At 44.9% G+C, this 144,179-nt stretch overlaps 1 protein-coding gene across 1 annotated transcript; it reads right to left on the reverse strand.

The window, feature by feature from the left end:
- Positions 1-39,373: 39,373 nt before the first annotated feature.
- Positions 39,374-100,352, reverse strand: LOC142571835 (gonadotropin-releasing hormone receptor-like). Its single transcript, XM_075680478.1, has 3 exons — positions 100,265-100,352; positions 52,116-53,109; positions 39,374-41,064 (listed from the first exon to the last, which is right to left on the reverse strand). Exons 2-3 carry the CDS (start codon positions 52,905-52,907, stop codon positions 40,675-40,677), a joined length of 1,182 nt encoding a protein of 393 aa, XP_075536593.1. The 5' UTR covers positions 52,908-53,109; positions 100,265-100,352; the 3' UTR covers positions 39,374-40,674.
- Between the last annotated feature and the right edge of the window lie 43,827 nt (positions 100,353-144,179).

The following is a 144,179-nucleotide window of genomic DNA, read 5'->3' on the forward strand; positions in this document are numbered from 1 at the left end:
CACATTACTGTACGTTACATTGCGGCACGAATAAGCTGCTCCGTCTTCTAAACTACTCTGCCTGCTCGCCGAGCCCCACCTCGTCCCTTTAACACTCTGGCGACCCACGTGACCAACAGGTCCGGCAAGTTCAGGAGCAATAGGGAGCTTGGCTTGTCTCCTCACCAATGCGTAAGCGGCGCTGCGACTGCGGCGGCAACGGCGGCCATGTCGAGATAGACGCGGGCACTCACTTTGTGACACACTTGTTCTCCCGGCAATATATTTAAGGAGATCCCTCCGGATGAAAACGCTCCGTCGCTCCTTCGGCGCTCCTTTGCCGCATCCCTCTCCTTTTACGTCTTATCGAACCGTCCGGAGCACAAAACGCAGACGCTGCTCGACATAGCAGACTTATTTAGCCATTTTTAGTGCGTTGAATCTGCCGATAAACGGTCCGTCCGGACAGGCAATCCGGTCGCAACGACTTGGAGAAGCAACATGGCCTTTCACTCGACGACAGCTTGACGGGTTACGGTAAACGATCGACGACAGGGCCGATACGGGCCCTTATATACACTGGAAAACAGGTTATAGGTTCACCGGAACAGGCAGATTCTCGCCTTATAACGGCCACTCGCTTCGCTCAGGCTTCAACGCTCCCGGCAGCAGACAGGAATTTCAGTGTTATTTCTTGTCTCAAGGCCTCTGGCGTTTCGCTTGTTGAAAGGTTCTCAAATGTCGCTTTAGTTAATCTGTTCATCATGCTTCTTATCCTTTATTTGTATGTTATCTTCATTGCGAAGGGTTCTCTTCTTTTGCAATGCGCCGCGAGCATCACAGCACTGAGCAACTCACAGGGATCGTTGGCTTGCACTTTCTCTCCCTAACACACTCGTGTTCTCGATGGCTGAGTGGCTGCACCGCTGCAGTGATTAGATCGCGGGTTCAACTCCCACATGCGAGGGCCGAATCTAGACGGGGGCATAATGAAAAAAAAGTAATTGCAGAAAAAAAAATGCTCGTGTGCTTATAATAAGCTGAACTTTGAAGAACTCCATAAATGGTCGAAATTCTGCCGGAACCCCCGTTACATCTTCTGTCCGTCTCGTCTGTTGTTATGCGACGTTAAGCCAAATTATTTCATTTAGCCAATGCGATTTGTTGGACGAGTTGGCACATATTTGGATGATATAAACGAGCTCAAAAAATCTACAGGGTCCAGTAATGTAGAGCACTTAGGTCCTTGCACTTCCCAGTTATTCCTCTGCTCGTTCCTATATCTTCGGTTTCTAAAACAGCGCAACAAGACGAGTTTGTAGGGAAGCGGGTGAGCATCATGTCTTGTTAATAAAAGGAATAATTGCAAATTTCTTCAGTTCCAACTATTTGAATGGGCAATTCTTTTTCTTCTGTGATTACACGCTAACTACTGAGGGTTTAACGGGGTAAGCTACAGCAAATACGGAGACTGCGGGTTGGGATGGCAGTAAGCGTGCGCTTTACAGCGAAGCTGTATGTTGCTAGCTGATCTGTCCGTCCGTCGCCTGTACACCGAAAACTACTCTGGCGCAACCCCATGCGCATGCGCAAGAAAAAGAAGAGAAAGAGAGGTGCGCGATTGGATGCACTAGTAGTGAAGTCGTTGTTTTCCGTCGCAGCCGAGTGCGCGCCCCGCAGTTTCTCTCCGGCTCCGAAATGGTTAGGCCACGCGTCATACGCACTCCTGAGGAGCAGGTAGCTTTCGATCAGCAATGCCGCGAGCAGAAGCGGGAACGAGCTCGTCTACGCCGTGGCGATGTTGCAGACCGGGCACAAGAACAGGCTTGTACAGCCGAGCGCAAGCAGTAATTGCGTACCGAGGACCTGGCAGCCTACCAAGGCGTCGTTTAGCGAATAGTAGGGATTAACCAAGTGATAAACACCGGGGCTGCACGTTTCAGCTTCGCTGTTTAACCATCTGTACGGAGTGTTTGGGCCGAGTTTTTTTTTTCATGTTCTGTGTCACCCCAGTGTAGTAAACTAGTCCGGTTCACTTGGCTGGTTTGGCCAGTCAAGTGAACCAAGTCAAGTCAAGACCGTTGCGGCTTTTTACGGTGAGACGGAATAGTAGGAAAGAAGGCAGAACGAGAAATAACAACGAGAGGAGCACGACGAACGTAAAGGGCATCAATAACCCACTCATAGCATGAAGTGCTGTCACACTCTGCCATCAGGGTCCCACCATTCAATAACTAAAGCCGTCAAAGTATGCAGTGTTGCTTGCGCATTTTCTCTAGGTACCCAGACCCAGGACATGTTGTTGTCCTAGCGAACGATTGTCCAGTCTGTTAAACACGCGGAACGGCACTGGTTTCGCAGCTCGACAACGACGGCAGACGCAGTGATGCTGCATGAAATTCTCGTCACAACTGAACCTGTCACTGATTGAGCTGTCGGCCGTTGCAGCGAGAAAGCAATCTATGTTTGTAATAGCGGCACCGAGCCAGAAACAGCACGAAACGCTCGGCGCACGTCGCGGTAGCTCGAGCGGAAAACGTAGCTGCAGGCCAGCGGAGTAAGGTCCCTAGATAGAAAAACTTGTTTTATCTAGGGACCTTTTACAGGGGAGGAAGCAAGAACGATGCCTATAATGTGGGCGTTGGGCAACCGAGCACGATGCACAAGGCCACCACGAGGATGCTAGCCAGAAACGATTCGTTGTTTTGAACAAGGCGGTCTGCGTATCGGGACGCTGACGCCTACAGACGTTTTCGAGGAAAGCCTACGATGCTGCGCTTTGTCTTTACAACATCGCACGCTCTTGCCTAGCATTCTTCTGCTCTTAAACAATAACAACAACCAACTAACATCAACAATCAATCAACCCATCAAGCAATTAACTTACGTGTTTTTTATATAAAATGTTAAAAATATTTATATTTTTAACATTTTAACATTTAACATTTATATAAATATTAAAAGTAAGTAGGCCTCTCTACGGTTCGCTGTTTCAAGATCTCAAATGCCTACTACTTAGAAAAAAAAAATAAAGCAAAAGGTAAAGAACAACAATCAGTGCACATTATAACAGAAGTCACAAGCATTCTAGGGCTATCAGGGCGCGCGAAATAAGGGAGAAATCTCCCGCCTTAATATTTCCACCGAATGTCTGTCCAACTAGTTCAAAGAAAAGCAATGCTCGTATTGTCCGTATGCGCACCAACTCTAGAAGCATGGTCTATAGTTCATTGGTATAGTCACTACTACAATATTGTTGGCTTACGATATGATGAATAAAAATTGGTCCCCTCGGTTTCTTTTCTTACCGTTCATATATATATATATATATATATATATATATATATATATATATATATATATATATATATATATATATATATGTAATATACAGGGTGTCCCAGCTAACCTTAGCCAGCGTTTAAACATACGCGAATGCCATGTAGCTGGACAGAACAAAGGTAATGTTGTTTGCCGTCGCTTGGAGGTAATCGAATATATTTTTGTTTTCATTTTGCCTAATCCGATAATTAGTAGCAATCAGTTATTCAACTTCTGCAATATTATAATTATATGAAAAGTGTCAATGAGAAAAATGGAGAGCGACATGAAAAGCTCCTGATACAGCTTTCTGTTTCTCAGTACGGGCTACATAAAAGTGTTTTCCCGAGCGTGAAAGAAGCCCGCGAATACACGCAAAACGCCTCGAGCGGCCAGTCGCGCGGCAATCTTGCATGCATTTGCGGGCGTGTTTCACGATCGGAAAAACACTTTTATGTAGCACGTATTGAGGAACAGAAAGCTGTATCAGGAGCTTTTCATGTCGCTCTGCAATTTTCTCATTGACTCTTTTCATCTAACTATAATATTTGAGAAGTCGATTAATTATTTAGACTAATCATCTAATTAAGCGGCATGAAAAAAATATTTCATTATCTCCAAGCTACGGCAAATAACATTATCTTGGACCGTGGTTCCGTTAAGCGACGTGACCGTTGCACATTTTTAAACTCTGGCTACAGTTAGCTGGGACACCCGGCGTGTGTCTATATATATATATATATATATATATATATATATATATATATATATATATATATATATATATATATATATATATATATATATATATGCTACTAAGTCTCCTTATATTGCTTACATATATATAACTTACAACGTCCCCGACATAACTTCTTCAATCCTTATTGATGCGAACACTTGGGCCGTATATAAAATAACTAACCTCTCGGACGCGAACGCCCCACAGATGATTCTCTTTTTGCCTTCAGAATGGCGTAAAAGATGGCAAGCGGATGTGACCGTGCAAAAAACTAAGCACGTTAAACTTTCCTCCGCTAGTAATACTTCGCCTACTGTGTATAATATACGTGATAGGTGGCGTCGCTTTCACTTCAGGCTCATGGTACAAATACCGGGTGATCATATTTAAGTTTTATGAAATTTTTGAATAGAGCCTGATGGAGATGACATCATCCTAAACCTTGAGCTGGATTATTCAGAGAGACGGACATTACTTACACGAGAAATCAAAAAAACATATTCAAATAATTAATAAATATCCACTAATTGTCTCTTGAATTAATTACTTTACGGCACATAACGCAATTTCCAAATTGCAGCCGGTGAGTTTCAGGCCTATCCACTTGGAATAAACTTCGAGGATGACGTCAGTTTGAAGATATGCACCATTATACTTGCCCCTAAATATACACTGTTGTTCCCCTTCCTTTTTTGCCAAAACGCTCTTTTATGTACTGAACCATAAAAGTAACTGAAACGCCCGTGTATTTCGTTCCACACTGGGAAATATCTCGAAACTGGCGGCATCCTGTACACTGATTTCAAGTGGATACGTCTTACGATCTCACCAGCTACAATTTGTAAGTTGCATTATGTGCCGCAACGTAATAAATTGAAGAGATAATTAGTGCATTTTTATTAATTAGTTGAATATGTTGTTTGAATTTCTCGTGCTAGGAATGTCCGCGTCTTCGAATAACCTAGTTCAAGGAAAAGAATTATGCCATCTGCCACAGGAAAGTCGCAAAAATTCCATAATACTTGAAAATGATCGTCCTGCGTATATAGGTGTTGTTTTTAGTTCATATCTAAACTGGACAGCCCCCCATATAGAGCAGAACACTGCTAACGCCTTTAAAAAAACTGGGAAGTGGGAAGGCTCGGTTACATCTTGCTGATAAAGAAACCAGACTTCTTGCATATATCTCAAAAATCCAGCCTTGTTTGAAAATTGCTTCCATTATATGGCATCCCCCCATCCGCTTTGAAAGAATCCCTAAATCTCAACCCACTTACCATACGCAGAAAGCTTTCCCAGCTATTATTTTTTCGTTCGCTATCCCATAGTAACTGTTCGTTTGCGCTTGCGCATGTTCTACCAGCATATCACAGCTCATTATGCCTTAATTGCTACATAGTTTGCCCGATATTTGCACGCACGAATAAATATCAGCACTTGCCATTAGCTTAACCAATTACAGAGTGGAACTCATTTCCATACATGATTGGCATCATGAAAGAACCAGTTTCTTTATCTTCAATCACGTCAAAACTACCTATTAAGGGTAGCCTTCCACTTCTTTCATAAAGTGTTCAATAACTTCTAACGTTAACTGTCATAATGACGTATGTCACTTATATTGTGGTTCCTATTGACCCTCACGCCGCAGTGGCTTGTTCTAAAGAAACGAAATGGCGCTTTCTGCAACGTGCTGCACGTTGCCTCAACGACAGCGCACGAATACGAAACCATCACCGCTTCCACCTTGCGATGAGCTATCGGAAACGGAACTGAGCTTTCGCTACCGCTCTGTGCTCCGATCATGCCGGATTCAATCATGCGGATTGAAGACGTGTGCAGTAGTTGCCTGCAACAATTGTGACTGGCATATTAAGGAATGGAGTGAATCTGTGTAGCCAAGTTCGCGGTCCGTTGCTGCAACTGTCCGTGCGGTCTATCGGCACTTCGAGATGTACGGATTTCTTCTAGGATGAAGAAATTTGCTCACCCGCCAGCGTTGCATCGCTCACCTTCAAGGAAAGTGCTTCAGCCCTGGGACGTCGGCAAGGGTGAGTACCGCTCTTTAAACAATGACAAAGGGAGTAGCGCCGCTTCCTGTCACACTACGTTTCGCGCACAGTATCTACACACATCTACCCCAACTGGCACGCAATCTTGCGCCTACCCTATCGCCAACGTGTCAATGAGTGAATGGACGCACACTTTAATATATGCGCACCATATAGGCACAATAAATGACGGACTACACCGATAGCACACGAGGGGTCGAAGCTGAATGTTTCGTGACGGTCCACCAGAGTAAGCGAGCTACTAGCGATAATAAATCTTTGCTACAAGGTATTGCAATGTGCAAAACGGCTACGGTTCAAGCCTTGCGCGCAGCAAGAACAAATCTATCGGAAATGAGCACACCTGCGAGCGATTAGGCAGGAATAATCAGGTAGCGACCGTACCAAGGGAATTCAGAGTCAGAAATGTGACATGCCACTGCTTCAAAATATAGGCCAAATAAAGAACGAACAGTAAAACACACTAATCCTGATAAAATTCATGAGCGGAAAGTTTGAACAGCTTGGAATGCATATTTAGCCCCGCTTTTAAAACACGCACCACATACGCTGCTCGCGCCGTTTGGACATAGCTTAATCTGCTTCCAAAGCACTTTTGCATGTTCTCCGAAGCTGTGGCTTTGTGTCGTCCACCCAGTCACCGTCTACGATAGCTCCCAAAACAGAGGTTTGCTAAGCCATAACTGCGTCCTACACACCCAATGTAAACGCAAAGGCAACGGAGGCAGTTCAGGCAAGCAATGGACGTGTCACCACGTGATCAAACATGGCAGCCAGCGCCCACGGGATCGTCACGAAAAAGGGTCAATATTGTCAAGGCCTTCTCCTTACTGTTTTTGTGTTGAAGCTCAATATTCCAGAACAAGCGTGAACTGCTTTGATGTCCCATTAACTAGTGTATTAAGTGTTTTGTGAGCTTGTATTTTTGTCAGTATTTAAATGTGTATCTTTACCCCTTTGTCACGATAAAATGCCCATTATTGGGAGCTTAGGGTACTGAATTAAATAAATTAAAGTAAGAAATGAATATTCATCAAAACTCTTGATCAAATATACGTTTTCATGGATGATATCTACTCTTTTCCTAAGTACTTGTTGTTGCGTGGGCCACAGTGGTTTTTATTACTGGATAAACCTCGAGGAAAATATAAAAGAAACAGAAAGATGGCACCAACGCAGGTTGTGCGTTGCGCAGTACTCTTGAGAATTGAAGCTCTACTTTGTGCCAAGAAATCATCATGAGACTTTTCACACGCGATTATCATTCCTGAATTCCCCTTTTTTTTAAACGAAGGCTTTCGCGGTTTTTCCCCATTTTCTGGTAAACACCCATAAGTTCCGACAACTGAACTCTCGAGGGAGGGAAAGCTGCACCATCCTAAGCCATTTGCTTTGTGAAAAGCGTGCTAATCATCCTTGTCTTAACTGTTTCTTTTCCCAGGGTTTTACAGAACCTTTATTTGGGATGCGCGGTGTCTGTAAAAATTGCACGCCCCTAAGTCTTTCATTTCATGTAGTTCGCAGATATGCGCAGTAGTGGAAGAACTGAGGGATCAGACATATTTTTTCGTGTCCTGAAACAAATATGCGCAAGGCGCAAAGGTGTTTTGAAAGTGGGATAATTGTAATATGGCGTGGAGTGAGGGATGATGATGAGAAAGCTCGGTTCTAATACTGCCTTCTTCGTGAAGCCAGATCAAAGAACTCTAAGAAATGACTGGCGACGAATGAAAACTAAATGCACTTCCTTTTCTGATTTCTGTAAGCGGCCTTCGCTGAAATAAAATGGCAGAATAATGCGGGAAAGCGTTATTCTGCATGCCGTTAGGCAATGACGGGAAAGCGCTGAGGTTGTGACCTTAAATTAGGTTCTCCGTTCAGTAATGCGACTTTAAGCCTTTCAATCAACTTTGTTTTGATGTTCATGCTATCGTAAAGCCATCAAGGACACGGAGTGGGCCTTTATCCGATACAGAGCGACCTGGAAGTCTTCTGAAAGCAGCCCTACAGATAGGTGCAATAAAGTAGAAAAACTACATAACTGGACGAAATTCGCCTTGTCATTCTTGATAAAGCCCGAGACTGTCAGGGCGAAACACTCTGCACAAAGATGTTTAGCACTGTACAGATGTTTCTTCTTTTTTTTTTTTTTGAAACGACTATCAACGAAGTGGAGCGTGGTGTTCTTACAGAGAAGGTGCAAGGCGGGGTGGACATATTTTGCCGGTAATAACGTCACGTTTAGAGGACCAATTTTTATTGGAACCTTGTGGGCAGTTGTTTATGCGGAACACTTGAAGGCCGTCATATTTTAATGCCCTGTCATTAAGAAATCTTTAAAATGGCACCTATAGTTCGAGATACACGCCGCCAAATTTCAACGCTCAATCTAGGCAACGTCGAAACCTAACGCATTTGGAGCGAAGAAGGGTTTCTTCAAACGCATCATTTCGTTTTTCAGACAGCAAAGCAACGCGTTCAAAGCTCTTTGTTTCGAGCAGGGCCTGGGCTAGTGTCCGAAAAATCTCTTCTCTGACAAACGGATGTTGTAAAACACGGAATTGTCGTGTGATGTATCGCGTTATGTAGGCACGTTTAGAGCGCAGTTTTTAGGCGCACGTTTCTGCGGTGAGCGTCGGCGTAATCGAGGGAACGAGCACAGCGAAAAATGAGAGTGAATGCGGATCGCAGCGGGAGATGGAAAATGCGAGGAGGAAAGTGTAGGGAGAGGGTATGGCGAAAGGATGAGAAGCAAAGCTTAGTGCAGCGGCGGTGTCTACGAGATGGCGCAAGAGTAGCGCGCGTCGTCTGGTAGGTCTGAACTCCCCTCTCCTTTCCTAGAATGGAGGAACTCCCCTATTCTTCCCTACTTTTTCTCATCTTCTTCCTCACTTCGTTTCATTAACTTCTTTTATTTCCCGGCAGTAAAACAGCGTGACGCGTTCCTGTTACCTATCACAGACGCCGAAAGCTTTCTGAATGTTCCTTTCCTGACCCTTGTCCTATTGTCGCCGACAGTACCGAACAATGCGAAACTTACGCGTTGAGTGTATACTGTAGCGAAGGGCACATTTCCTGTGAAGACGCCAGAGTTACCCTTGCTTTCTTTGGGTTTATTCGTTTCGTTTGCTAAAAGGCACCACGCGTAAGTGCAGTTGCCGGAAACCCTGTACTTCTGTGCACACCCGTCACATCAAGCTCATTTGTTGTGTTGCGCAAGTTTTCCTCGTTTCTCTTCTACAGTAAGATACTGTCACCCGCCGTGGTTGCTCAGTGGCTATGGTGTTGGGCTGCTGAGCACGAGGTCGCGGGATCGAATCCCGGCCACGGCGGCCGCATTTCGATGGGGGCGAAATGCGAAAACACCCGTGTGCTTAGATTTAGGTGCACGTTAAAGAACCCCAGGTGGTCAAAATTTCCGGAGTCCTCCACTACGGCGTGCCTCATAATCAGAAAGTGGTTTTGGCACGTAAAACCCCAAATATTATTATTATTAAGATACTGTCGTATTCTTGTTTGCCCTTGTGGAGATCAGAAAAAGAGTACCTTTCCGCGTTTTATGCCAGTGGACCGTGCAGCATTGCTGCAGAACGATACTTTGACAGGCGCTAAAAGCACGAGACACTTCGGTTCCGTATAATGCAAAAGTGAGGAATACTTTTAGATAGTTGTGGTTTGATGTGCCGTTAAAGCATGGAAGCATGCGTAGGAGCATATCACGCTAAGCAGGTGTTGTTAGGCTTCGACGGTAGTTTCAAGCTTCGGCCCGTCTTGTCGCCATTAAAGCAAGTACTAGAAGAATGACACTGTACCCTCAGGGAACAGGTTGAATGTGCACTGCGGCGAAACGAGCGATTCGAACTCTCGAGTACTCAGACTTGCACTCAGATTCGCGCTCAGGTTGGAATAACGAATAAGACGAGTGACAATTTTCCAGCCGTCGTTGCTCAGTGACTTATCTGTTGCTCTGCTAAGCACGAGGTCGCGGCATCAAATCCCAATCACGGCGGCCGCATTTCGAAAGTGGCGGGAATGCGAAAACGCCCGTGTACCTAGATTTAGGTGCACGTTAAACAATCCCAGCTGGTCAAAATATTTCCGAGTCCCCCACGCCGCCTTGCCTGATAATCCCTCATAATCGCCTCATAAAGGGTTTGGCACGTAAAACCCCATAATCTAAGGAGTGAAAATTTTATTGAAAAATTTCACCGACCATTACGATACTCCCTAATGCAAATTTTGAGCGCAGCGGCTTAGGTGTTTTGAATTCGTGGTATATGGTTGCAAAAAGTTTGATTCTGAACGACAAGGTGCTGCCTGCGGCGACACTGAGCCTCTGCTCGGGCAGCTCGTTCAGCAGCAGCGGCAGACGATGCATTTCCACCGATTGCTTCGCTCATTATTAAAATTAAATTGGCGTTTCACGTACCAACACCCCGATATGATTATGAGGCACGCCTTAGTGTGAGACTCCGGATTAATTTTCAGTCCTTTACAGTTACCTAAATGTGAGTATACAGGTGTTTTTGCGTTTCGACCCTAACAAATACGGCCGCAGTTGCCAGGATTTGATGCTGCGATCTCTTGCTTTGCAGCGGTCACTCATTGTTCAGAAAAGGCGTGAACACGGGAACGCGTGGCTGGCACGGAGATCTTTTTTCTAGCGGCGCTGGCGCCGCAGACGAAGTAGCACATGCGCAGTAGGCACGAAGCCCACGCCTGGTCGCCGCCGGCACTCCGCTTTCCTCCTCCCCTTTCGCCATACCCTCTTCCGCTTTCCGCTTCATGGTTCGGCTTCACCCTCTGCTCCAATTTTCTCTTCGCTACTTTTCGCTCTAGCCACTTTTTTTCATTATTCATTTATTTGTTGTTGCGATTGTTGCGTTTATTGCGATAGCAATTATATGGACACTACAGACACGTTTCTGCTGTCGGCTTGGGCGTTGCCATGGGATTCCGGATTTAAAAAGTCTGTTTCACATTATGCGAATTCCGTCGCACCGCAAGTGCGATTTCCGTCGTTTGCAACGAAAATCGCATTCGCAGTGCCGACTCCCCCTTTTCGGCTGTGACCAACCCGTTGGTCGCAAAGTCTCACCGTCGCAGCCATCGCTGCAATTTTCCGTCGAAATTGCGCGGAGAGCTCGACAAGCTCAATGCGCGGAGACGTGGATTGCCGAATTCGGCACGTACGCAAAGGAAGAATAAAAAACTTGTACCGCAGATGCATTCTCCCGTTTGCTTCGCATACCTTTGCAAGTTGTCAATACTACGAGTTGTTCGATTCCCACTAAACGACATGGCCTTTGGTGTCGTGACAATTTTCTTTTCTTGAGTGGCATACAAAAATCGTGCGTACGGAGCAGCTTAAGTAATTTCAACTTGGGCAAGGGCAAATGACAAGAGAGAAAGTACCCGAAGTGTCAATGTTGTGCTAAAAGCGGTACCGTTCAGTGGCATTTTCTTGTGGATTTTCAAGCGTGAATTTCCCTATGTATCTTGAAAGGTGATCTTACCTCACTTACTCATTGAATTTGACAGAGCAAACGTGTAGGCTATTGTAATAAATTTTAACGATAGCTTTAACTCCGTGGCTTGAATAAACAGCGTCGTTAATTTTTTTTTCGAATATTTCCACATGTCAAGTTGCATTGCTTCTCTGGAGATTTTTTGTCTTGCACAGAAACCAATAAACGTTAAATATGTTACGGACTTTGTATTCTTACTGCATCCGTATTAACATTTACTTTGAACGGTAAGAAACCCTACAGTTCATAACTTGACTAAAATATTCGCTTGCTGTCGTAGAACACTGATAACGCACCCTCCAGCACCGCCATGTAAAACTCGTGCAGCAATGTGAAAAGCAGGCGAACAGCCTGTTCTTGTGGAGATGAAACAGCAGCAGACGAAACGTTAAAGAAAAGTAAAACAAAACTGTGCAGTGAAGCCAGCCAGTTGCATCCCTTCCTGTGAATCTTTGAATCTTTTAGGTACAAACGGTTCTTGCACGTCCACAACTGATCAAGTGTGCAGAAACATCCATATCTTACATGTATCTTATAACAGTTTCCAATAAGGTTGTGATCACATTTATTAGTGTGTAAACCCATAAAACGATATCCTCTATGATTACTACCTGTATAAGAAATACCATGCTACTTGCAAGAACATATCACCCTGGGATTTTAAAAGAAATTTCTGGATCTCAATAAGTCCCCTTTTGTCTTTCCCTTTTCCCGTCCCCTTTTACCTTTCCTCAGTGTAGGGTAGCCAACCTGGCTCCGTCCTGGTTAACCTGCCTACCTTTCCTTCATCATTTGCTCTCTCTTTCTCTGCATTTCAACGATACACAATATGCAGTTTATTCAATAATGGACATCAAACTGCTTTTTTTAATGACACACTTATTGCAGGTTTCACGTACATACCGGCAAGAAAAAAAAATCTGTAGACAACAATATTGATCTTCAGTTTATTCACCTGATACTATTGCTATAGCATTCTGCTACTAACACAATTTCTGCTACTACTCGTTGAATTGCCAGCAATGGCAGTCGCGTTGAATGGGAGTAATAGGTAAAAAAGAAAGCTCTAGTGCTTTGATTCAGTTCATCATCCTTTACTGAAGCCGTAAAAAGAGACTAAAGCGAAACAATAAATCAGCTTAGACTAACGAAGCATTGTTTGAGAACACTGCAGGCAGTCATTTAAAAAAGATAGTTTGATTATTAGATGAGAAAATGAAGGTCCAAGTATCAGTATTTGAATTTCGCGCCGAAACTCCAGCGCCCGTACGTCAGCGTGACGTCAGGGATTCCAAAGTATGTTTTCGAATTTGGGCCGCGTTGGCTGAATAAAAATTTCCGAAACTTGCCATGTTTAATACTTGGTTCCTTTAGAACCCAATGTAGTCAATCTGTACCGCTATATATAGTTAGTAGGCCCTAGAAGATGCCATCAAAATCCAAGACGTCACAGCCCCCAGGTGCGGGAACTTAAGTAGGCGTCGCCACCCGTATTTCGTTCTTGCACTTTTTCTGGCTTACCAAACGTCTTATCGTTGTAACAGTGGTGTTTTTGGTGTTGTAGAACGCTAATTTACTGATGCAGAAGAAATCATTTTTCACTTTAGTGTCCCTTTAAACTTCCAAAGACTATTGCATAGGAGGGCATGTTTGGGCAAAATCTTACAAGCAATACTAACACCACTCGAAAGCAGAGGGCGAAATTGTCAAACAAGCATCTTTTCTGATACTTCAAATGCGTAAAGATTCATTGCATCAATATGTATTGTTATACGCATGAGCATGATCAGGCGTAGTAAGCCCTATCAGGTAGCTGGTTCTACAGATGTATAAATGTCAAAGGACATGAATGCTCATACTACATCATGTACACAGCACAAAGAAAACCTTTTTCAAGAGTTGTGCCTTCCGGCAGATATAAGAGGGCTATAAGGAACAGAAATTTTCTACGGAGCATTGTGTAATACAGCTTATAAAACAATTAAGGGAGTGAAGAGGCTTTCCATACAGTACCTTATGCTACACTAGTAAGAGGAAGGAAGATCAAAAACATTTCTGGTAGAGCACTTAAGTTCAACTCTAACTGTTTGAAAGACAGCAAATTCCAAGTGAGAGCTGGAGGTAAATTGGCCCACCCACACCAACGACACAGGCATACGTACTACAAGAAGCACTAGAGTCTATGGTGTACTGCAGTCTATGGGGAAGCTATATTATACACAACTCAAGAATGATGTAACAAGCTCTCGACAACAGTGCAGACTTTCTTGTCCAGTCTGGCCTCTCGCTTTCTGATAAGGCAGCTTACATCGAGGTCGGAAAAAATACTAGAATCAAGAACTACCCCAGATTGCACATTGTGCTCCACATAGCTGGACAAATATACCCGCAAGTCAACATACACAAATCCTCAGCTGGTGTAAGACCACGAAGGCAGGGACAGTACTTGGGTGAAACAATTATTTCATGCCTGGACACAAATTCTCACCTGGTGAAGAGAATAATTTCTAAATAAGGGGGGGGGGGGGTGCACGAGTGCATACTATGGAAAATCTCAGATGCTGTACTTGTGTCCAAGGTATTGTACAGTATGAATTTCCAGCAGCGCACAAAAAGACTACTCATCGAATACATGCACCGGGTAGTGACAGGTCTTTCCCACTTTACAATGCTTGAAGACCTCTACGAGAAATAGCAAACGAACAAGCACCTATACAGAATAGAGTTACAGCCTGCAGCACAAATTCTTTGCCTCAAGAGCTCAGAACCTGGTCCCAAGATACTATGCCACATAGCATATGAGATGCAAAGACGACTACCCCTCCCTTCAGAAACAACCTCAGGAACACCTGAACTTGAAACACAACAGCCCATACCGTGCATATGGGCGCAAACAATCAGGCCAGGAGACTATATGCAACTGCCAAACACACAGAGGAGGATGCTAATCATGAAGTTACGAAGAAAAATCCGTCACATATAGTACGCTGATGTGGCAATAGCAGTGTCACAGTAGTATGCCATTACATAAAATGAAACTTCATACAAGCGAGTACCATTCCAGGTCATCCTACACATAGAAAAGCTGGACTCAAAGCAATCAAAGGGGCACTTGCAGTGCAAGTTTGCAGACTACAACATCCTGCATGCCTGCATGGGTACACCAGAAACTTTGGGGCCGGTACATCACACAAGATTGTCAGAAAATTCAAGAGACTGACACGCGACTTGCTAGCACATGACCAAAAATTAAATTACAGAATACATAGCAATGCAGATATTCCTGGATATAAGCGGGTTTATGAGCCCGACATAAGAGCTGAAAACTGGACTTGTTGGTGCGTATTCATTTTTAACTAAAGTGCAACAGATAGACAACGGGCAAGAACATAGCGCTCAGTGTGTTGATTTCGTTCTTGTCCGTTGTGTTCCTGTTGCGCTGTAGTTAATGAATTAATGAGGATGCACAGGAGAAGAACGATGCCCCTGCCCAAGGCTCCAATTTCACATCCAAATCTACGCCCACACGCGCACACACGCACGCAAATTTTTAAATGTTGCAAGGGCGCATAGCATGAAGCAGTCTGAAGAGGTTGACACTAGATACGGATGAAGGCTAACTTCCAACTGATGTTTGTTGTAAAAATGTGGTGATATATAAAGATTACCATAAAAAAAAGACAACTTTGAAGGCTAGATAACAATCGGTGCTTGATGCAGCCAAACAAAGAAAACACTAGTCAAACAAAATACAGATGAAAAATTACAAGTGCCGGGAAATAATATTTATAATCGCAAACCGTGCATGCCAGCACCTTTCAAGAAACAATGTTCTTATTCCAATAGACAGACTGACAGCTTGCTTCTGCAAGCACACTCTTCCAGTTACATGCCATTGCAAACAAAAACGAGATTTTTGGAAGGTAGCAGCATGCGCATATGGTGATCACAATGTTTCTTCCCTGGACTTGTATATTTATTTGTACTTAATTTATTCCCTGTTTTTATTATGTTTGGTTTCATCAAGCACTAGTTGTTATCAGGCTTACTTGCTGTATTACTTTATCGTAACTATGATAAATCGCGGCACTTTAACAATAAACCTTTCAATTAGACATTATCCTACCCTGTTCTTACTACTTCACACTGTACGCCCTTGCAACATTGCCTAAATAGATTACTTTATAAGGTACACAGAAGCATCATAATGGCCATTCAAGTGACTTGTTGCAGTCTAAAAACAAAACTAAAGAATAGCCTGGCTCTAACCGGCAACAAAAAACACACAGGACGAACAAGAAAACTGAGATGATCTAACAACCGAAAGTTTAATGTATATGCCGAGTAAACGCTGGCTGACAAGAATAAACCGGAAATACACAAAAAGGAGACACAAAAAGTAATGTGTGTTTCCTGACAGGAAATGCATCCATCTCTAACGGATGTCATGCTGACAAGATTGTTCCAGAGTTTTTAGATCTACAGACACTGGGAGAAGCTTGTGTCAGCATGGGCCCTGTTATACTTTCATAGATGGATGCGTTTCCTGTCGGGATCTGTATGGACACACATCAGTTCTTGCTTCTCTCTTTTGTGTCACGGCCTTCTGCCCGCGGCGCGGGTGCGGCACGGGACTACGACAACGTAGTCCCTTAGGACTAAATAAAGTTTCATGTCTTTCTGTCTGTCTCTTTCGTGTAACTTCCGTTTATAGCTTGTCAACCAGAATTTATTCGGCATCTTCAATAAACTTTCATTTGTTAGTGCACCTTATGCTTATCTTGGTCTCTAGCAGAAAGGTGTTCATTATTTTTACAGCGAAACTCTATATGCCTAGGCAAAACACTCCTGGTCCGACCACAGAAACCGTACTGCGGGCGTATGAGCCATTCTTTAAGGGGGTATGAGCCATTGCAGTCGTCTTACATGACGGACGGCTGTTGAAGGCACCCTGTACGTCAATCAGCAAGAGCATCACGAGGTCCCCGCCGGCCTTGGCGTCCTCCAGGATGGACATCATGTCAGCGGTGGAGTCCGCAATGCACCACCGCCGCCGGAAGCCCATCTGTTGGTGTGCCAGGAAGCCGCGAGCACGGGCCACCCAGTCCAGTCGTGCCAGGGCCATGGCCTCCATCACCTTGCAGGCAGCGGAGGTGAGAGAGACCGGTCGGAGCAAGGCAGTCACGTATCTGGGACTGCGCATTGACCATCGGCTGACCTGCCTACCGGTTACCAATGCCCTGTGTGCCCAGACGCTTCGGGTCCAGAAGGCGATCTCACAGCTTTTTTCCGTGGACAGGGCTGTACCACCAGGTGGGCCCTGCAGCTCTTTGAAGCTGCAGCCACTTCACGGCTATTCTATGCCCTCCCTCTTGTGGCGCTGCCCCCCCCCCCGCCTGTGAAAACTGGAGCTGCAGCACCGGTCAACAATACGGATCTGTCTTGGCGTTCCCCGAACCTCACAAGTAGCTGCCATTCTTGTTCAGGCAGGTACCTGGCCCCTGTCACTACTCTTCCTGCAACAGGAGTTACGTCACATTGATCGCCTACACCATGCCGCAGATGGTCAAGCACTCCTGACCCACCTACGCTTCCGGCTAGCATCACACATAGGACGGCTGTGTGGCCTCTATAAGGAATTCATAGGGCACACGCCTGCAAACGCCTGCCTTTCCCTACAAGAACCACTTCTCTCTCTCTCTCTCTCTGACGAACGGACAAATTTCTCGTTGGATAAGCATAGAAAGGCTTACGCATTTAAAACATGTACATTTATCTAAGTATTATTGCAGGGAAAGGACTCAGAGGGAGACCGCGTTAAGACAAGGTCATGATGACATAATTATCTCGCAGCAAAGATGTGGCGGGCCATTGGCTACATCGATAGTGACGTCGTTTCTCTCTCGCAGCAGAGCGCGCGCACAGAAGTTTCTCTGGGACTTCGCAGTAGGTTAAAGATGTGTCCCTGTATTTAATTAAATGAAATGTACGGCCCCGGTGTGTCACTTGGTAGCCACAGTGCATATCATCATCATCATCATCATCATCATCATCATCATCAGCCTGGTTACGCCCACTCCAAGGCAAAGGCCTCTCCCATACTTCTCCAACTACCCCGGTCACGTACTAATTGTGGCCATGTTGACCCTGCAAACTTCTTAATCTCATCCGCCCACCTAACTTCCTGCCGCCCCCTGCTACGCTTCCCTTCCTTTGTAATCCAGTCCGTAACCCTTAATGACCATCGGTTATCTTCCCTCCTCATTACATGTCCTGCCCATGACCCATTTCTTTTTCTCGATTTCAACTAAGCTATCATTAACTCGTGTTTGTTCCTTCACCCAATCTGCTCTTTTCTTATCCCTTAACGTTACACCCATCACTCTTCTTTCCATAGCTCGTTGCGTCGTCCTCACTTTAAGCAGAACCCTTTTCGTAAGCCTGCAGGTTTCTACCCCATACGGGAGTACTGGTAAGATGCAGCTATTATACACTGTTCTCTTGAGAGATAATGGCAACCTGCTGTTCATGATCTCAGAATGCCTGCCAAACGCACCCCAGCCCATTCTTATTCTTCTGATTATTTCCGTCTCATGATCCGGATTCGCCGTCACTACCTGCCCTAAGTAGATTCCCTTACCACTTCTGGTGCCTCGCTACCTATTGTAAATTGCTGTTCTCTTCCGAGACTGTTAAAGATTACTTTAGTTTCCTGCAGATTAATTTTTGGACCCACTCTTCTGCTTTGCCTCTCCAGGTCAGTGAGCATGCATTGCAGTTGGTCTCCTGAGTTACTAAGCAAGGCAGTATCATAAGCGAATCTCAAGTTACTAAGGTATTGTCCATTAACTCTTATCCCCAATTCTTCCCACTCCAGGTCTATGAATACCTCCTTTAAACACGCTGTCAATAGCATTGGAGAGATCGTATCTCCCTGCCTGACGCTTTCTTTATTGTGATTTTGTTGCTCTCTTTGTGGAGGACTAAGGTCGCTGTGGAGCCGCTATAGATATCTTTACAGTATTTTTACGTATGGCTGGTCTACACCCTGATTCCGTAGTGCCTCCATGACTGCTGAGATTTCGACAGAATCAAACGCTTTTTCGTGATCAATGAAAGCTATATATGAGGGTTGGTTATATTCAGCACATTTCTCTATCACCTGATTGATAGTGTGAATATGGTCTATTGTTGAGTAGCCTTTGCGGAATCCTGCCTGGTCCTTTGGTTGACAGAAGTCTAAGGTGTTCCTGGTTCTATTTGCGATTACCTTAGTAAACACTTTGTAGGCAACGGTGAGTAAGCTGATCGGTCTATAATTTTTCTGGTCTTTGGCGTCCCCTTTCTTATGGATTAGGATTATGTTAGGGTTCTTCCAAGATTCTGGTACGCTCGAGGTATGAGGCATTGTGTATACAGGTTGGCCAGTTTTTCTAGAACAATGTGCGCACCATCCTTCAACAAATCTGCTGTTAGCTGACCCTCCCCAGCTGCCTTCCCCCTTTGCATAGCTCCTAAGGCTTTCTTTACTTCTTCCAGCGTTACTTGCGGGATTTCAAATTCCTCTACACTATTCTCACTCACATTATCGTCGTGGGTGCCACTGGTACTGTATAGATATCTATAGAACTCCTCAGCCGCTTGAACTATCAAATACTATGATTACGCATTACGAAACACAGATGCGTAACATAACTCAGAAAGACTTTGATGAACCCGTTGGAATAAAACAATGAACCACTCATTGCCCCCTCCATGATGGTGGTTATGCGAAGCGCAATGTGCGGCATTTCAAATAAACAATGTGATAAACCCAAGCCAAACGTGTGCGTAGCCTGATTTAGAAACACATACGTAATAAATAATTCAGAAATACTTTAATAAACCGTCAAAATTAAACCAGTGATAAACACTTGAGCCACATATTCCAGTTTCGCCGGTTTACCATCTGTACGAGGTGCATGGGCGGCAATTCTTTCTGTTATTGCTTGTTGAGTATTGTATAATATTGTGCCTTTCATCGTTTGTAACTAATTTCTTATTCCCCTCACCTAATATCCAACCTAATAAATACATGATCATAAATAAATAAATAAATAAACTCATAAGCACATGTCATTCATTCATCTGCATACAACTCGCACCGTCCCTTCCTCAACAAATATCACCGTGTGAATGCCTTGGAGTGCGCATTCACATTAACTGCCCTGTGCATTCTGGTATTTTTTGTGACCAGTGTAGTGCATAAATATTGCATGACATTAAGGTTTTGACCTATGGGGTGCATAACAAACCTTGCAAAAGATGACATGTCGGATTATTGAAAATAAGAGCAATTGTATATATCGCAGTTACTTTAACAGCATTTAATTGACCATTTAACAAGAACTTCACTTCGCATAGATTCCAACATGTGCACTGAATTTGCAGTTCTTTTTTGCTTATTAATGTGGTCGTTACTGCATGGGCACTTCTTCTAAATTTGAAAACAATGCCGAATGAATTGCTTCGTTGCAACTTATCTTAAAAAATGTGCACACCACTGCGATTGCAACACCACAACTTGATACAAACACGCACGATATAGGATGCGGACAAATGCTCAGTACAAACTCCAGAATGTTCGTATCCTGATACGTATGAAAGTTAACAGTTACATTCCCTGGCTGTTAATGACAAGGAGAAAGAAAACTTAACTATGTTCATGGAACAAGATCGCATTGATAAGCTTAGAGATATAGTCATTGCTTAACACTTTCGAAATGAATAATTATAGCTTGCTGTCGACACTGAAGCAGCCTTTCGGCAACAAGAAAAGGAATCAGCTTTTCCAGCTTTGAGCATTGAATTGCGGGCAATTCAAGCACGTATAAAATTCTGCAAATAGAATCTGTTTAAGAATACTAGATAGCAATAAACATTGATGCTTTCATTTGTACTTTCTTTGGCTGAGTAATCTAGTTTGAAATTACTTCCATTAGCACGTTCACACCGTGTTCCTCGTCGTTGCGCTCGCCTCCGCTCGCATCGCCAGCTACGTCGCATGCCTGATAACATGTCGGAGGATTGAAAAGGAGAGCTCGCGTGCGCCGCATCCACAGTTGAGGCGGCAGTATGGACGGCGAAAATTCTGATAAGCAGGAGGAGGCCTGGATAGGCATCGGAACGAGATGAAGAGGGAAACGAATCGTCCAGGAAATAGAAGGACAGCGCGCCGAACGACTGGCTAAACGCCGCAACATAGCTAGGCAACCAGACTAACCTGAACTTGCAATCAAGATTAACCAAGGCTAACCATGGCACGTATAGGGCCTTAACTTTCGCTACGTATACCCTGGCATAGCCGAGCTAAGCCACTGCCAATTTTTTTTTGTTAGAAGTTCACAGTATACTACCAGCGTGAGACACAGGACAAAAAAGTGGACGAGAAGCGTGTCTATTAGAATGCTATGCTACCACGTACAGTTTCTGCAGAAGTGACGGTAACTGCTCAAAAAAATTTTGATGCGTCGGCTTTTGCGCCTTTAGAAATGTTCAGAGAGGACTCATATATATATGCTGCACACGCACCGCTATGGACGATCCAGGCTAGCGCTAAGGTTCATTTTCCCAACACAATTTCCATTCCACGCGTAGTCATCACGCAGATCATTTGCGGTTTCTTTCAGGGGCAGACGCGAGCTTTCGGGTTGGTGCTTTTTTGCCTTTGGTGCAAGAATATGGCGAGAATCAGGCACCACATTTGCGCAATCACGAGCTTTCTACACACTTCCTTGCTCCAGAAGCTGCCGCTGATGGGTAGTGTGGGGATCTCGTTGGGCGGACACGACGACTTCGTGGCAGCCGAATTCCAAATGCGGCATATGTGAGGGCAGCTATATGAACTTGTTGATAGGTCATCTTGTAGATTGTTGTGGCGCAGGCTGAACGAAACGGTCATAGAAGGCATATGAGAAACACACATGGCTGAACAACCAGCTGCGGACAGCTGTTTACGTGCGCCGTGTTTCATCGCACCGAACTTCGGAAACCGCCGTTGCACATGTTTTTAAATTACAAAACACGCATATTACTTCTCGCTAAAAAGAAAAGCCAGCAATATTAAAATGTAACCGTTTTATTCTTTACACTAAAGGAATTATACACCGTGTGCCACGATACCTGGCAGTAAGCAACCCTGGGAGTCGCACCAGTCGCTGTGTTGAAATCGCAATAATGTGAAATAGGCCCTATAAACATTGCGTTGCGACGCGTGCGACTGCACCGATTTTCGTCGTTCCAGTCGCAGCATGTGAAACAGGCTTAAGTCCAAGGACGATAAAATCGTCGCCTCGCACTGTATGTTGTAGGTTCGAGTGAAAATGTGCGAGGTTGAGCCGGAAATCGCGGCTCAATCTCGCGCACACAGCGGTCGAAACCGGGTAGGAAGCGCTCCGCCTTCTGTCAACGAGCAGACTTCAATGGAAGGGTAGGGAGGGGGTACCTTCTACTCCGGGCGGCCCACGTGGCCGCGCGCGAGCGGCCGGGCCTCTGTACCGTGAAAGCCATCTGCCATGGGTACAGAGACCGCGCTGCGTTTTCGCGGCTTACTTCGAGTTGATGCGAGCGGCAGCGCGAAGGTCAATGCGCTCGCTGCTGCTGCCGCGTTTCCTCACTGGAGCGTTTCGAGAGCGAGTTTCCGCGTTCGTGGAGTGAGATGTGTTCATGTTTGCTTGCGCGCGCATCACACCATACTCGTTAATTTAGTTAGTATGCCTATGTTTAGAAGTTTATACAACTGATAAAACTACTATTCTTACTTCGTATAGCTGTCCACTGATTTGCTATCGCAGTCGATGTTTCGCCTTTGGGCGACACTGCCACTTTTCTTTTTCTTTCCCACCCGCCGATGCGCGGCGCGTCCACTTTCATCTTTCGCTGTGCTCGTTTGCTCGTTTACAAGTGACACCGACGCTCACCGCAGGAACGGGCACCTAAGACCTCCACTCTAATGTGCGCAGGGCTTCGCTGAAGAATTCGCCTTCACCCAATAATGTTGCTACTGCGGTCAGCTTCGAGCCGCAATAAATTTTGATATCAGCGTTATTAACATGACTAGAAAAGCAAATGTGAACCTCATACAAAAAATCTTCTAACGAACGGAGAAACTTGTATGCATGTCGTACGCAGCACCATTCGGAGAACACTAAACTGGTCAAGTAATCTTTTTGTGAAACTTTTAAGCTGCATTAAAGTTCACAATGTTTTCGCAATCGACACGAACAGATGTTAAGCGCATGCAACGTCATTTAACGATGCTGCTAATTAAGACGTTATAACAGTTGATCCAGTGGTTGTCGGAACAAATTTGAAGGTGCATTGAAAGTATGGCAGGCAGCGAGCAAGACAACTTGTTTATGAAAACCGGCATTTTGACAAGGAATCTGATAAAAGGCTTGGTACTGCGGATGCTATATACGCGACGATAGATCGCAGCACAGCTATTCGCTATACCGCGAGGAGGAAGGAAAGAGATAAGTAGAAGGCAGGGAGGTTAACCAGAATAGCGTCCGGTTGGCTACCCTACACCGGGGGAATGGGAAAGGGGTAAAACAAAGATAACAGGGTGAGAGAGGAGGGAAGGAAATCGCGGTGAGTTCGCTGACGTGTGTGGTCTTACAGAAATTGCATTAATGTTCACAGATCGTCGCAGAAACCCGTCGTCCTTAAGAAGCACAAAAGCACCTTCACCGCTTTATGGGCCGACGGGCGATGGGGGCGGTGTTCCAGCAGCACCTGCACAGAAAGTGGCCGATTGTCCAGTTTTTGGAAAGCTTTGGCAAGTTCTTGTCACTCTGGGGTGTATCGTGGACAGTGGCACAGCAGGTGGTCGATGTTTTCTTCGGTGCCACAGACCTCGCATGCTGCACTGTCAGTCACTCCAATTAATGTAGAGTATGCCTTTGTGAAGGCAACTCCTAACCAAAGGCGACAGAGAAACGTAGCTTCAGGTCGAGGAAGTCCGAGTGGAGGTCGGAGTTGCAGGGAGGGGTTTAGTCGATGCAGTCGTGTAAGTCGTAAGTTTGGCGAGTTCCAGTCGGTCAGTGTGAGACTGCGTGCCAGGTGTCGAAGCTGCCTTGCTGCGTGTGTCCTCGAAAGCGGGATTGGAATGCTGTGCTCTTCTTGATGTGCTGTGCGAGCAGCGTTATCGGCGCAATCATTGCCGCTGATTCCACAATGGCCAGGTACCCATTGAAAAACGACCTCATGACCTTTTTGTTGGACGTGATGGTAAAGTATCGCAATTTGCGAGAGAAGATAAATCAGTTATGCGCTGATGTTTTCTATAGATATCGCTTGCAGGCTCACAGTTCAAACACGTATAAGAGATGTTTACAATGATATAGAACAAGTATTCTTTTTCAATATGTTTCAATCATTACACATCTAGAAAGCAACCAGGCAGCTACTGCCACATTGCAACTTTAACCTAAAATTCCACTTGCGCTTGACTACGCTGGAAATGGTGGATGCCTTTGGCACAATGTCTCTGTGATAGAATATGTGCAAAATCAATCGAGACGTACGGCAGAATGTCGCCTGGTATTTGTCTTACTTTGGTTTGTGTTTGCCGATGGTGCTTTCATGTCTCTTTCTTCTGATTCAAGCTTCCAAGTGCGACTTCTTGCAGTACCTGAGCAGAACGATGCTACTTGTCGTCTAATGCTACAGGCCGTCAAAGTAGGCCTGAAAGAAAAAAGAAAACAAAAAGATTTAGGAAGAAGCGAAAGACGGCCCGAAGTACAAACAACTCGACTTTCGCCACCGCGCTGCGACCATGCTGTACCGCTGTAGCTGGCTGAACAACAAAAAGCGCTACCGAGGATGCGCACTTTGCCCAAGTGAGCGCCCGAGTCGAGCATTCGCTGAATGAGCGAGGAGGGTAAGAGGGACGTGATGCGAAACTGCGATAAGGCAATCACTGTCACACTCGCTTCACTCGCTGCGAATAACCGAAGGAAACGACAAACAAAAGCGCAATACATGTAGCGAGACTTAAGTTGACGAGAATGTTTGAAAAAGCTATACAGGCCATGTGAAACCAACTCTGGGCCGTCCAGCGAACCAAGGAAGCTGCCAAGGGCCAACAACCCTTGGCTGAAACCTAGGCGCGGTCCAGGCCCACCCCACGAAATCGCAGGGCACTGAATAAAGTTATTTGAATGAACTTGGAAGCAGAAGGAAATGCGTCCTGAAACGCGAATGCGAAAGGACAGTAGGAATTGTTGGTGGGTGCTTGGTGCCGGTTTATTCTACATTCTTGTCAACAGCGCAAAAAATAGACACCACTGGAGAACATGCTTTCTTGTGTGTGTGCGTGTGCGTGCGTGTGTTCATGCGTGCGTGTGTGCGTGCGTGTGTCAAAAATGCTTGACCATGGCCACATGGGTCGCAATTGTTTTAAGCCGCAAGGCAAACTGTGCGCATCTAGACGAAGCGACGCCCTCAGAGTTTTTTTTCCTTTTTATCCTTTAACCTCCAACTCCATGCGTAAGTATCAAGGTGACGTGCGTCCGGTTGACTCGAATCGCATAATGTGTAGCGCAGCAAGATCAAGGACACAAGAAACGAAACACACCCACAAGCAAGAAGTCCCAACACCAAAAATTTATTTCAGGACCACTTGCATTTGTACCTAAAGAAGACCCCGTTACAACAATTTCAATGTCCTTATTTTATAAAACTAGGAAACATAAAAATGATTTCATTAAACAATAAAACAAGAAGAAACGATGGGAACGTGCCTTCCAGATGTAGCCGTCTCTCAAGGCACGTGCAAATAACCCCGTTCTTTAGCGGAAAATGACAAGATTGACTGACATATTGGATAGCTGCAAAGAAGACCTGCTCGGATTCCTTGATTAACTTTAGAGTCTCATATTTGCTCCTGCCTACTATATAGTGGTATCTTTTAGAAGGGGATGGAATGCATGTCTGGTTGACATCCATGCCCTTCTTTTCCTTCTCTCGCTCTTGAGTGTACTGTGCATTTCTTGTTTATTTCCATCTCAGTGTATGCAGCCGCAGAGAAGGCACAGGGGAGCTTATAGTTTACTTTTTGACGTCGGTACATGCTTGTTCAACCACTTAGTCTCATAGTGCAGCGATGCAAATTTGCGTACATGCATTTGCACACGATAAGCTGTGGAATAGTATGTTTAATATACAAGTGTGCTGAAGAACGTCTTATGGTCCAGGCGCGGATTACCATAACTAGTGGCAAACGCGTGCATAAGACAGCCCTAGATTATTGGTGTAAATTTCTAGCATAACTCCTAACTTTAGCAAGAGACTCTTTTAGCCGAAGTCACCGTGCTCAGAACATCGCCCGTGAGTGCTGTTGTGTCCTTCACTGCGGATAACCATAAAGTACATGAATCCATTATTTTTTTTTATTGTGAAGGTTCTGCCGCCAAGTCGGCTTAAAGCGGCACGCAGTGTTTGGCTTTCGTCATCAAAACAGATGCAGTGCACAAGGTGCTTTTTTTTTATGCAATACAGATCTTTCATTAAAAAGCTTTGACCACGAGACACCTGTCGTCTTCGCATACGAGGTCTAAGGCGAGGCGGAAATATTTTGCCGCTGCTTAAGTTACTCTGCAAAGCAAACATTTATCGATTAACTTCAATATAAGTCTCTTAGGAGCAGCTGTTTAAATGGCGAACTTGAATGCAGTGACATTTTAAAGCACCCTCATTTCTTAAAGATCTTGAAAAATCGCACCTAATTTTAGATACTTATCATCGAATTTCAGCGGTAAATCCAGGTAACATCGAAGCCTGGATTGTGGCCCCGTTATCATTACAGATCGAAACGCCCCGTGACGCCAGCGCGAGGAAGTCTGAAGCTGAATGTCTCGGCCAGTCGCGGCCCTTACTGATAGCGAACGCTTTGTCTGGCAAGCATATGTCGCTGGGTCAGGATTTGCCGCGGCATGCTATCATTCAGACTTAGCCCGAGATTTCTTTACGGGGCGTTGCCGCCTTTCTTTACGGGGCGTTGACGCCCAGCGGAACGCGCTCAGTCTTGATATTGCATGGATTTGGCCTTCATTTTCGATGATGACTATCTCAAATGACGTGCGATTTTCCAGTTTTCTAAAAAAATGGGTTTGCCATAAATAGTGACGCCTTTTAGGTTTTCCATATAAGGAACTGCCCTCAAGTTAATAATGAAAAATATAATTCATAAATTTTTCTTAATTAGCCTTGTCAGAGTAATATAAGTAGCGGCAAATTATTTCCGCCTCACCGTGCACTCTTAAACAGATAAACACCCTCCTCGTCGTATCTTGCCCCACAGCGATAACTCTCATCCGTCTTGCTTGCGTTTCCTTTCTTGAAAACGCTGCGCTCGCTACTCTGCTGTCGAGAATGCTCTGTCTGGCGTTCGTGACTTGGAAGTATCGGGCTCGCAGCGTTAAAGAAAGGACATACAAGACAGATGCGACAAGACAGATGGTGATTATCATTGTGTGGCCAGATACGACCCAAAGGGTCTAATAATTGCTCGTATACGAAGACGGCAGGTGTCTCAGCGTATCACGGTCATATCGTTTTTTGTTAAAAATTTGTGCTGCCTAGAAAAAGCACCCTGTATTTTGTTTTATGGACTCGCCGCAATCACAAGCGCTGCACAAGGAGAATGCATGAATGCGAAAGCATTATACGCCCCACGAAGCGGCAAATCCGGCGACCGTTGTCATCATCCGATGGCACCAAAACCAACGTGACCAAGTGATGACGTCACGTTCCCGGCGCTGCACCTGCTGCGGCTCGCACTGCGAAGTCCCACGGTGGACAGCCACGGCGTCGCACCTGGCTGGCTCCCAAAACTGGATAATGCTGTAATAAATGGATTAAAGTAGGTTATTGTGGGTTAAGTTGGATCGAAGTGGATTAAGATGCATTGAGGTGGTTACAAATTAGAGCAACGTGGATTAAGGCGGAGTTTTAATTTGAGGTGATAACTTTGACAAGCCCTATGCTTCCGCGGTCAACTCACGTAAGGATACGTAACTGACCGAATTTTCTCAAACGACTTTGCGAATCATCTCTAAAGGCTCCGAATAAAGCACGGAGCTCTGCCTCGCGAAGGCATGCGTGCAGTGCTGCTGCAATAGCTTCCAGGTCAAAGTCTTTGCAGATTAACGGGATAAAGTATTGCACCGTCGCGTGTCGCAAGACACCGCTGGTGTTCGTAACATACGTTGGGTGTTTACAGGTTCGGGTGCTTAAATAGTCGGAAATATGGCGAGTGCTGGCTAGACCGAGAGGAACTGCCAGATTAATTTGCATACGGATTTCTCACGCGGCAGTTAGCGGGCTGCAGGGCGCGTTGCGCAATTAAAATGTCATGGCAACCTGGTAGGCGGGTGAGAGGGGAAAGGAGAGGGGGGCACAGTCGAAGCGATGCAGCCGCGTCCAAAACTGCAAAGCTTCTGTGTAGGAGCGACAAGACCAGGCTTCTGGAGGAATCGCATTATCCGCGTTTCGCCGCACGGCAACTCCGTGTGCGGCGATTCTCACGAGGCGCCAAGAGTTCGCTTGCGCATAATTCAAGGAGCCGTTCGACTCCACCGAAACGCTCGGATGAGGCAAAATTTTCTCGCGGCTTAGTGGGATTAGCGCGCCGAAAAAGAGTTTCCTCCACTATAAGGACGTGAAGACTGTAGAGAGCGAAACTCCTTAAAACCTAGATTACGCCGTACATTTCGCACGACACGTTTTGCCAAAGACCCCTAGTCAGGAAAAGAAAAACTACCACTGTATATATATATATATATATATATATATATATATATATATATATATATATATATATATATATATATGCCTTTGATATGATACTCACCGTGAATTGCTACTGCGTGTCAAACGCAACAAGGGCGATGCACAAAAACAGCTTCCTTGCTTGAAACATGCAGAAGAAAGTATGATGACGGGAATGCAAAAAATTATCTACCGTCGTGGCGTAGTAGTGCCACTTGACGAGACGGTATTCGAGCATTTCTGCACGTATTTCTTTCCTGAAGTATGTTTGCCACTGAATAGGACGAGAATATTTGAGGTAATATTATTCTTGTAGAGGAATACAGAGAGTTTATTTGCAGCCACAATTTTGCCACGCTAGCCTTGGTTGCTGGCACTTAAAGTGCTCCTCATCATGCCCCGCCAAAAATGTTATTACACATTGGCAACGGTGAAGCATTGTCTAGGGAGCGTTTTACCGAAACAATTTTTCAAACAGGTTGATTATTTGAGGAGTTACGAAGACACTGACATGTTGCTTCGGCGTTTTGATAGTTGCGAGCTATACTGCAAAAATTTTAAAAAGTAAATAAAAATGAACAAAAATAAACAAACAGGAAAAAAAAAGCACGCCCTCCTTTTGCCTCGAATGAAAACCGCAAACGACATTGTTTGCCTGCATTCTGCCATACCGAAACCACAGGACCCTGTAAGCATTACTTCTCGATTGTCCCCTCCTCATTTTCCCCCCTTTCTTTATTGCTGCGTGACGGTTATCTAGTGGTGGGCTTGCACGTTTTGTATTGAACAATCCATCGAAGTAAGTGACGTAATTGGTCTTGTTACTGGCAATGTGTCTGACGCAGAGGCGTTTATGCGTGCGACCTGTTTGCCGGCACGAAGCGGGCCTCCTTTGAGAGCAATGGTGCATGGTTTTTGGCTTGAAATTTTACCCATCTTTTGCGACGTGCAGCCGTTTAAACCTTGCAAGCACGATCGTCAGCGTTTGATTCGTTAACTTGGTAAGGAGACTTTAAAGATCACTTCCGTCCAACGGCAAAACCGTAATCAGATAGTAAATGGACAGATTTTCTTATCACTGCACCTATGAGAAACATTTTTCGCTCAATGCGTTAATTGCAATTGCCTCGTACCACTCACTTTACTATGGGTAGGCACCTGTCGTGCATCGTCGTTCTCTAGAACAATCTGCCCACCATTCTTCAACAAATCTGCTGTTACCTGATCCTCCCCAGCTTGCTTCCCCCTTTGCATAGCACCCAAGGCTTTCTTTACTTCTTCCGGCGTTACCTGTGGGATTTCGAATTCCTCTAGACTATTCTCTCTTCCGTTATCGTCGTGGGTGCCACTGGTACTGTATAAATCTCTATAGAACTCCTCAGCCACTTGAACTATCTCATCCATATTAGTAATGATATTGCCGGCTTTGTCTCATAACGCATACATCTGATTCTTGCCAATTCCTAGTTTCTTCTTCACTGCTTTTAGGCTTCCTCCGTTCCTTACAGCATGTTCAATTCTATCCATATTATACTTCCTTATGTCAACTGTCTTACGCTTGTTGATTAACTTCGAAAGTCCTGCCAGTTCTATTCTAGCTGTAGGGTTAGAGGCTTTTATACATTGGCTTTTCTTGATTAGATCTTTCGTCTCCTGCGATAGCTTACTCGTATCCTGTTTAACCGAGTTACCACCGACTTCTATTGCACACTCCTTAATGATGTCCACAAGATTGTCGTTCATTGCTTCAACACTAAGGTCTTCTTCCTGAGTTAAAACCGAATACCTCTTCTGTAGCTTGATCTGGAATTCCTCTATTTTCCCTCTTACCGCTAACTCATTTATCGGCTTCTTATGTACCAGTTTCTTCTGTTTCCTCCTCAGGTCTAAGCTAATTCGAGTTCTTACCATCCTATGGTCTCTGCAGCGCACGTTGCCGAGCACGTCCACATCTTGTATGATCACTGGGGTAGCGCAGAGTATAAAGTCTATTTCATTTCTAGTCTCGTCATTCGGGCTCCTCCATGTCCACTTTCGGCATTCCCGCTTGCGGAAGAGGGTATTCATTATCCGCATATTATTCTGTTCCGCAAACTCTACTAACAACTCTCCCCTGCTATTCCTAGTGCCTATGCCATATTCCCCCACTGCCTTGTCTCCAGCCTGCTTCTTGCCTACCTTGGCATTGAAGTCGCCCAACAGTATAGTGTATTTTGTTTTGACTTTACCCATCGCCGATTCCACGTTCTCATAGAAGCTTTCGACTTCCTGATCATCATGACTGGATGTAGGGGCGTAGACCTGTACAACCTTCATTTTGTACCTCTTATTAAGTTTCAGAACAAGACCTGCCACCCTCTCGTTAATGCTATAGAATTCCTGTATGTTACCAGCTATATTCTTATTAATCAGGAATCCGACTCCTAGTTCTCGTCTCTCCGCTAAGCCACGGTAGCGCAGGATGTGCCCGCTTTTTAGCACTGTATATGCTTCTTTTGGCCTCCTAACTTCACTGAGCCCTATTATATCCCATTTACTGCCCTCTAATTCCTCCAATAGCACTGCTAGACTCGCCTCCCTAGGTAACGTTCTAGCGTTAAACGTCGCCAGGTTCATATTCCAATGGCGGCCTGTCCGGCGACAAACTTATGACACCCTTCAAAGCATTAAGACGCCATATAATGTCCATAATGAGCCACGCCAGTAAAATATATCACAAATAAAGTTTGCTCCAATCCAATCCAATCTCTGTGAGGTTTGAGCACTGATATTGTTTCGCACTTTCAATATTACAGCGAAGCTGTATATGGTTAGCCGATTCATCCATCCGTCGGTCCGTGCGTCGGTCGCTTGCACGCCGAAAACTCCTCCGGTGCAACCCCGTGCGCATGCGCGAAAAAAATAATAGAGAGAAAGAGAGACGCGCGATTTGCCAACACCACCCAGATAGCACAAGGCCCGTTTACTCCGATCCGTGGTGTCACGCTACCTGGCCCAAATTTCTATTGCCAAGGCTGGCGTAATGAAAGCGGCGACGTGAAAATCACTGTTGCTTACTAGGGAGCATCCCTATTAGATTCTGTGGCAGTCGGGCCAGGTAACATGACGTCACTTATCGGAGTGAGAAGGCCTTGTGCTATCTAGGTGACGTTGGATTAGTTGGGCCAGTATAGGGACGTCATTGCTCTCCGTTGCAACCGAGCGTGCGTGCACCAGTTTCTCTCCAGCTCCAATATAGTTAGACCACGCGGCATACGTACTCCGGAGGAGCAGGCAGCTTTCGATCAGCAACGCCGCGAGCTGAACCGGGGACGAGCTCGTCTACGCTGTGCCGATGGTGCAAGCAGGGCACAAGAACAGACTAGCAGCCGAACGCAAGCAGCAACTACTTACTGAGAATCCGGCAGCGTACCAAGCCTTCGTTTAACGAACTGTCGTGATTAACCCAGTGATAAACACCGAGGCGGCACGTTTCCGCTTCACTGGTTAACCATCTGTACGGAGTGCTTGGGCAGTGATTTATATTTAATAGTCTGCAAAGATGTAAGATAAAGGGCATGCTCTGTGGATATTACGTTTCCTGACATCTGTTTGTGGGCTGCCATTCGCAAAGTTCTGAGGAACAGTTTACTGGACACAAAGACCTTGTATGACCAACTTTAGTGATTGAACATTCTAGCAATGTAACGCGCATATACGGCATAGACAAGCATATAGCATACATATATAAGTATATATACATAAGCATGTGCAGTGCCCCACGGTGACGCGGACGCCGAAGGTTACGACGATGGCGAAAACTCGCTTGGGGCGTCGATATAATGGCTATCACAATGGATGGATGGATGGATGCAAAACTTTAATGAAGGTCCTGAGGTACACGACTCAGCGCGCTGCGGGCCGCTCCAGCGCTGGGACAGTCAGGCCATGCCCGACCGCTGCATCGCGGGCCCTCTGGACAGCCCATAGTTGCGCCCCGGCATCGGGGCTCTTGATAGCGGAGAGCCACGTACTCCGAATTTAGGGCGTTGGCTATCACAATAAAAAAAAATATTTTTTTATATGGTCGTGGCCTCCTCAGCAGGGTCTTTCCGCAAGATGACCCGATCACAGAAGCATGCATTTTAGTGCGATAGCACTACTTCCCTACCAACCTGGTTCGGCTCTGTCTGTGTGAAGCCTCTACATACGCGCGATTCCTCACGCGCGTTTCACGTGCACAACATCTTCTTCTGCTTCTTTTCACACATTCGTCCTCGTGCGCATGTGTGAATTACATATGTAAAGTGAATCGGGATCGTCGTCGGAGGTGTGTAAAGAAGAGATTCGTCGCGCCAAGCAACGAGCTCCGCGACAGATGCAGCGGGAATCGACCGACGAAGCCGTGGTCAAGCGATTGTGACTGTAGCAACAAAGAAAATAATTTATGGCGTTGATACGTGCCAGCTAAACTGCCGAAAGACGACAGAACCACGACAGATCCCACAAGTGTGTCAGGTGCGCTGCCGAAACGGATGAATAGTGACAAACCCGACTAGCTGTGGACGTTGCATACCAGCATCACAAGGCTGAGGAGCATCTTAGACGACGGCTGGGGCGGCCATCTTCAAGTGGAACTTCATCGACAACCCGTTTGGCTTTGCGTGTTCTCTGTGTGGCAGATTGTCACACTAGGAGGACTTGGCCTGTGTCACAGCCTCCATGTACGCGATGTTGGCTTTTACGTTCCCCGACGTTGACGAATTCTCTTCGTTTAAGGTGTGCAGCAAGTGTAAATCTTCACTCACCCAAACTAAAGTGCCTTTGTGGTGGTGGTGGTGGTGAATTGTAGCAACAGCCGGGTTTAGCCTGGCGATCAAGGCCGGCAATTGCTCCGCCCGGGTGTCTCGCACAATACCGTTGAAGGTTTTCACCATATGTCCATCAAACCAGTCTCTCGTAAGAATTCGATAACGAGACGTGAAGTTTCTTTGCGGGCTATACCTGATCCCACGGGAAATATAAGGTGTTGCAGGCACGCATGCGGAAGGTCCTTTTTTGCATACTCTGTGAGCAATTGGTATAAATATACGCCCAAGCCTGCCAACCTCCTTCCGCTCAACTGTATAGCGGAGTGCATGACTTCCCCTCGCATACCCTTCGTGCAAGTGCGAAGGCACTGGTCAGTACGGCGTGAAACAACAAAATGGTCTTTTTGCAAGTCTGCAATCCTCCTCCCCTTGCGTCCACCAAGTAACCCTGTATGCATTTTGCTACCTAGTGTGCATGACTATGGGTATCATGTGTGCAATAAAACAACTATTCAACAAGATGTCGCGACTTCAAAGGATTTAACTGGCAACCGGTCAAACAAATTCCAAGCAGTGCCTAACTTGTTCTAAGAAAATGGCTGATTTGGTCCGAGAAGATGTGCTTTCTCACGAAATTCCGAAGTTGGCGCAGCGAAACCGAGTAGCTTTTTTTCACTCGTGCGGAGGTCAACTAGCGCTTCGAGACGACTGACAGATGCCTCAAGTTGCTTATCAACAATTTGCTTTGAATTGACAGCATGTGCGCACACGACAGTTTCCATTCGACCACAGATGCAGCAATAGAACGCAAAAATAATTGCCAAGCTGGCCACTGGTCTGCGCGCATTTCACCTTGCATAAAAATGAAATAACGGGGTTTTACGTGCCAGAACCATTTTCCGATTACGAGGGACGCGGAGGACTCCGGAAATTTCGACCACCTGGGGTTCTTTAACGTGCACCTAAATCTAAGTACACGGGTGTTTTCACATTTCGCCCCCATCGAAATGCGGCCGCAGTGGCCGGGATTCGATCCCGCGACCTCGTGCTCAGCAGCCGAACACTATAGCAATCAAGCAACCACGGCGGGTTCACCTTGCATAGGAACGAGTTGCTTGTAAAGGCGACAGTGATCCAGTATCGCCTACCTTTGGCCAGTGCCTTCTAACTTTTCGACATGATCTGTGGCATTGTATCACTTCGGGTTCAGCCAAGTACAATCGAACAGACTGTAATGTTTTCTGGCCCTGAATATATAATAAAGCAGTCGTCGTGCCACCACCGTCGTCTTCCTGAGTTACTTACGTCGCCTTGCTGCTGTCGTCGCACACACGCTGGCGTGCCATACAGACTTGAATGCGAAAGCATTATATGTCCAATGAGGCTGTCAATGTCAATGAGGCTGTCAGAACAGGTGTAATTGGAGATCGCAGGGAGAGGCCTTCGTCCTGCAGCGGACACAAAACAGTCTGACGATGATGATGCGAAAAAGCCGGCGTTTTCCGAAACGAGTGGTACCAAGTGGTACGACAACGACAATTAACAGTAGTCATGAGTTATTCTTGCGAATTAACGTGAATTAGAGTGAAATAAAGTTATAAAAAGTTAGACACAGGTTAGTTAAGGTGGAGTAAAGTGAATTATAGGAAGTGAATGAAGGCGAATTAAAGTTGATTACCGTGCACTGAAGTTGGTACAAATTAGTGCAAGGTGGATTAAGCTTCACCGAAATTAGACAGAGGTGAATTAAACTAGGTTAAGGTCGGTACAAATTACAGCAAGGTGGATTAAGATGGGGTTGTGAAGTACACGTGAAAATGTGTGACGACACGTATCACTGACGTAAATAATTAATTAGAGAGGTCATATGATTTCGCATTCAAATCACGTAAGGATACTTAAGTGACTAAATTTTTCGCCTCACACAAACATGTTGCTCTATCTGGTAACGCTTTGCAGAACACCAAACGATGCTGGATAGCTAACCATCCTCAAAATGCTTTATAACATCGATCCTTACCTCACGTGGGATACGCATTATTTTAATGCAGAAGCATTCTAGGGCGACTCATCCAGGAAATCTGTCTGTTGGTCTTCTGTCTATTTGTGACGCGTGACATAATGCGCTTTGTAAAGAAACACAGAAAATAAACATCATAGGACACAGGTCGGCGCTAGTGAATTCCGAATATACGGCCCCACGCTCAAAAGGCGAGTGTCTTACCCACTGGGCCAAGCAACCATGCTTGCAGTAGGTGAATATATCTGGACCATATGAATGTGTTGTACCGGCGATAAAAGACAATTGTCAGTAGGGAACAGTTTCTATGAAGGCTTTGCTGAAATATTTTGTGATGGTGGGATAAAACGCCATCCCTAGGACATGTCCAGCCGACTGGGATCATTTAGACATCAGAAAAATTCTGATTTCGTGAAAATTTAATGCTAAGCCCGCCACATCCCCGATGCGTTTCAGTATTCGTGAGATGCGCCTTCCGTTGGGGCATTCCTTCACCGACTGACAATGCCAATGATCTCTGAGGGCTGATGCGCTTCACGTTGCGCAACACGCACAGATAAGCAGTCAATAAGTTGATGAGGTTCATAAGGAGTGATGGGGGGTTGTATGGTTCTCATTACGGTTGAATATGGTTCGACGTGGATGGATAAGGTGCTAAACAGCGATAAGGACTTATAATGGTCGAATAAATTCTGATAAGAACCGATAAGGTTTGATAAGAGTCGGATCATGTGCGATAAGGCAGATAAGGGCAGATAAAAATTGATAAGAATTGGATCAATTGAAATAAGTTTGATAACGACCAATAAGGGTCGCATCGAGTCCGATAACGTTGATTACAACCGATAAGGGTTGGTAAGGGCGTGATCAAGTGCGATAAGGTTGATAACAACCGATAAGGGTTGATAAAGGTTTATACTGGTCGGATAAAGTTTGATAAGATTGATAATGACACCAAGCTACGGGGAGATGAGCAAGTGGCGGAATGTTTACGCACACTTAGACAACTCCGGTGGACCTTTTCGTAATTTTTATTTCACTTACACGAAAGCGCATATCTTATAGGTTTTTCTGATGTGCTCGCAGCCTGACAAGGGTTCTTATAGACAGAAAATTGTCACCGTAGAATGACGAAGACACCGATTATTCCATTGACACTCGATAAAAACTGTATCTATCGATACGCGCATTTGACGAGTGCAGTTACGTGCTTATGGACCATGACTCATGATCTTTATTCTTATATTTTTAGGTGGTGACACCGTTTAGTGAGTAAAATAATAATAGAAATGACAGGTTAATAAATGATATTTTGTTTGTGGACGACATGAATTCTCCTTGAAAACACTGCGTTTACACAGAGGCTGCGCAATGACAAATTTTATACACGTGAACTGCTTTATCATGTTTTTATTAACCAAGAGCGCCTTAACGCACCTTTTCTTATTTATTTATTTATTTTGGTTTTGTTGTTGCCGGCAAGCTTGTCGGCATTCTCTAAACATGTCATTTGACGTCACAGTGATAAACTGATAAGGCATTAAGAAGCAGCATCTTTTTCATATGTATTGGTTTCAAGTGATAACGTGTAGCAGAAGTGGGGTGCCGCCTGCATGTACATATATATTGTCGTACAACTTGTCTTGCCCGATTGATCGACCGTCCTGACACTGCAGGTCCCGCACTTTTGTGCTGCTTTTGTTCATCTGCCACCGGAAGCATTTAATCTGCATTTCTAACAGTGCCCCCGTGTACCGGATGACGACTTGTGACGACTATATCTGACATTGCTTCAGTATTGCGGACCTCTATCAAAATGTCACAGGCAGAGTATATGAGTGAAAATGTATTTATTATTTACAAGCAATCACGGTGCAGAGCCATTTTGGTTTGATTTGGTTTGGTGCCTAATGGTATGCCCCAACTCACCAGTGGGGCGGACAGACCACTCTATACCTGCATCGTATTCTTCGTCCCATTGATGATCGTCCTTGTAGTCGGTCGTTTCGCAGCACCATGACAATATCTTCACAGTACCGCAATTGAAAAGGAGAAAAACAAACAGAACGTATTGGACGAACATCATATTTATTTTTGTGACACTCAAGTTCGTACAAATATGACACTTATATTTTTGTGTGAGTCGGTAATTAAGCACTCTTAGGGAAACATGCCTCAAGTCTGTTTCTTTATTTTCTGCTCGAAGTTCGGAGGAGCTGGTAGGCATACACATAGTTAAATTATGTATACAGCTTCAAGTAATCAGACTTCAACGCTATGCCCACTATACACTCATGTAGGGAAAGAACCACTGTTAGCGTCTAAGAGGCTATTTGTTCGGTAAAGCACACGATAGTTTAAAACTTAGCGTAGATTTGGTGTTGCCTTTCGAGGCGGCTAACTTCAGCACCAGAAGTGATCAATGCGTTGAAGGACGGATAATTAATTGTTCTGAGCCGTTATTCACGTAACGTCTAGCTTTACAAGGTGGAAAAAAAGCACCCTGTTTGATAAGTAATACTACTGTAAGCGTTATTCCTATTACGTAGGACGCCCGCCAATATTGAAACAACATCTAACGCGTTTTGTACATCACATTGTCATACAATTACTGCGACTAGTTTGATGAGCCTTTCTTCTTTGTGAGTCACGTCGACAGAACATCCTCATACTCCTAATAAAGGCCTTTGGCACGGTGCACCGCCTTTTAGAAAGATATCTATTGGCTCACTCCAATTTCTTTTTTAATTTATGTATGTATGTATGTATGTATGTATGTATGTATGTATGTATGTATGTATGTATGTATGTATGTATGTATGTATGTATGTATGTATGTATGTATGTATGTATGTATGTATGTATGTATGTATGTATGTATGTATGTATGTATGTATGTAGTGCGTGGCTGTGAACTTGTAGGCACTTTAACAAAATTGGATCAATAAAGATGACCTGCCATGCTTTCTCCAAGTGACGAAGCTGTGGCACAGTGCAGCCAACACGGACCCAATAGCTGATTTTGTAAAGTGCTTCACACAAAACGTCTCTTGTTTGATGCGAAAGCATCAAACGGCCCACTGGGCGAAAAAGCTGGCGTCTGTAGAAGAGAAACGACACCTAAATTCCCATTGGCTGCGACGCCACGTCACGTGCTTGACCGGGTGAAAGGGTACACCTGCTGCTGCATTGGCGAGCCAGGTGTCGCTTGAAGGGAGAGGGCATGGCCGCGACACTACGCTACGTCGCCCTCGCTCTCGGATGTCTGTGTTATCCGCGCGTTCCATTGTCCGCGCGAGCTCTATGCCTGCATTGTAACTTCGCCTTGGTAATTGCTATAAAGAAATTACTGTATGAAAAAATTCGCAGTTCCGCCGGAAAGGTGAAGCCCCGATTGCCATAGCAAATTAGTATATTGCTGTACGAAGTAAAGATAGTAGTTTTATTGGCCGTATAAACTTGTAAACATTCGCTTACTGACTAAATTAACAATAATAGAATTTGTAAGCGTGACACAACGAGGAAGTAGAAAGAAACAGACACATGGAGACGGCGCTGTCATTGTGCGTCTGCTTCTTTCTACGTCCTTGTTCAGTCGCGCTTACACGTTCTATTATGGATTAAAACCAACTAGGCCGTCAACGTGTTTTAACTAAATTAACCAGCACGATGTCATGTGCGCAGAGATTAACGTGAACACACATCGCGCGATGACAAAGGAAACTCTCTGTGAAAACGCTCGAGTTAGGAATCGCGGCAGCAGTAGTGAGCCAATTGACCTCCGTGCAACTGTCGCTTGAATGCATACGAAACGTCGAAAGCACGGCGCATACGAAGCTACCGGCACTACGCGTACTCTGAAAACATCGCAGATCGCTTTGAAGATGAGGCCCTCGCGGATGCTCACTTTAGCCACGCCGCGGACCACTTTCCAGAGAAACGAGCGCCGGCAACGCGTCCCTAGGCGTCCGCGATTCGCGTGGCCCACGCCGTAGTAGACGCCGAGGTTCTCTCAACATTGTACAGAGCGGCGGGTGAGGAGGACATCGAGGCACCGTAGCAGCTGCCGGAGAAGAACGTCCCTCCTCCCTCGCCTCACCCCCCTGCCTCGCTGCCCCCTGCCCCGTTGCTCACTCGCGCACGCGAGATTGAACCGCGTTCGCCGGCTCACCCTCACAGGCTTTCACTCATACGGAACCTTACGGCGACGCCGACGGTGACGCCGAAGGCGACGGGAGAAATGCGCCTGGAGTGTCCCTATAGTTGCTATCGCAACAAAAGCGGAATAAATTGGAAAGGAAAAATCTTGGCGGTAGTGAGTTTTCAACCTGCGACTCCACGCCCACAAGCGGGTTTCTAACCCACTGGGCTGAACAAGTGCCTCCTAGATGGCAGGTCTGTGCACTCTGCTTGATGACATCATGCTGCTTAGACAGAAATTTCCATCGACAAGCCCGGCGTGACGAAAACAGTGACGTCAAAATCACCGCGGCTTATTCGGTAGCGTCCCCATTATATTTTATGGCAGTCGGAGAAGGTAGCATCCCGTCACAGATCGAAGTGCACCAGCCTTGTGTCTCAACGCGTTCGCTTGCCGGCAAGGAGTTCATAACTCGAAGGAGCGCTCAGAGGCGTTCATTAATGATTTCGCATTCACAGCTCATGAGAAGTGCTTATACTCCGTTTCATACATCAGGGGCAACGCTATGGAAGCTACGCAAGTAGTGCGGTCTCCAAAATTTATCACTCCGCGCGTTCCGTCTATTCTTCGCTGGGCGCCAGCGCCGTTTGCGCGAGCGAGCTTGCACGTGAGGCTGCCGCGACGGGAAGCAAACAAAGAACAAAGAAAAGCAAGTTGATGTAAAACAACGTATTAGCAGCCGAATGAGCGCATGGTTTGTCTGCTTCTAAGGGTAAATTCTTATTTTGATTCAGAACTGACCTTATATAAAGAACATTTTCACAAAAACCGGTCAAACAACACCGAACTATTTCTAAGTACGAACGCAGCCACTACAAAAAGTACCTCTAGCCTCCACATCATTGCACCTGATGTATGAAACGGAGTATAGGTGCCCTCGGATTAAAAAAAAAAGATGGCTCGATAGCAAAGGAAGGCGAAAACGAAAAGTATTGCCTAGCCCGATACCTACAAAAATTTCGTTTATACAACTCCTATCCTTTTCGCAAGAAACGTAGCATGTTTTTCAGGGTGGATATTGACATTACCGTCCGTAATTGACACTTGCAAGCAAGCAGTAGGGTCCGGTCATTTTCAACACGTAATTCTCGGAACAGATAGCGCAGTTTCAGAAAACGAGGTGACTTATGCGATGTTTCAAACTGTATTGAGCATTGTTCATCGTGCTACGCCGTATGCTGCTATTACAAGGCTCGCGGTGACGTCACGATATCAGCAGTGGGCGTTCTCCGAGCATGCGCAAGAGTCACAATTAACTGTGGTCATCGTACGCGAGTGCCTACCCGAATAGTTCACCGTCAACATGACCATTTGTTGAGTGCCCCTGTCTGTGACAGCTAGTCGGCTGCCCAAGCAGGGAAGTCGTTTCAGCATTCCGCTTAGGGCGCTGCGCGTACCACGGCGCTGTCTCTTTTCAAAGTAGAGGAAGATGTATGGGTTGATGGCACTGTTCGAAGCGGAGATGACCCCGAAGAGAGCAACCACGTTGGCGTCCAGGATGCCCGGATTGCCGAAAGCCAGGATGACCTCCTGCACCATGTATGGCACGTTGGTCACAAGGAAGGCGCCGAACACCACGGCCGTCATCTTGAGCGTCTTTACCTGCGTAAGGAAATGCAAGAGGATACGTAAATTAAGAAGTTATAGGGCGCAACTACAATAACAGTACCACAATGAAATGTCCAGCTATATAGATGTTTATATATAGAGGTTTAAAAGTCAAGGTTTTGACTAGGACAACATGCGAATCGTTTATGAAAGTCAAGCGCTCTCTAATCTCGACCTCACTCTTTTTTTCCCCGTTCTTGTTCTCTCTTTATTCATGCTCCACGTAAGGAAGAATTCCTCAACTGCCTTGCGATTTTTTGCACGCGAAGGTTGCTATTCGCGTGAAATTTGAATAAGGTTGGGGTTTCTTTGCGTTCATCGTATCATTATTACGTCGTAATTGCTCCCTCTCATCCACTCATTCTTTTTCCATCTTCCCTTTTGCTAGCCTTGAAATATGTCACATTTCGCGCGTGCGTATTTGTCACTTTGCTTTGCTTCCTTTTCTTTTTTGAGTTCGCGGCGGCGCCTCCTCTTTCTTCGTCATCACCTTGAGGCAGAGTGTGCGTACACAAAAGTCACTAGCTTTGCGAAACGGTAACGGCAAAGACACGTGGAGGTATGAATCGCCAGCCCCTGCGGTGCCACGATAAAGGGCAAGGTACAGAGCAACTGCTTCTGTGGAGCCACTAGTACTAAGCATTGGAAAATTAAGGTAGCCCAGAAAAATAAATTGGCTGCATCAGAAAGACTTGAGAAGTGTTGAAAAGAATGCTTGAGGCAGTGTCGTTTCCTACAAGCAGCGGCAAAGTGGAGAAGGGGAGAAAGAAGTTGGAAGCGTGTGTATACCACGTAGAATGCGCACAATAGGCTTTCCGGAGTGAAGGGGCTCATACGTTTATTTTTTTTGTGTGTGTGTGGAAATCTTGCCCATGCCACGAAGTTCAGTCCGTAGCCACGAAGCACCAAGAGTTGCAATAGAACGGCTGATTACTTTGAACTTGTGGACTTTCCACAGCAATGTTCTGCCAGCTGCTACAAAATACTAAGTCACAAGTTTTTTACTAGCCCCAGATGTCCGCGTTGTTGTTGTCAAGTGAACCGCAATGCAGCGTCTTTATTTTTTCGTGTGAGATCGCTCAATGCTTTGTGGGGTTTCCAATCACTGTATTCATGTCTCCGCGTCTCCATGTGTCTCTCTTTACAAACTTTGTTAGGTTCGAAGGGACAGCTTTGTGATGTCTAAATGCTCACTACGCGCGCAGACAGGACAATAACACGTGCTAGCAATATTCTGCATATATGCCTTGAGGCAAGTGCTCCAGAATAAAAAAATACATATATTGGAGCGCTCTGACATTTACGTGTTCGCACGTACTAGATCCGCAACAAGAAAGCAAAGTAAAGAACTGAAATATTTTTCAATGCAGTACACGACAGGCAACCTCAATTCAGACACTGTACACAACTCTACACGCTCCGCATTTATGATAAGCCTGCTAGAATGGCCATGAGGCTGCTCAACGAACGTAGAGAATTTTCTAAATAGAAAGTGAAAACAGAAAGATTACAAAAAAAATTTCTGCCACCAAAATATTACATAGTTATTCAGATGGCAATTATATTAAAGTCTTGTGATAGTCTTGTAAATTATAATAAAGTCTTGTGCTTGTAACACAAAAGAATTGGGGCGAAACTTCTGTTTCGTACTTTTTTTTCAGCAAATACTGCCATGTATGAAGGCCAGCTAATCTTCCTGGAAGCCTGCACTGCTTTTTTTTTGTTCTTGTTCCCACCACGCCTACTACTAAAGATTACTTTTGCTTCTCCCTGACAGACTACAACGTTACGATTTTCTCATCACCGGTTGTAGTGAGTATTTTTCGTAATTTCTTAAAGGCTGTATTGCAAAGGACGTGCTGATACAGATGCTTTCCATCTTCTCCAACTGAGCAGTGCAATAAGCGAGATGTGTCTGAACCATTGTGAAAGATGACGACAGGGCTAGAGTTTCGGAAGCTAGCGCGTCTGGCACGACAGAACGCAACGTATTTCCTCTGATATTTACAAACTGTCTTCGCAGAAAGATGGAATGCAGAACTCGTAAAAAAGTTACAGCTGAGCCTAATTCTGACCAACCCGTGAAAGAATGAATGAAGTAAGGAAAATAACGGCATAAATGCAATATTCTAATGCGAAACACACGACCGGAAAAGAAAAGATGTACAAATGGTTCAGGAGATGACTAACGGCTATATATTATAGTATATAATATAGTAAAAGGAAGCTCGTAACAGTTACCTGTATACTCTCCTCCCCATATGACTTCACCGATTGTCATTTGGCCGTATGGCACTTACTGTTGTATTCTTTATTGCACTCATTACCTTCTAAAATAACTTATCTCCTTTTCGTTGCAAGCAAGTCTGAAACAACATCGTGGAAAGCTTTTCTTTTTATGCGATGAAATTTATTATTCCTCATTATTGCCAAATCTTTCAAAAGTTAATGGCGCTCGGGAAGCTGTGACGCCGACACTGAATTGTGAACGTCGAAGTTTGTGGGGGCAATACTTAGAAAATGTGGTGTTCACCGCCCACCTTTAGCCTTTCGATTATCTGATCTTACCGATGTCGCAGCCTGCGATCGCATTTCTTAGAAAAGAACTATTCCACGCAATTCTGCACAACCCAACCGCGCAGTTGCGCAATTTTGTAAAGCTCGAAATGAACTACGACGAAGGTACCGAAAAGTGTTTCTGAATTCAAATACGATTTCAAAACACTTTGATAAGTCTGTGGGCTTTCGGGCAGAAGTTCAGTTATATAAACGAAAAAAAAATATCGACGACGGTTACAGCACATGCACTCCACAAAACAATATTTGAGCGCGGTTTTCATTTCACGCTATATTGGCTGGCGCGGACAATATGTCTCGTGCAGCACGTCGCAAACAGAACGAAGCATTGCAAGAAGGAGCAACACTCAAGCTCAACGATAGCGGCGAGCAGAGCCTGCAATCGTCCAGTATCTGCGGGTCAAGCGCGTCGGCTTTTAAACATGACTCGTCGAAATTGCCAGCGTAATCGCTGGTGCCCGCGTGACTTCAAGAAAGTACTACAAAATTCGTGTCGCGCATACAATCAGATTACAAATACCATGGCGCCATCTCGTAGTCTCTGCGGCACTCTGCTTTCCTCTTCGCAATTCCGCCATACTCTGCTCCTCCGCTTTCCACCTCACTGCTTTCCCTGCAGCTTCCTTCTCCGCTTTCCTCCTCGCACTCACTTCTTCCATCTCCCGCTGCGCTCCGCGTTCACTTTCGTCTTTCGCTGTGCTCGTTTGCTCGGTTACGAGGGGCAACGTTGATGTTAGCCGCAGCAACGGACGTCTAAAGCCTGTTTCACATGCAAGCCAAGGTCGATTCAAATAGGTCGCGAAGCTTCGGGCGAAAAGCGGTTCAGCACAGATTGTCACCGACATCAGCATGGGGGGTTATGGGAGAAGCGATTGAAGCTCGACTATGTTTGGAGGGAACAAACATTGGGAAAGAAAAACGCGTTTTTTAATTCAAACGAGACACAGTTAGATTCATTCAACGAAAATAAAATTCCTAGTCAATTTTATATATTCGTGGCGAGTTAAGAAAATACAAGTTTATTTTATTATTATTAATAAATGCATTTCTTTTCAGCGCCTATCGCTACAGGGGGCGTTGACACCACTATCACTCGCAATGCAATGCACGTCTTGAAATGGGCTGAAAGGCGCACTCGTAAAGGTCACCTGTTGAAATACGCCCCCCTCACAGTTTGTGCTTTCTTGCTTGTCGAAGTTTGTGTGAATTTGGTGGCGCGGGTAGCTTCATCGCTTCTTAATCTGTTCAGTCAAAAGTAATGAGTTACGACCGCCAGATAATTGTGTAGTTGTTTTCGTGCGACAGCGCTGGCCGATGGGCTTGGCATCCGACAATAGGATCAGCACTCTACACCTAAAGCTTTCGTCGGCCTCCAAAGAAAGTATGTTCTGTGCAGGGATGCGATTTCGACAACCGTATGGCTGGCCTTTTCCTGCATCGCTTTCCACGCTGAAAGCTCGGAACGTCCATCAAGTCGAATGGTGGGGCATTTGAATATATAGCTCCAAAGGAAGGACAACAAAACAAATTTCGCGCCTTCGAAAACAAAATGACGTCACTTCTGCTTTTAACGGACATGGCGTCACATTATTTTTTCTTCCGCCGGAAGTGTTCCCACCACATACAGATGGCGCTAAGCCCCATGAACCGCAGATGGACCGCCATGTTTTGAACGTATGGGCTCCTATGGAAGCTTCGCTACCAGGTATATTTACCTTGTGCAAGCGATTGAGCGAATGGAGCGAACAGCCGCGCGGCGCTGCGAAGCCTTTCGCGAGGCTTCGTTTCACATGCATTGCCGCCGCGCGTTTTCCGCCGCTGCGAATACCAATGTTGCTGGCAAAAAACACGGGACTTTCAGCCAGTTTCGGTAGTTTGCGACTACCAACACGAGCACTGTTTTGTCCCTGCTTTTCAAATTTTTATTTTATAGATACATATCCTGCTTTTAAGCATCTAAATCATGCGCACTTGTTATCTTTTGTGTTGTTCTTTGTAAAAAATATTCGCATATGGGGCGCACAAACTCGCGAGCGACTCGGTACTGTGGCATAATGGAAGCTAGCGTGTCGACGGAGATGGATTTATGTGCGCCCCATAATGGTTCTTACACGCATCTTTTGCACGTATTTAGATAGGAGCGCCAGAGCATAAGCTTCTGCTTAATTAACTGAAGAAATGCCAGCTTTCTTTTTCTCACGGCTGCATAATTAAAACAATACTTATACAACTCGACTGCGCAGAGCAACCGCACGCCATAAAGAAACAAATCCAAGGAGCGTGTGATGTGTGCGTAAACCGGGACAATAAATACATACAAACGCACTCTCGCAGGAGCGCCACGAAGAGCGCTTCTGTGCGAATCACGGCAAGCGCACGAAGTCTGCGTGGCAACATAGATCGAGTTTCCGACAAGCTTCAGCGTTTCGCTAGAGAGGCGAGAAAAATTACTTTTAACACAAGCATCGTCATGCCGTTCAAGATTCTGCAGCATTAAAAAAAAAATAACACTGCCAATCTCGCAGTTCAATACAGCTGGCGTTTTTGCTTACCGGTGTCGTGGTGTTTCAGCAAGGCGTCCCTGACTTCTTCCCAAAAGAACTCCCCTATTGCGACAGTTGTCTTTCACTTTCCGCAGCCGTGGCCATTTCGAAACCTCACTGGTTAGCAATTCGTCAAAAAGCTATCTTGGCCTGCTGCTCGTACCATGCGTAGCAAGTAAACATCGTCCTATGGGCAGGCTTTCCCTCACTAGTCCTCCATTGGTCACGTGGCGAGGTGGGCCGTCATTGGTACGCAAGCGGTGCTGCCGCGCTGCCGCCGCGATGAAATTCCAAAGGCTGCTGAGCACGAGGTCGCGGTATCGAATCCCGGCCGCGGCGGCCGCATTTCGATGGGGGCGAAATGCGCAAACACCCGTGTACTTAGATTTAAGTGCCCGTTAAAGAGCCCCAGGTGGTCGAAATTTCCAGAGTCCTCCACTACGGCGTGCCTCATAAACAGAAAGTGGTTTTGGCCCGTTAAACCCCATAATTTAATTTTAATTTACACTTGCATATGAAACAGGCTTAAGAGCTGCGCTCTAAAGAGAAATAGGGATTTATGCGAAACTCAACGCAGCAAATGAACACAGCCGTGAGACACCTCTTATGTTTGGGCGTCAGGTTTCGACACTGGCGCTCTTTATGCACGGGCCTTGCATCGTACCTGGCATCGTACCTGGACACGCATTCACACACATTCTCCCACGTAAGATGCTTCTGACATTCACTGCCACTCGGGCACCCGCCATTGGCTACTCGGATCAACGTGGCTACGAAGGTACCTGCGCGGTATGAAGATAGAAGGCATATACGTGCAAAATTATTTGTGAATACGAGGACCGATCCTGTGTTCCTCATTTTCTATCATTTGTTGCCAACGAAATCTCATTGAGTAAGACCTCAGATATTGCACCTTTCATATTGAGCCAGTAAAACGGCATCCTGTGGAGCATTTCCTCGCTTTCTTTTTTTAATGTGCTGTTTTGCTAGCACACTGTTTGAACGTTCTTTGTTTTCCCACTAACGAATGCAGTCAACGGAGGCTGTGATAATCAATTCGCAATTCTGCGTCTGGTGATATAATACACACGTGAGCTTGCGAAGCCTGAAATGATATCTAATGTCACTATATGGTGCTGCCAGAAGCTTGAAACTCAGCTTCCTGTCGTCACCGCTAATAGGCGTCAGTAACATAGGTCGCGAAACGTTGAGTAGAAGTTGATTCGGCGCAGTAGAAAGAGGGGGAGCAGTGTTGCTCGCTGAAGGTGGACTTAACCTCTCAAAAGTTGCCGGCAATTGCTCCGTTCGAGTGCCACCCGTAAAGCGGCGTTTAGTCTGAAGCCCGTCACGCTCCATCTGGTAACAACAGCCGATGCCATAAGGAGCTTGGCACAGAGCACATGTTGCTCGTTATCAAGACCGCGCCGACCTACATGACGCAATATATGCGATAACGGCGCTAATTATCAGCCGGTTGCGTGCAAGTGGAACGGCATAGCTAGCGGTCACGGGCTATAGGTCAACTCGAAAGCGGTCCGAAACTTTTGGGCCAAAAGGATCGGCGATAGCCAGAGAAAGTAGGCGTGCGTGGAGTGTGTCCGTCCTGTTCTGTAGACGTACTCAGTTTATACCGCGATACTTAATGGCGTACTTGCGCCTAGTAGATTACCGGATTCGTAAAACGAGTCTTGCGGCACCTAGAATTAAGAATTGGTGAAGTCCTGAAGCGTGTACACTCCAGCAGGTCACACTCCATTTAGTGCACGGTTGTCGTAAACACTGAAGTAAACCATGTTGCCTTCGCATTTATGGAAACTCGCGCCACTCCTTAAGTTGTTCAGGCATTTAGTTCTCGCGACGACACTGTATACGTTGGAGGGAGGTGTTTCAGCTCCTGAAATTCATCCACGATACACAGAACAAGCGTGAATGGGGAGCTATGTGGTTGGTTAGCAAGGCGATTCTCGAACAAGCTGACTCAAACTCCTCGCCTCACAAACGGTGGCCTCTGAATTATCTGCCCTTCCCCGAAGCGCCAGGTACCACACGGCCTCTCCCGCTGAAATTCGGCGCTATTGAGTCGCTTGGGGCTGATCGTCACGTTCACGAATGCCTACTCTTTCCTCATCGTAGTGGGTGGCTCACCTTTGCGGGGCCCTTGCTGGTCTTAGGAGTATTTCGAACATATCCTCTGCATGTGCGCTCTATATGATGAACAACGCCTTCTACTCCGGACCACATTAGCTCACCTGGATTCGAGATCATTTCTGTTTAAAGAAATGCTTTGACCATGGCCACAAGTACCCACAAAGTGACACATGCTTTGCTGCAGTTTCTGGAGTCGACATACCTCATCGAGTTGCTGTAGTTTCGATGCGCACCTGCCGTTGAAGCCAAGTGCAAAATGCAAACAAGGTGCAAAATACAAAGGACGGAGTGTTTCATCACGTCAGCAACTGATGCGCTCAGCCAGTCAAGTGAATGCACGCTGTTCTTTTATCTTCTGCTACCAATCCACTTGTTAGCGTGCTCTATTGTCCGTTGAAGAACACCAGCAAAACGTGGCTTCCTCTTGAGCGTCAAAATAAGTGCGCCTGGATCACTTGGATAAGAAGTATTCGTCGTAGGTTATCCCACAGAAAAAAGTAAAGAAAAATATTAGGTTGTTGCTACGCGGTGTGGGAATCTATTTAAATGAAGCTTTCATGTGTATTCGCGAGGAATGTCGCTTTTGCTTGGCCGACCATTTGAAAATTCGCCTCATTTTAACTGGGAGACACTTCGCTAACAAAAAAAAAAATCATGAGCCATTCCACTCTGTGAAGATGGTTGACCAGCGAAGCCGTTTAGCACACCACACAGAGGTGACACGGAGTTTTAAACAAAGCTACAAACATATTTATTGTCGTGATCGGTGGTCATCGTGACGAACACACATTCTCGTATCCCCTCTGTTATTAAATGCCTAAGCACCTCTATGGCTACCCAACGAGAAATTTGTCCGCCACGTAAGACAATGAATGGGGGATACCCCTGTAAGCAAGCAAAAAGAAGAATGATCTACCTGACAGTCTACTGATATTGAAAATGATGCCTACTCATAACTAATCTAATGAAAATGCATATACAAGTGATGAGACGTATAATCTTTTGCATAGAGTGAAGGGATTTCGCATCAAACTCGGCCGTTTCTGCACGCGCAGATTTGTTGACGAACACGAAAAACATCTACGGAACCCTAGCCATAACCAGCTTCGCTTTAACATAAACTTGCGGCTGGCGAACAGCCAGGACCCACGGATTCCTGGACTGAGGACGCCACCTGCCTAGGGTTAAGACTCTCGCCTGCTTATTTCTCAATATTTATTTTTCTTCGTCTCGAATATGCGGATCCCACGCACGGCGACGAAGGGATGGGGACAATGATTTGAGGATGAGAATATGACGACAACAGAATGATGACAACGCCATGGCGACTGTGCTTAAGAGGATCACGCAATGGTGACGGCACAATAATTATGAAGGAAAGACGCCAACGGAATGGCGACAACGATATGACGACAATGACGTCACGACGGCTGGACGACGACAGTACGATGATGCTGTAATGACGACGACGGTATGAGTACAAAAAAAATCAGCGCCGAAGCATTCCGTACAGACGGTTAACCACCGAAGCTGAAACGTGCGGCCCCGATGCTTACGACTGGGTAATCCCGACGGTTCGTTAAAACACGGCTTGGTAGGCTGCCGGATCATTGGTACGCTGTTGCTGCTTGCGCTCGGCTGCACCAGCCTGCTCTTGTGCCCAGACTGAACCATTGCCACGGCGTAGACGAGCTGATTCCCGGTTCTGCTCGCTGTGTTGCGGATCGAAAGCTGCCTGCTCCTCAGGAGTACGTATGAGGCGTGGTCCAACTATTTCAGATATGGAGCGAAACTGCTGCACGCACGCTCGGCTGCGACGGAGAGCAACGACGTCACTACTAGCGCATCTTATCCAACGTCAAATAGATAGCACTAGGCCTTTTCACTCCAATTCATGACGTCATGTTACGTGGCGCGACTGCCATAGAATCTAATGCGGATGCTCCGGAATAGGCAACAGTGATTTTTACGTCACCGCTTTCATCACGCCAGCCTTGTCAATGCAAATTTTGGGTCAGGTAGCGTGACGTAATGGATCGGAGTAAACAAGCCTTGTGCTATCTAGCTGGTGTTGGATAATCGCGCCCTCTCTTTCTCTCTCTTTTCGCGCATGCGCATGGGGTTGCGCCGAAGGAGTTTTCGGCGTACAGGTGACTGACAGACAGACGGACGAATCAGATAGCCAGATACAGCTTCACTGTAAAAGGTACCACAACGGCGCGTGCATTACGACGACGGAACGACGAATTACGACGACGAAACGACCACGACTGCATCACGACCACAGTATGACCACGAAGGCATGACGATGACTGGGACGACTACGCAATGGTGGCGTTGGCATCATGACGATGGAATAGCGACTGCCTGATTAGACGCCGGAATGACGATGGCACGGGAACGAAGGAATTATGAATATGCAAATTTGAACAGCTCAACTGAAAAACAAGGGAAAAAGAAAGACTGACAAGAACATCGCTGAAATAACAACTGAGTTTTATTTTAGCGCATGCGGCTTTATGTACATTGGAGCACGCTCAGAAAACAATAAGAAGAAATACACAAAATCTGAACTTCGTATCGGCCACGCAAATATACGTGGTAGGTGATGATATACGTAAATATACATAGGGCTGATACATGATCGGAAGAGACCCGACGGAAAGATATGCTGTTTATTTAGTTGTCATAGCTATACTGAGGTGGTGCTGACACACATGTTCCCCTCATTAATTAAAACAGCTCTAGAGCGTCCCACATTTCAAGCTTTTGCGTGTTGTTGCCCTTTCATAGAACGCTGACGCGAGGAAAATGGGCTTGGCACGCACAGAATCTGCGTTGAGTTGCTAGGTGTCTATAGGTTGCTGTTGCCTTGAATGACGCAGCATGTTCTCTGGCCCGCCCATTGAGGCATCGTCCTGCTTGCCCCGTAGAAGCTTGGCCACGTGATAGTGGATGCGATACGCGGAAACTTGTTGGCATTGCGCGCATTTCGTCTTGAGTTTAGCCACGAACAAACCAGCTCAGCGAAATGTTATTCTGAACTATGGTGTTGAAATGACGGTGACGTACTATGAATGAATGAATGAATGAATTTATGGATTCCAGCCTGTTAGAGAATGTACTTGAGCTACAAAAATGTAGTTTGAGGAAATCTGGAGCCCAGACAGCAAGCAGAAACATATATCACAGGGATGGCACGCATGCACTATTTATGACAGCATACAATGGCGAAATAACGTTTTAACTACGAAGGACACAAGATGGCGACGATGGCATGATGACGATCGCATGTTTCTATCGTAGTTTAAGTACGCATTTAAGTACATAACCTGCCGCCTCAAAGGGCCTTGGTTTTACCACGGGCCAGTTTGCATTATATCAGGGACAGGCCTATAGTTCAAGCCATCAGCCACCCGCAGAGTAGGGGGGGGAAGGCAAAGAAAGCTTCGCTTTGAAAGCGCATGTGAGTGTTTCTGGACGCCGTTAACACCACGACATTTTCTTATGAGCAACCGTATTCAAACTGAGTAAGTGCCAAATGACTTTGAGAGAGCGCACCAAGCATAAAACAGGATAATGTCGTACCGACAACAGAAATAGAAGAGCTTTTCATTGACGGCCCGAGCATCACAGACAGGAAATAAATTCTGGGGAGTCCATATCCAAAATACTGTGTCACACATGTGCGCGTGTCGCTTAGCAGGTCCCTAAAAGGTGATGATTGAAGTGATTCAACGCATTCATCTAGGAAACCTCTATATATGGTGCGCTCACCTTGGCACGTGGCAGTGAAGAGCTTGTTTGCTGTCCCATTTTGGCGCTTCTGGAACTGTGCTTCCATATTGTCCATAGGATTCCTGTGTAGAATGTAAAGAGCAGCACGAGTGGGGCCACAAACACCATGAAGAACACAAAACCCATGTAGATCTGGCGGTGGTATAGAGGCGTGCCGCGGTCGTAGAAGATTGAGGCGCAGAAGCACTTTCCCGGCGCGACTTCCACACTATGGAACACGTACACGTTCGGCAACGACGGCATGCACGAAGCCAGCCACGTCAAGGCGGCCAACTTCCAGGGGTCCGGGCTGGGCGCCAGCGGCGTCGTGATCGCGATATGCCTGTCCACCGCGATGGTCACTAGCATGTAAGTGGACGAGACCAGTGCGAACGTCTGCATAAATTTGAAGAAGCGACAGAAAGCATCACCGGCTATCCAAACGCGGCCCATCACCTCCCACACCACTTGCGACGTCATCGTGATGCAAGCCACCAGAAGGTCCGCGATGGCGAGGTTCAGGAACAACACTCTTGCCTTGGACACGCGCCTGTGGCGCCGCTTGAAGACGAGCTTCCAGCAGACGACCGTGTTTCCGACGATAGACGCAACTATCATGATGACGATGATGACGATGCGAACTCTCTTGTGGTACCGAGGACCAAGGATATCGTCCGAGCCGGCGGCGGTGGCATCGCTGACGTTTCCAACATTATCGGCCTTTATTATGGAACAGGAGATGTTCCCGAATGCATCTTCCATTAGATTGGAGTCAACAGACGATGCTGTCATATTAACAGAGCCCCGCCTTTCCAAAATTTCGTATTCTTTGGTAAAGCACTGATCCAATTTTGATAACAGCACCTAATTCGCTATTGAAACAGCAGATTTTCAGATCCTCTTTTCTATTGCAGGACGGATGTCTGGACACGATGCTCCTCTAACAAACTGGAGAAAAGATTCCTCGTCATTGCTCTTGGCTGTTCCGATAGTTCTGGAATAGAAAGAGAAAGAAACCAATTCTATTGTTACTTGAAGCACGCGACAATTTTTCGAAACTGCTTTCATATGTCTTCGGGGAATTCAAACCTCCTGTTTTTTATGTACCGGAGTAATCTAAAGCTTCCGCCGCAATTTAGCTTCAACAACGCCATGATTTTAAAACACCAGATGGTCCAAACCAAGTTGTCGAAAGTAAAAGAAAAGAGAGAGAGACTAAAGAAAGCCAGCATCCCCCAAACAGATCCGTAAACATCCCTACTAACTGTCCGCTGGCGTAAGAGCTTTCTTACTTCAAACTCACGTACTGCTCAGACAAAAAGGCGTAATGTTGAAGTATGTTGCTAAGCTATAGTGTCTTTAACCGAGTGGCAACATTGCATAAAGCCTACAGCCTGTACTTGTGATTTGTAGAAAACGCTATTATATCCGCTGGCTGCCTATTCCACCTTTCCGCACATAGAAGCCGGGAGCCATAAAAAGAAAAAGAAAAAGACGCATTCCGACTATTCAAGTTTCAGTTTGAGTTTATTTCTCGCAACATGCAAAAAGCACATGGTATGATGAGAAGGGTAGGAAAAAATTGGCAGTGGCTTAGCTCGGCTATGCAGGATATACGTAGCGAAAGCTAAGGGATAGCATGGTTAGAGAGAAAGAGAGACTCTTTATTAGAAAAACAGAGAATTTTAGCATGGTCAGCCTTGGTTAATCTAGACTGCAAGTCCAGGTTAGTCTGGTTGTCTAGCTATGTTGCGGCGTTTAGACTGTCGTTCGGTGCGCTGTTCATCTGTTTCCTGGGCGATTCGTTCCCTCTTCATCTTGTTCCGATGTCGATTCCAGGCCTCCTCCTGCTTATCAGAATTGTCGCCGTCCATAATGCCGCCACAACTGTGGTTGCGGCGCACGCGAGCTCTCCTTTTGAATCCTCCGACATGTTATCAGGCATGCGACGAGGAACGTGGTGTGACGTCATACCAAACGGCGGCCGGATAAAGGCGCGGCGCTGCGCAGCGGCGGAACACCTGTGGCTCGGTGCTACTAGTGGCGCATACGCAGTAGTGACTAGGGAGCGAGATAGAGAGAGAAATATCCGCGGCGAGGCGCGCGTTGTGATGTCCTGTGCCTCCTCGGAGCACCGCCACGGCGAAATCGCAAGTTCGTGGCCAGTAAAGCTTTCGCTGTAAAAGCTGCTATGAGGCAGTTTGACTGGCCCCACCCTCTCATAAAACAAGGCAGTACAGACGGCAGGCGATTTCAGTATCTAGCCGAAACAAACTTTAGAAAAATGCACTACAAGTTGCATATAAACACATACCAGACGATCATTGTAGAAAATTAAGCACACGTCATAATATCCAACTAAAGAACAAATAAAGATATGCGTTCACAACGTTTCTTCCTCTTTCACATGACATAACAAAAATTTTTGTAGAAGCGAATACATAGTTAAAGAGCTCAAATTAAAAGAAATGAATGAAACGGTGAAAAAAATATTGAATTACATCATACAAGGCTGTTTTTAGGAGGACCCACAATTCCTATTGGGTTAAACTCAACTTATTGAGTGTATTTGGTACAGTGCAGGACAACATCTGGAAGCCGCAATTAGTGCGCGACCTCGAAACAAACCATTGCTCAGGATGCCTTGACGACCAAGATGACATACTGAGTTCTAGTTTTGCAGTAGGTCGTAGCTATCTAAATGGATGCGGATTTCAACCTCTAAAAATCCAAGAATTTAAAATCAAAGTGTCAAGTCAGTTTACTACACTGTACATTCTGAACAAATTGTAGGTATGGCTGTATAAGTTAGCGACGACCCGTAACGGATTTTATTGCGAGACTATAAGATCGTTTGCAGATGTTTTCGAACTACTGCCAAAGATTAAATGGCATTAACTTAAGTGCGAGTCGAAAAGTGTGTTGTATAGAATTAATTTCTATTTAGCCGGTAGAAAATCATGGTTCGGCGAGGCTGGTTATAGCGCCTGTAATTGAAAGAATAATCAAAGTGAACGTGGCACTTATATTTGGGGGGAGAATATTAGAGGGCCTAAATGCCATTTTTGGTACCATCATTCGGTCACCCCGCCGACTACGACGGATTTTCGCGTAATGGGGCACAAAATCTTTTCGCATTAAAACTCTGTTACCCACCCCGATCACGACAACGACAGCGTGACGATAATGGCTGCGATATCGCCCATCATAGATGGACGAAATAATTTGGCGTAGATTGTTCATTTTAGTTTATTCTGCCAAGGAAGCATGACAGCAACAACACGCACAAAAATACCAACTGTGTAAATATACCTCGGAATTTTTCTGAAATGCTTATGGTGCTATTTAGCGCACTTATCTAGCACTTACTGAAGCAATCATTTGTGTAAAATAAATGATGAAAACGCAAGGACAACCTTATAAACAGTTTCGTCAAACTATAAGCTGTTGAAGTGCCTCTTAGAAAAATCTCTCGCCATGCCGGTTCTGTGAAAGTGCATGTCCAGCAAAGCTGTGCAAAACTGCCACTGTAACTGCTGAGAGGGCTATGCTTTAAAAATGCGAAAGCGTTATCTGACCTATGAAGCGAAAAATGCGGCCTTAACATGCGATCGTACAAAAACAATTTTGACCAAATGGTGCCGTGAACTTTCACATGATGAATTAACATTATTACGTCATCACATTAAACATCCCATGCTGGCATCCTTACGTCAAACCTTACGTTACGTGGCAACGGCATCGTCACGTGTAGATATCGTCTGATGACGTCATGTGATGATGTCATCACGTGAACCGTGACGTTAAGTAACGACGTCATCACCAAGTGATTATTGCACTTGATGCCATCATGCTATGCCTCTTGGAGAAGCAGCACACCGTGCGCTTGCCACTTCTTTGCACAGTCTCCGGGATCGGCCCACATTTTTTTTGCGAGCACGCCACGAAAAATCCCGACCAACTAGAGGCTAACAGCTTTGCTGTAAAAAGAGAGCATAGCATGACCCTTCGTTGGTCTGAACCTGGTTCGTAGTGGGCCGATCGTTTCCGCGCTGACCATCGGCGACGTGCATAGCCTTCTCGATGTATCATGAACCTAGGGCTTTTCCACTTGGTGCCTTGAGAAGCGGTGTTCTACTTAGACTTTGGACTTGCTCGAGGCGCTCTTCACTCAGGGACGGACGGTTTCAATTTAGGTAACCAATGTAAGAGAGCATCCATTGATATCTCGATCGGCGAGATTTGTGGCCTTTCGTGTAGTGCAAGGCGATTGAAAAGAAAGGAGTATTGATCAAGCGAAGGCCACCTTTCTGTTAGCCTTTCGATCGCTCGGTTGATGAACTGACGACTTTCGGGTCACAGAAGAGACAGCTGTTCCGAATTGCGCATAAACATATCACCAAAGAACTCCTACATGTCTGCAGGCAGCTGGAATTTCCCTAGGTCTTCCGTGAGGCCGACAACAATTTGTACGCCTTGAACACTGTAATCATGCTTACTTTTTGGTTCTAGTTGCTAGATTTTCTATGTGGATACTAAATAGGACATCTCTGTGGAATTAAAAAAGACTGAAGTCGTGGTTTTACGGACAGAAGCGAAGAAGCAACTCATCAGTAGGGGTGCGCGAAACTCATTAGTTAGCTAGATTATTAGTTCCTTCTTTCTACGGTAATCTAACTCCGCACCTTTAGGAAGTCGAAGAAACAATTTTGTTCTTTATTCAGTACAAGTAGTGCTGATTAAACACCCAATGACAAAGTAATCTAGGCCCGTATGTTCTTGCGCCTTTTTCTTATTGATATGATATCAGTAGATGTTGACGCTGAATTTAAGGCGCCGGCTACTGCTTAATTGTTCAATGAATCTAGCCTACAACATACAGGGTTCAAGATTACATATCAAACAACCTTTTCATACAAGCACAAGAACTTGTCACGCAACGTTTTCTATGACGTAATACTATGACGTAAGAAATGCATGCTGCATACAATTTACAAGTTAAATTATGCCACATTTCTGTAGAAGAACGTCTGAAAAATACAAATTATACTCCCACCTAATAATAGAGTCTCTAGTCTGGGGGTGGTGCATACATCGGGTATATGCATTATCACGTGTAGTCACAACAGCAAAGTCAACATAACATGATCCACAAACACATACATATATGAAGCGAAATTGAAATGAAAGGAACATTAAAAGCGTTAATAACGTTCAACAATGCCGCTGTCTTCGAGAAAAGATTTTAACGCTCTTAAAGTGCTCTTCTGCAAGGCCGTTGTTGGCGAAAGACCCAAAAGTTTCTTTGAACTAAATCGTCTGCGATCTAACGTAGTTAGGATTGGTTTAAGTCTGTGTATTGGTGTGTCGTGATGTGGGCAATCTAGAAAAAAAAGAAATTATGGGGTTCTACGTGCCAAAACCACTTTCTGATTATGAGGCACGCCGTAGTGGAGGACTCCGGAAATATCGACCACCTGAGGTTCTTTACCGTGTACCTAAATCTAAGTACACGGGCGTTTTCGCATTTCGCCCCCACCGAAGGCAATCCAGAAGAAGGTGATGTATATCTTCATCTAGAAATCCACAGTCAAATTCAGCGGTTTCCACACGGCCAGTTCTATGTAAGAAATGTTTTGTGTAGGCAGTACCTAGTCGTAAACGATGAATAAGTGTTTCCATATTTCTGTCTAATGACAAAGGAAATTTCAGTTCAATAAACGGATCAATCTGCAACAGATCCGAGCTCTTAGAATTCAGGTCAAACCAGGCATTTCTACACATCTTCAAGGACATAATGAAGCGTAATTCATTCTTTGCTATTAGCAGCGGAACCACATCATTTTTGAGGTGTGCTTCTCGTGCTGCTGCATAATTCCATAGATATTCGGAAATGTGTTCTCCATATTAATTTGGAATAATCCACCCATTTCTTGGCCAATCCCCCATCGCGGGCACGAGCCACACACGTGACAGGCAACAACAACAACTACTTCGGCTGCTGTGTTGCCAGGAATGATACATGCCCTGGTATGCACGGAAACGCTATCTCACGATTAGCATGGCTGGCATTTATGAGGTCTTTAAGTGTTTCGTATATTATAGTATCCCTGATTGTTTTCCCTTTTGTGCTTCAGAGTGATATTAGAGCCACCTGTGAATCGCAGAAAAATTACCCATTCTTGCGCATCTATTACTGAAGTTATAAATCCTATCGCACATAGGACTGCGAATAGTTCAGCCGCTGTGGATGAAGTCGCACGAGATAACTTATATGATTTTTGTCTATTGAGGCGCAGCATAATGAATGCTGAAGTTGAAGAGGTTGCTGTAATAGAGCCATCTATATAGACGTGTCTGTATCCTGAATACCGCATATATATATGGTAAAGTGCTTGTTGTTGAGCAGCTTGAATGAACATGTCTCTTTTTCTGAATACACCGTTTACTGACAATTCGATCTTTGGAAGTGTAAGCAGCCATGACCATATTCAACGTCTGAGTTCCAAAATTCATTTCATGGCAATATTTGAAGATTTTCTTGACTTTCCTTATGAACATACCTTCTATCTCGTTTCATTATCTCTAAAGCCAATGGGTGGCTTTATTCGGTGTTTGAAGACGGAAATAATGCCGACATGTTTCTGTAGTTCTCATAACTGGAAACGGGGATTGGCGAGCCTCAGCTATTGCTAGACAGCAAGAAGTGGAATTCCTAGACATATGCGTAGTCCTCTAACCAAAAGTATTTGAAGTCCCACTTCAGACGTGTGGGAACTTCTGTGAAAGATGGGTGCGGAATACCCAATTTTTGTCGTATTATCGCATTCTAAGCACTGAACGTGCAGGATACTGATCCGCCCCATGGTGTGCCTGCAAGTCTGCGAAGTACAGTAACTATAGCATTGACCGCCTTTTGGAGCTTTTGTTGTATTTGGGGTTCCCTGGATAGCTGCCCGTCAAGCATTATACTAAGAAATTGATATTGTGAGACAATCATTAGAGGGTGTCCTTCCAGATTAAGAGCAAAATTTTTACGTGCCTCCTAGGGAAGGGCAATGCAGCTGTCTTTACGTTTGATAGAACCATTCCTCTCTCCCTCAAAAAGTGGTTAGTGATAATTATGTCATCTTGCAATACCATCTGAAGGAACTGAGCATTAGACCGAAATGTCCAAATGCACACATCATCTGCATACAGTGAAAATTTTAACAGTAATGGTAATCTTCTCGTTAGATCAGCCATGACGCAGTTAAAAAGAAAAGGGCTGAGTGTGCTTCCCTGTGGTGCTCCCTGTTTGACAACATGTTCAGCCCTCTTTCCTTCACCCGTCTGAAGAAATATTTTGTTTCTGTTTACTTGTTATACCATCCTGTAAATTTTTCTTTCAGCCATGTGTGTTGCAAACTTGACTTTGATATTTCAACGTAATAAAGTTAACGCTGCCTTCATTTCGCTGACGCACCGCTTATACTGCGGATATTCGAGACACCGGTAAAATTCTTTAAAATTATTCGTTATTCACAGGGCAGTGACAGAACATTGGCGAAACCATTTGCCATTTGTGCAGCTACTGAGCCTACAAGCGCTTTATACTAGCGTAGACTACAAGCAACGCAGACAAAACCATATATCGCTGATATTTCCACAGAATATTGATATGTCCAGCCAGGAAACAATGTTTCACACTGAGACGAGAATACGCTGATTTGTGCGCGTTCCTATGGCGTCGTTCTGCGCGAATGTGAGTGGACAGGCACGCAACGAGACCTTGGTATACAAGCGAAAAGAATGGTGGCGACGAGCGGCCCAATAATACGTTCGGCCCACGAGGCGCACATTACTTTTCATCGACCGATGCTCTTCGTCGCTCGCCTGGTGGTGCCTTTCCAGATGAGGTCGTGGCACGACATCATTGTCGCCGGGACCGCAAGCACTGGAACCGAAGCTGGGGGGTGCACTCCTTCGGCGGTTTGCCTCGGGGACACGCATCACTCGCGCGCGCCCGCTTTCAGTGTTCCCTGACAAAGAGGTTCCCTTATCGCCTGCAGTATTGGGGACTTTCATCAGGTTACGTCACTGTGTGTCCGGGAAGCACGCCGCCGCGTAGCAGGAAGGGGGCACCGTCAGTAACTCAATCGGGCAGATATATGGAACCCTGGCATTATTCGTTTCTATCACGTCGCACTGAGCTGCTCGAAATGTAGACACTGTGATTCGTCGCGGTCGGTCTGTGGCCGTTGCGCTCAGCTCTTAAGCACGTGTTCATGGGCACGATTTCAGGCCTCATATAAAATGGGCAGAATGTAAGGGAAAATAAAAACAAACAAAAACGCGCGTGTACTTATATTTGAGTGAGCTTTAGAGAACTCCAGGGGATCAAAAACAATGGTGTGGAGCTCTCCATGGACTAAGGTGCCTCTCAGAGCCCACTGTGTAGTTTTGGGAAGTTGAACCCTTCAATTCAATTTAAGTTATAGGCTTCTAGAGATTTGATGCATTCTTCCAACCCCTGCCTTTCTATTCATTTTTTCTTGTCTTTTCGTTTACGCTTCTTTTTTCTTAGTCTTTTTTTTAAGCTTGTCGCCACGAACATACTGAACCCAATATCTGCCTCTTTATGCAGCCCACATTATACCAGATGACACCCGGCTTTCAGAGATCATGGCTCGAAGAAAAATACGCTACAGGCGACAGTATTTGCAAACTATGTTGCTAGAAGAAAAGAAAAAGATAATGACTAGACTTACAGCCGCACATTTTATTGGCGTTTGAGCCTCCGAGTAGCCGTGATCGCTTCAATGAAGTCAGTGAAAATAATTACGTATTTTCTTACTTTAGATACATACATGTACATGATAGTACGCATGTACACATGTACACACACATGTCCCTAAAGTTCATGCACCGTAATGCTCTGTCCAATGGAATCCTTGCCGTTCGTAACCACGGCGATATTGCGGTCGCGGTTACTTCATCGTCTCGAGAAACGCCCTCCTTGGTACCACTGAACATCATTCCTTTCTCTGCTGCGTTTCTGGAACAGTTATGAAATCTTTTATTCCGATGCCGCAACAAACTTTGACTACTGCGCTACATGAGACTCTGCATGAGTTTTTAAGGAAAACTTTCTTTGCTCCTTGCTCCCACTATGCTGCTGCCGCCTTGTCGAGTGGACAACGTGAGCGACTGGGTATGTCCCGATTCTTGGCCTATGCCCGAGAAAGAATATATGCCGCAAGGTAGGTACTCGGACAGGCAAGTAGAACAGTAGGCAAGAAGTGAAAGAATAGGAAGTAGGTATTAAAAGAAAAAGCCGACTACAGAGCACCACAGTCCAAAGAAACAACCAAGTGTAGAAAAGAAAGTGAGATGAACAGAATAAGAACAGAACTTCCATTCAGTGAGGCACGTTGAGCTACAGGGTAGTGAAGGAGCTGGCAACAGAAAAGTAGCGACGCGGGCTACAGAATAGTGAAGTTGGAGAGCAAAGAAAAAAAAAACGCACTAAACGTAGGTAGAGTGTGAATCGCAATGCGGAGAACATTGCGTTGTTTGCGCTAAGAAAATGGAAAATAAGTACGACAGAAATAATTCGCTTCGACGTGATACACGTGCTCGTATTAACCCGCGTGCGCGCTGCCTGCCCCGCAACCTCACAAAGCTGGTACTATGTTACCTGAGTAGGACATTCGTCTTTTCGCCCTCGCCGTTATTCCATCGTCGTCATTATTTCGTTGTCGCTCCATCCTCGTCATTCCGAAAGTGCGTGGGATGCGCACATTCGGGCACGATATGTTTATGTTGAGGCAGGCGTTACCCGGTGAAGCTATGTAGAGCTTGGTCGTACGTTCTACAATTGCAATTGATAAGAAAAAAAAAACGACCTTTTTTAGCGAACAACAATGAAAGTTCACATGGACCGATTGCTACAGCGAATGGAATTGGCAGATATTTTTTTTATTATTAGGCTTTAAGGCAAACCACCTGGAATTTAAAAAAAGATCACATTACACATAAACCTCTGCTTTAGCATTACATTTGCGCAAACTAAAATTATATTTCCATGATTCTGTACAGAGATTACCACCACCTTGCGTTTTCATAACATTGCTTGAGCATTTGCACGAACATTAAAGCTTCTCTTAACCACGTAAGCGTACGATCCTCAATTTTTTTTTTGCATTCTTAACTTTGACGTGCAGCGGGGGCATAAAGAACCCATATTAAATTTATGTAATAGAGGTGACACCATTATTACCCTCCTTATTATTACCACAGCCCTCACCACCACCATCATCATAGTATTTAAGATCCACTACACGATAAAGGCCTCTCCTAGCACTGTTCAACTGCCCTGACTTGCGTTAGGTGGCTCCATTCGTTTCCTGCAAACTTCCTCGTCCCATTACACCATTTAATTATCTGGCATCCTCGTACTACGCTTCTCCTCCTTTTCTACACGCGGTTATACCAATAACCCATTCGTTAATCGCTGTACACACTATATGACCAGTCGGACTCCCCTTCTTAATCTCAAGTAGAATGTCAGTAGCAGCCTTTGTTTTTTTTTTCGCTAATTCATTTCACTGTCTTCCTGTAACTTAACGTTCCATCGTTAGTTGGGTTTTCTTTGCTTCCTAAGTTATGTGCTTACCTCTCCGCTTTCTCCACTGCAGGGTAGCCGACCGGGCACAGCCTAGAACCTTTTCGCTTTTCTCTTATGAGTTCTGTCTCCCTCCTAATTGTTCTTGCTAGTCTGAATGTTTCAACCACACTGGTTTTATGGGCCGTAAAATATTCTGACTGCATACTTATCTTCTTACGGATATTGGAAAGCCGCAGGTCACCACTTGGCAGTGCCTGTAATGGGCGCGCCAGTCCGTTTTTATTTGTCTGGGCATTTTCTTTTCATGATCCGGTCCCCCAGTGACTACTTGGGCTAGGAACATTACTCTTAGGTAGCTTCAAGGTCCTGAGTGCCAATCACAAATTCTTGTTTACGTGCCCTCTATGAAACACTACCTTGCATGACACCATAAAACTTATTGCTTTTCGCATCGGTTCTGCGTACGCGTGATTGCTGCAGACTATGTTCACTTTTATTACAATGAACATTGCAATAGAACGGTACAGTGAAGAGTAGAAGGGTACAGTGACCGTGCTCGGTCAAGGAGTCTTGGAACTCTCCGAAATGCGGTAAAGAAAAGCTGTTGCCCGCAATTACTTTCTTTCGAGATTGTAGCGACAAAAATCTGTGGTGCACTGATGGATTATTTAGGTTTTTATTTAGCATTACCTGAACCTTTTACGGCTCAGAATCGTGAATCGTGCTATGCCGGAGCGCACGTAATTAATCGCTAATTTCATCCATCTAGATTTAACGCGATAGCATTAAGGGTCCCATGTCCCAGAAAATCCGGTGTCGGAGTAAGCATACCGTGAGCGAAAATCGCCGTATATATTTAGGTATATGTATACGCCATGCCTTGCTATATGACACTCGGCAGATGAGGGTTACATTGCCACACCATTCTATCCCTAAAGTTGCTCATACCTTGTCTTATGTTCGTGACAAAGTTATTCCTCCGAATTTTGAGAATGAGAACACACGAACAAATGTCATGAAAGAAAACACCGACAGAGAATGCATTTTACGTTAAATCTTAACAGACGTAAATGTCAAAAGCGCCAACAAATAAAAAGAAACTAAAAATGATTTTGTTTTTTTGCCGCGGCCGTGCACTACTTAGAGGATCAGCAAGACAGGGCGTTCCTACCAGAAAGCTAGCCTTCGTGCATAGCGTTCGCGGTCAGCGTTTCCCGGTAAACTGTCACGGTTACATAAGATGCACTTGCCGAGAAGTTGAGAAGCAGTCAGAAATGCTTGAATGCTATCACATTCGACTCTTAAAGGCAAAGCTTGAGCGTCCTGCAGATTTTTCTACAAAACCTGGAAATAGTTTCTTACAATTCTTTAGCAGCACAACACACGGCTTGATAATACAGTGGGGCGTTGGCAGCTCACTTGACCAAGTCTAAGTGATCCTATGGTGTTTACCTAGTTGTGTGCTCACCCTGTACAATAGAATACGTGTAGGCTCAGAAATAACCATGTTACGCGCAAAATGCACGCAACATGCCTATTTCTGAAGAATAACCAACTATCCCAACACCAGGCAGTTTTGGAATACGTCTACACCGCTTGTATCACAAATCTAGCTTATGCATTGCGTCGGACTAGAAGCTTCTCCGTTTAAGTTCAATGAGGGACATAGAAATAACGGTTTACATAAGCTGTATGCGTTATATTGTAAATCTCCGCCTAAGAAGAAAAAAGAAGAAGCATAGGCGATTAATTTAAATGATTTAGGGCATTAGTTTCATTAAACACGCGTACCTTTCGCTGTGCTAAACCACCAAACGCCGCTTTGTGCGCCAGCGTAGCGGTTGTCGTGTTTCGCTTAACCATCCCGAGCTACCGCCTGAACGGTTTTGCTAGCAGAAAAAATAAAATGGTTCCTTCTGCTTCATCCGGGTAATAGTCATCTGCGCGGATGGAGAGTTCTCGCCACTGATTGTCCATTAATGTTACTGCCTGTGAATGAACAGTAAGAAAGGTCGTTTAGAGAGACAGGAATTTTGACCTTTTTTTTCTGTCATTGCTAAGCGAGCTCACTCTGCGCGAGCATATTAACACAGTTAGACCACCACAATAACGTGGCGATTAGTTTCGTTTAAAGGTTATGTCTTCCCTTCATGGACATTGACTAACCTGACCGAACGTGGCAAAAGCACACATCCGCAATCAGATGATTAATGCAGGCAGTTAATACTATATATGCTTTTTTTTAAATTTTAGTGTTACATCCTGCCAATACTTGAAGGTGTTTACCAGCACTTTTTTTCTAAGCTGCTCTTGGTGGGATCAATGTCAGCCCAAAGGATGGGGATCATGAATCATTAGCTTGATTAAATATTTATGTTAACTGAGCTCGCCACTCAAAGCGATTACATTCAACTCCGCTATTGGCACAATTATCCTATGTATGGGCAGTGATAAACACTAATAAGCTTTGTTGTTCAAATCAGTGAGAGTTGCCATTGCTTTTACAGTATGTGCTACAACCACTCATTGAAACTAGGGAGACATATATTTATATAGGACTTACTTTTTTCCTTAATTTGATCTCCTGGGTGGATTCGATGTAAGTCCTCAAGTTAGATATCAGAGAAGTGAGATACAAGCTTTAATAATATAGTGGACGTGTTAGCCAGGGTGGCCGCCTGGTATGCTACTTCAGGTGATGAATGTTATGTATAGATATGCACAGTGATGTCTTAAACTTACAGAGAGAAAATACAGTCTCACCCACACATGTACATAATAGATACTTTTCACAAAGTTTCCTTAAGTCATGTGTCCTTGAGGAATATCACCAGTGATTTCGTGGCGCTTAACGTGTAGGTACTGCTTTGCCATGGACCGATAATTTGCCGCAGTTCCAATTACCAAGGTCGAGTCCCTTTGCAAGTTTAGTGCCACCTTCAAAGACTGTCTCTCTGACAAGTAGCGGCAGCAGTCGTACAGAACATGTTGCGAGTTAAGCAAGGGCGTAGCACACATATAGCATTGGCGAGTCCGTCAATTGAATGTTGTGGTTAAATAAGTTCGTGTAGGCCACTTTGAGTTTGTTGGAATGAACGTATGTTTGGTCTCACCTATTGAAGCCTTGGGATGTCTCATGTGCTTCAATAAATAGTTATGTAAACTCAGGTGATCTCTGAAAGCGATTACATTCCTTGATTACTTAAAAGAAATTAACAGACAGACAGACAGACAGACAGACAGACAGACAGACAGACAGACAGACAGACAGACAGACAGACAGACAGACAGACAGACAGACAGACAGACAGACAGACAGACAGACAGACAGACAGACAGACAGACAGACAGACAGACAGACAGACAGACAGACAGACAGACAGACAGACAGACAGACAGACAGAGATATACCCATTCATTTAGATTTATATTGTTACTTTTTACGCCTTTAGCTGATACTTTACATTGGGCACGCACTCTACACACTGCGCCAGTATGCCGCACAGCAGTTGCCGTACAAGTACGAAGACAAGGTCGCGACAATAAATAACTACTGGTTTATGTTCGGGTCATGTCTGATGCATAGCCTTCACCGCTGCGCTGTCCCTGTTACGCTGCTTCCTGATGGCGCCTATCAGCAGCGTCCAGGAAAAGCACTCGGCGAAAACGCACGTAGCCAGGTCGTAATGACAGTGGCGATTAAAGAGAATGAGAACAAAACGAAAAGGAACAGAGGTAAACCTGACGGAGTAATTTGGTTTCCCACTTTACAGTGGGGAATACAACGATAGAAATATAAAGAAAACACAGAGAAAGGAAAACAGAGCACAAACATACGCTCATAGGCGGTCACTATTACCGCACACTATCACAGCCCGGTAGCAGTTGTAGTACAACGAATATCAATTCAGGCTACAGCAGCTTGTTAAGATTTCTTTACCTTAAAAACTGCTAGAGTGCCCTCGTCAGCCTCAACTACGGTGACTTGTAAGGTCGGAATTCTAAAATTATTTCCTCTGATAACGGTTTTTGATCAATGCGTGCGATCGCGATTGCGGTCGCTTCTGTAGATTGTAGCGACGACAGTCACAAGGAACGTGCTGAAGAGTCTTATCACTACAATAGTTATCACAGGTGGCTTTGTCGGCCCATGCGAGACAGAAATCAGAATACTTCGTAAAAGCCACTCCTAGCCATATTCGATAAGGCAGAGTAGCGTCTCGTCGATAGAGTCCAGCTGCGATTCGAAGGCGGAGAGAAGAGTCCAGGTGGTGCAGACGGTTGCCTTGAAAACTGGTGGCGTTCCAAACGGATGACGCGATAGCTCGTGCTAGCATTCGAAGTATTCTTGCGGCATCTGTCCTTGATGGTGGTCCGAGCAGCGTTGTCGGAGTGTTCATTACCGATGAAGCCCCAGTAACTCCGAAGCCATTGAAATATAATGTGGTGTATATCCTCGCGTCATAGCTCGAGGCCACCTGCACAGCAGTGTTCTTGTGGCCATCCAGACGAAGATACGCATCATGTTTTCCTCGAGTGCACGAAATACGATCCACAAAGAACAGTACTGAAAGCAAATTTGTTGGTATTAGACAGAATACCGTTCAGTCTAAAAAAGATACTTGGCCCATGGCCAACTGCAGGCCTTCAAAAAAGAGCACTTCTTGCTCTGAAAAAGTTTTTAGAAGACACCAAGATTTTTGCAAAATATTAAGCTTCAGATGATCCAAATACGCTAAATGAGTAACATAAATGTTGTTCGTGGTTCATAATTAGTTTATGTGGAGATCGCAACTTTTACGCAATATGTATAATTCTGTTCTGTACTTGCATTGTACTACATGTGCTGTGTGTTTTGGCTGTTCAAAATATCTTACTTTATATATGCGTACGTGTACTGAACAAATGCGCAAAACTTTGCGACTCATGTACTCTTGGACTGCTTATTTCTTATTCATGCAGTGTTCTACTGAGTGTTACATTTTGTGTCGCTATTCTTCCTTTTTGCGCAAATTTGTTTTGCTTGCGAAGTGACAAGGAGTAGCCGGTGCCACCATAAAGGCACCAACCTCTCCTAATATTCACGTAAATAAAAAAAGACACGCGATCCGCGACACTGTCGTATCTGCTGGTTAGTCATGATGAAGCATTAATAAGGTTGGTCTCCATTCAGGAGCATCCGAGTCTCTGGTGCCAGCTGCTCAATAGGAAAGGTTGATAGTGAGCCTATGAGGGGAACGAGAGTGAAAAGGGGAAGGTTGTCGCGAGGTTTCCATTCAGCCGCTAATATATAACCGTGCGGGCTGTGTATGCGCCGCTGTCAAGCTCAATGTAAGCCACTGAAATGCACGTCACATTACCGTGGGCCATAGTCCTAAGCACGAGTCTATAGCTCGGGCGTGGCTAGCCGGAACTCAACGACCGTCTGTCGCGAGTCGTTAGTGTCTAGGTCTGCGCATGCAGTAATATACTCTGCGGAATAGCAGCAAGCCGTCCCTCCCAATGAGTGCTGCCAGTGCTTTGCCGATCGGGCGATTATAATGCAGCGCTATTCCGTAAATTACCACGCTTACACTATTTGTGTCCGAGTCTGCGCGGAGACTTGATCGTTTTTATACTTATGCGACAGCTCATAGGATTAAAAAATTAAATTTCGTTACAACTTGCAAGTCACTGCTACGCTAGACGCAGCTATGACGAGCTCGAAGCTTATATTTCCGGAAAACGGGGCCATTATCACATTTCTGCTAATCCCATAATTTCTTTCAACATTGCTCGTTCATTTTTTTTTCTTTACGAATGTACCTCCAAATGTGAATGATCTCAGATATCAACTTCACAAGCACATGTTAGGATATTTTCAGCCACAGAAAGCATTTCCATTGCTTTACTTGCAACTGAATGTGTAGAAACCATAAAGAGGAAATTCTGACTGTGAAAAGCATGTGGCTGTTCGTTATTCATTGGAAATACAGTTCGGCCTTAAAACGCACGCCGCCACTGGTCTTTGCCCTGTTAAATTGTGGGAAATGTGATTCAGTGACAAACTTAAGCACGAAGGCCGCATTACATTCTTGTTTAGAAGACCACAAAACCGATGCTTTCTTTTTTATGTATGATTCAACGTCACTTACATGAGATACTAATTAAAACTGATTTGTTAAGAAAGCCAATGTGTCCAGCCTGCGGTGCTGATGAGGACTTGGGCCACTCCATTTCTATTATCTGACACTTTACAACTTCAAGAGATGTCTTGAGGAACGCTCCAAACAAGCGACATAACACACCCTTTAATCTACGGGACGCTCTTGGAGCGTGACAGTGTCCTGGCACTGATGCAAGTTCCCGATGCAGACCTAAATTAGACGCTGGAAACTATTGTGCAAGTGTACCTAGCGAGCATGTATATTGTAGTGGGTGTGCATTATTTTCTTTTTGTTTCAGCTCCTTTCTTTGAGTTTCGCCTTCGTATAGTTTGCCAAGCCTGACGCGTGACTAACCTCTCTAGCTACCGTTGAAATTCCTCTCTTCTAAGTCAAGCTCTGAAACTGCCAGGCTGGTATCCCTTTATAACACTTATTGGTTTATGGTTTTTGGTTTTCACCATGGCCCGACAGAATGTAAAAGAGTTGCATCTGGGCATCAGAAGCTGGTTGTCGAACTTGTTCAGCCCAGCGGTGAGTGATCATCTGTTCGCCCAATACTGGTGTCACTGGCACAAAATGTCTCTGATAGTGTTTTACTGGCAGCAGGAGTTTACATCAAGGACGCGGGGCTGGTAATTCCTATGCGAGCAAGGTATGCACATCGGTGAATGCCTTGTCCAACTGTAGTCTCTATTAGATGGTCGCGTCTTCTTCTGGCAGCCCTGGTGGTAGCCAATGGCTTAACGTAGGGCTCTGAAATGAAGTGGGCCATGTCTGAAATGCGCTTCATTGCATTCAGATAGAGTGAATTCACGTGCACAGAGAAAGAATAACATGTGGTAAATTATATTCACGTGTGTGAATCGGTGATAGGCGAAGCTTTTCTTGATGCTTGCTGCAGTGTCTTCGCTTCCTTTCTCCCTCTTGGGCAGATTTATGTTAACTCAACATTCCTCGCTCAACGCAAGCTCTGATCCCCTATAGTTCACGTTACTTCATCCTCATTTTTCTGTTTCTATTTCCGACTTAATCATTCCTTTGTAGCCTACTTAAATTGTCAGTTGCCTACTTTTTCTTCACTTTTTTGTTGCTCTACGCGCTTCGCTCATGGCACGCTGTGGTTCCATTTTGCATTTCATTCTATGCTTTCTCCGCACTTCTAGTGACGACTTCTTCGTTTTTCTGTTACCGATTTCTTCGCTTCTTTCCTCTTGTTCTGCTTTTCTATTCTTGCACCTACCCAGCGTACTCACTAGCACATATAAAGTCGCCCAAGACGCAAACTCTACCAGAGAAGAGCCGCCAGCTGCTGGCTTTTGGCTGATCGTCTCAAGGTCACGTGCAAGTTCTAAACCTATATCCAGGTGTCGGGGGCATGCATAACTGCTGCTCAACCTAATTAAGAGAGTAAACAGTCCTTGGAGTCTGACAATTCTCTCGTACAAAAGCGGTGTATTCCAGGCTTATCCTTCACCGAAACTCCCGCGTGGCACAAACTATAACATGGCGCCAATACATGATGCTCTTCGACCGACGCTCAGAAACGACTAAGAGGTGCGCTGTAATCGTGCCTTGTGTAGCAAAAACACGGAGGTGTAGGCCGCAGCCCCTGAAATTGCGATGCGGTGAAGTGCATCCACAGCCTAATAAAGAAGAATTAGTCTGGGAACTTTCAAAGCGAAGGTTTTTTTATCCATTCCTTTGCGTTTTTCGTGCCCTCTTCATGTTTCTTGCTGTGTAGATTGATATGTAGCCCGGAATGTTGACCGAGAAGTAGTGACACTGGGTACACCTGTCGTCTGCGCGATAAAAAGATAAAGCATGTCACAGAATTTGTACACATGATGTCGGTCTCTAAACAACCCTGACCTCTTGATAATATCCAAGTTAATAGCCATGATATTCAACGGCTTCTTTGATGCTGTTTGTTATAATTTGAGCTACCAAATTCTTAGGTCGTTGGGCGTGCCACTACTGGGTACGTGGTCATTATGAGCAACACAATAGAAAACAAAATTCATAAGCATAGTTCGATATTTCGTTTATGCGCAGGCAGAGAACTTCGCGTCTCCTAGATGAGACAAGAGTGCGCTAGGTCTGCATGAATTTTTCATAATATATTTCGTGTTATATTTATGAAAGAACAGGCGCAACATTCACAACGCAAACAAGATCATTGCGCTGACCCGAACAGAATCATAGTGAAGACAGGTTAGCACAATGCAATGCGCGAAATATAGAAAGCAGCTGAGAGTTGTGCGTTGGTCTTGGTGCTTTTCATTTAATTTTTCCGTCAGGGGGCATTTTTCGCATGAACTCTCTTTTTTTCTTTAATGCCAATCGATTTGAAACATTGGCATCTGCAGCAGAGTAGACAGCGCCGTGAAACAACGGATGTCGCTTTCAAATTTGTTCCTCACATAATAACCAGGAAAATTGGGTACTGCAGGCAAACGGAAACCACACTTTTATGAAAACTAAAAGATTGCTCGACGATGACGATGGTCCCGAATGAGAAACGTGAGCGCAGCTTGATGCGTGTTTTCATTTCGCGATAAATGAAGGCAAGAAATTTGAGACCGCCATAAAATCCCTAGATGCTCTGCTTTTTTTATATCTAGGGACTTCATTAAGCGAGTGCCATCACCGCCTTCGCAGAAAGAGCGGCAGTGGCATGATGAGTGGCATCGGAGCCAGCTGTGGTAGAAGAGCATCGGCACGAGCGCATTCGCCCGGTTACGCTGAGGGACGCCGATGCTCAACCCAGGTACGGGCGCCCAGAGCTTCGCTCTAGAAAAAAATAAAGATTGTAAAGAAAAGAAAAGTCATTTGAAGTAGTTCACGTCCGCGCTTTCTATTTTCGGAACCGTGATGCTCAATTAAAGTTTTTGAGTGCGCTAAAGCTGTGTTCTGTTTTGGAGTCAAATATCGAGAGACATTAAATGCCGACACTCTGTATTGCGCGTTCAAAGTGATCTCGCAGGGCGCATTTCACGTAACGTGCAGTTTTAGGCGTCTGCCTACTGTTTCATCAGTTTTGAGCTCGAGACGATGTTTATTAGCACTCTCGTGCAAACCTGCTAAACGGGAGTTTATTAAATAGTAAACTGTGCCCTTACTTGGCAACGTTCTTTTTAAGTGTTTCTTTCGTCTCATCAAACGGCGCACCAAGCAACCGATTCCCGTTGCAGCGGAACATGGGAGCCAATCGACAAAGAATGAAAAAAAAGGAAAAGAAACAGAACATTGCGAGCCTGGTCGGTTCACGATTGCACAGGTCTATATAGTGTGGAGATCGAGCAGATGCTTCCAGAAAGACTTCTAACGCAAGAACCGTGGAGCCTTGAAAGAAACGAAACTGGTCATGTCGGCTCTGCGTATCGTTTATATTCTTTGAAGAAAGAGAAAAGGCAGAATTGACATGTTCTTGCGGGACTGAATACGTCAGTTATGTTTATGTTACGCATTACGAATCGTTATGTTGCAAGCAACCAAACTGGTATGTGGAGTGCAACCAAGCAAATCTAGTCACAAATTGTGCTAACTTGGTTCGGCTAGCACAATGTGGCTAGGATAGCTAATTGCACCAGGTCAAAAGGCATTAATTAACTCAAGTGCGAGTCGAAAAGTGTGTTGTATAGAATGAATTTCTATTTAACCGGTGGAAAATTTTGGCATTTTCTAATAACCCCTACAGGGTTCAGTAATTTGGATTTCAGGTTTGCGTAGCGGTGATCCCATAACATGTCTTTGTTTAAGAATACAACCGAAAATAATGACGGCCTTTTGTGGTTATTGGTCATCGCTTTCTCGTTTTTTTTTCTGCTGGCACTTCACGTATTCATTGATTGATCGACTATTTGCTCGCTTTAATTATTTATTTATTTATTGGTTGATTGACTGATTGATTGATTGAATTATTGATTGATTGCTACAGAAAGCGTTTTAACAAAGCGGGGGAGGGGGGAGATGCACCTCCGAGACGCATTATGGACTGGAGAAATTGGGGCACTTTCAAACCGGCGTTGAGGAAGTAGTATTTTGCAGGGCTTCCAGCATCCTTTCTTTAGCTTTTATTGCAATCAAGATTCGGCGAGGCTGGTTATACTGCAGGTAATAGAACAAATAACCAACGTGAACATGGCGCTTATTTAAGAGGAGAAAATATTTAGGGCCTAGATGCCATCTTTAAAATCACCATTAGGTCACCCCGCCGACTATGATGGATTTTCGCGTAATGGGGCCCATAACGTTTTTGCATTAAAACTGTGTTAGCTAGCCCGATGACAACGACGACTGCGTAACGATAATGGCTGCCGAATTGGCAATCATAGATGAACGAAATAATTTGGAGTAGGACGTTTATATTTGTTTATTCTGCCAAAGAAGCACGACAACAACAACACGGTCAAATATACCAATTGTGGAAAGATGCCTCACAATTTTTGTGAAGCTCTTATGGAGCTCTTCAGCGCAGTTATGTAGCACTTATTGAAGCAATCATTTGTGTAAAAATAAATGATGAATACCAAAGGACCCCCATATGAACCATTTCGTCAAGCTTTAGGCTGTTGAAGTGCCACTTGGAATGGCTTCTTCATTAAAAGAAAGAAAAAATATCACTCGCCATTGCGGCCTGTGGGAAAGTGCATGTCTAGTGAACCTCTGTAAAAATGCCACTACAACTGCTGAGAAGGCTATGCTTATCAGGACCATAAATCAGAAATAGCGACGTTCACATGCGATGGTACTAAAACAATTGTGACAAAATGGTGGCGGCACGTATGACATGATGAAATAGCATGATTACGTCATGACATTAAACTTCCCGTGATGACATCATGATGTCAAACGTTACGTTACGTGGTAATGGCATCGTCACGTGGCGATATCACCTGGTGACGTCATGTGATGATGTCATCACGTCAACCGTGATGCCAAGCGATGAAGTTATCGCCAAGTGATTAGCGCACATGAGGAAATCATGATACGCCTCTTGGAGAGGAAGCACACAGTCCGCTGGCCGCTTCTTGCAGTCTCCGGGATCGGACCACATTTTTGTACGAGCATGCCACGAAAAATCCGGACCAAGTAGAGGCTAACAGCATCGCTGTAAAAAGGGAGCATAGCATGACCTTTCGTTGGTCTGAACTTGGTTCGTAGAAGGCCTATCGTTGCTATCGTTTCTGCGCTGAGCGTCGGCAGCGTGCATAGCTTTCTCGATGTATCAAGAAACTAGGACTTTTCCACTTGACGCCTTGCGAAGGCGTGTTCTACTTAGACTGTGGACCTGCTAGAGATACTCTTCACTCAGGGACGGACGAGCTCAATTAAAGTAATCGATATAGGAGAGCATCCATTGATTTCTCGATCGGCGAGATTTGTGGCACTTCACGTTCTGCAATACGACTGAAAAGAAAGAAGTATTGATGAAGCGAAAGTCACCCTTCTGTTAGCCTTTCCATCGCTCGGGTGAAGAACTGATGACTTTCGGGTCACAAAATAGACACCTGTACCAAATTTGCGGATAAGCATATCACCGAAGAACTCCTACATGTGTGCGGGCAGCTGGTATTTCCCAAGGTCTTCCGTGAGGCCGAAAAGAATTTGTACGCCTTGAACACCGTCATCATGCTTACTTTTGGGTTCTAGTTGGTAGATTTTTTATGTGGACACTAAGTAGGACGTCTTTTCGGAATTGAGAAAGGGTGAAGTCATGATTCCACAGACAGAAACGAAGAAGCAATTCATCAGTAGAGGTGCGCAAAACTCATTAGTTACCTACAATATTAGTTCCTTCCTTCTATGGTAATGTAACTGCGCATCTTTAGCAAAGCACCAGAGACAAGCTTGTTTTGTGTTCAGTGCAAGTCATGCTGATGAAACACCCCATGACAAACTAATCTAAGCCCGTATGTTCTTCCGTCTTTATTTTATTGATACGATATAAGCAGATGTTGACGCTTAATTTAAGGTACCGGTTGCTGCTTAGCTCTTGAGTGGATCTAGCCTACAACATAAAGGGTTCAAGATTACATATCAAATAACCTAATCATACAAGCACTCGAACTTGTCAAGCAAGGTTTTCACAGTAAAACTATGACGCAAAATATAATACATGGTGCATACAATTTACAAGTTAAGTGATGCAGCAGTTCTGTAGAAGAAAGCCTGAAAAATATAAATTTTACTCTCCTAATAATACAGTCTCTAGTAAGGGGGTGCTGCATACATCATGTTAATGCATTATCATGTGTAGTCACAACACCACAATCAGCATGACATAATCCACAAACACATACATCTATGCAACGAAATTGAAATGAAAGGAACATTAGTAGCGTGAATAACGGTCAACAATGCCGCTGTCTCCGAGAAAAGTTTTTAACGCTGTTAAAGCGCTCTTTTGCAGCGCCGTTGTTGGCCAAGGACCCAAAAGTTTTTTTTTTTTTTCAACTAAAAGGCCTGCCGTCTGATGCAATTAGGGTTGATTTAAGTCAGCGTTTTGGTGTGTTGTGATGTGGGCAATCTAGATGGAGGTGATGTATACCTTCATCTAAAATACACAGTCACATTCAGGGGTTCCCGTAGGGCCAATTTTATGTAAGAAATGTATTGTATAGGCAGTACCTAGCCTTAGTCGATGAATAAGGGTTTACATATTTCTGTCTAATTACAATGGAAATATTAATTCAATAAGCAGATCAACATGCTACAAATCGCAGCTCTTTAGAATTCTGATAAACCACGTATATTTAATCATTTTCAAAGACGTTGCCCTTTATGATGTAGCGTAATTCATTCCTTGGTATTGGGAGCGGAACCACATGATCTTTGAGGTGTTCTTCTCGTGCTGCTTCATCGGCTGCTGTGTTGCCAGGAACGTTAGAATGCACTGGTATCCACTGAAATGTTATTTCATGCTATGCTTCGCTTGTTTTTATGAGGTCTTCAAGTGTTTCGTATATTTTACCATCACTGATATTTCGTCCTTTTGTCCTCCATAGTGATATTTGAGCCACCTCTGAATCGTTGAAAAATTACACATTCTTGCGCATCTCTTACTACCTCATGTATATCTGGTAAAGTGATAGTTGTCGAGCAGCTTGAATGAACATGTCTCTTTGTCTGAATACGCCGTTTACTGACAATTCCATTTTTGGAATTGTAAGCAACCATAGACCATATTCAACATCTGAATTCTAAGATTCATTTCTTTCCAATGTTTGGAGATTTTCTTAACGTTCCTTATGAAAATACCTTTTATCTCGTTTCCTTATCGCGAGAGCCAATGGCTGACTTTTATGCGGTGTTTAAAGACGGAATTAATGTCGGCATGTTTCTGTAGTTCTCATAACTGGAAACGGTGTTTGGCGAGCCTCAGCTGTTGCAAGACAGCAAGAAATTGCTCGTGGAATTCCTCGACATATGCGTTGTCCTCTAGCTAAAAGTATTTGAAGTCGCTCTTTTGACGTTGGGAAAGTCCGTGCAAAATGGGCACGGAATACGCAATTTTTTGTCGTATTATTGCATTCTAAACAGTCAGTATGGACGATACTGATCCCGCGCATGATGCGCCTGCAATACTGCGATGTACAGTCACTATCGCATTGACCTCGTTTTCGAGTTTTGTTTTATGTTGGGTTCCCTGGATAGTTGCCCGTCAAGTAATATACCAGGAAACTGATGTTGTGTGACAATCATTATAGGGCGCCCTTTCAGATTAAGAGTGAAATTTTTTACGTGCGTTCGAGTGAAGAGCAATACAGCTGTACTTGCGTGTCATAGAACCATTCCTCTCTCCCTCAAAAATTGATTAATGTCATCAGTATATATCAGTATGTCAACAGTATATATAATGTCAGTATATATGTCATCTTCCAATACCATCTGAAGTAATTGAGCGTTATAGACCCAGATGTCCAAATGCACACATTAGCTGCGTGCAGTGAAAATCTTAACTGTAATAGCAGTATTCTCGTTAGATCAGCCATGACGCATTTAAAAACAAAAGGGCTGAGCACGGTTACCTGTGATACTCCGTGTTTCACATGTTACGCACTCTTTGCTTCACCCATCTGAATAAATATTTTGTTTCTTTTTACTTCTTATACCATCCTGTAAATTTTTTTCATCCATGCATGTTGCAAGCTTCACTACAATACTGCAACGTATAATAAATTTACCGCTGACATCACCTCGCTGATGCACCACTTCTACTGCGGATATTCAAAACACCTATAAAATTCTTGTTTGAAATTATTCGTTGTTCACAGGGCTGTGACACAACATTCCCGAAACTATGTACCATATGTAAAGCTACTGTAGCGTGTAAGCGCTTTATACTAGCGTAAAATACAAGCAACGCAGAGAAAACAATATATCACTGATATTTCCACAGAATATTCATATATCCAGCAGGAAACAATGTTTCACGCTGCGACGAGAATACGCTGAATTGGATGCGTTCTTATCACGTCGTACTGCGTGGATATGATTGGACAGACACGCAACGAGACCTTGGTACACAAACGGAAAGAATGGTAGCGACGAACGGCGCAATAATACGTTCGGCACATGAGGCGCACATTACTTTTCCCCGCCCGATGGTCTTCGTCGCTCGCCTGATGGTGCCTTTTCAGATGAGGTCGTGGCACGACATCATTCTCGCGGGGACCACGAGCACTGGAACCGAAGCTGCTCTTTCGGCGGTTCGGGTCGCATTGCGCCTCGGGACACGCATCACTCGCGCGCGCCCCCTTTCAGTGTTCCCTGACAAAGAGATTCCGTTATCGCCTGCAGTACTGGGGACTTCCATCAGGTTACGTCACTGTGGGTCCGGGAAGCATGCCGCCGCGTAGCAGGAAGAGGGCAGGGTTAGTAACTCAATCGGGGAGACATATATGGAACACTGGCATTGCTTTTTTTTTTCTCGCGTCGCACTGAGCTGCTCGAAATGTAGACTGTGAACCGTCGCGGTGGGTCTGTGGGCATTGCGCTCTCCTGTTAAGCACGCGTTCACGAGCGCGATTTCAAGCCTCATAAAATGGGGGCAAAATTTGAGGGAAAGTAAAAAACGAACAAAAAAATGCGTGTGCACATATATTTGGGTGAGCTTAAGAGAACTCCAGGGGATCAAAAACAAAGATGCGGAGCTCTCCATAAACTAAGGTACCCCTCGGAGCTCACTGTATAGTTTTGGGAAGTTGAACTCTTTAATTGAATTTAAATTATAGGCTCCGTGAGATCTGATGCGTTATTCCAATCCCTGCCTTTCTCTTCATTTCTGTTCTGCTCTCTTTCATGTTCTTTTCTTTGTCTTTTTTTCAAGCTTGACCCCACGAACCTACTGAGCCCAATATCCGCCTTTTTGTGCAGCCCACATTATATCATATGACACCCGGCGTTCACAGATCATGGCTCGACGAAAAATAGACTACTGGTGACTGAACATACAAACGCGGTTGCAAGAAGGAAAGAAAAAGATGTGTAGAATAGTAGCGGAATGTATTGATGCAACAATCCTCTAAATCCACGGCCATTATGACTTGGCTTACAGCAGCACCTCTCATTGGCGTCTGAGCCTCTGAGTAGCCGTCATCACTTCAAGGAAGTCAATGAAAATAAATACGTATTCTCGTACCTTCTTAGATACACATATGTACATGATAGTACACATGTACCCATGTACACATACATGTCCACACACATGCCCCTAAAGTACATGCACCGTCATATTCTATCAAATGGAATCCTTGCCGTTGGTAACCACGGCGGTATTGCGGTCGCGCATTACTTTATCGTATCGAGAAACGTGTGCGCTGTTCCCACCGCCCCCTTCGATACCACTGCACGTCATTCTTTGCTCTGCTGCGCTTCCGGAACAGTTATGAAACCTTTTATTCTGATGGCGCAAGAAACTTTGACCCCTGCCCTACCTGAGACTCTGCATGAGTTTTCAAGCAAAGATTTCTTTGCTCCATGCTCCCACTATGCGGCTGCCGCCTTGTCGAGTGGACAACGTGAGCCACACGGTATGTACCAATTATTGGCCCATGCCCAAGAAAGGATATGTACCAAAAGGCAGGTGCTCGGACAGGCAAGTAGAACAATAGGCAATAAATGAAAGAATAGGCAGTAGGAATTCGAAAAGAAAAAGTCGGCTGCAGATCACCGCACTCCAAAGAAGAAGAAGCCAAGTGTAAAGAAAAAAGTGAGATGAACAAAATGAGAACACAACTTGCATTCAGGGAGGCACGTTAAGCTACAGAGTAGTTACAGTAGTAGCTACAGAGTTAAGCTACAGAGTAATTAGGGACGTCAGGCTACAGAATAGTGAAGCTGGAGTATGAAGAAAAATTGCACTAAACATAAGTAGAGTGTGCATCGCAACGCGGAGAACAGTGCATGGCTTGCGCTAAGAAAATGGAAAATGAGTACGACTGAAATAATTCGCTTCGACGTGATACACGTGCTTGTATTAACCCGCGTGTGCGCTGCCTGCCCCGCAACCTGACAAAGCTGGTATTATGTTACCTGAGTAGGACATTAGTCGTTTCGCTCTCGTCGTTATTCCATCGTCGTCATTACTTCGTTGTCGTTCCATCCTCGTCATTCCGAAAGTGCGTGGGATGCGCACAATCGGGCGCGACATGTTTATGTTGAGGCAGGTGTTACCTGGTGAAACTATGTCGAGCTTGGTCGTACGTTCTACATTTCCGTATTAATCGGTAAAAAAGGAGCTTTTTTCGCAAACGACAATGAAAGTTCACATGGAACGATTCCTACAGCGCGTAGAATTGGCAGATATTTTCTTATTATTAGGCTTTAAGGCAAACCACCAGGAATTTAAAAAAAATCACATTACACATAAACCTTGGCTTTAATAATAATAATATTTGGGGTTTTACGTGCCAAAACCACTTTCTGATTATGAAGCACGCCGTAGTGGAGGACTCCGGAAATTTTGACCACCTGGGGTTCTTTAACGTGCACCTAAATCTAAGCACACGGGTGTTTTCGCATTTCGCCCCCATCGAAATGCGGCCGCCGTGGCCGGGATTCGATCCCGCGACCTCGTGCTCAGCAGCCCAACACCATAGCCACTGAGCAACCGCGGCGGGTAGAAAAACCTTGACTTTAGCATTACATTTGTGCACATTTAAATTTTATTTGACTGCTTCTGTTCAGATATTTCCACCATCCACATTACGTTTTCATAACATCGCTTGAACATTTGCACGAACATTGAAGAAAGGTTCCCTTAACTACGTAAGCTTGTGATCCTCACTTTTTTTTTCTCCATTCTTAACTGTGAGGCGCAGCGGGTGCATAAAGAATCCATGTTACATTTATGTAATAGTAGTGACACCATCATCACCTACTTTATCACTACCACAGCCCTCATCACCATCATCAGCGTATTTCACATCCACTACACAATAAGGGCCTCTCCCAGCAATGTTCAATTGCCCTGACTTGCGCCAGGTGGCTCCATTCGTTGTCTGCAAATTTCCTCGTCCTATTACACCATTTAATCATCTGGCATCCTCGCACTACGGCTCTCCTCTTCTTGTACACATTGTTATACCAATAAGGCATTGATTATCTTCTGTACCAGTACCTATGTATGTGACCAATCGTACTCCACTTCTTAAATTCGAGTAGAATATCAGCATTGTTATTTCGCAAATTCATTCCACCGTCTGTCTGTAACTTAACGTTCCATCGTTAGTTGGGTTTTCTTTGTGTGCTTCCTTAGTTACGTGCTTACCTCTCCGCTTTCTCCACTGCCGGGTATAGCCGACCGGGCTCAGCTTAGAACGTCTTCACTTTTCTCTTATGTGTTCTCTCTCCCTCCTAATTGTCCTTGCTAGCCTCAAAGTTTCAGCCACAATGGTTCTATGGGCCATAAGATACTCTGATATTATACTTATCTTTTTATGGATATTGGAAAGCCGCAGGTCTTTACTTAGAAGTCCGTTTTTATTTGTCTGGCCATTTTCTTTTCAAGAGCCGGTTCCCCAGTGACTACTTGGGTTACGTGACATATCTCTTTGGTAGCTCCAAGGGCCTTAGTGCCAATCACAAAATCTTGTTTCTATGCCCCATATGAAACATTGCCTTATGTGACACCATAAAACGCATTGATTTTCGCATCGGTCCTGCGTACGCGTGATTACTGCCGAGAAGATTAACTTTGATTAAAATGAGCATTACGATAGAACGTTACAGGCAAGCGAAGAAAGGTACAGTGAACGTGCTCGGTCAACGAATCTTGGAACTCTCCGAAATACAGCAAAGAAAAGCTGTTACCTGTAATTTCTTTCTTTCCAGATTGTATCGACAAAAATCTGTGGTGCACTGAAGGCTTATTTAGGTTTTTATTTAGCACGACCTGAAAATTTTACGGCTCATTATCCTGAATCGTGCTATATGCCGGAGCGCCCGTAATGATTGGCGAATTTCATCCATCCACATTTAACGCGATTACATTAAGGGCGCTGTGTCGCAGAAAATGAGGTGTCGGCGTAGGCATCCCATGAGCGAAAATTGCTGTATATGTTCAGGTAGATGTATATGCCGCACCTTGCTATATGACACGCGGCATATGCGAGTTATATTGCCACACCATTCTATCCCGAAAGTTGTTCATACCTTGTCTTATGTCAGTGACAAAGCTATTCCTCGGAATATCGAGAATGACAACGCACGAACAAATGTCATGAAACAAAACACCGACAGAACATGCAGTTTACGTTAAATCTTCTCAGAAGTAAATATCAAAAACACAAACAAGTAAAAGAAAACTGAAAATGATTTAGTTTCTATTTTTTTTTGGGGGGGGGGGGCGGCTGTGCACTACCTCGAGGATCAGCCCACCCAAGAGAGGGTGTTCCTACAACAAAGCTCGCCTTCGTGCATAGCGTTCGCCGCCAGCGTTTCCCGGTAAACATTACGGTTACATAAGCTGCAGTTGCCGGGAAGTTGAGAAGCAGTCAGAAATGCTTTAATGCTACCACATTCGACTCTTAAAGGCGAAGCTTGAGCGTCCTGAAAATTTTTCTACAAAACCTGGAAATAGTTTCTTACAATTCTCTAGCAGCGCAACGCAGGGCTTGCTATTACAGTGGAGCGTTGGCAGCTCACTTGACCAAGGCTAAAGGATCCTACGATGTTTAACTAGTTGTGCGCGCACATTGCACAATAGAATACGTGTAGGATCAGAAGTAAGTATGTTACGCGCAAAATGCACCCAACACGCCTTTTCTGAAGATAACGAACTATCACAACGCCACGAAGTTTTCGAATACGTCTAGACCACTTGCCTCACAAATCCAGCGTATGCATTGCATCGGACAAGAAGCTTCTCCGTTTAAGTTCAATAAGGCGCGTACAAATAATGGTTTAAATAAGCTGTATGCATATTATTCCAAATGTTCGAGCAAGAAGCAAGAAATAAGTTTAGGCCATTACTCTAAATAATTTAGGGTATCAATTTCATTAAACACTTGTATCTTTCGCTATGCGAAACCACCAAACGCCGCACTATATATGCACCAGCATAGCAGTAGTCGTATTTCGCTCAGCCTTCACGAGCTGCAGCCTTAACGGTTTTGCTAGCAGAAGAACTAAAATGCATCCTTTTGCTGTTACAGGATTATAAGTATCTGCACGGATGGAGAGTTCTGGCTACTGATTGTGCAATAATGGTATTGTCTCTGAATGAAAATTAAGAATGGTCGTTTAGGAAGAAAGGAATTTCGACCCTATTTTTCCGTTCATTACTAAGCGAGCTAACTCTGCGCGGCTAAATTAACACAGTTAGACCGCCGCAATAACGTGGCGATTAGTTTCGTTCAAAGCTTTTTTCTTCACTTAATGGACATTGACTAACCATAAGGTACGTGGTCAAAGCACATACAGCAATCGGATTAATGTTGCCAGTTATTACAATATAAGCTTTTTTAGTTCTAGTGTTACGCCCTGCCAATACTTGTGGGTGTTTATCAGCATTACTTTTTGTTTTTTCTAAGGTGCTCTTGGGGGGATTCAATGTCAGCCCAAAGGATGGAGATCATGAATCATTAGCTTGAATAAATATTTATGTTAACTAAGCTCGCCACTCAAAGCGATTACATTCAACTCCGTTATTGGCACACATACCCTATGTATGGGCAGTGATAAACACTAATAAGCTTCGTTGTTCATATCAGTGATAGTTGCCATTGTTTTTTCGGTATGTGCTACCACCACGCATTGAAATTAGGGAGACGTACATTTATATAGGACTAACTTTTTTCCTTAATTTGGTCTCTTGGGTGGATTCGATGTAAGTCCTAAAGTTAGATATCGGAGAAGTGAGATACAAGCTTTAATAATATAGTAGACATGTTAGCCAGGGTGACCGCGTGGTATGCTACTTCAGGTGTTCAGTGTTATTTATAGATATGCACAGTGCAGCCATAAACTCACAGAGAGAAAATACAGTTTTACCCACAGACGTACATAATAGAGATACTTTTCACAGAGTTTCCTTAGGTCATGTGGCCTTAATGAATATCAGCAGTACTATAGGGGCGCGTAACGTGTAGATGGTGCTTTGCCATGGACCGATAATTTGCCGCTGTTCCAACTTCCAAGCTCGAGTCCCATTACAAGTGTAGTGCCACGTTTAAAGACTGCCTGTCTGATAAGTAAAAAATTAAATTATGGGGTTTTACGTGCCAAAACCACTTTCTGATTATGAGGCACGCCGTAGGGGAGGACTCCGGAAATTTTGACCACCTGGGGTTCTTTAACGTGCACCTAAATCTAAGTACACGGGTGTTTTCGCATTTCGCCTCCATCGAAATACGGCCGCCGTGGCCGGGATTCGATCCCGCAGCCTCGTGGTCAGCAGCCCAACACCATAGCCACTGAGCAACCACGGCGGGTGTCTGATAAGTAGCGGCAGCAGCCGCACAGAACATGTCTCCAGTAATCAAGGGCGTCACACACAGCACATTGGCGAGTCCATCAGTTGGATTTTGCGGTTGAAGTAGTTCGTGTAGGCCATTTTGAGTTTGTGGGAATGAACGCTTGTTTGGTCTCACCTATTGAGGCCTTGGGCTGCCTCATCTGCTTGAATAAATAGTTATGTAAACTCAAGTGATCTCTGAAAGCGGTTACCTTACTTGATTACTTAAATGCTTTTACCAGACAGACGGACGGACGGACGGACGCTCTGAAAGCGATTACCTTACTTGATTACTTAAAAGCTTTTGCCAGGCAGACGGACGGACGGACGGACAGACGGACGGACGGACGGACAGACAGACAGACAGACAGACAGACAGACAGACAGACAGAGATATACCAATTAATTTGCATTTTTATTGTTACTTTTTACGCCTCCAGCTAACACGTTACTTCGGGCGCGCACTCGCCACACTGGGCCAGTGACATAGACAAAATGCCGCACAGCGGTTGCCGTGCAAGTAGGAAGACAAGGTCGTTACAGTAAAGGTCAATTGCCTAATGTTCCGGTCATGTCTGATGCATAGCTTTCACCGCTCTGCACTGTCCCCGTTACGCTGCTCCCTGGTGGGGCCTATCAGCACGTTGCCCGGTCGTGATGCCAGTGGCGATGAAAGAGAATGTGAAGAAAAGGGAAAGGAAGAGAGCTTAACCTGACGGAGTAATCTGGTTTGCCACATAACAGTGGGGAATATAAAGATATAGTAAAGTACATAGAAAGGGAAAGGGAACAGAAACACAAACTCACAGGCGGTCACTATCACCACAGACTATCACGGCCCGGTAGCAGTTGTAGTAACACGAATACCAATTCAGGCTACATCTGCTTGTGCAGGTCTGCTTACCTTAAAGCGTGCAGAAGTGCCCTCGCCGTCCTCAACCACGGTGCTTTGTCAGGTCGCCCTCCTAAAATGATTTCCTCTGATAACGGTTTTTGATCAATGCGTGCTATTGCGATTGCGCTCGTCCTTGTAGATTGTAGCGACGACAGTCACACGGAACGAGCCAAATAGTCTAATCACTACCATAGTTGTCACACATGGCGTTGTCGGCCCATGCGAGTCGGAAATCAGAATACTTCGTAAAAGCCACTCCTAGCCATATTCGATAAAGCAGAGTAGCGTCTCGTCAACATAATCCATCTCGGATGCGAAAGCGGACAGAAGAGTCCAGGTGGTGCAGACCGTTGCCTTGAAAACTGGTGGTGTTCCAAGCGGATGACGTGATACCTCGTGCTAGCCTTCGAAGTATGCTGATGGTCCGGGCAGCGTTATCGGAGTGTTCATTATCCATGAAGCCCAAAAACTTGGAAGCCGCTGAAATGTCATGTGGTGTATTTTCTTGCATCATAGCTCGAGGCCACATGCAGAGCATATTGGAAAGGCACGCGATCTGCAACAGTGTCGCATCTGCTGGTTAGTAACGATAAATCGTTAATATGGTTGGACTCTATTCTGGAGTGTCCGAGTCTTTGGTGGCAGCTGCTCTATAGGAAAAGTCGACCATGAGTGAATGAGGGGAAGGAGGTGGAAAATGTGAAGGGTGCCACGAGGCTTCCTTTCACCCGCTAATATATAACCGTGCGGGCCCCTGTACGAGCTGCTGTCGTGCTGAATGTAAGCCATTGTAATGTAAGCACGTCACGTTAGCGTGGGCCATGGTCCTAACCAGGAGTCTAAAGCTCGGGCGCGGCTAGCCGATACTGAACGACCCTCTGTCGCGAGTCGTTAGTGTCTAGGTCTGCGCATGTAGTAATATACTTTGCGAAATGGCAGCAAGCCATTACTTCCAATGAGTGCTGCCAGTGCTTTGCCGAGCGGGCGATTATAATGCAGCGCTATTCCATAAATTAATGCACTTACATTATTTGTGTCCGAGTCTGCTCAGAGACTTGATCATTTTTCTACCTATGCGACAGCTCATAGGATCAATTTCTAAAAACTAAAATTTTGTTACAACTTGCAAGTCGCTATACTACGCTAGACGCTGCTATGACGAGCTCGAAGCTTATACTTCGAGAAAACTGCCCCCCCCCCCATTGCCACATTTATGATAATAAATGTATTTCTTCAACCATTGCTTGTTCGTCTTTTTTTCTGTACGAATGTACCTGTAAATATGAACAATATCAAATATCAACTGCGCAAGCATATTTGAGGATATTTTCAGCCACAGAAAGCACTTCTAGTGCTTCACTTGCAACTGAATGCGTAGAAACCATAGAGAGGGGAGTCTGACTGTAAAAAGCATGTGCTGTCTTTTATTCATTGTAAATGCAGTTCGGCCTTAAAAAGCACGCTCATTTGTAGCCCGCCACCACTGGTAATTGCCTTGTTAAATTATGGGAATTCTCATCCAGTGACAAACTTAAGCACGAAGTGCGCATTACATTCTTGTATAGAAGACAGCAAAGCCGATGTTTTCTTTTTGATATAACATTGAATCTCGCTTACATGAGACACTGATTAAAATTGATTTGTTCAGAAAGCCAATGTGTCCGGCCTGCGGTAATGACGAGGACTTGGGCCACTCCATTTTTATTAGCAGACATTTTACAACTTCAAGGGATGTCTTGAGGAACGCTCTAAACACGCGACATGACGCACTCTTTGATCTACGGGACGTTCTTGGAGCATGACAGTGTCTGGCACTGATGCAGGTTCGCGATGCAGACCTAAATTAGACGCTGGAAACTATTGTGCAAGTGCGTCTAGCGAGCATGTATGTTGTGTGCGTGTGCATTATTTTCTTTTTGTTTCCCCTCCTTTCTTTGAGTTTCGCTTTCGCTCAGCTTGCCAAGCCTGTCGCGTGACTAACCTCTCAAGATACCGTTAAAATTCCTCTCTTCTAAGTGAAGCTCTGAAACTCCCAGGCTAGTATCCCTTTATAACACTTATTGGTTTATGGTTTTTGGTTTTCACCATGGCCCGACAGAATGTACAAGAGTTGTATCTCGGCATCAGAAACTGGTTGTCCAACTTGTACAGCCCAGCGGTGAGTGATCACCTGTTCGCACAATACTGCTGTCACTGGCACAAAATGTCCCTGATAGTGTCTTACTCGCAGCAGGAGTTTACATCTAGGACGCGGGGCTGGTAATTCCTATGCGAACAAGGTATGCACATCGGTGAATGCCTTGTCCAACTGTAGTCTCTATTAGATGGTCGCGTCTACTTCTGGCAGCCCTGGTGGTAGCCAATGGCTTAACGTAGGGCTCTGAAATGAAGTCGGCCATGTCTGAAATGCGCTTCATTGCATTCAGATAGAGTGAATTCATGTGCACAGAGAAAGAATAACATGTGGTGAATTATATTCACGTGCGTGAATCGGTGATAGGCGAAGCTTTTCTTGCTGTTTGCTGCAGTGTCTTCGCTTCCTTTCTCCCTCATGGTCAGATTTATGTTAACTCAACATTCCTCACTCAACGCAAGCTCTAGTCCCATATAGTTCCCCTAACTTCATCCTCATTTGTCTGTTTCTATTGCCGACTTCATCGTTCCTCTGTAGCCTACTTAAATTGTCAGTTGCCAACTTTTTCTTCAATTTTTGTTACTCTTCACGCTTCGCTCATGGCACGCTGTGGTCCCATTTTCCTTCCCTTCTATACCTCTTGCGCAGTACTAATGACGACTTCTTCGATTTTATTTTTCCGATTTCGTCACTTCTTGCCAGTTGTTCTGCTTTTCAATTCTTGCGCCTATCCAGTGTCATATATCTATTCTGCGAAAGTGACGACGATAGTTCGCGCATTCAGTGTCCCAAGTTGTCTGCTCGGACACGTACTCACTAGCACGTATACAGTCGCCCAAGATGTGAACTCCGCAAGACAAGAGCAGCGAGCTGTTGGTAATTGGCTGGTCTTCTCAGGATCACGTGCAAGTTCTAAACCTATATCCAGGTGTCGGGGGCACGCATAACTCCTGTTCACACTAATTAAGAGAATCAAGATTCATGGGAGTCTGACAATTCTCACGTACAAAAGCAAAACATGGCGCCAATACGTGACTCTCTTCGACCGACGCTCAGAAGCGACTAAGAGGTGCGCTGGAATCGTGCCTTGTGTAACAAAAGCAGAGAGGTGCAAGCCGCAACCCCTGAAACTGTGGTGCGGTGAAGTCTGTTCACGCCCCAATAAAAAAAAAATTAATCTGGGAACTTTCAAAGCGAAGGGTTGTTTTTTTTTTGTTCATTCCCCTGCATTTTGCGTGCCGTCTTCGTGTTTCTTGCCGTGTAGATTAATATGTAGGCCGGAATCTTGACCGACAATGGCACTTGGTGCACCTCTGGGTTTCGCAATAAAAAAAGATAAAGCACGACACAGAATTTGTACATGTGATGTCGGTCTCTAAACAACTCTGACCTGTTGATAGTATCTAAGTTATAGCCATGATATTCAAAAACTTCTTTGATGCTGTTTTCTTTTAATTTGATCTACCAAATTCTTAGGTCATTGGGCATGCCGCCACTGGGAATGTGCCCGTTATGAGTAACACAATAGAAAGCAAAATTCATAAACATAGTTCGATATTTCGTTTATGCGCTGGCACAGAGCTTCGCGTCTCCTAGATGACTAGAGCGCGTTGGATCTGCGTGTATTTTTGATAACATATCGTGTTATGTTTATGAAAGAAGATGCACAACATTCGCAACACAAACAATGTCTGTTCGCTGACCCACGCGCAATCCTCGTGAAGACTTTTTAGCACAGTGCAATACGCGAAATTTAGAAAGCAGCTGAGAGTTGCCCGTTGATCTCTGTGCTTTTGTTTCTTTTTGAGTCACAGGGAATTTTTCGCCATTAAATCACTGTGTTTGTGCATTTGTGCATTTGTGAGATATTGTGGCGTATGGACGTGTTTTTTCAGGGCTCCGTGGCGGCGACAAAATCATAAGTTTTCTTGTGCATGCACTGAGCTTGCTTTTGTTATTGATTTGCGGATTTTTTAGCCTTTAAATAATAATTGGGTAGTTTTCCTTTTTGTCTCCCTTCTCGTGTGCGCGGGTGAGTTTCGTGTATATTTGGTTTTGCAGGATAATCAGAGTGTCCTCTAATGCCACGTGCTTCAACACGTGCAACCATGTGAACTTTAAGTCTTTGTAACCTTTGTAAAGGCTGATATCTTGTAGTGGTTTTACTGTGTGCGCTTTGGTATCGATAATATTGCTTCAGTAAAACTCTTGCTTGGGCTAGTTGGTTCATGCTTGAATTAGTAAAGGCAAGGCGCAGACGACCACGACTAAAGAACAACATGAACGACAGCGTCGGTCCTTTCGTTTGTGTTCTTCTTGAGTCCTCGTCTTCTGCGCCCTACCTTTACTAATTGCTTTAGTAGGACAGTTAGAACGTTTGCTCGCGGCTGTACACGTGTGAACACGTGTCATACCTTTAGTCTGTGCGGCATTTATTGCTTCTAAGACATTGGAGATAATTACTTTGTGGCATTTTATGGAGTTAGTTACTGTGCGTATCGGCTATTGCTAGACGGCACGTGCTTTGAAAGCTTCGGTGTTTGCATTAGAAGAAGCTAAGTGCAACACATGGCAAGAAAGGTGGCAAGGCGTGCAGTGGGCGGAGGATCCTTCAATGTGACCGAGGGGAAGGATGAGAATGGACAAGAAATTGCGTCAATCGGCAGACACTGTGATGTCGATGCTAGGCTAAAGAAAATGGAGAATTTCGACCATGTGCTTCTGAAACAGATCTAACAGCTCAAAAATGAGCTAAATATGGAGGATGATGCACGGAAAGCGTTGGAAAAAAAGACTTCAAGCAGCCGAGGAAAAGCTGAACAGTGCCGCCATTACCAAAGAGAATGGTCATGACAATGGAATACAGTCTCCCGACGTGGCAGTGTAAGCAAATCAGGTGGAATGCGTGCAACGTGGGAAAGGGTAGCTGGAAGAGCTGCATCTACCTTGAGGCCGCCACAAAGGAAAAGCACGAACACAGAAATCAATGCCCCTTGTCAAGTCCAAATCACACAGAAAAGGATAGCAAAGGGAAGCAGGGAGAGGCCTCGCCAGTAGCAGAGAGTAAAAATTATGTGGTTGACGTGCCAAAACCACTTTGTGATTATGAGGCACGCCGTAGTGGGGCGTTCTGGAAATTTCGACCCCCTGGGGTTCCTTAACGTGCACCTAAATAAATCTAAGTACACGGGTGTTTTTGCATTTCGCCCCCATCGAAATGCGGCCGCCGCGGCCAGGATTCGATCCCGCGACCTCGGGCTTAGCAGCCAAACACCATATCCTCCTAAGCAACCACGGCTGGTTAAGAGAGAGTGAAAGGGTGATTATTGCCGGTGACTCAAACCTGGTTAGGTACTCAGAAGCAATTGTGGAGAGGGGGAAAGACGATAAAACAGCGGCGGTAGGGACATTTCTAAGGCGGACACTGGGTTCTGTCATGGCGCGAGCAATAGCAAAGCTTGCAGAAATGCCCACGTGCGCAACCTTGTCATAGTAGCAGGTGGGCTAAATGACGTCTTAAACAGGAAAGGGACAGTACTAGCCCAGCACTTGGCGAAGGGTGTAGACGACTTGCGCGAGCTGTCCCCTCAGTTGCATATCGTGGTATGCACGGTGCCGGAGGTGCCTGTACGCGACAGTCACGTACAAAGAGCCGTAGTGGCTGCTAATGAGGCGATATGGAAAATGAGCCTAGAGAAAAGTTTCCTGGTTGTCGAAGTGAACACAGAAGTGCGAAGGTGTGGTGGTTTGAATGAGACGGGATCAACTTCAATTACAGGCTTGGACGAGAAGTGGGCTAGCGACTTTTTGGCCACCCTGTTGCTTCTTTAGGGGGCCGACACGGGCGCTCAGGAGGCCAGAGTAGGTAGTAATGAAGAAGGTCCCCTAGGGGAACCTCAGAATAGCATCGCCGTCAATAACAGAAAAAGAAGGAAAACAAGAGAGAGAGCTCGCCAAGCAATAGGCCACATAAACATGAAGGGCGGCATAAGAAACTAATATTGGGCAGAGATTGAGGAGCAGTTAAATGGAGAACAGATTGGGGTGTATGCGGTTAAAGAAACGCACCTTAAGAGACTCGGAAGAGCAGCCAGTGATTGAGAATTATGTTTCGAAAGGGTGCAATAGAACTAAGTCTGAAGGAAAGGGGGGGGGGGGGGAGTTGGAATGCTCATACATCAGGAAGCCAAAAGGAAAAGAATAAATTCAAAATGTCAAGAGCATCTTTGGTTATCAGGTACAATGAGTGGAAAGAAAACTTTCTGGGCCTAGCGTATTTGTGGACCGGAAATAATTGCACAGAGAAGAATTAAGAGTTAGTGGAATGCCTAAGTGCTGATAAGTGCTTCGGTAATGATGCCGAAATTATCCTATTAGGTGACATGAATGCCCCCATGCAGGATATAGATGGCTATACCGACAACAACTAAAAGTCAATGTTAGATCTTTGTGAACAACATAACCTACTTATCATGAATACAGGGCCTAAGTGTGAAAGACAGATCACGTGGGAGGTGGGAAACCAGCAAACAGTCATTGATTACTGTGTGATGACAGAAATTATTCCTGATAAGTTGACAGGAAATGGTAACTGACAAGGAACGGTTTAGCAGCATAGGGAATGACTATAAACGCATTATTTTGAAAATGGGATATATAGTTGGGAAAGATTGCAGGAAGTGCAAACGGGTCCGTCCAAATTTGAACGCTGAGCAAATAACAAATATATTCACGAGAGCCGAGAAAGAATGTGGCAAATGGCCAAGTAAAATATGGGAATATAGTGAGCTTTTAAGTGTAATAACGACAGAAATACGGAAAGAGAAACAACATGTTCATTGGAAAGGAAAAAAGAAACCGAAAAGCTGGTGGAAGAGGGAGATACAAGAAGCGATCGCCGAACAACAGAAAGCATCCCGAGAGCACAGGCAGGCAAAGAAGACGCAGTTGCCGCAGGATGAAGTGGCCAGTAAATGGGAAATATACCGGGAGAAAAAATGTATGGTTGAAATACTGGTGCAAGGAAACATAAAAGATGAAAGTGAACGTTGGTTGTCAGGAATACGTGAGAAAAGAAGGCCCCACCTAGAATATTTTGGAACTACATAAAATTATTATGCAGGAACTCAACAATAATACAACATATCTTGGACAAAGATGGAAACAAACTGGAAGGGAAAGTGGCAATAAATTATATCCGAAAACTAACAGCCGAATCTTTCCAAGGCAGTGACGAGGTTGTAGTTCAAGAAAAAAGAGCATGAAAGAGAACCAGATGGAGAAGAAACTGGTGCCGACAAATTTCAACTAGAAGAAAGCCGAATAGAAAGTTAATAAGCGCAGAGCCACAAGGCTAGACGAGGTTCTCGTTAGGCTGATTAATGAACTAGGAACAAAAAGTAAGGAACCTCTGGTGAAATTAGTGTAAAAAACTTTAAAAGATAGAAGAATACCAGACAGTTGGCGACAAGGTAGAATGAATTAATTTATATAGATAAGGGGGAGAAAGATAACATTCACCTGCATAGACCGTTGACCATTGCATCGGTAATATGCAGGTTAGCAATGCAGGCAATCAAATTAATGTTGCAAGTATGGGCATTGAATAATGACATTTTGGGAGAACTTCAGAATGGTTTCAGACTAGGCAGGCGTTTGGATGACAACTTATTTGTTTTCACTCAATGTATTGAAATATGATGAGTAGAAAGCAGATATGTGTCCTTTTTAGACATTACAGGAGCGTATGACAACCTACATCGCAAGATTTTGCGGGATATTCTGGAAGCGGAAGGCTTAGGCAACGATTGTCCACAGCTTTTGAGAGAGATTTACCTAGAAAATGCCGTTAGCGTTAAATGGTAAGAGACGAGGAGCGAGGAGAAAGTTGATATCAACAAGGGACTGAGGCAGAAGTGCCCTTTATCCTCACTGCTGTTTATGATGTACATGGTGAGGATGGAGAGGGCAGAAAGAAGTAATATCGGGTTTAATCTCTCATACAAACAAGCAGGTACAGTAGTAGAGCAGCAGCTTCCAGGTTTGTTTTATGCGGACGACATTGTGCTGCTAGCTAACAATCAAAGTGATTTGCAACGTCTGGCTAATATATCTGTGGACAGGAAGGCAACAATTTAGGTTTAAAATTGAGTGTTAGGAAATCAGGTGTTATGGTATTCAATGAAAACAGTGAACAGACAGTGGCAATACAGGGCCCGGAAACACCTCGAGTAAAAGAACATAAATATCTTGGTATACGGATAAATGAAGGCAATGGATATATGGAAACACAGGAAAAAACTATACCAGTAAAGGGGAAGAGAAATGCAGCCATAATGAAACACAGAGCGCTATGGGGATACAATAGGTACGAAGTGCTCCGGGGTATGTGGAAAGGTGTATTGGTTCCAGGACTCACATTTGGAAATGCGGTTGCTTGCTTGAAATTAAGGGCCTAATCAGGATTAGACTGCAACGAAAGGTCAGCGGGACACGTCGCATTGAGTTCTCACGGGAAGACTACAAATGAAGCTGCGCAGGGAGATATGGGCTGGACTAGTTTTGAAGTGAGGGAAGTTCGCAGTAAAATTGATTATGAAGAACGACTGAGGAATATGGAGGGAGCTAAACGGGCTGAAATGGTGTTCAGATATTTGTACAGGAAACACATTGATTCACAGTAGAGTAAAAGAACTATAGGATGCGTGCAAGCAAGTATGCGGCCTGTACTGTGAACAACACAGCAACAAGCAACGTCAAGCGGAAAGTCAGAGAGGTTGAAACAATCTCATGGGTGGCCGCAAAGGAAAAGAAGCTTGCGATGAGTAAGTACTTAAGAGGGAAAAAAACGAAATCAGGAAAGAAACAATTTATGGTAACTCAAAGGGAAGTTCATTACTTTTCGAAGCGAGATCGGGATGCCTTAGAACACGCACCTATAAAGCGAGATATATGAAAGAAGAAGAAGCATGTGCTTGCTGCGGTAAAGCTTTAGGAAAACAATGGAGCATGTTTTATTAGAATGTGGAGATATCTGCCCAGCGGACCATTTAGGCTGGCCTCCTTGAAGCCCTTGGGTTCAGCGGGAACAGGGGGAATGTAAACATGTGCGCAATAGAGATTGTAAGAGGCGACTGGAAGATCAGTGGAAGTAGGGAAACCGCAAAAAACGAGACGTACAAAAAGAAAGTTCACAGTAGGGAGTCAGAAACTTTGGTTATGAGAATTCATTGTGGATTTTTTTCTTTTCCTTTTTTTAACCTAGAGAGGACAATAGGCAGTATTACAGCAAGAGCTTGGTGACGCAACCTACCGCCCCTTTCCAAAGGGGAAGCTCATAAGATCCATCAATCCATCCATCCATCCATCCATCCATCCATCCATCCATCCATCCATCCACTTTTTTCTTCAATGCCAATCGATTTGAAACATTGGTGTCTGCAGCAGAGAACACAGCGCCGTGTAACATCGGATGTCGCTATCGCACTTATTCCTCACCTAATAACCAGGAAGATTGCGTGATGCAGGCAAATGGAAACCGCACATTTCTTGAAAAAAAGAAATGTTCGACGATTACGATGCTCCCTAGTGAGAAACGTGAGCGCAGCTCGACGCGTGTTTTCGTTTCGCGATAAATGAAGGCAAAGAATTTGAGACCGAAATCACCGCGCGTACTGGCAGTGGGCCATAAAGTACCTAGATGTTCTACTTTTTAGATCTAAGGAATTTTGTAGGACAGTGCCATCAGCGCGTTCACAGAGGGAGGGGCAGTGGCATGATGACTGGCATCGGAGCCAGCTGTGGTAGAAGACGGCGATGAACGCGCGAGCAGTGGCACGAGCGCATTCGCCCGGTTACGCTGAGGGACGCCGACGATCAACCCAGCTACGGGCGCCTAAGAGCTTCGCTTTAAAGAAATAAAGATTGTAAAGAAAAGTCATTAGAAATAGTTCACGTTCACGCTTTCTATTTTTGGAACCGTAATGCTCCATTCAAGCCTTTGAGTGCGCTAAAGCTGTGTTTTATTTCGGAGTAAAATATCGAGAGACATTAGATGCTGATACTCTGTATTGCGCGTTCAAAGCGATCTCGCATGCCCTATTTCACGTAACGTGCAGTGTTAGGCGACTGCCGCCTGTTTCATCATTTCTTTAGCTCGAGACAATGTTTATTCGCACTCTCGTGCAAACCTGCTAAACGGGAGTTTATTAAATAGAGTACCACGCCCTTATATGGCAATGAATGGATGGATACCACTTATATTGAACGTCCGGCAAGGTTTAACGCGACCCGGGCTTAGGTCTCCCGCGGGCGAACGTCGAGGCTCTGCCTCAAGGCCGCCTCATGGTCTTGCTGGACTGCCCACGTCCGGATGCCGACGTCTGAGCTGCGCAGAGCGGCGGCCCACCTCGACGACAGGGTCTCCAGAGCAACTGCCATCATTCCTATATATACTACGTTGCGCGCCGCCAACATGTGTTTGAGTGTTTCTGGTCCTTCGTGGCACAATTTGCTCATGTCGTCTTGATGCTTATCTGGGAAGATACGTTTCAGACGGAACGGATTAGGGAACATGTTCGTCTGGAGCTGTCTCTAGGTGACGGCCTGCCTCCTGTTTAATTTGGGACTCGGCTGTCGGTATATCCATCTAGCGTTTATATATGCATTGTTTATGTCATTCTATCTAGTGATCCTGTACCGTTCTGCGCGAGGATTGTTGGCTATCGTGCGAGACGCGTTGCCCTGTTCGGCGCGGCGGGCCATGTCTCGAGCCGTCCGGTGCGCCGCCTCGTTTAGGTTCGGGAGCGCGTCGCTTTTTCGTGGTGACGTGCGCGGGGAACCATATGATCCTCGAGCTCGCGGTTTTGAATCTGCCCGCTTTGGCCAGAATGGTCAGGGCTTCCTTGGAAATTCAACCTTTGGCGTAGTTCTTTACTGCCGTTTGCGAGTCGCTTAGTACGACTTCGCATTCCTGATCTGTGAGGGCCACCGCGATGGCTATTTCCTCCGCTATATTTCCGAGTGTTTGGTGTATACGCTGCATGAGATTCTCATTTTGGAGTCTGTGTCTATGACTACGGCGGTGTGTTTCTGGCCGTTCGGATATCCGGCTGCGTCGGCAAAGCGTGCGTTTCTCTCCCTACCGAGTGAACGGAGAAGAGCCTCGGCTCTTGCCTTTCTTCTGCCTCGGTTGTAATAGGGGTACACGTTTCTTGGGATGTTGGACGTGGCAACGTTTCATTTCAATTTTTGCCTTCGTCTTATCAAGCGGGGCGAACCAAGCAACCGATTTCATTTGCAACAAAACATGTTAGCCAATCAACAAAGAGCGAAAAAAAAAGGAAAACGAAACAACACGGCAGAATGAGGAGCTTGGTCGGTTCATGGATGCGCGGGTCTATAGTGTGGACATCGAGCAGATGCTTCAGAAATGCTTCTAACGGAAGAAGCGTGCAGCCTAAAAAGAAACTAAACTGGTCATGTCGGCTCCGCGTATGGTTTATATTCTTTGTAGAAAGAGAAAAGGCAGAACTGGCATGTCCTTGGGACTGTATACGTCACTTGTGTTTGTGTTACGCATTACTAATCGTTATGTTGCAAGCAACCAAATTGATATGTGGAGTGCAACCACGAAAATCTATTTCCAACATTGTGCTAACTTGGATCGGTCACTGCATACTTTAGTGAAGGAATAGCGCTTTTGAACAAGACACAGACGACAGACACGGGTGGTCGTGTCAGTCATCTCTGAATTTCTCCCGATCAAAAGCCCCGTTTCTTCGCTTAAATCTATTCCCCATAATCGTGAATAATTCTGGTCAGCAATCGAGAGGTTAGGGATGATGATAAGCGTTGCTATCTCTTCTTCCATTAAAAATGAAAAACAATCAATTTACTTCAGAGTCGTCGGACAGTTCTTTTCTACACGTTCTGCGCGTGCTTGTTTATTTCTTCCCGTTCTTTTTTCTTTCTTTCTTTTGTGCTCATTTGACTTACCCGTCAGGGATAACAGAAGCTTCAGCAACAACAAATATGCATTCGTTTTGGTATATACAAAAGCCTGCTGCGTAGCATTTGCGGTTCTTTTAGCGAGAGCGGCGAAATATATCGAAGGACATCCAGTCCACATGAACGGTTATATTAAATAAAGTGATACGTCCTCATCCTGCTAAATATGTTCTGCGAAAAAATGCGCATAGTTTGCCAATTAGGATTTTATCTCAATAATCTCGCTAATTAGGTATCGAACCTTCGCTCCTGGAATGTCCACTTCAGTTGAATACGCAAGAAGTCTAAAAGAACGGTACGCTAGTATGTGATATATTTTACTAATGTTTTACAGGTCCATACCACACACGTTCAAAATAACACTTATATATCTGCAAACACGCTTTGTTTTGCTAGCGCTTACCATCGGTACAACAAGCAAGCTCAAATTGAGGCATGGTGTCAGAAAGATCTCAATATGGTCTACTGTAACTCAAACCATATAGAGAGCTCCGCAAAGATGTGTAGCCGAGCATTTCCGCAAGAACGGCTAGCTCTCTGAAAACGCCACAGGTGTTTCACACATCAGCCGCATAGTTTTCAAATTTCGCCGCATAGTTGAAGTAATTTTGTTGACTTCAGGCAGACATAACCTTGCCCGATTTTCTAGAACTTCTCTCGCCTGTGCGTGCACAGTGTCATTATTGTTATTATTTTTTTTCTACTCGCCCAATGACTTTGGACATAAATGGTCGATGCATTAGAGCGTTCGCGATAAGGAAGAGGCCAAGAAAAGGCATGTTCCAACAAGATGGTGTACATACAAAATGGGTAAATTGTTATGAAATACCACAGAAGTGATTGCCACGTGGTAGTTACCTGCGTCAAACTTTGCAGCAAGGATGAAGGCAGCAGCTTCGGACGTGTCGAAAACGCCCTGCTGGCAGATTCACTGCGTAGGTTCCCGCGGATGAACTTCTTCGAATGATGTGGTTACGTTATTGTTGCTGTTCTAGTTATAGAAGTCGTTCTCAACTTTCGAAAGCCTTGGTGGCATATCCACCATCTGAGCTCCATAACAACATTTTTCTGCCTAATACGCAGTTCAGGGCTAGTTCCTTTATAACTGGAGCTTAGGAGAAAAAAATAAAGAAAAAGAAGGACATGGACAAAGTTTATGTGACAGGTGCTATCGTCTCCCTTGCCTTATTTCTGATTATCGGTTTTGCGCTATCCTTTCGTTTAAATAATGTTCCTGCCCTTGCCACTGCCCAAGCCCAATGTCTTCCTAGAATGCCAAAAGCGCCTTCTTGAACCCGCGCTTGTCTGTGCGCGGACAACTTCGGGACGTTGCACATCTGTAATGCACTCAAAGTGTTGATTTCGTGTGACAGCAATCTCCTCGCTACAGGAAAATGGCCTTGCAGTTTCTAAGCCTGTGCTGGGTGCGACGGCAGTCGCAGGAACATTTAACTGTGATTGAAGGGGAAACCAGGCCAGCCCAACTGCACCACTGCATTTTAGCTAACGGAAATTAGCTGTATAGAAGACAAATGCGATATCAAAGTATACATTCGCGTCGCGACTGAATGACTGGACGTCCCTTCTATGAAGTCCACAAGCACCGAGGTTTAAATGGCAGCTTTTCAGAGGGAAACAATTGAAGATTTGGTTCAGATGGCGCTTGTTGCGACCGGACACCACGGAGATAATTTTAGCGGTTGAACATTTCAGCGCAAAGTTCTGTGATGTGTGCAATCTACGCCTTTTTTTTTCCTTTGCTCTATTCCCCCTCACGCAATGCTCCAAACTCTAGAGCCCGTGAAGTCAATTTAATGAATGAATAAATAAATAATTAAATAAATCAATAAAGAATACATAAATAAGAACTGCATTATAAGTGAGCTTTGAAGCTTGGTAATATCACAGGCGAGACATGACGTCTACTGTAACTCGACAAGTTTAAAGAATACGCCTATTCTGGGAAAATTGTTTCGTGTTTAAGAAGGAATTAACAGCGGGAGCTGACTGCCCATGAGGCTTGAACTTCCGAAACAGCGCTTTTGATGTGTTACTTTTGAAATTTAAGCCAAACTTCCGTAAACTTTTTCAGGTGACGCAGCCATTCCACCGGTTACCGTTTTTAACAATAATATTTTTCGGTTATAAAAATATATTTTCGTATTTCCAACTGACCCCAGAAATGCCCCGTGTTTTGTAGTTAGTATAGCTGGTGCATATTTAGGTTTTTTATTATAAGCTATAGAAAAAGGAGGTATTCTTTGCAGTCTATTTACACTGGGACCTTTCTTTAAATAAAAATACATATTTTGTAACTATACCACATGCAACGAACTGAAACTGAACTCTAAATACGCAGCGGATACGTGCTTTCGCTCGTAGCCTGTTCATCGTTCTCTTCGAAAGTCTTCAGAAAGGTTAGCACTTCGAGAAAGAGGCAAACAGTTTCCTTGAAACCAACTTAAACAACCCAATATTGCCTTGAGTTATGGCTGCATGCGTATATAAACCTTAACCAACCCTTCACCCGTTATAGACAGTAAGAGGCAACACCCAATTTTCTTTTCTAACTGAGTTTTAGCTATGAGTTCGGAATATTTGGCTAAATGGCCTCCAATGCTGAATTGCAAGACAGCAAACGTGATTTGTTTGATTAGGTCAGGAAGAGAGGACGAGGAAGAAGTCTGGCGCACGATTCGTTTTTTTTTTTTTCTTGTCAAACTCGTTCAAAGAGAAAACTGACGCAAAATCCCCAGGTGCGGTGGCATCACAGTACAAATGTCGAGTACCCGCCGTGGTTGCTCAGTAGATATGGTGTTAGGCTGCTGAGCACGAGGTCGCGGAATCGAATCCCGGCCACGGCGGCCGCATTTCGATGGGGGCGAAATGCGAAAACACCCATGTACTTAGATTCAAGTGCACGTTAAGGAACCCTAGGTGGTCGAAATTTCCGGAGTGCTCCACTGCGGCGTGCCTCATAATCAGAAAGTGGTTTTGGCACGTAAAACCCCATAATTTAATTTTTAACAAAAATGTCGAGGAAATGCAATGTTCGCCCCACACTGCATTTCCGACGAGGTGCTCTCGGTACGAGCTCCAAATGCAGCCACAGGTTCCTTGGGGCAAAAGTCGCAATCTGTGTCCTGCATCGCGTTACGCGCAGGAAACGAAGCTATTGCTTAAGAAGTGTCCGCAAAATATGCACACTTAAAAAAAAATTTTCCCGGGAGTTTTCATGTCCTCAGTGTATATTGAATTTACGACGAATAATAACCAAATCCTACGGACATGCGTACGTCTCGTTCCCGGAGAAAGGCTTGGCGTATGCAAATGATCAAGAGAAACGCGCGCCAACGCACGCGTGGCGGAGAGCGCGCACGAGGCGCAACAACACTCACCCAATTGACGACCGTAATCCGAAAAAGCGAGGCGCGCCCGGGGACGACGCAGGCGCCCGAGTGCGCAGGCAGCCACACTCGATGGAACTTCACGCGCGCCGCTCTCTGTCGAAGGCAAGGTATAGGTGACGCCACAGGCGGTGGCCGTCACGCCCTCTCTGCCTCCTTCTTTCCACCTCTCCCCTCCCCCTTTGTACGCCCACACGCCCCAACTTTCGCTCTCCCCCAAACTCTTCCGCTTCCAACGGTGCGGTTGAACTGGCGTCCTCCGCGTTGCGATACATTTTAGTGCACCTTTTCTAGCGTTCCTCTCAAACCTCTTACAACTCCCGCTCCTGCTGCGACGATCCCAAGGAGCTTTTTTTTTTCTTTGTAGGAACCGAACTCAGTGGAAGGCTGTCGCAACTTTCTTCGTCGCGTATGAAATTGAGAGCGGTGGCATTGGCCGCACGGACGACGACGCGGTGTATACCCGAGATGGCGTTCAATCACGCAAGCAGCTTTTCCTTTCATTTTCTTTCTTTTTCGTTCTTGAGCAGCTGGAGCGCGAGTTAAGAGCACTTGATAAATCCTCTGCCAGCGGTATAACATGGATTTGCATTTTTAACTTTCTATCGCTTATCCAATGTATGTTTCTGTATTTTATAACCTTTCTTTTTCTGGTTCTCTTTACTTTTCTTTCTTTTACGGTATCCACGGGCTAGCCATGCTAATGTCTTAATATTTCGTTATAAAGTTGTTTTGACAGTGCCTTGAAATATTAGCTTTTTATTTATCTTCTTTGGCATTATTCCTTAGCGAGGATTTTGTGATAGCCGGGCCTTCTGCGGCCTAACTTGCCACATTTTGCAGCGAAACAAAAAGAAGCGTGGAGTTAGAAGAAGCAGAACACGCACAATAGGTTTGCCAGTTTCCTCTTTTTTTTACTTTTTTTTCAGTGGAGGCGTTGTATTCTTTTAAAAACGTACATTTTACTGAATGTGTTTGCAGTTCTTCAAACATGCGATGATGTTATCTTTGTTTCATCTTCGTCTCTTCTACAGCAAAGCTATTAGTGTGACTATAAGCACTTGAAAACGTTATATGGCTTTTTTTCACGGTGTCCTCGGAGAACTGGCTAATTCATTAGGTTTATACTTAGAGGGAATTTGGGGCATTAGGGGAGATGTGCGGGGAAGTTTCTCAAGAAAGCACGTGGGTGAAGTATGAGCTAAATGAAAAATTGATAAAACACGTTTTCAGCATGTTTTGATGCGTTGTACTTCTTCAGACGCCTTACAACGTTTACCGCTATCCTGTAAGCACTAAAAAAAAATAAGGCGCCAATTATGTATGTAGGGTGCATGGAGGCCACGTCAACGGTGACACACCACGAACGTTTAAAGTGTGCAGGTTAAACGGAGGTTTAAAATTTGCATAAAAATGGGCAAGGATTAAGCATACTGCATGGCCAAAGTTTAAATTATGAATGTTGTAGAAATCACTTGGTAGAAAATTATTCATGCAATCGTTCCGGAGCTTAGAAGCACATTTTACGAATCACGTGCGAAGTTAGCCCAACGTCCTGAAAAAACTGCAAGTTTTAAAAAATTTATATTTAGAAGAGATAATGACCATTTTGCGCATACGTTTTGAGGAACTCTCGCAAGTGTGAGTTAATTACAGGCCTTGCAAAATAGCTCATTAGGGAAGTGCTCAAGACCGTTATTTGTGATCCGCAGTGTTTCCCAGCGTGCTGAGAAAACTGTTGGTGCATTGTCATTACCTTGTCTACTGTATTGCCCCTCCTGCATGGGCCAGTACGCTGGCCTGCAGTATGAATAAATAAATAAAATAACTAAATACAATAAAATGGCGGAACTACTAGGGGTAAGCGTAGCAGAAGTTTATTATTTCTGGCCTAATTATGAGCTTCACAAACAATTACAGAATCCCCGCTTTCTTCGTACTTCAGACGGTTCCCGAAGCACTTATTGTTTGCACGATGTCTTGAGTTAACTGCATGACGGTGACACCGACACTTGTCGAAGTGGAGGGAACGTAGTTATGCCTGATTATTATTATTATTATTATTATTATTATTATTATTATTATTATTATTATTACGACGACGACGACGACGACGACGACGATGATGATGATGATGATGATGGTGATGACGACGACGACGACGACGACGACGACGACGACGACGACGATGATGATGATGATGATGATGATGATGATGATGATGATGATGATGATGTGCGTGCGTGAGAGGTACAGTGCGTGCGCGAGGTGTTCTTCACACGTTCTTCAAGCGTTATACGTGTGCTTTTCTGGGGCCCTGAGACAACGAAATGTGACCGTGCACAAGTTAAAATCTGCGCGAAATGGGGTCAATGTCCCGAGTAATTAGCTGGCGACGTCTAACTTGATTGTTTTAGTTACAGATTATTGAGGTATCCAACGCAACAGCTTGAAAAGAACAGCCTCGCTGGAAATTGGCCTGTGATTGTGCAAGGTCGCTCAAGTCTGCCTCGTTTTTCAGAAAATGTTTTTGAAGTCGACGAAGTTTTTCTTAAGTATCCGTAATTGCAAACTATCGATAACTACTCCCGTATTTCCCGGCACACGATGGCTGCCGCCCGCAAGCACACGAAATCATGGGCCCGTATTCACAAAAACGCTCTTACGATAGAATTCTTCGTAAGATCACATTCCAACCAACCCTGTTCCCGGTCATAGTATTTTCGAAGGCAGCCGACTAATAGCAAAGAGCATTGACGAATGAAAAGCTTTATAAATCATTCGGCCCCTATACTTTATACCAAAAACCTGGGCCGAATTGACAAAGCCTTCAGCTTCGAGGAATTGTTTCTCATTGGTCGATCGGGTATGCAAGGAGCAGCGGGCGGATACGCCGCCGTCACTTACGGTTTCGAGAGTCACGCCACCGCTGCTTGCTTTCTCCGCCAACGATAGGAGGAAAACGAACAAAGGCCAACCCAAACATCCCTGCACTCCCCTCCTCCACTTTCACGATCTTCAATTACAGCTGCAGTGCTCGCCATTGTAGTTTAACCGCCGCGGAAGGAGCCCAGTTAGTTCGATCGAGGCAATGAATGACAGTTTTGTTTTTGGTGCTTACTTCATATGTAAGAGACAATTCTGTGGAAACATTTAGTTTCTACTTCATTCCGGAGACTACATATATCATTCTATCCGTTAAAGCTTTCGAAAAAGACAGGTTTTAAAACTTCGATATCCATTCTTGAGGCGCGATATGTAATCACATAGCTTGAAATCACTCGTTTGTCTGGCTTATCGATTGAGAGTTGGCACAGTCCTGGCGTTTTTAGTTTTTCTCTCCCCTTGGGTCGAGTGCACGGTGGTAAGCCTAGCTGACTCATGTATGACGTCACCCCTCTACTTTTACGCTTCTTGCCACTTTTCGCCTTTGTCTCCCTCTCCGTTTGATATTGTTCTATGAAAGTCATTGCAAGCGCTGCTTCGAAAATTTTTATACGGTGCGTTCTTTGCTAATTCAAACGCTCATATTATGAAAGAAAAGTTTGCAAAATATGTTCAAGCTACGTTACTGCAGATGACTTACCTGTCTAGGCGGACAAAATTTGCAAGAAAAACTAAAGCAATTACCTTGCCAGATAAAATCATTAATTTATTTGCTTCTTAGTTACAATCTTCACGGTAAATATTTAAATTCGAATGTCGAAGCGAAGTAAAGCTCCGTGTTTTCTTTTTTATATTTCAACGTGACCATGTATCCTGACACAACTGACATTCAATTCATTCTTTTTTTTCTTCAATTTACCTCAATTACGCCCACGGCACCACGAAACGGGGCTCTCCGTCCAGCGGTGCTGTGACGTAAAAATGCGGCGCAAAATGAAGCTGGCGTGGCACCTGCCTCTTCCCGTGAGCTCGTTCCGACTGGCGCAATTCCCGATTGGGCGCATAGAGTCACTTCAGTAGCAGGAACGCGAAAAGGCCGCCTGATCGCGTAGTAGGGTGAAGCTTTAATTAACGTCCCCCTGTTACGCCAACAAGGGGGCTACTCCCAGGGCTGCGCTTTCCGGTGCCGAGTACGCCATCGGTTAAATCTAATAATTTGACGGCCAGTCATCTCGATCGGCACGGTCAATTTGAAATGTCGAAACCCGTAGCTAGAACTTGATGGCGATTCCGTTCAACTTTCCTATATGAACATTTAGCGTAAAGTTTGTGATGGGATACCCTCAACCCGAGGGCCTTTAGCGGTACCTTAGATATAAATAAATAAATAAATAAATAAATAAATAAATAAATAAATAAATAAATAAAATGTTGTGGTTAGTTTAATAAGTGAATGGGTACCTTCCATTTTTCTCGCAAATGATATCTGGGCGCATAATTATTCTGCATTGACGTGATTGAAGTAAGTTTGTAGGCTTTCTTTTTACGTGTACAAGTAAAACACGCACCCGCACACACGCTCGCAAAAGTACACACGCATGCACACACATAGGAGAGACAGAGACAAAGCTACAGTATTATCGCGCCGAGCCAATAACGCCACCCAGACAAAACAGACAATTCATTAGCAAGAACACTTGCTAGCTTTCGACACGACGAAAGCGCCTGTGTCGTCGTTATAGTATGTCTACAGAGTGCCACGCACAAATATATTATTGCGTTTATGTATATTATAGTGCACATTTTGAACCCGAAGGCTACTGCTTGTCATTTCAGCCACGCTGGTAGTCTAAACAGCAGTTCGTTCTTTGTGGTTGCCGAAAAGCGTCACCGGCAGTGGTCCCAGCTCTGAGCACAAGTGTTACAGGAAGTGCAACACAGAATTTTAACTTGGTTTTTCTCTCTCCTGAATTAGTTTTTCTAAATTCGTTCCGCTCGCTTCAGTGATGAGTTGCAATGCGAAGAGGGAGAGAGAGTACCTCATCTTTGCTATTTCTCTATGCTCTACAAAAAAAAAAGAAATGAGAAATACCGAAATAAGATTGTCCCTGAACTTCAACGACGTCATTCAAATGCAGCTGAAATAAATAAACACACATGCTTGGGAAGCTCCCACAGGCTGACTTTTCGTTTTGGCTCTTCGTATGTATAAGTTCCTTTGATTTATTCATGAGTTGATGTGCTTCCGAAATGGCGTAGAATATAAACGTACTAGGCACATTGAACCGCTAAATAGGCTTCTAAGAAAGACATTTATTGCATTTCTCCACTCCAGAATGAAGAACAAGTTGAGGCACTGTGACGTCCGTTCTGGATAAATTCCCAGCACCGAGGAAAGTACACATCAACGCCTCAAAAGTCCCTGTATGCAAGCGTTACCTTCGGTTATAGCGAACGCTTTTTAAGGTGGTCAATTTAGTTGGCACGGCTGAATTGCGAAATGCCAGACCGCTATTTATATAGCGAGAGCAATAAGAGAAGATTAGAAGAAAAGCACATGTCCCGCTTACGTCACCGAGCAAGAGAAAAGATAAAGCTTAAACGCAAAGGAAATCTTAAACTTGGCACTGCCAACAAAGCTTTTGAAGCGCGGCGAATGGGCGACACCGGCTGCTTTGACTTTAAATGGAGCCTTCCATTTTGCAATTCCAATTCAGACAAAACGGTCAGCGAGGAGTAAGTTCTGAAGCCCCAAATCCATTCAATGATTCAAAGTGCACTGTGCAGCATTCGCGGAGTCAGGCATTGCGCGTTTCTCTTTTCTTTCTTCACATTTTTCTTCGCCTTTCTTCTTTTCTTTCTTTTTCCATAATTTTTTGATAGGCGTACAACACTGAAAACTTTCTTGCAACCTGTTCTTATTAATGAAAAGCAAAGGTTCTTCAAAAGGAGTTCAAAACTGTATCAGGCTTTATTGCGGTCTCTTCTGTCCGCCAAAGTTGCATCATCAAGTGACAAATTACTTCCATGCAATTTGGCGATAGATGGCTGACTGAGCTTACCGCTTGAAGGTTAAAACCACGGCTACAAAAGGCGCCGTCATGGAGAGACAGAGAGAGGCAAAGGAAAGACAAGGAGCTTAACCAGAGAATATCTTCGGTTGGCTACCCGGTACTGGGGGTGAGGGAAAGGGATGTGATAGATGAGAGAAAAAGAATTCGAAAAAAATAAGATAATAACACACACACAATACACAACTGTGGAGGAATCCCGAATAATATTGAGCAACTTGAGGTACACTACTGTGCACCCGATTCTCGGCACAGAATATTTTTTGTAGGCCCGCTCCCATCAGAATTAATACCGCCGCCGTGGTAGGGAATCGACGACCTCGTCCTTAGCAGCAGTCTACAACATAGCTGCGAAACTACCGCGGTGGCTCTGCAATAAAACTTAATTAAAGGAATAAATAGGAACTGTGGGGTGTCACCGTTCGCATTAAGGTAATTTATAGATGAATTGAGAGAGTTCTGACGCAAGGATTTAACGACACAAAAAACTAAATCGTTCTCCAGCCCACATTGGCTGGCCATAATTACCAACGGGCAATGGAACCCAATATGTCAAGACTGCACAAATCAAACATTGCCTACCCAAAATCACATTCTTTCGGGGTGCGAGGGCCTACCCCCTCCCAGGTCGCTCCTGCCAGCCCCCTCACAACAGACGTGGGAGGAGCTGCTCAGAACGCCGGATCAAAAACTACAAAAAGCCCTCGTTGCGTGGGCCATCCTAGGACTGGGGCCTGCCAGATAACTGAGCGGAATCTCAATAAAGTTGTTACCACCACCACCTCCACCAAATGTTCTCAACCTTTGGGATCACTTTATAGTACAGTTTATAAGGCGGTTGGATACAGGTGAGCGAAAAGTGTAACAGAAAATCGTTTTTAAAGAGACCCTGCAACACTTTTTACTCCGATATATAGGCAACATGCTTCGCATAACGTCGATTCCACAGAGCGTGGGATCTGCGATTTTTTTTTTTTTACTGCGAAGCTTTTATACGCTTGTCTAGTCACTTGGTAACAGTATCATGAATGCGTGGGCCAGATTTTGTTCCTTCTACTTCCAACCTGGAACCTATAGAGAGTTTCTCTGGAAAGGCTGCTTGCCCTTTCTTTGAACTTTCTTAAAGAGTCGCCATTTTATCCCTTACTCTTGCGCAAGTGTGAACACGATTACTGCTCGGTGGTGTTCTTTTAACGTCGTGACTTAGCAGGGCCTCAAGCAGATTCAGTAGTGGAACGCGACACGGTAGCTAATATCGCCATCTGGTGGTGGAGAAGGACACTACTGTTGCGCCGACACTGTGCCCTCTCAGTGGGGCGGTGCGACTGATATTCGTGGTCTTCGTGGTGCAATGTAAAGTTGATACTTTGCACGCGGCCCCATGGCGGCGGCCGGAGTATGCGAATCTTCGTCCTGTGCTGGTGTGGCGTGGAGCTTATAGCTCAGAAGCAAGAATAATGAAAAACACTGCGTAGGTGGAGATGTGGCCGTACCTGATTTCCGCTGGCTCTGTTAATCCAAGCTGCATTCAAAATGTCTTTTCTTTCTGTCTTTTTTTTCCTCGTGTGACAAAAGAATAACGAGGAGATATGCCTCTAGATACGCCCCTTTCTGTAAAAGTTGCTGCAGGACCCATTCAAAGTGTGAATAAAAAGCGCAGCACATTGTATCTGATGTTCGGTGGAATAAGTAAAGTTGCGAGAAATACAGATTACCCAGATCAAAGTCTAGTTTAAGAGTAAACGAGCGGGCACAGAAAGGAAGGTTACTGTAGTCGAGGGTGCCACACGGAGTGACGCAATAAAGTGATGTCAGCTGAGAGTAGCGCCTTGTCCTTGGAGGGGGGGGGGAGGGGGGTCGTCTTTCTTGTGTCTATGGTTTTGCGCTAAACATAGTAATAACACTATGGGTAGGACGGGTTCAGTGGGTGAAGGGTAAGGATAGTATGAATTTCACTGGACCATCGAGCTTTCTTGCAGAAAAAAAAGGAAGTGATGATGATTATGGTAGAGGTCTAGAGAACAATTGTCGAATTGAAAAATGTAAGCTGGTGTAGTCCCGTAAATTTAATCTGACCAAAATTACAGCTCAGAAGCTAAACTTCCATCCATTGCATAGGAAAGTCCACACAACACCATTAGGAGCTTAGGAAAGGCTGCGTCTGCCACAGTCTTAAACAGTCGGAGTTCAGAAAGAGCGAGAATACAAATTCGACAATCAAATTTAATTTGGTTCCCTAACCAAAAAGAACCGAACCCCAAGGGCTAGCTGGTTCGGCATTTGGCTTGAATAACGGGACGACAGAGCCTTCCCCCATTATCTCTTGTGCGCACGTGAACGTCTAAGAGCGGGAAGCTATTATTGAAATCTTGGAAGCTATTATTGCATTATGGCACCTTGGTACCCTCTTCTGAGTAAAGCGGGACATTTAAGTATTTTTTTATTTCTTTCTTTGTGTGGGGGCTTTCGATAGTGCCCATGCTCTGTTTTACCCTAAAATAAAGATAAACTATTAAGCGACCACTTAAAATGGCCTCATGAGACTCGCCACTCGACGTATTATCGATCTGCAAAGTCCCCGCTTCGCTTCTGTTTTAAGCTTTCCTGGTCTCAAGAATGCGATAAGGAACAAAAGCCGGCCACCCATCAGAGCTCGAACACCACTCCATGAAGTGAAGATACAGTGCTCTCGCGGAATATTGAAAGGTAAGGCCGCCCTTCTTTTTAAACTTACATGCCGTGTGAACAAGAGTACAGGCTGGGCTGTCAAATCGAGACAAACAAAGAAAAAAAAGGAAAGCAACGCGTTAATTCTGCGATTGCTTTCCTATGACCCCTATGTCCTAATAGCCAATGCTATCCTATGAGATAAGAGGTTTAGGGCGGGTAGCTAAATCTTCGTAATGTAAAAATTTGGCAGGAAAGGCGCTATTAGTACTTTAGACTTATGCTGTGCGAGCATAGTTTATTTGCATGAAGTCGGCACGACCAATCTAACCGATTCGTTACTATGATAAGGGATCATTTATGTGTTCTTTCGAGGGTAGCGTATACACGTGACGACTTCCGCAGCGTTACGGTTTCAGCCCATCCCGCTTTTTCTCTTTGTTCGTGTGTAGCCCTCGAAGTAATATGCTCACAAGTTCATAAAGATGTCTTCACAGTGTGGTTCTCGCATTCAGTCTGTAATATTGACAGAAATAATTGTGGGCAGAACTCCTCCACGCAGGAGTTGTGTGTAGGGATAAGAGTGGCGGTAGCTATCGAAACAGCTCATTCACAAAAGGATAAAATAAATAAACGTGGTTGTGGGGCACGAACTGAACAAGCAATATAGGAAGCGTAGATTTACATCTCTAAGAATTTAATTTTTGTTTGCCTAGTATTACGTCTTTGTCGAGAACATATTGAAACACTGGGATTTTTGGATTGTAAAACTTTATTTGTCCAACAGATGTAGGGAAGCCTTTAAGTCTTCCCACCTAGACGACGGCCAGGAGTCCTTGGACCCTAGCGGCGATTTCGGCCAGTTGGACGGTCTGCAGTTGAATCTCCGGATCGGAGCTGAGTAATAAGGTCTCCCATTGTTCTAAAAACTTTATTCTTCCCTCAGAGGGAGCCTGTGGGCATTCCCACAGAATGTGATTAAGATTAGCCCTGGCTTTACATAGCTTACACTGGCTGGAGTACTGACCCGGGTAGTAGAGGCTGCACGAACTGAAACACTGGGAAGATATTCCTTCTTCAGTGGCAAATCCACATTTGTGGAAGCTGCGGCAGAGATCGGCCTCAAAAGCTGCACACTTTGGAACTTTGATCCTCCGCTTAAAGTCAGCCGTTAGGTCTGATTTGTCGCCACGCTTAGCTTTTAGAAAAAAAAAAAAGAAACATTATTTCGGTTTTCAAAACGTGGAAATACTTTTTGTTTCTGTTTTTTTTTGTTTCTGTGTGTTTCTGTGTGACGGCAGTAGTACCGAACCAACTGCCCGACGCTCAGAAACCGAGTAACTTACCCACTGGGCAAAACCAGCCCGCCTAGCGTCTCACCGCGCTCGCTTGCCCGTGATGAGTTGATAACTCGAAAGGCCGCTCCGCGGGCTTCAATTGGACATTAATGCTGCAGTAGTCACAGCTCATAAGAAGTTCACAGGTGTCCTCAGATTCTTTTACCTGAGAATAACGCCATCTTATTATGAGGCACGCCCGAAGTGGGAGACTCCCGATTAATTTTTACCACTTGGGATTCTTTCACGCGCACCTAAATCTAAGTACACGAGCGTATGCGCCTTTATCCCCCATCGTCAGAAGGTGGCGCCTGTCACACAGCGTCTCATGTAGCGCTAGATGACAGAGGGAAGGATCGGGCAGTCTGCGCGCGCTCTCTGTTTTATGAACAACCTGTAGCTGCTAGACGTGGAGCACGTGAAGGACGTGCAGTGGAAGGAAGGCAATTACCCGAGTGCTCCATTCCTGCCTTTGTGACCAAATGACTTTGGGGAAAGTGGTCGCCGCGTTACGTAACGCACACTCCATTCACGATCAAGCGCTATAGTTATAGCGTTGGCGTGAGAGAAGTATGCGTGCGCCCTTGAGGTAATGAGCAAGGTGTTGGACTTTTGGGCTAGGGGACCCGGATTCGGGACCCACCAACGGACACGCAATTTCGGTGTATGACAGCTTGTGCTGAGACTGCGAGGCGGGAAGTCGGCCTATCCACCTAAACTAGAACGAGCCACGTTATAAGCTAGATGCCGAAAAACACGGACGCTAAATAGTTGGTAATTGTGCGGTGTATTACGCAGTTGTTTCTTCAACAAATTGAGTTGAAGTGCGGGCTTCCTTGCAGCGGGGTTGATATATGCATCGGAGATCGAGGGGGGGGGGACGAAATTCAAAGGATAATGTAGAGTAGTTCGCTGAACAATTCATATTGTTTGATGGGGTCGAAGAGAATGTACGGTTAAAACAATACTGAGAAAAGGAAACGTGTTACTGACCGCGGGGTGCTGCGAAAGCGTGCATAGAAATACCCGTATATAGCGAGGCGCATGACATGTCATTTGTTCTGAGGCCACAAAATTTTTCTTCAGCAGCTCTTATCTCATGTACAGTGTTTTAGCCACGGAAAAAGAAAAGGCACGGGATAAAAGAAACGATAACCAAACTAGAAAGGACCACGAGGTCAGGTAGGTGGCCTCGGCAAGCCAACCTCCTCTGACACTACCCCGCCTTCCCTCCGGGGCCTTTCTGCGCGTTTACTCTTGCCGAGCAGGAGCTCCGTGGTTGGCAGAGTTTTCAATACGTTGTTTTGTTTGCGGTAGGTCTTAACGACTCCCTCGTCATGACTGACTCTGGCCACCTACTCCCCGCTCTACTCTCTCCAGTACTCTCCACATGCTCAGGGGCTAGAAATTACCGTTCGCGTATCACATAGCGAGAGCCTATTTCCCATGAGCGTTTTATTTGTATTTCTTTATGACTAGGCTTCCAGATCCTCCAGGGACGTTCCTTCGAAGTATTTTTCTTTCCTCGGTGGTTTTACGCATTACGTAATGTACGCGGAACATTGTGGACGGTGTTGAAAAGGCATGCTACTAATCAAATTATGAGCAGTTAAGCCAGCCAGATTCCATTAAGGGCTTAATGTAAGTAAGCTAGTGTAAGTTAGCGTAAGTAAGCCACGATTAGGTGCAAAGGAAATATAGCAGTATACGCGTATAACCCAGCTGCTCTCGACTGCTGAGGATACGAAACGCATGTTTTTCGTGCAAGTATCATCGAGTATGAAAAACAGTACTTAATCGGGTGCAGTAAGGTTAATCACTTGTTTACGGCATAGTATCTTTCGATGGATCCCAGAAAATGCGTGGAGCGCTATAAATGTGAAATTGCTGTCTATAGTGTTACATAAATTATTTCAAATTCTTGCTTTCACTCATATTGCGCGAGTGCAGAATTTAGGGAGTGTCGAGGCATCTGCATTGACAAGCACTCGTGGATTTAGCATAACTCTTGGAATATGTCTGTCGTAAATAGCAGAAAACTAATCATTACATATGCCTAACGCTTCGAGAAATAAGCGCAGAGTATTTTCCTCTGAAATAATCAACATGTATTCGCCACACGTATTCGTCCTAAAGTATTGTATCTTGATGTTTATTCCAACAGGCTTGACAAGTATTTGGTCTCGTCACACACGTAGTACACACGGGCATTATAATATAGAACAATTTCTGTTATCAACCTCTGTCTGTCGTATAAGAAGCTGTAAACATGATGCCATTCGTCGTGGATACACGATCATTGCTCCACGGCTCATTTCGCGACGTCGCGGTTAGCATTCTGTGCAAATGTTGACGCTGCACATATATGTATACGTGGAAGGACTTTTATCCTTCTGTGGGATGGTGACTGTCCCTATAGTACTGGGTTAAACTGCCGGTGCTAATGTCTGTGTAGGGACACTTTTTGTGTGCTTGTGAATGTATTGCTGTGCTTGGAACGTACTTCTTATCATTGACTTTTTATTTATTGATTGTATTTATTATTCATTAAGCTTTTGTCGCGCATTGGGGATTTCCGTATAGCTGGCACAACAGAAGCCTATACCTTCTAATTTATTTCTACACTTAAAATTCAAAAAAATATATTTGTTTAATGCAAAACCTCTCCGCAGCCGACTCTGTGTTCCTTTGAAGATTTGAATGACCTAGAACATTGAGCTCATGCGATACACTACAACAAATGGAAGAAGGGCGGATTAACATTGCATTAATTAATTAAGAAAGAAGGCTGCTCTTGGTCTACATACATGCAACTTCTTTTTCACAAAATGCGCTCGAAATTCCTTAAAATTAGGGAAGTCGAGGTATTGAGCGATTTTTTATGGATTATTTTTGCCCCAGAGGCACACATTTGAAAATGATTCGATGTGTTGATTGGGCAAGAAATTATGCAAATCAGGTTAAATAACTTTCTAAATAATATATCCATGCGATTGGTCCCAATTGAAGACTTGAAGCGCACCATCTGAGCAGCTCATAAACATTTCCAGAGATGAAATAAAAGTTTGTGCTGCTGCGTAATTTGCAGAACGTTAATAATTCCGGCCGATTCCATGCAAAAACCCGAAAATGAACAGCTGAAGAGCCCGACTGTCACGCCCTTAGTTGACGCCCATCCATGAGTGACGTGACTATAATTGCGCCTAACTACAGGGCTAGCATGAAGTTAGCGTCATCGCGACTCGTAAGCATGGTCGCTCGATGCTGGCGCAGTCCAAATATTTTAAATTCAACGTAGCTTTTGTCCACTTAGTAATTGTTTAGCAACCTAGATATAAGAGTAAGTTGAAGTATTTGCGAATAAAAAAACAACAACCTGGACATCACTTTTGCCAGAAACATATACTTCGCCTTTGCAACCTCATAATCACTCTAACAGAATGTTTCCTAGAATGGCGTAAGTTATACCTGGACTTCCGCGTGCCATGATCGGCATACGAAATGCTTCTGCTGCAGCCGGGGTGGTTCCCCACATTAACGGCAATAATTTGCAAAGGCATCGATGTGAACACATATACGAACCGTTACAGAATTTGTGAAATAATATGAAACATTTGAAATAGTTTTGTATAAAAAATACCATCACTTAATTAAATTACTTTCTTGCTAGTCGTAGTAGGCCTACATTTTAGAGCGCAGCTCTTTGGCGTCCGTTCCTGGGTTTCGCGTCGTCGTCGGCGTTGTCGTCAGCCTCGTAACCAGCTCCGCCCCCCTTTCATCCCCCCAGCGCTAGCAGCGACCGACTGATACCGCTGGATGCCGCTGACGCCGCTAGAGAGTCAAGATAACGTGACTGCATAGAACACCGTCGCCGCCATGCAGAAAGAGGAGGAAAGGGTCCCCCCCCCCCCTGTTCTTGTGTGGCGGATAGGGTGCTCTTCAGTTGCCGACGCGCCGGTTATTTCACGTAGGCCCCGGCACGTCGACGAATACGTGACCACCTTCCCACGGCTAGACCTGGTTCTTAGCGCTGCGGAAGCGAGGGTATCATATTGTTTGTGTCGGCATCGGCGGCGTTGTCCCTGAAACCAACTCCGCAGCTGGGGTTGACTCACTATCGGCGTCAGCGGCATCAGTCAGTCGCTGCTATCTCTTCCCTCCTCCCTTTATCGTGTTGTCCGCTTGCTGCGCGCGCTTCTGCCCCCATCGTTTGCCGCTGGGTGTACACGCCGCCCCCCTCCCCCCTCTTCCTGCGAGTCTCCGGTTGTCAAAGCGCCGGCTCGAACTTAATTCCTTTCTTCGCTCCTCCTCCAATGCAACCCCTGTGCGGTGGCAATCAGAGAGCCAGATCGGTGGCGGCGGATCTGTATATGTGCACCGCCCGAGCCGAAATTGCCGCTGCCGTTCGCCCTGTGCGGTGGCAATCAGAGAGCCAGATCGGTGGCGGCGGATCTGTATATGTGCACCGCCCGAGCCGAAATTGCCGCTGCCGTTCGCCACTGCGAAACTATCTGCCAGTTCTTTCTGAGCCATGAGCGAGACGACCGATGGAAGTCCTCCGTCTGCTGCTGCTGCTGCTGCTGCTAAACGAGCTGCCAGAGCAGAGGCCCAGCGCCGTCGCCGTCAGAATCCAGAGGTGCGTGCCACCGAAGCAGAAGCTTACCTAGTGGAGTCTTTGTTAAAGGAATACGTGTGAAAAATAAAAAAAAATTCTGTGATAGCGCATACATGTGTTGCTCGATTTCTTTGCCTCAATCTATCGAAAAGGTGAAACAGCTTATTTGCTGCGCTCAAATTTCGCATTAGGAAGTAACGTAATCGTCGGTAATTTTTTTCTCTAGCGATATAACACATAAACGTTAAATCTTTCTTGTCTCTGCAGAGCAAAAGAACCGTAACAGCTGAGAAGAAGGACTTCATGAGTTTGTCACGTCCTGTATACTGGCGCCGCGCGGACAAATTCTAAGGACATCCGGACATCCCCCGCATCCGCGAATGGGTGTGATCGGGGGATAAGAAAAGAACAGGATCAAATAAAAGGAACCAACACAAACCATACCACTTGGTGTTAACCTTATGATTGCCACTAAGTGGATATTCATTAAGGTACGGCTTCGATTCGCTGACAACGACAAGGGCTTTAAAGCGTAGATATTCGCGACCTCTAATAGCATTGAATGTTTGCGTCCAGGACTACTTGACCTATGTGGCAATCATATCTTTGTGTATACCAGTGTGTTTATTGCACAATTTTATCAAGTTCTATTTCTTAAAACGTGTGCATATCGGAGGCCTCTTATGATTCGCTCCATTTGCAGTTGCGTTTTCATTTGTAGTTTCTTGCTACTTTTCATGTTCTGTATGGTGTGCCACGTGGAATATGGGCATTAGGACAGCCTCAATTATTTATATGTGCCTTGTGTTATACAGCTCTAATGTATCCCACCTAGCCGTTTTTCTGAAGTTAATAAACGACTACCTAAAGTAGTAATAGTATTGTTTCTACGAATATCCTTGCTTTCATTATCCTACTATGAGCATTTCGATGCGCCGTTCAGGTGATGCGGCCCCAGCGTGAAAGGGCCCTATCGCCACCGGCTGTGCTCAAAAAATCTGTTCAAAACAAAAAAAGAAAGAGAGTAACACGAGGTAAATGATCTCTTACAATTTATTACAGAGCGCCTACTTATCCCAAGCGTTCCTTCCTAGGCTTCAATTTCTTGCGCATATTGAAATTTTGCCGGGAAATTGGTGTAGCATTCTCAATTTTTATCTAAAATGCTCGCTTTATATATATAAAAACACTTAGCACTAGTCCTAAGGTTCAATAAATCTGCTTGTACCTTCTGTTGCAACCTGTAGCGGAGGCCACATCTGGTGTGCCCCATGTTTACGCTCGTGAGGCAACAGCGGCCTGCTGCTCGCAACATTTCCTAGGACGAAGCAGCATTAATTTTGACGGGCCCCTCCCTATGGGACTCCCAAGTGCCATTGGAGAGATAACGACGATAAAGCAGCTCATACTGCGCGCAAACTAGATGCAAAGTTCGGGCCCTGGTCTACTTCTCCGCGTAGGATGTTAATTAGTGAGAGTCTCTCGTGTGTGTGAGCGTCCGTGTGTGCCGCGAATATCGGCTCACCAATTACCTTCCTCGTTGGCTACAGAGTTGCTGTGTTATTCTCTTGCCTGCACCAATCTAGCGAAAGAACTCATTAGCTGAGCAGGTGGCTTCCGTCTAATGGATATTTTATACAGTGCAAGAAAAACGTACAGACAAAAGGGTTATGACAAAAATTTCGACAGATCCAACGGAGCTTGCTGAAATGTACATACGGTGAAATTTTGTTTGAATACACAAGGAATAGTGTTGACGCTTACGTTTGTTTATGAGTTATTGCAATGTCAGTGCAAGGTCATACCGAAGGCCCTCGCCCAGACCGGGTCGCCCAAGTTACGAGCATCTGATTGGGTGCGCGCCCCGTGGGCTCTCACGTGCCCACGATGCGCAACGCAACGCATACGGCGATGATATCGAAGAGCTAGTTGACATTGGTGCAATAGGAGCATACTTTAGATTGTTGTCTAACAGCTGAAGCATCAGACGACTTGGCGACCGAGTTCCCGTCCCACCATCGGGCGCGTAATGTATTTCAAAGCGGTAGCGTTAAGGACCCCGTGTCGCAGGTAACCCGGAGTCGTTGTCGGCGTCGGCGGGGGTGAGGTTGTCTGAACGAGAAAAATAATTCCGAACCACGCATCGCGATCCACGTAGGCTCTCCGCGTGGCGCATGAGCATTACTGAACTAATTGAACTAGTCAATGTAAATTGCGTCAGAAAATTCCTAAAGTACGGCTTACGCACAACCTCCAGACATGATAGCTTCGGATTGTAATTTGAATACAGGAGAAATCACCAGAGCACCGACCTTTAGGCGAGTTAGTTTCGCATAGCAGAACACGACGAAGCTCGAACAAGCAAGGACAGAGGGAGCATCAAGTTCGTCTACCGGAGAATGTGGAGCGCATCCTTAGTCTTGGACTCAACTTTGCCGTGTAGCCAAAATTGAGTGCCCCGAAACAAACGTCACTTTTTAGACATGTTTCGTGGTATGCAGATAGTAGCGAAGCTGAAAGATGTATTTCAGAAGGAATCGATGCGTTGAATCGCGGTAAAAATACAGCGCCACGTAAATGATTAGGCTACATTGCTTCATCTCTGCGTAAACATAATCTGTGCCTTCGTCCTTCTGGTAAAGAAGACCGGTTTGGTGTTTAGACAAGGCACTAATTCGGAAAAAAGGCCTTAAATGCAATTTGGGCCGTCATGATTGGGTCCCAAAATGTTTCGGTGAAAAAACTGCAGTGGGCAGAAAAAAAAAACCCTTTGCCAAAAACTTAACCTTACTATGTTGGCGGCAAACATTGGGCATAGTAATGTTTCTTTCTTGAAGGCCATGTTCGTCGTGAAAACCCACAAAGTGTATGCCCCCTAAGGGTGATCATCTCTGAGAATGGCACGTGGCAAAAATCGGTTGCACTCTTCTTATAAAGGAAGTTATATCTTTAAAAAATTGACGACGCCTTCCAAATCCAAAATTCTGATAAGGTGATAGTTTTGTTGCAAGATAACTTTGGCAAGGGTTTCTTGACCTGCTCGATGGAGATAAAAGATTTATACTACTCAGTGTCACAAGACAAACTCTCCTTATCCAGTATGTATCAATGGCCAGCCTATCTGCTACAAGAAAAATCATCGGCTTTGGGGTGTCATTGTTGACCGGCACCTCTCTTGGAGCTCTCAGATTGTCCACCTGAAGAAGAGGCTCACATCTATTGTTCACGTCTTCAAGTTCGTCGCCGGCAAAACATGCGGATCGTCAGTGGGCTCCATGCTACAGTTATATCGAGCACTTTTTATCGGATTCCTACGCTATACCTCTCCCGTGCTTGCTAAAACATGCAAATCAAATCTAGAACTTCAGAGCGTGCAGTCGCAAGCACTACGTGTTTGCCTAGGCCTTCTGCGGAGCGCCTCAACAGCAGGCTCAGGACCATCCGATGACGACTTACATTAGCACCGAAATGCTTAGGGACCATGTTCGTCATGTTTCAAGGATGCAGTCAAGCTCTCTTGCCTGCCTGCCTGCCAGAACGACGGCCACAGGCGTCCTTCTCCAACAAGGTCAGCATCCACCGTGACTCCTTACCATCGGGCTTCACAACCTCAGAAATTTCAACCTGAGCTTTGTGGTGTTTAAAACAACCTCAAGTGCGTCTTACGGTTCCATAGATAAGAAAGAAAACCAACCTGCATACCTTGGCCTTGAAGCAAGGCGCTCTGGATTGTTTGCACGCTTTCTACTTTGACTGAGTCCACATATGGTCTGAGTGGATGACTCTTCCACTTAGACCAGCTCCACCGGCGCAGTGGTTATACCATCACAATCACTAAGCGTCCGATACAAGATTTCTCACGTGACAACATTGACCGGTTCGGAGCTTGTTGCCCTTTGAGGTGCCGCTGATTATATTAACAACCAACCGGCTAGTCGGTGGGCAATATTCTGCGATTCGAAGGCGGCCTCACAATGTCTTCTGCCATGTCTTCGTCGCGGGTTCTGTGAACAACTCGTGTCGGAGATATGAGAAATGCACCGTCACATGATCGCGAAAGGACACGACGTCGTGTTTCAGTGGCTGCCTGGTCATTGCAGTATCTACGGCAACGACCTCGCTGACGAAGCTGCTAGGAAAATACACGAAGGAGCGAACCTTGTTTCTGTACCTTTATCGCGGACTGACGCAGCCCAACACTTAAGCAAGTTAGCGCACCGTATGACATCGGAGAAGTGGCACACACCTGAATTCACCCAACATCCATTGCATTCCCTCGTTCCATCTATGCAACTGCGGCTGTTACCAGGGCTTCCGCGTAATAAGGAAACAATGCTGTGCCGCTTACGCTTGGACGTCGCATTCACCAATGCATATAAGTTTGTGATTGGAGTGGCTGATAGCGCCGAGTGCAATGGCTGCGGTGTCGAGGAAACTATAGAACATCTACTGTGCTACAGCCCACCTTTTGAAAATGAAAGACATGATCTCCGCACAGCTCTCAACCAGTTAGATGGAAAACCGTTCACCTTGAACAAGAAATCGGGACAATGGCCTCGCATATCGTAGCTACAAAAGGCCACAAAAGCGCTGCTGCGACATTTGAAGGCTACTGGATTGAGTCAGCGACTATGATCCGGACTGATTGACTGAACGATATCCCCGGTGGACTTTCTCTGCTTCTTTTAATCTTTCCGTCCCCTTTTCCCTTTCCCCAGTGTAGGGTAGCCAACCGGCCTCAGAGCTGGTTAACCTCCCTACCTTTCATTTATCACTTGCTCTCTCTCTCTAGCCTCCTTCACGTGGAAGAATGCATAGATAGCTTTGGCTCTGTAGCATTTAGGAATACACTAGGTATGTCCAGAGAAAGTTTCCTTGAAAATCTGTGCTTTTATCTGAAGTCTACTTACATTGAATGGAATGACCAGATGTTCATTCAAGAGGAGGGGGTCTGTATAAGCTCACGCATAGCTCCTGTTCTTAGCGATGTTTTTTAGCTCATCGTGACAGAAAAGTTTTTCACCGCCTCAATGATTTTAGTAATACGAATGTTTTCAGATATGTGCACGAATTTTTTAAAAATCTTAATGCAAGGAAAGAGAGGTGGTTCTCCAGCCACTGCAAATCGGCTCCTAACCCTTTTCAGCTAATGTTGCATTTCTTCCAAATCAACGAATTAAATTTCAGAAGATGGCGTTTCACGGTTTCTTTATTTGAAGCTAAGACTCACTAGGAATCATATGTGCTCTGAGTACTAGCCAAGGGCATGTAAACCTCTGTTACCTTATCATTCAATCCATTCAAAACTTGTTAAAAGGGCAATAGCTGGACAGTGCTTAGATAAAGCTCTGAAGAAATCCGGTTTGCATTCCATGGCAGGAAGTTTCCGAAGTCAATTGACACTACTTATGTCAGCAGGTTATCCTGACAGAGTTCTAGCATCTATAGCTTAAAATTATGGGGTTTTACGCGCCAAAACCACTTTCTGATTATGAGGCACGCCGTAGTAGAGGACTCCGGAAATTTCGACCACCTGGAGTTCTTTAACGTGCACCCAAATCTAAGTACACGGGTGTTTTCGCATTTCGCGCCCATCGAAATGTGGCCGCCGTGGCCGGGATTCGATCCCGCGGCCTCGTGCTCAGCAGCCCAACACCATAGCCACTGAGCAACCACGGCGGGTAGCATCAATAGCTAAGGTAAGTAGAAGCTAAAAAGGTAAGTAGAAAAACAAACAACAAAGGAAAGATTCTTTCAAGAAGGAAATGGATTCCGCACTGTGGTAATCAGGTAGATGCACAATGCTTCGCACTGCCTAAAGAAGATAGGAAATTGTAGCAACGTCAGAGCGGTACCAAAGTCGATACAAACAGATCGTGAAGCTTCAACGAAAAGCAGTTCAGAACAAATTGACACCGAAATCACCAAGGGTGGTTATGGGATCAGCGATTGAAGCGCGAGTGTGTTTGGAGGTCACAAACACTGGCAAAGAAAAAAAGTTTTTTTTTTTTAAATAAAGCGGAGACAGATTCATTCAACGAAAATTATATTCCTTATAAATTTTATTTATGCATGATGACTAACGGAGAGACAACTCTATTTTATTTTATCATTGTCAATAAATACCTTTTTTCAGCGTCCATCGCCGCTGTCGCTTGCAAAGCAATATAGCTCATGAAATGTTCAGAAAGGCGCGCTCGTGAAATTCACCTGTTACAATACGCCCCCCTAACACGTTGTGCTCTTTTGCTTGTCGACGTTTGTCTAAATTTGGCAACGCGGGTAGCTTCGTCGTTGATGAACCTGTTCAGTAAAATGTAGTGAGTTACGACCGCCAGATAATTGCTTACTTTAGCTATTTTCGTGTGACTGCTCAGGCGAACGGGCTTGGCGTCCGACAATAGACCCAGCACTCTACACCTAAAGGTTTCGTCGGCCTCCGAAGAAAGTATGTTCTCTTCTGGGGGGCAATTTCGACACCCGTAGGGCTGGCTTTTTCTTGTATTGCCTTCCGCACTGAAAGCTCGAAGCGCCCATAAAGTCGAATGACGGGGCATTGAAATATACAGCTCTAATGGCAGACCAGCAAAACAAATTTCGCGCCTTTGACAACATGACATTCCTTCTGGTTTTTATGGATATGGGTGTGCGTGGTGTGTGCACGTGTGCGTGTGTGTGTGTGTGTGTGTGTGTGTGCACGTGTGTGTGCACGTGTGTGTGCACGTGTGTGTGTGTGTGTGTGTGTGCGTGTGTGCGTGTGTGTGCACGTGTGTGTGTGTGTGTGCACGTGTGTGTGTGTGTGTGTGTGTGTGTGTGTGTGTGTGTGTGTGTGTGTGTGCGTGTGCGTGTGCGTGTGCGTGTGCGTGTGCGTGTGCGTATGCGTGTGTGTGTGTGTGTGTGTGTGTGTGTGTGTGTGTGTGTGTGCGTGTGCGTGTGCGTGTGCGTGTGTGTCAAACAAAGTAGAAAAATGCAGCGACCACAATGTTTCCGCTTGTCCAAGGCCGGAATCGGCAATTTATAATCCTTCTTGATGATGATTTATTAGTTTGTTCGGTATTGTCTACCAGGATATTATCTATTTTGGTGTCGTCAATTATAGCACGGTATCTGACCTTCTAAGGCGGAAATGAAGAAGTGCCAATATTTTTTTTTCTGCAACTAAATAAACGACATCTGGGGCTCAATTCATATGGGATCAAAAGCTAAAGTAGAACAGCGCAAATGAAGCGCGGAACAAACTGAAATAGGAGGAGAAAGATTCGAAAGAAAGTAAGAAAATTATGTCATCGATGTACGTTTTGTGTGTAGAAAACAATGTTAGACGGCAAAATAAAATGCAGATAGCTGCAATTGTTTAATATAAATTCAACCATGGTGTTTATTTGAAAGGAAAAAAATCAAGGTTCATATTTTTTTTGAACCAGTGTGGTTCTAACGGTAGGGAGGAAAAAAAAGTGAAATACAGTGAAAGTTGCCATGCCTTGTCAAAAAAAAGGAAAAAAGAAAGAAAAGGCAGCTGTCTTGTTGAATTTCACAGAATGACAGGCCAATTATCAGTGACATTGCTTCTTTCGAGTGCTTGTATAAGGAATTTCAGTTGGTACCTTTAACCGCACACTTTAAAACGTAGCCTGTATACCGATCTTTCAATCACTAGGTTAATAAATTTTCAGAAAGGACTGTATTTTACCGACACATCTTAATGCTGGCGTGCCCATCAGCCATACTCCCAGTTTTGCCAAACTTCATCTCAGTGACCTCATAGTTCTTTCAGCAGAACTGGCTAAATTCTACGCCGTTTCCTTAAACTCATTTATGACGCTGCAGCATTATGACCGTTGCAGCATAAGTAATTTGCTACAACGGTCATAAATAATCCCCCCTCTTGGAATCTTTCCTAAGAAGGACTTATAACCTAACCCCTATCTTCACAATATATAAAGAAGGTGACTAGTACAGTTCACCGAGAACAGCTCGGGCGGCTTGTGTAATACCCGTGTCAGACGGGTAAATTTAGTTCATTTCGAGCGACAGCGCTTCATAGCACTCAGTGTTACTTTGGCAACGCGCTGCTACACGAGAACAAAAAGTGTCTTTTCGCATTGATGACGCTGGCAATGGTTGAATCAGTAGACGTAACATATATTTGTTGTTTTAAGCGTGGTTTCTAAAATAACAGTATAAAAAGAACATATAAATTAAGGTTTAACGCAAATCAAGAAAAAGTGACACCCACACGAATTTTAGCGAGAAGCTATATATATACAAAGGAAACCCATACGGTCATGTCTTTTGGTATCGGTTTCCTTTGAAGCTTCTTGCTACAATTCGGATGGATGCCAATTTTCCCTTTCATGTACTTTCCTCCACCTCGCGGGGTTCCGCATAACTTATCTGCCGAATGAAGGAGTTCATTTCAAGCGCAATTATGGATCATGACAAGCGAGGACAAGGGAGCGCCACATCCACGGCGAGCAGAGGAGAAATGCCGTATCCCGTTGCAGATGGCACAATAAGGCATCGCGAGCGCTTGAAGCGTGTTATTTCTGCACTCATTTCTGGCTTACGGGCAACTCCGAGATTCCACTCTCTTTTCACGCGCTCAGACAATACGGAAAATTGCGTCAATTTTGCATATTCAAGAGCGCGTCTGCTAAGGACGCAAGCGACACGCCGCTAGCTTGGCTGTAAAACGACGAGAGTTAAATGGACACACTGTCATACTCCGCTCGATTTCTTCATCAGCTGAGAGAAGGCAGCGTGCGACCTTTACCCGCACTGCGATGAAATATTGCGTCATTTCAGCGCTTATACGGCGTTTGTACTACAACGACGAACGTGTCACCGTCCTAAATGAAGCCGTATTATCGAGGCGCCCCATGTATATCAAAAAAAAAAAGAACAAGAAAATGAAAGAGGAGAGGCTCATTTCAGGAAACGTGAGGGATGAGATTTGGTTTTCATTTGACAAATACCCAACAGGTTGCACGCACTTGGTTTTCTTTGACCGACTGCAATTTCCTTAGGTGGCTGTAGTGCGTCGTAAATGACAGAGCCGAATAAATCTAAGGAAGCCTTTGGTAAAGATAGCGTTTTATGGTCAGATATTTTTTACACATTAGGAGGGGTGAACTTAAAACAAGAACCTAGACGAATATTTCTCGAAAAGAGATCTTCGCGGCAGTTTCCTGCTACAATAATACAGATGACAAATTTCTTTTCCAGGAAGCGCTGAAGCACCTAAAGCTACACAAAATGAGAAGACGGCAACTGAGGCAGATTTATCAAGCGCTCGCCTTAGACGAGACAAAAAAGGTAGACGCGAAAAATATTGGCGTGACATACTGCACTACATGCGAAGTAAGCGGTTGGAATCGAAAAGCTCATCTGTGACTGCACCCGAAGAGAGTACCGGACAACTTGCGATGGGCGCTTTCTCCTGCTTTCTAAAAGCTTTCAGCGGGTAGAGTCCTAAGATCCCGGCCTCAACAGAAGTCTACAAAGCAGGATTTAGAAGTCCGATTCCGTTTTATTTTTATTTTTATTTTTGAAGGCGACAGGAGAAACGCCACTGTTCATCTTTGAATTTATTCGGATTCAGCCACGTCAGTTGACAAACAAGATTACTTCTCGGGTTGGGCTCGTTACCTTTCATTTTTCTATTTCTTTATCTCTTTCGCCGAGGTTTATGGCGTTTTGTGTGTGCTCTGGGGATGCTACGACCTCTCGCGAGAGCATTATTTTGGTGCATAAAAGTGGCGGTCGTACGAGCCCGACGGGACTTGGTGTTTCTCCTTAAGCCACAAAGATGCAGTGGCTTGCCACCAGCCGCTGCACTGGGTGAGTTCTGCGAGAGGCCCAGCCACACCTCAGATGAAGTAACGTCCAAGGTTTGTAGCCACTGAAATGTGTTGCGCCAGAAGGCGTTGAAGGAAGCAGTTTCGTTTACGCGCGATCGCGGGTCTCTTTCTCTGCACAAGGCACTGCAGTTTTTCCTTATCAAAATTATATAAGCAGTGGTGTACGCATTACGAGACAAAAAAAAAATGTTGTGGGATTGCAATGATGTGATTAACAGCATCTTGTAAAGCATGAACAAAAGAGGGTTTAACTGCACTACTACATTATTGATGCACTGAAGTAATATGCTGAAGACTCTTTTCACTTGGCGTTACAAGCAGGTATACTGATGCTCGACCGTTAGGCAAGGTTTCTGAGTTTTGTGGCAAAAAGAAAAAAAAAAACGCGCACATGTAATACACATGCCTGTTAACACTAAGATCAATTGGTCGCAATGTGGCTTAAAGTTATCGAACTTGATTTTCGTTCCTCTCTCCACCTCTGTTCAATTTCGAGAGGATCACGTGCGTTGCGGAGAATGTTGATTCAACTGCCAACGGTGGCGAGTTCTTCTTTTCCACTTTTTTGTATCTTTTTCTCTGCATTCATTATTAACAACAAAAACAAAAAAAAATACCTTAGCTTCTAGAGTTACCAGTCAATTATTAAGCAAAAGCGGTTATTTCTTGCAGATTTACCCAGCGCTTGCCTTAGACGAGCCAAAAGAAGGTAGACACAGGAAATATGACTAACGTGTGCGCTTCTTAAACCTGCAAGTACGGACGACCTAGTTCAGCAAGACGTTCTAGTAAGGATAGCGTTCCATGCACATTTCACTTCCCTTTCTTCTCAGCGTCCTTCGACTTATTACGGCAGTCAACATCATTAGCAAACTATAAATCCAGCCCCCCTTCCCTTTTGAATTATTCCCGCGCGTTGCGTCTATACTTCTGCGTGCTACGAAACATGACGCCACTAGAATGCATTTAAAGTACTGCTCGAGGACTACTTGTGGAAACTCGAGGGGGGCATCGCAACGCAGACCAGACAAACACGCTGTACCAGCTGAACCAGTTCGTCTGTAGCAGCGGTGCTCTATCGTATTAAGTGTTTTCCGTCCACATAATTTGCACAACAAAGCATTCCCGAGGACGCCGCGGTCAACTGTCGCGCAGCTTAGCGAAGACGTGAAACGTGAGCGCGTCTGTTAGAAGCAGCAATTTTCGAGACTCAGGCAGCGTGAGACAAGCGCTTGTTGACGGCAGGTAATCAGACACGTGACGCGTTCAGCTGTTGATCTTTTGCTTCCTTATTCGCAAGACACTCGTCTTTTGAGCCCACGACCGATGGATATGCGTCACCACGTAAGCAGAGACGCTTACTTTTTGTAACGAAGCGTGATAGGAACGTCGTGACAAGATAATCTAGTAACAAGAAAGCAGCATGACAGCGCCGACGGTGGAAGGACGTACAGAAGGACCAGTTGTGTTAAAACGTAGACTTCAGAAAGCGACAGTTGGCCCGAGCGTACGAAACCACAATGGAAATTTAGTTTACGACTGTAGCGTCAAGTGGAGATAAATGTCCTGTCTAAGTTCTGTGTGCTAAATGTCCTTGATATCGAGAGCACTCGAACGCTTCACTTGGTAAAAAGCTTAGTAGTATCCACTCGTCAGCTTCCTGACGTGGAAAAAATCCACCTAATCAAAGGTTACAGGGGTGGTACTCAGCCAAAAAATATGTCGCTTGTCAAGCTGTACAGGTCCCATGATTATGCATTCTAGAAGAGAAAAAATATTCCTTCAATTCAAATTAGCGCTATGGTAACATAAATACACCGCATCAGAAAGAAACGTAAAACAGACAATGCTTGTTTGCTAGTATATGCCACAACATTCTTGAGACGGGGACAGATGGTAAGACACTTGTACGCGCTAACTTGTAACTATAATTTTATTACCAACCGGATGAGAGAGATATACGCTCATGTATATTGTACAAAACATACTCATACAAAGGTGTCATCAAGAAATTAGACAGTTCTTACTTTCACTGTAAAAACAAAAGAACGGACGCGCGTTGCGGGCAAGCTTATCAATCGTGATAGTTGCCAAATAATTAGCGAATGAATGAATGAATGAATGAATGAATGAATGAATGAATGAATGAATGAATGAATGAATGAATGAATGAATGAATGAATGAATGTTTATTCATCCCAGACAATTAGGGAATAGATGCGAGACAAAGAAGCTTCTTTCGGCGAAAAGCCCTTCGGCATAGTACAACATATTTAGAGCGAGCATCCAGATGGACAAACGTACGTTTTCATGAAAGGAATCCACTGTCCTTCGTAGAACACAAGAGCGAAATTGCCTGTCCCGACAACAGCAATCTGCCGATCCACAGATATTGAGTTTCTCCGGGGGGGGACTCTTGACAGTGACTGAACGAAAGCTCGCGCAATCAAGGAGCAGCCCTGTAGCAAGGCTTGTGGTTTTCATTGCGATCGGGCAGAGGCATGCCGAAGAGATGCATCACGTGCATATCCGACGTGAGGCTGCTGCTTCTGTTCCCTACTGTGTGTGGGATCTCGGTATATCATGGAATCCGGACACACGGCATTTCCTCGAGAGGTGGCGCACCCTGGTTGGTGCGAGGTTTTCTGTTCCTTTGATTTTTCTTTTTTGTATAAACGCTGAAGTGTGACCCAACCATTATAAATTGAGACCCCGGTGACCCCGTTAGCAGCTCAGATGATTTCAGCAGGAATCACGCGGAAGGGGGCGATACTCTTATTTGTGTAAGTATATACTGGGTTCAGGGCTCCCTGAGTCCTAAACTCGTTGTGTCTTTGCAAAGGATATCTAAGGACCGTGAAATTTATAGATGCTTGCAACAATCGAGCACTACGTTCCCGAAGGTGCACCGCACGACGTTCTCCTCTGTCGCTCTCAATGGGTCACCTGATTGTAGTCCCACAGTAAAATAAAGGGGTCATATAATTTATTACCTGAAATAACTGAATAGAAATCTCTTCACAAAAGCAAACCTCATCTCTTCGTTCCCAAATGTCACGAACTTGTACGCCATCTTATATCAACTATCCATCGGTAAAGATGAGAAAAAAAATGAAGAAAAGCAGTTACAATAACAAACTCGGCTCTACCCGTTAGTAATACTTGAGCTTTAATTCTAAAGTAGAAAACACAAAATCCTCACCGTTTCCCCCCAAGTGAAATCCTCGGAATGCCTTTCTTTGTCGAATATCTCCTTCCACGAATACCACTCAGACAACTGCGAACTTCGTTATTCCCGAGCAACGCAGCACTATAGGCTTCGAGGAGCAGCGCTCTCGCGAGACAAACGGCGCTAGGAACTGCGGCACCGTACGGCTCTCACGCTGTTCTGCAGTTGCCGCGGGAAATGGCTTGCCTACAGCGACTCACAAAAGCTTTACGAGCGGCGGTTCCGGCCGTTCGCAAAAGATATGTACCAGAACAAGCCCTGCGCGGATGCCGCAGATAAAAAAGCGCGCTTTCTCGAAGAGAGTTTCAGCCACCCAGGCGGTTATGGCAGATTCCACGCAGAGGGCATAGAACGAGAAGCACCTTTGGTGGACGACGCTCACTTTCGACGGCATTGATCACGAAGAGTGGGGCCACACGAAACGTGGAGAGAACGTGCTCGCTCCTTCCCTACGGCGGCTCGCACCACTGTTGCCGCACCAATGTTGCCGTATTCAAGACCCACGAAATGAGACCCTCGTAATCTAAGACATGATGTTACATTACAAGAGACTCGAATGCGGCAACACTGATTCCTTCAGATAGCATGTGTGGGTTTATTGACCAGTTGCCGTCACCCAAAGAGATCTCGCACTCTGACAGCTGCGGCAGAAAGGATGTTGATCCGCCGCCAAGGTTTGTGATTGGTGGCGCTGGCTAACACTCTCGGGGTTATTTCTATTAGTAAAACATAAATACCCCAGAAAGTTGATGGGAGAATGCCGCAGTAGTTCAATTGGTAAGAGCAGCGAACGCGTAATGCGAAGACGTTGGTTCGTATCCCACCTGGCCCCATTTGTTTTTCATGCCTCTTTTATTTCCATTAATTTATGATTTCATTAGTTCAATCAGTAAGTACAAGTGATTTCCCCTATGTTGCCCTTGGTGTCTTTGTTTGTTGGCTTCTTATGATGTTCCTTCAAGGTAGAGTTTTTCGGTATAGGTGGGGCAGCAACAAGCCCGTTTATAAATTAATACCAATGTAACATGTTGCTGTCGTTTCTTCAAGGCCTTACGTATTCTCCGACGCGTGTAAGTTTAATAATAATTTGCAGAGAAAGCTTTTGGTAGGTGTGACAGCAACAAGATGGTTTTAATCTGAATATCGCATGTAGCATGTTCTAGTCGTTTGTTGAATGTAGCGCCGTCGTCCAAACTTCGTCATTTCCTTTAGTCAGAGACATACTAGGATCAAAAGGCTAGCTACTAAACAACTTGAAGTAAGGGACTTCAATACTGAAAGTAGCGTCCTACAGAAGCACACTCTAAAACTGAGAACCTGACTGTAGTGTCTGCTTGACAGTTTTGTGGCTCCACAAAATATTGACGTTTGCGTTCTCCTTTTCATTGCGATACTGAAACACAAGCTGAAAAAGCCGCCAAAATTTGCTGACTAATGATAAAAAAGAGAGACGTAGGGGCCACGATCGGACAACTAAATGACAGCTAACACTTTATTGTGACTAGAATGCTTTTTTTTTCCTTTTTGTTATGGAGTTTATAAGCCGTCATGTTATTTATTTTTTATTTGTGTGTGTATATGTACGGGAAAAAAAACTGCGTGTGTTTGTATCGTACAAATATTGATTTAGCCACCCGATGCGGCGCTCACTGCTCGCCAAACGTTTATTCACAGCACGCAAAGAAGCTCGCCGACAGTTCTGTGTGTTTGGATATTGAGTAAGAAAAGCCTGCGCGGAGAAGCAGAGCTGCGCAGAAGGACAAGTAAAGCCAGAAACTTGGCAGGAAGTGAAGAAAGAAAAGCAAGGAGAATAGTACATAAACAAACAATATTTGCCGGCGCGCCTTGAGCGCAATGGTGCAAAATGTGCAGAGGACATGCGCCCACCAATGACCGCGGCGTCAAGGATGGCTACGTCGGTTACTACCAAGAAAACAAAAACTAAGGATTCTTCGAAAGAAAAAAAAATACGAAAGAAAGATCGAGAGATCAGATGGGCTAACATAAACAAATCTGGAACTAATTGATTCGTATGCAAATGAAGTGTAATGTACTTGAGTATTGTAGATTTACATGACGAAACTCATCCGTACCAAACGGAAAGTGAAAGTCAAGCTGAACTAGTGACCCGTACTAGAGATAGACAAACGCACACTGCAGTGCTGTGCACTGCGTTTCTTAAAGGGACACTAAAGTGAAAAATGGTTCCTTCTGCATCAGTAAATTACCATTCTACAACGCCAAAAACACCACTCTTACAATAATAAGACGTTTGGCAAGCCAGAAAAAGCGCAAGAACGAGATACGGGTGGCGATGCCTACTTCAGTTTCCGCACCTGGGGGCTGTGACGTCTTGGGTTTTGATGGCATCTTCTAGGGCCTACTAATTATATATAGCGCTACAGAGTGACTACATTCTGTTCTAAAGGAACCAAATATTAAACATGTCAAGTTTCGGGAACCTTTATTCAGCCAACGCGGCCCAAATGCGAAAACATACTTTGGAATCCATGACGTCACGCTGACGTACTGGCGCCGGGGTTTCGGCGCGAAATTAAAATACTGATATTTGGACCTTCATTTTTTCATGTACTAATCAAACTATTTTTTTTAAATGACTGCCTGCAGGGTTCTCAAACAATGCTCCATTAGTCTAAACTGATTTATTGTTTCGCTTTAGTGTCCCTTTAACTATAGCTATGTTTTCTTTTTCTCGTCTTCATGTTTTCATTTCGTCTTCATGTTTTCATTCTAGGATAAGGATGCAGGGGAAGGGAACAAAAAATAAGAACAAGCAGAGATACTAGAAAAATCGTTACAGTGTAGCGTCCGCAAATTTCTATTTCTGTTCTTTTTTTTTTCTTTTTTTAAATGCGAGCGACGCTAAGGAACCGCAATCTTATTGCATACTATTCATTATCTGAACGAATACGCTATGCTAGAAATGTGCACAACAGGGAAATAAACCATGCGTTCTGCCAAGGACATGGAATTGCAAAATGACATCGTTGCTTCTTTTTCTCTCGTCTCACGAATGCAAAATATGCTGGATTACCGTCGTAACGTCTTATTCGGGAGTAACCCTCTTCATGACAATAGCCAAATGAACACTCTCGATGGTCATTGGCTCGGCACCTAGATAAACAAGAAGAAATAAGAAAACCATATATTTACTTTTGTTTGTTTTTCGATGGGATGCTTCCTTTGCCTATCCCCACTGATTTGGCGTAGCTGCTGCTGCTGCTACGCTCGGCCGATCAGAATATCGGAGGCTATATGTTTCAGTATAGGTAATATGACGACGGTCATATGTCCGCCGAACTCAAATACGGGCTCATACAAGACCTGCATATGTAACGAGAATGCTTGCTCTCCGCAATCAAATAAAGTTATAGGTTAGCACTTAGCACCGCCAACACTCCTAGAATGTGATTATTATGATGTCTTGACAGCTGCATGGGGGTGCGTCATCGGCAACCTTGCACACTATCCAAGTGACGTTTCTACACCTCGTGTCATTTAGTGAGTGACACACTGTGACACGTTCCCTTTGTCACGGCTTACGTTTTCTGTGACATATCTGTTAGAAGGTAAAAATTTAGACGTCGAACTCTGCAGCGCAAGCTGAACGTCATCTCGCACTATAGCGAAAGGCATTTGCTCGTGCGCCATGGAAATTGTAAGTGTTTGAAGTCATCAGAAGAAACTAAGGACGGCGATAAAGTCTAGACGTTAAAGTCTAGCGCCTGCAAAAAGGCAAAATTTAAGAAGAACATTTAAAAGTGGGCGCTTGACTAATGACGAAGTGACATAATCAGCGCACTATTTTAAGGAGATTCCAAAACTGTCAGAAGACCTAGACAAATCGGACTTCCGACGAGTGCTGAGTGTATGCGCAACAGAAGCGACCGCTTCTCAAAAACAACTTCGCGGTACTATCAATGTCGTCTTCGTCAGCTACAGTTCGGAATGCTGTGGCTTCCGAAATGCACGCGCACACGCCACCACTTGCGGAGCCGAGTGCTACACAAATGCAGCACAATGGTGCAAACGCGAACGTTGTGTGGCACCTCAGAGGTTTGCGCATCCGGCTCCCAGCTACTCGTTTGTCTGGTCCAGTGGCGATGGGCTGAGTTATTTTTTTTACACAAGCCGCATGGTGACTGTGAAGATGAGAAAAAAAATGTGGCCTGACGACAATGACGTAACGAAAAGGTCAGACACCGCATTTGTCAAAGGCAGCCACGTTTAGAACTTACAGCTGCCGTAGAAGCGAGGTCCCGAGGAGAGCCATTAGTCGTCTTGGCTTCATATGATGCAACAATGCAGTCACCCTCCGAGCTTCGCAACTCTTTTACGGAAACCAACGATTTAAAAAAAATCTAAATACTTTCTTCTTCTATATCCAACTTTATTACCAGTTTAGCGCTCCTCGAGAGTTTTCACCTCCATGCAACGAGCTAAATATTGTTTTTTTTTTTGTTTCCAAGGTTGACGCAAAGTGTAAAACCGTTACGCCTCCGCAGTCTACGTACAAAGAAATTCAAGAACTGGTATTTCCGTGACTGTATTACTGAGGTACCCGGAAGCAGTGAGACTGTAAACTTTATTTCACAGCCGTAAAGCATTTTATAGCGCGTGTGAATGGACAAAGGGGCTACCTTTCAAGTTTTTAATCTCGAAAGAGCACTTTGAAAAGCGCGCGAGCAGCTAACGTGCCTGGGAAACAAGGGGAAAAAATCATGTTTGCGAACCATGAGATGTCGAAGAAGAAACCAAGGCAATACTCCTCACAACAACTTGATTCAAGGCCATGCTATTGTGAAATAGGACATCTGCAGGCTAGCGAATGCACTGTAAACGCTATAATTCTTATTGTTAACTACTGCCGCGTGGTTGGCCCGGCGAGGTACTTCGCGTGCATTCGCAGGCTTCTTTCACGCTCAGAAAAACTTTTATATAGGACCTATTGTGCAATAGAAAGCTCTACCGGGAGTTTTTTATGTTGCTCGAGAATTTTCTTATTGACACTTTTTAAGTACTTACAATACCTTAGAAGTTGAATAATTAATTAAGAATAATTATGTAATCAGGCAGTATGTACAAAATAACCTCAGTATATCCAAGCGGCGGCAAACAACATTACCTTCGTCTTGTCTAGTTACGTGGCATGTGCATGTTTTAAAGCTTGGTTCATGATAGTTGGAACATAGTTGGTACGTGACAGTTTTATAGTGTGTGTGTGTGAGTGTGCGTGTGTGTGTGTGTGTGTGTGTGTGTGTGTGTGTGTGTATGTGTGTGTGCGTGTGCGTGTGTGTGTGTGTGTGTGCGTGTGTGTGCGTGTGTGCGTGCGTGTGTGCGTGCGTGTGTGCGTGCGTGTGTGCGTGTGTGTGTTAGAACTGACTGTCATATAATGTAGGGTGTCCACGCTAACGCTAGCCAAGTTGTTAACCGAAATAAAACTGATTAAAAACAGATGGTACAAGATACAATTTCAGGACCTACGGTCCTCGGTCGCCACACGTGGCCGTGTGATCTTAGATCTTATAATGATATCTTGCACCATGCTGTCTAAATTTATTGTATCGTTTAGCAGCCTGGCTAACCGTAGCTGGCACACACGGTACTGTGCAACTGACCAACATCAGTTCCACTTCGCTGCTCGAATAGGCAGGACGTGTGTCGAGTGAGCTCCTGAGCAACACTTTGCGATGTGGTGAACGCGGTTCAGGTCATGGACCCGGAATCTCAGAGAGGGGCGACGTAATGATAACGCATTTCTGTCGGATTCACTGCTAAATCGCCAATCAATTTTTGTGTGCTGGATAACTGTGCAGAGTTGAAGAGCAGTATGTGCAGCCGAACCGCAGATTTCACAGTCAATGAGATTATAGAACGAGACAATCAGCAACAAATAAGTACGCGGTTAGGGCCATGCTCGAAATTCTCAACACTGTGGTAACAGTTCATCTAGAACAATGTCAATCAACGATTGCATCATCGAGATGCAGTGATTGGCGTCAGAGATTTTATTCCGCCGTTGTGCACTTGAATTTTCCGTTTATTAAACGAGGCAATACCTTTAACCTGCCTACCACAAAGAGCGTGAGATGAGCCAAACAATGGTTTCGACTTAAAAGTGAGAAAGTGTTTCCCGGTTTGCCTCAATTTCGTGTTCGCCACCATTAACGCACAAAAAATAGTCCATGCAGGCGCCACTATTTGGAGCTCTCAGTCGCCATCCAAAGTGCTGTCTTTGCCGTTTATGCCGGTATATAGTCTCCTAATGTAGCCTTGATCCTAGCTCTATATCCCAGCAGTCACAAGTAAATTGCCCAGCCTATCAACAAGAAACACGGACTCAGAGGCGTGTAAACATGAATCGCGACTATCATCCGTCCTTTTTTTTTTCTTTTTGTAGCAGTAAACACGTATCTCGCAAAAGGCCCGCCACGGCTACGAGGGTGGGAGAGGATGCTCGAGAGACATAGAACTTGCAGCGTTAACATATTGCCTTTCCGAGCCCCTCTGTTGACGCTCATAACCTAACAGGCGTGCTGGCGCAGCGGACTGCACAAGTGCAGCGTGCCGCGATGCATATAGACGACGTGTACAGCCTTCGTCGCTACATTTCGGCTGGGTCAAAAGCACTAGAATTGCAACCCTAGCGCTGTCGCGGTCCATCCGCCGCGCAGCTATTACGGAGGCAGTTGCAAATCCAGCAGGAATCGATGGCCGTGCACGGGTGCACGATACGCATCGCCAGCACTCTTCACGCATGCCTTGCGACTGATGTGCGTGCAACGGCGGCTCCATAGCTCTTGGGACCGGCCCAGCGATCTCCCGGCGGCGCAATAATTGGGTCAACTTGGATCGGAGTTCCGGCTCCCTGGTACACCCCGTACACATTGACGCGTTTATTTCCTCATTCATATATTTCCTCATTGTGCCCCCTTGTTGACTGGTCGCGCATCTCTTTGCCCTTTAGAGAGGCAAAGGTCATGTGAGCAGGGCACCACTCCTCTTCATTTCTAGACGTCGCACGAGCGCTTCAGCCAGTATCGCCATCGTCATATTTTATACCCACTTTGCAAGACGAAGAACTCTATCAGAGATTTCCAATTACCTATGTTTTGAGGCAGTTGACACCCATCTTTTGCCTGCCAATTTCCTGATTTTAGTACAGTATCTAGATTTCTGCCGTCGTCGGCTGAGTTGCTGTTTTCTTGGTACCTATTCTGCAGATTTAATGGACGAACGGGCATCTGTCTAACTTGCTGTATGCATTGCCCAACTTCATTTCTTTCTCTTGTGTAAACCTTGAATATCAGCATCCCGCTTTTTCTTAATAATTCACCCCGCTATTTGCCTGTCCCTTATCGTTTTTCGCTCCATCGCTCGTTGAGTAGACCTTGAATTCTCGGCGTTCTTTTTAACTTCCCAAGTTTCTCCCTGCACGTGTCAGTGGCGGTATAATGTTGTGATCATACTTTTCTTTTCAAGAATAGCGGTGAAATTTGGATTATGACTGTTTAGTGCTTGCCGTATGCGCTCTAATCCTATTTTTATTCTTTATTTTTTGTATATTTCCCTCTCGTCAACTGGGCACCCTGTGACTAGTGTCTAAGGAACCTTCAGCATCGCCTGAAAGAGGCTTGACTCTCTGATATGAGAACACTGTGGTTTGTGTAGTGAATGGGGTTGTTGTTGCCTCAAAACATGGTCCGTACCCACGAGGGGGATCGGCCACACTGGATAGGTTGAAATAAAAACCCAACAACATACCAAACGGGTTAAAGGGGAACATTTAGAACGAATCATTTGGCAATTCATTGATAACACTAACTTTCTGAGTACCTATTCAGAAACTAAATAAATAAAAATAATATTAAACTGAGAAGTGCAAGAAAAATAATAACAATAAAATTAAATTCTTCGTGACCGTGTGACCTTCTAGCATTCGTACCAGTACTCAGCCTTTATTTCTGCTCCCGGAGGATCAGGTAACAGCAGATTTGTTGAAGGATGGTGGGCAGAGTGTCCTAGAAAAACTGGCCACCCTGTATACGCAATGCCTCATTACTTCTAGCGTACCGGAATCTTGGAAGAACGCTAACATAATCCTAATCCATAAGAGAGGGGACGCCAAAGACTTGAAAAATTATAGACCGATCAGCTTACTGTCCGCTGCCTACAAAGTATTTACTAAGGTAATTGCAAATAGAATCAGGAACACCTTAGACTTCCGTCAACCAAAGGGCCAGGCAGTATTCCGTAAAGGCTACTCAACATTAGACCACATTCACACTATCAATCAGCTGATAGAGAAATGCGCGGAATATAACCAACCCTTATATATAGCTTTCATTGATTACGAGAAAGCGTTTGATTCAATCGAAACCTCAACAGTCATGGAGGCATTACGGAATCAGGGTGTAGACAAGCCGTATGTAAAAATGCTGAAAGATATCTATAGCGGGTCCACAGCCACCGTATTCCTCCATAAAGAAAGCAACAAAATCCCAATAAAGAAAGGCGTCAGGCTGGGAGATACGCTCTCTCCAATGCTATTCACAGCGTGTCTACAGGAGGTATTCAGAGACCTGGTCTGGGAAGAATTGGGGATAAGAGTTAATGCAGAATACCTTAGTAACTTGCGATTCGCTGATGATATTGGCTTGCTTAGTAACTCAGGGGACCAACTGCAATGCATGTTTACTGACCTGGAGAGGCAAAGCCGAAGGGTGTGTCTAAAAATTAATCTGCAGAAAACTAAAGTAATGTTTAACAGCCTCGGAAGAGAACAGCAGTTTACGATAGGTAGCGAGGCACTGGAAGTGGTAAGGGAATACATCTACTTAGGACAGGTAGTGACTGCGGATCCGGATCATGAGACTGAAATAATCAGAAGAATAAGAATGGGCTGGGGTGCGTTTGGCAGCCTTTCTCAGGTCATGAACAGCAGGTTGCCATTATCCCTCAAAAGAAAAGTGTATAACAGCTGTGTCCTACCAGTACTCACGTACGGAGCAGAAACCTGGAGGCTTACGAAAAGGGTTCTACTTAAATTGAGGACGGCGCAACAAGCCACGGAAAGAAGAATGATAAGTGCAACGTTAAGGGATAAGAAAAGAGCAGAATGGGTGAGGGAATAAACGCGAGTTAATGTCATCTTAGTTGAAATCAAGAAAAAGAAACGGGCATGGGCAGGACATGTAATGAGGAGGGAAGATAACTGATGGTCATTAAGGGTTACGGACTGGATTCCAAGGAAAGGGAATGTAGCACGGGGCGGCAGAAAGTTAAGTTTGCAGGGACAACAATGAGATTAAGAAGTTTGCAGGGACAACATGGCCACAATTAGTAGATGTCCGGGGTAGTTGGAGAAGTATGGGAGATGCCTTTGCCCTGCAGTGGGCGTAACCAGGCTAATGATGATGATGATGATGATGATGATGATGATTGAACGAAAATGTGAGCTTGGTTCTTCTGTGGAGGAAAATGCATTCAAATTGTTGCTTTTTTCTTTCTTTTAGGAAGAGAAGAACGCCCCATATCATGCAAGAGCGTTAGTGAAAATCATGCAATAAGGCTGTTCTTTTCATACGAAACCAACAGTCTTATTGCAAGCAGTTCTCTCAATTTCCTTTATGTAGTATGTCAGTCGTCGGCAATGTATTTCATCAGCTACTGCAAATAAAATTAAATGCAATTGGATGATTAATTCAGATGTGCGAAAATTGTTTGAACCATTGAAATACAATATTTAAGTTCTCGGATGTTGCGTGCCAGAACCACGATCTGATTATGAGGCACGTCGTAGGGCAGGGCTTCGTATTACATTTTGACCACCTGAGTTTCTTTAACATGCACACAATGTGCGGTACATGAGCGTTCTGGCATTCCACCTGAATCAGAGTGCGAACGCGCAGTCGGGATCGAACCCACGACCTCGAGCTCTGAAGCGCAATGCCACAACCGCATGTAACATATTGAACTCTACTGCGTCGTAAGCGCAAGCTGAATTAAGGGCCATATTGTATGCATCGGATGTTCGATTACGGCGTTAATAGTGTACTCAAGTTTAATTAGATCGTTGTTCCCTGTAACTCGTTTTCTTATGTTAGCGTTGAATTAATGGCTTTCCCTTTCTTCGGGCCTTAGAAATGTCTGAAAGCGCCCGTTGTTAATGCGGTAGCAAGAAGACAATTCGTCGCTGCCGTGAACAACAGAACTATATCGTTAAAGACGACACCGAGGCCAAATTAATAGAAGTGCTTGTTCGTAAATGTTTTTTTCGTGTCATTGGCTAGCCGCCTGTGCTAATAATATATCCGACTTCATCGATCGGCTGACAATGTAATATGTTTGCTCAGAATATATGTCCTCAGCTCCAATTAGAGATAGGCGAGGCCAGAGACTCACATGATTACGAGGCAACTCCTTAGGGCAGCCTTTCCCCTTACTTCTTGAGCTGGGACACGCTGAAAGCCTCCGTGAATGTAAGCGAAATGATACTGCAGAAACGGCCGACGAGTCTACACTCGGTGATGATAGTGAAGAATGTGATATCACAGATCTCGATGGCGAAAGCTCTACTTCAGAACTTACAATAGAAAGGCCTCCCACATGCGCGTCCTCAACATCTTGTGTTTGCAGGGGGATCTGCTATATAGCCCTCAAGGAAGCTTCACGTCTTCTCACATTTCTAAGAGACACTGAGCTGTTCGACAGATGGTGAATAACCCTGTGACAATGACATAGACGCTCAAGGGGCAGCAATTGCCAGCCTCGATCGCCAGGCCTAACACACATGTAGCTAAAACACCGTTCGGAAAAAAAAAGCCGCAGTTAAGCCTGCCGTTCGAGACTCTGTAAGGGGAGAACGCAAAAGGCGTGGTGCACCATTTCTCATGCACTCCTCGTAACCCTTTTTCTCTGCCCATCGCCTTTCATTGACGCCGCGTAGAAGGATAGATAAGTCTACATTAGGCTGACCTCTATGCAGTGTCGTGAAAGGAGTCTGTAATGTACTTCTGTTCAACAAATGCGCTACCTAAAGGTAACAGAATCGCGAAAACAGCTTACAACGCGGAATAAAAACAACAAAATACTCGTGTGCTCCTGGTGGTAGCTGAGCAGTTAGCACTTCCACATCGTTGTTTAAAACTGTAATGGTGATGTTGCCAGAGATATCTTCGTGAATGACATCAACGTATTCAGTTATATGACCGCATGGAGCAGCCGGAAGTGACGAACTAACTCTTGACATTAATGAAAGCAAGAAGTCTTAGTTTCGCCCGAAAGCGAAGCATCGATGGCGATAGAAAATTAGTAGAAAGATAGTCGAAGTAAGGACAGTAGTTTTATCGGCCGTATAAATTTGCAAATGTTGGCTTGCTAACATAATTAAGAAGCAGAGTGTCACACGCACGTAAGCAAATGTAAATACATCTCACTCGATCAGCGCACACACTAGTTTTCAAAACGCTGGCGTGAGGGAGAGCGGCAGCATCTCATAGCGAATTGACCTTCGTGCGGCCTCTCGCTTCATCGTGAAGCAGCGAGAATACAGCGCACACTAACCTATCAGTTCTCGGCGCACCTACACTCTGTACTCATCGCATATCGTTTTCAAGATAGGGCCAGCTCGGTAGTGCTCAGCCACGCCATACGCAGCCACCGCCGGAGTAAAACGTCAGCGTGCTCCCCTCCCCCACCCCCCCACCCCAGCTTCCCGGGTGCCTTGCGCGGTGGAAGACGGCGCGCTTCTTCCACGCCTTACTCCCTTACGCGAGTGAGATCAAGCCAACATCCTCGACTCGTCCTCGCACTCTGTCACTCGCACCTACAGCATACGGCGAGCGGCCATGGTGTTATTGCACTTGGAATTTACACGGTACATCACGGCGACGCCGACAACGACGGAAGTAATTCGCCTAGAGTGTTCATATGATTGGTATCGCAATAATACTTATACGGTGGGTTGTACTCTGCTGCTGCCTTGTGTCAGCTAGTGTGAATGCTCTTTGCAGAGTCGTCTAACGCCTCCACCAGATGGCACAGCAGACTCCTATTTTGTATTGGTTTTATAAGGAATGACAAGCGATCACCCGGTGACCAGTCATTCAAGTGCGAACCAATTAGCAGATGCCACCCGATGATCCCCACGTAACATAAGCTTGGCACCATTCCTGGAAGAAGCCATTGCTGTCTCCGCCCTCATCGCGCCAGGCTCACCGTCCTCCTAGACGCTAGGGCTCCCAGTCAGCGGGCTCGCACATGGCTCCGCTCGACGCGTGTCTAAGACACCAAGAGAATCCGGCAGAAACCATCTGACGGCGAATGTCGACGTTAACACGATTAGCGCAGAATAAACGTAGCGACGTATTGCCGATGTCTAAACGTGTATGCAGCCGGGCTCCTCTTTCGCGCTTCTTGCTGCACACGCTGCGCCATCTAGCAGCGCCGCCGTAAAGTACGCTCATAGGATGGTTAGATTTCGCCAAGCGTTGGATAAACATTAAGGTTCATTTTTATTATTGTAGAGAGGCACATGACTGGTGGCATACACTCAGTTACCCAATTTGGCATCAAAGAATTTCATTGAAGACCAAGCGGCACATACTCGGGGCTCCAAGTAGGTGTCAAAGAGTTCAGTTGAAGAGCGGCCCATAGGTACACTGTGCTACATAACCAGTGACCCAAGCTGGCCCGACGTTTGGTGTTTTTGAGCCCTCTTCCCTCCGCCCAAGAGCCCGATGCTCTACCCATTCAATCGTGGGTGGGTTTTGGGCCAGGCTGGCCAAAAAAATTGATAGATATAATTGAAAGATATGTAGGTACATATACAGACAGTTGCGCCACCAGAAAGTGTGTGGAAGTGTCATAAGCGGTCTAATCGCATTAAATGTTGCTTTCAGTCATCCTCCCTGAGATTCCTTCTGTTTAGGCAGTGACGAGACTAAGCAGAAACACGTCCGCATTTACAAAGTAATTTGAACTTACTGTGCCCCGTAATCTCCATATTCAAAAAAGTATTAGCGATGTCGACTGGCCAATATATTTAAAAAAAACAACTTGTAAACGCGGTGTTCGGACCCGAATTCAAAAAAAAAAGTAGGTCAAATAAACGAATCCGAAGAGGCGTCGAGCAATTGTGAAAGCGAACCTAAATGTGACGTGCCTAACGACAAAGAGTTGCTTCGAACGGAAATCCATTCAGCACGCAACATAAAAGAACACAAGTGGAGCAGACACCCACGTGTAAGTGAGTTTGGGAGAGTTAAATAGCAATTAATGTACGATTGCTTATGAGGTAGTGGACGTAAAAAGAGGACAATTTTTATTGTTTGCAGATCCAATTAAGAAAGGACAAAGGCGCGAATTTTTATTTATATTTAGGTTGACACTGATGTAAAGTTCACTCAGGAGGAGAGGTTAATCTTGTGAAAGCTTGTTGAGGTGGTAAAATAGGCACAAAATTAGTAAGCTTTGCCGCGTGGAATTCATATTCGACTGAAGTTGGCTAGCACAGCAAGTCATGTGCGTGAACTGCTGAAAATGACAGGTACAATTAGGCCATACTAATTGTGATCGCCAACAGAAGCTCGGGCTTGCGTGGCTAGTTGTACGTAGTGTGCTACGGACTGATAGTCGCCACCATTACGAGCGTGGTTTTACGATCCAGCAGAGCATGTCTCTCAGTGAAAGAAAAAGAAATGAATAAAGGAAAGACCTGCAGTGCAAGCTCTGAAAGGGGACAGACTGCGTAATACTGATGTTGAACGTTCAGCGAATCTAAATTCTTTTCTCATGAAATGACGCCATAATCTGTTCTTATATCTGTATCTTTCTTTTTGTATACCATAGAGGTCACGCCATCTACACAAATGGGTAAGCAGTCCTTGCTATCTCTCTACGGTTCTTTATAACCGTGTGTTCATGCACCTGGTGCATCCCTCTCATAACGAAGGACTCGATGCTGTACGCCTGCCTACGTGATCACCTAGCTTGAAGGGCAATCCAATCAAGCTAGCAGTTTCTCACCATCGTAATCGCCATTTTATGGCTGCCTTGATGGTTCATCGTGCACGTCTCAAGGTGGCGTCTCGAGACGTGCCGGCGGAACTTAGGTGATAAAGGGGACGATTACTGCTGCCTGGTGCGTAATCTATAGCTAGCGGGACGCAATCCTTTTATAGTGGGCTCTTATGACGTCTGCATTCCTGAGATGGTGTGTGCGAGCGAGGCTATAACGTCTTTTTGCGCTCGTATCCTGGTTAACGAAAGGTTGTAAGGCATGACAGAAAATGCCACTGTAGGTCCCAGGAATACAATTACAGGATTGTGAAAGAGGCTGGGCGAAATGAAGGGAAATTTAGCCGTGTAAGAGGCATACAAAAAAGAGAACTGCTTTCTTTCTCGTATGCATAATTCCTAAAGATATCACGAAAGAAAGTCGAGAAAACTCACCTGAAGAACCGACTCGATGAAAAGGAATGTATGGAGAAAAAAAAATACGTGAGTTGCTGAGCACGCTACTGGGTGCTGGTGTGATGGGAAGATGGCGGCGGGAGACGGTTGCGAAGTTGCGAAGGTGCGACGTTGATGGCGCTATCTCTTGATTGGGCTTGGTCCGCTTCTTGTGATCCTCCGTGCGTCTCAAACTCGATAATTTCTCTGCAAGTACCGGCCGTGGTAAGTTCCGCTGACAATAGCAATGTGGCCTAGTTAGAGAAGCATACTATGACCCGTATGATACATATATCAACGCACGTATCATAAGTATGGGCAATGTATCTATGTATGGCCAATCATACGAAATGATATATGTACATTGCCAATTGTGAGCTACCGGGAGGTGCTGGGTTCGAACCCTATACCACCGGAAATCCATAGGTGAAATGGCTACAAGCGATTCCCCTCCAGGCAGCCTGTTACCAAAGGTGAATCAATGCTCAGGGGAAGCTGCCACGGCCGGTTAATGCAGACCTTTGGGGTTCTGTACCGAAGCGGCTGGGTGAGGCGTCGGCTGCCTGCATACTTCTTTGTAAATACGCTGACTGTTGCTGCAGCGCTCACTACCCTCCATGTCTGCGGTCAGCTAGTTTGTTTCAGAAATCAAATATTCCTGATATATATTGTTCGTCATAAGTCTCCTAGCCGGGATGTGAGTTGACAAACAACTTCTATTACAGGCAACCAGCCAGCATATACTTAGCATATGCTAAGTATATAACCACATGCTGTCTTGGAAAATAAGGAATTATTAGTTCGGATTAATCCTAGCCACTTCGAAAGTTTAAATAGCGTTTTTATAATGTGCGGCACACCTGCACGATTGATAGAAAACACTAATGAACAGTTTATTTATTTATTTATTTATTTATTTATTTATTTATTTGACGTTATACACACAATAACGAGCACTTGGAATCAGCGCGCCTGAATAGATGAGCTATGTTAGAGCACATCTGTACAATGTTGACGCAAGGTCCCAAAGAAACTAGCAAGTGAAGAACACGAGGAAATATACAGTAGAACTGTGCCAATAAGAAACGTAGTGAAGCACTGAAGCAGTATCGCAATAAACACAGATATGGTCAAATGAGGAGAAAGCCTACCGAGTGGGAAATACGCATAAACAAATAAATCAACACGTCACTACATGTACACATGAATGAAACCCAGCGAAGGCGCAGCACACAACTCCGGAATCGAGGATGAATAACCCGCACTGTGTGATTGATGAAGCTCGAAATCTCGCGGAGATCTCGCGCGACCATGAGCTGGCGTTTGCTTCTCCTGAAACTTGGGACCTTTAATTTCTGAAGCCATGGGGCACTGAACAGAAAACGGAGCCGCCTCAGTTCGGGCTCGGTGTCCTGCGTCTTTGTGTATACTTGCTCCAATCTAGTCCTTTTGCTGTTTTTCTCCAGAAACTTTCGTACGCTTCGGCAAATCGCACCTTTCTGCAAAAAAAGAAAAAGAAAATAAACTCGTTGTTGCAAGAGATATGTCGGTTTCCGCGACTGCAGCAACGAGGCCGCCTTTCGACTACACATTTGAATTACATCACCCGCACGTTCGAGAACGGGCGGATGCTTCGACGTGTTTTTTTTTCTTTGTTGTAATTCACTGTCACCCACTGTAAAAGCAGGACGTGCTGGCTCATCCTCAATCATTATTGTGTGCCCGTCGCTGTAAAAAATTGAACGGATATGTTCTTTTTTGCTTGA

Source organism: Dermacentor variabilis, chromosome 2 (genome assembly GCF_050947875.1).
Source record: "Dermacentor variabilis isolate Ectoservices chromosome 2, ASM5094787v1, whole genome shotgun sequence".
Lineage (NCBI taxonomy): Eukaryota > Metazoa > Arthropoda > Arachnida > Ixodida > Ixodidae > Dermacentor > Dermacentor variabilis.

Coding starts and splice junctions, on each gene's coding strand:
- LOC142571835 (XM_075680478.1), bottom strand. CDS start 52,907: ATGACAGCATCGTCTGTTGACTCCAATCTAATGGAAGATGCATTCGGG. Junction 41,065..52,115: donor CTTCACTGCCACGTGCCAAG/GTGAGCGCACCA, acceptor TTCCTTACGCAG/GTAAAGACGCTCAAGATGAC.